Below are 127,665 nucleotides of genomic sequence, written 5' to 3'. Positions count from 1 at the left end.
GTGGCTTCCCCGCGCTGGCAGTCCTTGATCGAGGTCTTCCTCTCCATCGTCCTCCTCATCCTGTTGGCCGTGTCTGCGTACGCGGTGTTTGGCGTCAGCGTGGCCTTCACCTTGCTGTTTGCTGTCTTCCTGCTGATGGAGGTTGTGGTGCTGGTGGGCATCTTGCTGGACATCAAGTTGGGCTTTCTGAAGAGCATGTGGTACAGAGAGGACAGGGTCAGCTGGGGCTCTCTGAAGAAGGTGTGGTCCAGAGACGAGGAAGACGAGCAGCCCAGGAACGTCACCTGGTGGAAGCTGCACAACTTTGTGGGCATCGTCATGGCCACCCTGCCCTCCACCATGGTCTATGCTAACTTGACCTGTGACCTGGTCAGGCAGGATGACCGGCAGGTTCTGTCCTTCTGTTTCTGCCTCTTTGTGGCCATGCTGAGCTTCTGCAACTTCTCCATGTCCTGCTCTATGGTGAAGTCCTTTGTGGCCTGTCTGGTGGGGCTGGTTCTCCTCGTACTGCTGAACATCCCTTTCTGTGATCAGGTGATGGACCCCACCACCGCCACACAGAACACCACAGTGGCACCACTCGTCTCTGCCATGACCACTGCTGCAACAAACAGCACCACCCCCTCTGCCCCCTCCACATGCAGATATCTATTTTCAGGGGAAGAGCTGCGTTTTGAGATGATCCTGAGTGTCATTCTGATATTACTGCTCTACTGCTTTCTGAACCGTGCGTTTGAGATCAGCAACCGTCTCAGTTTCCATGGCAGTGCACAAGCAGACAAGGACACATGCAGCATGCAGGAAAGCAAAGAACAAGCTGATTGGCTGTTGCACAACATCATTCCTGTGCATGTGTCAGATGTGGTGAAGAGCACTCATAAGTACTCCAAGAATCACAAAGATGTGGGTGTGATCTTCGCCACCATTATCAATTTCAATGAATTTTACGATGAAGGCTTCAAAGGAGGCCGTGAGTACCTGCGGGTGCTGAATGAACTTGTCAGTGACTACGAGGACTTGCTGGACAGGAAATGCTTTAAGGACGTGGAAAAGATCAAGACCATCAGCTCCTCCTTCATGGCTGCCTCAGGTCTCAATGAGGCCTCTCGCAATGCCAACAAGCATCCCAATGCTCACCTGTTCGCCCTGATGGACTTTGCGGTGGAGCTGCAGAACGCGGTGACCCGCTTCAATGAGAGCATCCTCAACTTCAACTTTGTGCTCAACATCGGCTACAACTTTGGGGAAGTTACAGCTGGTGTGATCGGCACCACCAAGCTGCTGTACGATATTTGGGGAGACACCGTTAACATCGCTTCTCGCATGTACTCCACAGGAGAGCCGGACCACATTCAAGTGCCAGAGTCGACACTTTCCAAACTGGGTGAAATGTTTGAGTTTGAGTACAGAGGTGAGATTTATGTCAAGGGTAAGGGAGACATGAAGACATACCTGTACAAGTGCAAGCGACCTGGAGCTGAGTGGGAGTGATGGATGGTACAGCAGAATGACCAGCTTGGTTCTGTGAGGGCCACATCACAAGGAAGGATACTGGTATGGTGTTGACCACATCAATTCCCTCACCTCCAGGTTCTTCAAGTCTTGTGCAACATTGTTTTGGGGTTTTTTTTGCTGAGATGGTTTGTGCATTTTTATGTCAGGTAGTAATACAGCCATTTGCGTTAGGTTAAAAGAAAATGTTTAAAAAAATAAAAAAATAAAATAAGAAGAAAGATAACCTCTTAACAGTGGATATAGAAGTAGTCAATCTTTGATTTCACTTTTTACCTTTTCTTGCTCAAGGTGTGTGTCTTCATGTGTGCTTTGCATTTGACTTGATACATGTTTGCAACTAGCTGTGTGTTACCTCCTGTTGCAGGAGGACATATTTCTGGAGGAATCTCACAACATGGTAACCATAAGTTGTCAGTGCTTGCTGGTAGATTTTGTGGAATATGATTTTCCATTGATTCAATTCATGTTGCATTTTTTTTCCCTGTAAATTTATTCAGAATGAAATTGTTTAACTTTATTTGAGTCTCATGAACATTCTACTGAAATTTTCAAAGTTCCCTCTCTCTGTGTCTCTGTCTCTCTGTCTCTCTGTCTCTGTCTGTCTCTCTCTCTGTCTCTGTGTCTCTCTCCCCCCAGAGTTACCTTTCCCCTGTATGAACAGTGCACAGACTGCCAGCACTGCAAAGGGGGCGAAAATGGAATGTGTGACAGCCCTTGAACTGAAACACAGCAATCACTGAATTGTGCCAAGGGAGAAAACTCTTACTGTTTGACAAGAGTGACCAACAGATTGGTGAGAAGTAGAAGTGCAGGTTTGTTGTGGAAAATAGTTCACATGTTTGTGGATTGTGATGTCATTTTCAGAGCTTGTCTTGTTATCATTCTTAGCTGTGTTTGGTCTTTGGGTAAGCAACCTGATGGTGAGTTCTGAACTCAGGTATGGAAGGATTCTTACAAACAGGTCACTTCACAAGATTGATTACATAGCAATGATGTTTAGTATTCATTCAGAAATAATGTGTATTGCTCAGAATGCTTTGTGTGTTTTTAAAAAATCTGGAAATGTCTACATTAAGAAACAGCATGCTTTGCCCCCCCCCCCCCCTTTTTTTTTCCTCTCTCTCTCTCTCTCTCTCTCTCTTCTCTCACCCCCCCCCCCCCCCCACTTTCCCCCCGCCCCCCCTTTTTATATACTTTTTTATTTGTATCTCATTTTTCACATCTTTCAAATTATTTTTGGCAAGCACAGAAAAAGGAAAAAAAGAGTTAGTTCAGTGAAATATCATACATACTTCCTGATGCAAGTGTTAACCACGTTTTGAATGAAATCACTAGATACTCAAGAGTACATTCTTCATTTCTGCATTGGGTGAATACCGAAGTAATTCTTTGCTGTTACACAGAAACAAGTTTCCTACTCCTTTTCCTACCCGTTACAGTTCCCACTCTGTCATTAACCACATATGGATCAGCCCCCACACTTTGAAACCAAAAGTGAAACTGTCATACATTGGTCAGCTTGTTTGTTGCACCAGTGTCATATCAGAAGAAGCAGTGGGCCAATATTGACCGTGGAACAGACAAAGTTTTCAATGCAGCTTTAAACAAAATGCCAACAAGCATTCTTATTGTTTGTTTCGTTTTCATGTTTGTTCTTAAAGCATTGTATTTCTGTTTTTCATCCACTGTAATTGTGCTGAAATTATGCTTCTATGCTATGATTTCATTCAACATCAATGATATGAAAATCAGCAAGCTGGTTTGCAATGAAATCATCATGTATACATCTGTACTTGTGTGTAGAGTAATTGCTGTCAGAATTGTAGCCTAGTGGTCAGAATGCCTGAGCGGTGAACAAGGGTTCTTGGGTTTAATCCTGCAAAGAACAGAATTTGTTCTCCCCACCCCCCTCCCCCATCTTTCTCCTTCAAAAGACCTTGATCAAGCGGTGGTATGGGTGCTAGTATCAACTGGGGATCCATGTGCAGTATGCATTCAGCACATGAAAAGAATCCATTATAAAAGAGTAAAATTCACTTTTTGATAGAAATGAATATACTTTCAGAGAAAAGAACAACAAGATAGTTGTATTGTTCTGTCGTGACACACTGTCCCTGGGGAGAGTTGTACAGATTTCACACAGTGATATATGTTGTGACCTAACAATGTGAAACAGGACAACATAACACATTGATATACAATACTATAACAGTGACATATGTTGTGACCTAACAATATGAAACAGGACAACATAACACATTGATATACAATACATTAACAGTGATATATGTTGTGACCTAACAATATGAAACAGGACAACATAACACATTGATATACAATACATTAACAGTGATATATGTTGTGACCTAACAATATGAAACAGGACAATATATAATACATCAATATACAATACAATAACAGTGATATATGTTGTGACCTAACAGTATGAAACAGGACAACATAACATTGATATACAATACAATAACAGCCATCTATGTTGTGACCTAACAATATGAAACAGGACAATATATAATACATCAATATACAATACAATAACAGTGATATATGTTGTGACCTAACAATATGAAACAGGACAACATAACACATTGATATACAATACAATAACAGTGATATATGTTGTGACCTAACAATATGAAACAGGACAACATATAATACATCAATATACAATACAATAACAGTGATATATGTTGTGACCTAACAATATGAAACAGGACAATATATAATAAATCAATATACAATACAATAACAGTGATATATGTTGTGACCTAACAATATGAAACAGGACAACATAATACATCGATATACAATACAATAACAGTGATATATGTTGTGACCTGACAATATGAAACAGAACAACATAATACATTGATATGCAATTCCATACATTGTAATCCTCAATAAAAGATTTGAGAAGGCTACAGCCATGTAAAGGGAAATAACACCCAATAGTAACTTATTTATTGGGAGTGACAGAGTTATTTCTCTTCCCAGCTGTTGCTCTCTCCTCAACTTTGTTCTTGGAGAGTGTTACAAATATGATATGAGCTGATTATTAGAGCAGAATAAGTTTGATGTTATTTTTAAGTAAGTAATGAATCAATAATTTGTAATTTTACAACCAAAGCTATTAGAATGAATCAGAGAACAAGACTGACTGCCTGCTGGAAGATCTGCTGAGTCAGCAGGTAGAGTTCAAAAGAATGCAGTTGTTTTGCACTGTGACCAGTGTAACTGATTTACTTAGCAGTACTGATTGTTTTGTACTGTTACCAGTGTAACTGAGTCGTCTATCATAACGAGTATACTGACTGACTCTCAAAACAACAGTAAGTTGTGGGATATCCCAGCCAGAAGATATAATTACTGAACCTCAGCAGTCAGATCCTGTGACCAAAGCCTGTGTATGTGTGTGTGTCTCGTTGGCTCTCTGTCTCTCTCTTGCTCACTCACTCTCTCACTCTTGCTCGTGCTCCCTGTTTTTTGGGGGGTGATTTTTTTTTTTTAATTTGCCATGGCTGAAGTGCCCACTAAACATACTTTTCCTTGGATATACTTGTACTCAATTTGCAACTGTTCATTAAATGGAGAATTTTTATTGTGAAAAGTACAACTTATGATGTCACAGTGGTGTATTATTCTGCTTTTGTTTTGTGAAGTATTGTTGAGTGCTGATAAATGTTTTTAAGAAGAAAAAAAGAAAAAAGAATATGACTTCATTAGTTTAAGTTTTGACTGAGTAATCAAACAGAAACTGTGTTTGATTGTTAGTGTATCAGCTAGAAATAAAAACCTTTTTCTTCATCAGTTTCTGGAATGTCTTTTTCTTTGTTAATTTTACTTATATCTTTGATCAAATCACAATTGTCTTCATTAAAAGTTGGCTTCATTTTGAACTTCATAATATCAGCTTAACTCTCTCCATACGAACGGCGAAAGAGACGACGTTAGCAGCGTTTCATCCCATTTACCATCATCAAAATATTGCAAGCGGAAGGCTCTTATACTGAAGAGGTGAATATTGACAAAGAATACCACAATTCTGACGACGAAAGCTAAAGGTTGGGTCATTCAGACACCCACTGGACATTCGAAGGGTCTGTGTAGAGGAGAAGAGAGGACTGGCCGTACTGAGTGAGTTAATGGTTGTCTGACCATAAAAACCTCTTCACTTTAAGAGAGAAGTTTCTTTTTGTGATCTGTGATGACTGTAAAGCTATTACATTGAATATGTAGCTTCAGATAATTTTCTAGTGTGTGAGTCTGTGCATGTGTGTTTGCAAACAATGACTGAATATTTGGATTAACATGAATGAGCAGTGATTGTGCTTGTGTGGGTGTCTGTGTCTGTGTGTTTGCAAACAATGACATTGAATATATGGATTATTATGAATGAACAGTGTGTGTGTGTGTGTGTGTGTCTGTGTGTGTGTGTCTGTGTGTGTGTGTCTGTGAGGGTGGGGGTGGGGGTTAACAAACAATTACATAAAATAATTATATGAATGAAAATGAATGAAATATGTGTGCATGTGTGCACATGCTCATAAATGCAAGCTTATAAATGAAATGTGTGTGAGCATGTGTGTGTGTGTGTGTGTGTGTGTATGTGTGTGTGTGTGTGTGTGTTGTGTGTGTGCGTGTTTGCATGCGCATGCCAATATACATCCTCATTTGCCTCGTATGCATTGTTTTGAAAATGTTTAAAAGCAACAATGTGATGTTCATGATGGATTCAGCACTTGTTACAAAGTACATAAATATTATTTTGAAACATGTTGTGCTTGAAAAAAGCAAAAGGCCTAAACTGCTTACAATTTTTGTCAAAACTTAGAGAGAATGTGCGTGTGTGTGTGTGTGTGTGTGTGTGTGTGTGTGTGTGTGTGTGTGTGTGTGTGTGTGTGTGTGAATACTTTAGTTTGCATGATGGCAAAGAGAAATGGTTAATTATTTGTCAAAAAATCTACAATGATATTTTTGTAATTATAAAATATGTACATGTATTTGAGTATTTTGTTCTGCTTTTTTGGGTTTTTTTTGTTTGGTTGTTGGTTGGTTGGTTGGTTGGTTTTTTTGTTTTTTCCAACTCCTCTTCCTGTTTTTGTTTTTTCTCAACTCATCTTCCTGTGTTTTCTTTTCTTCAAGACATATAAATGTTTGTAGATATAGTGATTTGTGTTGATGTTGAAACAAATTGTAGAGGCAAAAGACTTGTCACTACAGCTATTACTTGATACAGCACTCGATTCACAGAAAGCAAGATAGACTTGGAGGGTAAAGGTCATGTAGACATAAAAAAAACAAAAACATTATGACTGACACACCACATGTTCCAGACACACGGAGGACATAACAACTCAAGTATGGAGATTAATTGGTGCGCTATTTGAACATGGTCCAGGAATATTTAATTCATGCTTCTTTGACAATGCATTTCTTTTCTGAAGATGAAAAGAGCGGAAAGGAGACAGGTTATTGTCAGCGGGGGGACAGATGGGAAAGGGATATGGTGGAATACTGCATGTTTCATTACATTCAACAACAGTAGCTAGTATGCCTGATAAACATGCTGTGAACCTGATAGATCATTAGATTGCTTGCAAATATATGTTTCTCTGAAAGATACTTTGCATATAACACACTCAAAAAATGCAAGAATAGCACAGAAGATGTTATATGTACCTAATTTTGAAACTGATAAAGGAGATGTGTTTAGTGCTGTTGTTTTTGTTGTTCTCTTATGGTTTTCAGAACCTTTGAAGAAGTTTCTGCCAAAGGCCTATGATAGTACCTGAATACTGTTTTTGAGAAAATAATGAAAATTTAATCATTTAACTCTTACTTTCAACATCTTCAAGAAATGTAAATGGATGATCTTCAGCTTAAGCTCACTGTTTAGCCTTGTAAGAAGCGTTCGCTTTTTTATGCATGTTTTTATGCATCATGGAATAAAATAATACAAAAATCATCTTCACAAGGAATGTTGGATTTGGTTTTGGGAATGTCATACTTTTGATTATCACAGTATTAGTGAAACACACACACACACACACACACACACACACACACACACACACACACACACACACACACACACACACACACACACACACACACGTGTGTGTGTGTGTGTGTGCATTTTGTTTGAAGCACTCCATGCAGACTGATAAATAATCATGTTGTAAGGATGCCTTTCATTGTATCTTTCACCCAAATGCTTCATTTGCATAATCAATGCAAAACTTGGCCAAGCCACAGAAGACACAGGAGCAAAACAAATAGTTCTATGATATTTAAAATCTATGCTTCAACATGTTTACTGTATATCTTTTGGAAATGGTGTCCAGGTGATTCAGCAAACTCCCCCCCCCCCCCCCCACCCCACCACCCCCCTCCCACACATGCATGCAATAAATGTTCTCTAACCTTTGTTATATAATTATGATGGGATGTGATTCACACTTATTTCTAAAAGGGTATTTAAGGCGATTCAGATGTTCACTTCTAATGTGCTCTAATCACACCACACACAAATACACCAGTTTTGTGTACACTATTACAGCTCTATTACCTGATGTTGTTGCTGTTGTTGTTAAAGGTTTTATTATCATCAGACTGTACTGCTTCAGTCCTCTCTTCCTTTCACCCTCCCCCTCCCCCACCCATGCCACACCCCCCTCCCCCACCCATGCCAGATCCCCCTCCCCCACCCATGCCACACCCCCTCCCCCACCAATGCCAGACCCCCCTCCCCCACCCATGCCACACCCCCTCCCCCACCCATGCCACACCCCCTCCCCCACCAATGCCAGACCCCCCTCCCCCACCCATGCTACACCCCCCTCCCCCACCCATACAACACCCCCTCCTCCCTCCCCCACCCATGCCACACCCCCCTCCCCCACCCATGCCAGACCCCCCTCCCCCACCAATGCCAGACCCCCCTCCCCCACCCATGCCACACCCCCTCCCCCACCCATGCCAGACACCCCTCCCCCACCAATGCCAGACCCCCCTTCCCCACCCATGCCAGACCCCCCTCCCCCACCCATGCCAGACCCCCCTCCCCCACCCATGCCAGACCCCCCTCCCCCACCCCCTCCCCCACCCATGCCAGACCCCCCTCCCCCACCCATGCCAGACCCCCCTCCCCCACCCATGCCACACGCCCTCCTCAACCAATGCCAGACCCCCCTCCCCCACCCATGCCAGACGCCCTCCCCAACCAATGCCAGACACCCCTCCCCCACCCATGCCACACCCCCTCCCCCACCAATGCCAGACCCCCCTCCCCCACCCATGCCACACGCCCTCCCCCACCAATGCCAGACACCCTCCCCCACCAATGCCAGACCCCCCTCCCCCACCCATGCCACACCCCCTCCCCCACCAATGCCAGACACCCCTCCCCCACCCATGCCACACCCCCTCCCCCACCAATGCCAGACACCCCTCCCCCACCAATGCCACACCCCTCCCCCACCAATGCCAGACACCCCTCCCCCACCCATGCCACACGCCCTCCCCAACCAATGCCAGACACCCCTCCCCCACCAATGCCAGACCCCCCTCCCCCACCCATCCCAGACACCCCTCCCCCACCAATGCCACACCCCTCCCCAGCCAATGCCAGACACCCCTCCCCCACCAATGCCACACCCCCTCCCCCACCAATGCCAGACACCCCTCCCCCACCAATGCCAGACCCCCCTCCCCCACCCATGCCAGACCCCCCTCCCCCACCCATGCCACACCCCCAACCCATTGTCTCTGTAGTTCTTCACATACTCACCATACTTTCCGATAAACAGAGTGAATTGTGACATTTTTAATCACTGAGATTGGTGCTCTTATTTGCCAATGTGGTCTTTCTTTGCATATTTTTGTGTATCACAGATTTCTTCTTCTTCTTCTTCTTCTTCTTCTTCTTCCTTCTTTCCCCCTGTATGATGAGGGGCAGAAGTCAGTGGATCAGCTGATGATCAGTACAGCCTGCTGTCAGTGTGGACAGAAGTCAGTGGATCAGCTGATGATCATTGCAGCCTGCTGTCAGTGTGGATAGAAGTCAGGTGTATAAACAACAGGAGTGGTTCAACATGATGAACTAAGTTTGCAAAGCTTAGAATTATTCACATGTGGCATCGGCATGTGCAGCATTTCCCCAGATGATAGCAAGGGCGTTAAGCCTAGACAATAACCGGTTTTTGCTCGGTTACAGTTGTCTCCCTTTTTGACATATTCACTGAGACTAAATGAATTGCTAAACATGAAGTCATGTCAAATGAAAGAACAATAAATGAATTGCTAAACAGGAAGTAATGTAAAATGAAAGAACACTAAATGAATTGCTAAACATGAAGTAATTTGTAAAATGAAAGAACACTAAATGAATTCCTAAACAGGAAGTCATGTAAAATGAAAGAACACAAAATGAATTGCAAAACAGGAAAGGACACTAAATGATTTGCTAAACAGGAAGCAATGTAAAATGAAAGAACACTAAGTGGTTTGCTAAACAGGAAGTCGTGTAAAATGAAAGAACATTGCTAAACAGGAAGTCATGTAAAATGAAAGAACACTAAATGAATTGCTAAACAGGAAGTAATGTAAAATGATTTGTTAAACAGGAAGTAATGTAAATTGAATGGCTAAATAGGAAGTAATGTAAAATGAAAGAACACTAGATGAATTGATAAACAGGAAGTCATGTAAGAACAATAAATGAATTGCTAAACAGGAAGTAATGTAAAACGAATTGCTAAACAGGAAGTAATGTAAAATGAAAGAACACTAAATGAATTGCTAAACAGGAAGTCATGTAAGAACAATGAATTGCTAAACAGGAAGTAATGTAAAACGAATTGCTAAACAGGAAGTAATGTAACATGAATTGCTAAACAGGAAGTAATGTAAAATGAAAGAACAATAAATGAACTGCTAAACAGGAAGCAATGTAAAATGAATTGCTAAACAGGAGTTTCAGTTTCAGTTTCAATAGCTCAAGGAGGCGTCACTGCGTTCGGACATATCCATATACACTACACCACATCTGCCAAGCAGATGCCTGACCAGCAGCGTAACCCAACGCGCTTAGTCAGGCCTTGAGGGGAAAAAAAAGGGTGAATAAATAATAGATAAGCTTACACAAATAAATAAATGAATAAATAATAACTATAATGTTTTAAAAAAAAAAATTTTAAAGGTAGTAATAATAATAATAATAATAATAATAATAATAAATTAATAACAATAATAAATAAATAAGATAACAATGATGATAAATAAGCAAATAGATGTAAAACATGAAGACACACATTTACATATACACCCACACATGCATAACAGATATGCACCGAACATGCAGTTTCACAGATATGAAAGCACAGTTAAATACATATAAACGTACATGAGCTCCAACACACACACACACACCCCACACACATTACCCTGCACCTCCTCTACCCCCCTCCTCCACACACTCATTTCTAGTCTACGTATCGCAGCTTCCACGGCACACACATACACACACACACACACACACACAGATGAACACTTACTTGTACAAGCACACACACATATGCCCATATCTCCACACACAGATATATATATATATACGTTCCAATATCCTGTTGCTCCCACAGTGTAGGCATGCATACACTCACATACCTCATCCTCTACCACACCTCCCCCCGCACCCCCACTTCCCCCTCACACACACACACACACACGCGCGCGCGCGCGCGCGCACGCACGCACGCACGCACGCACAGAACTCTACTGACACTTGTACTTGTGTACACTTACACTCTCGCGCATGCACAAACGCACTCAAAAATACAGACCCACACATGCACACAAACACACACATACACACACGCACAGAGGCTGCCACTGATTGGCCGCAAGAGGGATGGGAAAAGATCTCTGATGCCAAGAACGTGGCGTCTAGTGTGTTGCTCAGTCTGTTGTATTTGGAAAAGCCCACAGAGACTCTGTTCCGTTTTGAAGAAATTTGCGCAATGTTGGTTTGGAAATGATGCCGATATTTGTTTGATTTGCAAAGCATCGTGCTCTACATTTCATGTTAGACTTACGGCCACTCCCTCTCTCTGCTTTTATTTCTTTGAGGCGATCGATGGTGTGATGGCCTTGTACCTGTTCTTTTTTTATATTCTTTGACTTTTCTGAGGATTTCCGATTTTCCTAGATGTAGGCCGCTCGTTGGTGTTGCGTTACCAGCAAGTCTGTAAGCTCGCTCATTTCCCCTAACACCTGCATGTCCCGGGCAGTATGACCATGTGAGTTTTTTAATCTGAAAGTTGCGCATTGCCTTATGCCACTCTGGGCTTCCCATTCCGTTTTCAATTTTCTGTATGAGGTTCATCGAGTCTGTTAGAATCATGGCATGTTGGTTTCCGGGCGTATGGATGGACGATAGCCACTGGAGGGCATGTGTCACAGCTTCAACTTCCATCGTTAGGCTGGAGGTTGTGACTTTGTAGGCAGCATTCTGTTCCCTAACTGTTTTTCCATTTTGTTTCGCAGTGAATCCCCAACCGGACTGGTCTTTGGTGACTGAGCCATCTGTGTATATGATGATGTCCTCTTCTTTACTGTTTTCTTCGATGAGTAGCTTCACTTCCGCATCAGTTTTGCCCTCTGGCCATTCCCGACAATGTCTTCCTAGAGTGGGTGAAATGGCTGTGTTGAATAGATGGTTGAGGTTTTCGGGGTTTTTCTCCCATTCTTTTGTTTCTTTCAGGTCTTGTAGTCGGCATACTAGCTGGATTGTGTCTTCTGCTTGCCCCATCCATGATCTTCCTCGTCCTAGGCGGCTGCCTTTTGGTTCTTTGACTGCGTCATGCAGTGGGTTTTGATGGTTTTCTAATGCTTTGAAGTAGGTCTTGACCTGTTCTAACTTGTTTCTGGCCTGCACTGAAGGAAGGTCAAGCAGGTATCGCATGGTTTCTGTGGGCGTGTCTTTTGTTGTTCCAAGGATCAGCCTCATAGCTTCATTTTGAACTCTTTCTAATTTTAGGAGGTTGCTTTGATGTCTTATAGGCATTGAATGTGTTCATTAAGTGGTTTAACTTAGTGTTATATTACAATGATAATAATGATGTACATTTATATAGCGCCCTTTCTCTCTAAGAGCTCAGGGCACTTTACATGAAAGAAAACGTTACATATTATATGAATCATTCATGACCACTATTTCTCGGACCCCCTCCCTTCCCCACCGTTATTGAAGGGAGCAAAGGTTCAGTGCTTAGAGCACTGGATTTGTGATGGTCCTGGGTTTGAATCGTGATTGCAGTGTCTGGTGAGTATAGGGTGGAAAGGTGGGGTTTTTTCCTGGTCTTTCAGGTCAACATATGTGCAGACCTACTGTTGCCTTAATTCAGTTCACGTGCACACACATGCAGAAGCTGAAATATGCGTGTTAAAGGTTTTGTAATCCATATCAGCATTCACTGGGTCAAAGGAAACATGGTTTTGACCAGCATGCACACCCAAAAAAGCAGGATATGGCTGCCAAAACATGAGGGTAAAAATCAGGCATTAATACAAAAATCCACTCATTGAATACCAGTAAACATGGGTCAGGGAGACACAGATGAAGAGGACTCACTGCAGTTAGGGGAGGAGGCCGGCAGTTGCTGAATTTGCAAAGTTAGTTACATGCGACAGCCTGCTCTTTAACCAGATGAAAATAAAGAGAATTAACCCCTTGAGTACCCCAGGATGGAAATTTCCATTCACGCATTGTAAGAATTTTTCTGTCACAAAATTAAATTCATGTGAAACTCCTAATTGGATAGTGTGTTTGTTTTCCTGTCATAAAAGTATGTGTTATATATGCTTTCTTTAAGTAGTTTGCAGGCGATATGTTTTTTCTATCATTACGTTGCTTGGCAAATAGTTGTCACCATGAAATGAAATGAACAAGGCTTGGCACTGAAAGGATGAAGATGACATGATAAGTAGTTTCATCCAGAGAGACATTTCAATGGAAGAAGTGTAAAGTTCATCCACAGTATTGTGGATGTTGTCAGCAAGAGTGTCATTTGTGAGGAGAATGGTGATAAAGAATGGGGAGCCATACCATGATGAAGTCAGTTCAATGAAAAGTTGGACAAGTCGGTCAAGTTCTATGAGATCCCATTCCACAAGACGTTTTTGCGTGTTTCATGCTAATGGTTTTGTTCTTTTGCTGTACTGTTATCACTTTTCTTCCCAGCATAATCAGTTATTAAAGAAAACTATCAAAAGTAATATTTCATGCCTTTATCCAGTGGTGCGTGCGTGCGTGTGTGTGTGTGTGTGTGTGTGTGTGTGTGTGTGTGTGTGTGTGTGTGCACGCGCGCGCGTACGCACGCACACATGTTAGCAGAGGTTGGTTTTTTGTTGTTGTTGTTGTTTGTTTGTTTTGGGTTTTTTTGTTGTTTTGTTTTTTGTTTTTGTGTATGTTTGTTTGGGGTGGGGGTGGTTAGTTCTGTGCACGTCTGTGTCTATGTGTTTCTCTGTCCATGGGTGATGATTTATGAACAAGTAGAGGTCTAATGCAGCTTGGCCCATTCAAAATGTCATTTGCTTTTTTGTAATGGAAAATGATCCATTATTTTGACCATGGCCCATGTTGTAGGTAGCAGTGTTGTAGGCAGCAGTGTCATGAACAGTGTTTCGGCATTATGATCGTGTCTGTAGAAAAACTGACACAGGCTGAAAAACATATGTTACACTGAGTTGTTAAACTCTCAACTTCGTGTGAGACTTAGACGTAAAAAGAAAGTTCCAGTTTATATTTGGGTTGATCAGTTCTAATCTGATGTGGTATACGCTTATGAGTATGGGTTATCAAAATGTATTGGTAAGTTTGGCCAGTTTCATTTTAATTTGGCTCAAGATTGCGTTGCCAAGTCAATAACTTGGCTCAAGATTGCACTGCCAAGTCAAAGAAACAATATGGATTCTTGTAATTTGCCATGCTAGGTTGCTGGAGTGTTAGTTTTTTAATACTACAAGTGATATCTCAACCTTCTGGGATTCCACCATTAGAAATGTTTTGTTTTAATGTTTTCCCGTCTTCATCTTTCTGTTCGCCCTTATTTTGTCCATTCATCTACATTCATTGTCTTTTCTGTTAGCCCTTATTTTGTCCATTCATCAATATTCATTGTCTTTTCTGTTAGCCCTTATTTTGTCCATTCATCAATATTCATTGTCTTTTCTGTTAGCCCTTATTTTGTCCATTCATCTACATTCATTGACCTTTCTGTTAGTCTTTATTTTGTCCATTCACCTATATTCATTGACCTTTCTGTTAGCCCTTATTTTGTCCATTCATCTATATTCAATGTCTTTTCTCTTAGCCCTTATTTTGTCCATTCATCTATATTCAATGTCTTTTCTCTTAGCCCTTATTTTGTCCATTCATCTATATTCAATGTCTTTTCTCTTAGCCCTTATTTTGTCCATTCATCTATATTCATTGTCTTTTCTCTTAGCCCTTATTTTGTCCATTCATCTATATTCATTGTCTTTTCTGTTAGCCCTTATTTTGTCCATTCATCTATATTCAATGTCTTTTCTGTTAGTCCTTATTTTGTCCATTCATCTATATTCATTGTCTTTTCTGTTAGTCCTTATTTTGTTCATTCATCTATATTCATTGTCCTTTCTGTTAGCCCTTATTTTGTCCATTCATCTATATTCATTGACCTTTCTGTTAGCCCTTATTTTGTCCATTCATCTATATTCATTGACCTTTCTCGTAGTACTTATTTTGTCCATTCATCTATATTCATTTTTCTGTTAGCCGTTATTTTGTCCATTCATCTATATTCATTGTTTTTCTGTTAGCCGTTATTTTGTCCATTCATCTATATTCATTGTCTTTTCTGTTAGTCCTTATTTTGTCCATTCATCTATAATTATTCATTGACCTTTCTGTTAGCCCTTATTTTGTCCATTCATCTATATTCGTTGACCTTTCTGTTAGCCCTTATTTTGTCCATTCATTTATATTCAATGTCTTTTCTGCTAGCCCTTATTTTGTCCATTCATCTATATTCAATGTCTTTTCTGTTAGCCCTTGTTTTTTCCATTCATCTATATTCATTGACCTTTCTGTTAGCCCTTATTTTGTCCATTCATCTATATTCATTGTCTTTTTCTGTTAGTCCTTATTTTGTTCATTCATCTATATTCATTTACCTTCCTCTTAGCCCTTATTTTGTCCATTCATCTATATTCAATGTCTTTTCTCTTAGCCCTTGTTTTGTCCATTCATCTATATTCATTGTCTTTTCTGTTAGCCCTTGTTTTGTCCATTCATCTATATTCATTGTCCTTTCTGTTAGCCCTTATTTTGTCCATTCATCTATATTCGTTGACCTTTCTGTTAGCCCTTATTTTGTCCATTCATTTATATTCAATGTCTTTTCTGCTAACCCTTATTTTGTCCATTCATCTATATTCAATGTCTTTTCTGTTAGCCCTTGTTTTTTCCATTCATCTATATTCATTGACCTTTCTGTTAGCCCTTATTTTTTCCATTCATCTATATTCATTGTCTTTTTCTGTTAGTCCTTATTTTGTTCATTCATCTATATTCATTTACCTTTCTGTTAGCCCTTATTTTGTCCATTCATCTATATTCAATGTCTTTTCTCTTAGCCCTTGTTTTGTCCATTCATCTATATTCATTGTCTTTTCTGTTAGCCCTTGTTTTGTCCATTCATCTATATTCATTGTCTTTTCTGTTAGCCCTTGTTTTGTCCATTCATCTATATTCATTGTCTTTTCTGTTAGCCCTTGTTTTGTCCATTCATCTATATTCATTGTCTTTTCTGTTAGCCCTTATTTTGTCCATTCATCTATATTCATTGTCTAACAATTTTTCCAGTAATATTTTAACTGTACCATCACTTTATCTTCACTTGATTTTTTTTATCTTGCTTTATTTGCACGCATGGTTGAGAGTCACACATTTAGGCTATTTGTAGTCTTTTTAAACCTATCATCATCAGTTTTGAATAGGGTAATTGTGTTATAGTTTGTATTTTTTAGTTTCATGGAAGTAATTTTTTTACGTTGTATAGCAGAACATCTCCTGGGCTGGATAATTGTGCAGGGTTATACGTGTGTGTGTATCTGTGTCTGTGTCTGTATGTTTGGGGCAGGGTGGGGTAGGGGGATGTGTGTATGTGCAGTTTTCAGTTATGGTCATTTGAACTGAGTTGCTATTTTATGGCTGTAGTTGTTGAAGGGTTTTTTTTTCAGTTTCAGGTCTTGTTTTGATAGCCATAGTACTTTTTTGTGGGGTTTTGGTTAACTGAGTTATAAGCTAAATGAGATTACAATAAGATTCTGAACCTTTTTTGTCGATTCATTTCAGCGATTTCAGTGAAATTAGGTAAAATGGTTTAGCTCTATGTGTTCTTAAAATGTAGAGATTCCTGAAAGACCTTGACAAAGGTCAGACTCACAAAGGGAATAGATCTGTCACTTGTAGTTTCTTTAGAATATTCATATATGATGAAATAATTCAGACAAATCTGGATGATATAGATAAAGGGAGGTAAATTGCCTGCATGTTTTGGAACAACTGGACGTTATAAAATTTTATTTGCCAGAAATGCAAAGTCAGCCTGCAAAGAAAACAATTGTTGAACGCTTTTAAACTTTTTTAATGATAAGAATGGAATATCACATTCAGTGAAGACAATAACTATTAATTTTGCGTGTTGAACTTGGCAGAATGTCTCAGGGTCCCAGAAACCTTTTTCAGCTTTTTGCTAATTTCTGTCAGACTGTTTGACAGACTGTGATGAAGCCGGGAGGCAATACAAGTGCAATATTTCCACCACACACTGTTTCCTGTTCCTTGGTGCTGGTCATCACAGTGATCACATCTAGATTCATCTTGATGACGGGCACAATAGCCAAGTGCTTTAAGCATTGGACTTTCAATCTGAAGGTCCCGGGTTCAAATCGTGGTCATGGTGCCTGGTGGGTAAAGGGCGGAGATTTTTCTGTTCTCCCAGATTAATAGATTACAGACCTGCTAGTGCCTGAACCTCATTCATGTGTTTGTGCACGCTGAAGATCAAATACATACAAGATATGATAAGATCAGATCAGATCAGAATAACTTTATTATCTCCAAGTAGAGAAATTTGGTCAGGTGCATTATCACAACATAGACAAGTAAACAACATGGGGACCATAACTGTAAAAGTCAACAACAGCTTTTACGAATATAACGAAGACACAAATGTAAAAATATCACATGCACCGTTTCATACATTCATCCATACATTGCAGGTAATAACTAATATTCTTAATGTAAAAACAGAAAGAATTAAGAAACATTTTTTTGAATATAATTATGAGCATAGCGTACTATACTGCACATTGATTATAAGAGATAAGAATAAAGATTAATTGCATCAGGTGCGGCAAAACACAACCAGACAATCAGCACCCACCAACACCCACCCACACACACCCCACACGGATTACTTGATTAAATAGGAGTAATAAACGTATGTTTTCAAATGAAAGCTTTTCAAACATTCGCTTTAAAAAAACATTGCAATTAATTATAACATTGTACTTATGAACAGAAATATATTTAGAATATGAAAGTTAACATTAGGCATATTGCATTGTACATTCATACTATATATATATATATATATATATATATATATATATATATATATATATATATATATATATATATATATAATGATAGTCAGTCGTGTCCGACTATGACCATCAGAACAGCAGAGGAGGCAACTGCTGTTCCGACTATTTGGGCTAGAATTTGATTATGGTGGAGAGTGTCTTGCCCAAGTTACATCCCCACTCTCTCGGCCAAGAGGGTTTTAGGACAGTCGGCGTTGGGATGGTTCCCAATGGCCAACTAGCCCACAAGGCTGCAGTACTAAGTGCCAGTGCAATTTTGCCTCCTAGTTGGAGAGTCATAGTCCTTCACAAAAGACTAAGCTGTAAATGATTTCCCATTGACTGGAGAAACCATTGATAATACAGCTCTCACTTTGCTGTTGGCCCAAATGTAAACTGTAAACTTATGTCAATCTGTGATATAAGCCGAGTGTTGGGCCGTAATCATACTGCATATTGCACATTATTCATCCTACATATTGCACATTCATAATAACCAATTGTCACGGTTGTTGTTTTGTTGTTGTTGTTGTTGTTGTTGTTTTTAGCTCAGTAAACAAACACACACACACACACACACACACACACACACACACACACACACACACACACACACGCACACACACACACACACACACACACACACACACACACATATATACACACACACTTCTCAATAATTTAAAAGGTGGATTGAACGTAGAATTAAAGTCTTCAGAGCTCTGCATTTCAACTTAAACGTTCTGTAGCGTCGTCCTGATGGCAGTAGCTCATGTGTGTGGTTCGTCAGTCGGGATCGACGAGGATCATCTAGTCATCCTGGGGGTGGGTGGGATGGGCTCTGTGGGTGCGCAGTTGACTGGTCAGGCCAATCCGCGCCCGGAAGGTTCTGACGCAGTGTGGACAGGGGATGGTGGCGGCTGTCGGGGACTTGTTGGCACTGCTTTTCCTGGCCTGTCTGCGTTGCTCTGCTGCAGCGATTCTGTTGGCCTCACAGGATTTGGCGCCTTTGTGGACAGCTGAACAGCACTTTGGTCTGTCCATTGCATTCAGCTCCCACGTGTCGTGGCTGATGTTAAAGGCCTCCAGAGGAGATTTCAGAGTGTCAGCTTTTTGGCGTGGCGTTTGTAGACCGTCCATGATTCACATCCATAGAGCAGTGTGGTGAGAACTATGGCCTTGTATACTTTGAGCTTCGTCTTCAGGTGATGCCTCGCCTGTTCCAAACATTCTTATGGAGTCTGCCGAAAGCAGCGCTGGCTTTGACGAGTCTGGCATTCACCTCGTCGTCGATGACAACTGTGCGAGTGTACTGCCCAGGTATGTGAACTTGTCCACCGCGTTCAGTCGTTGCCCGTTGATGAAGATGTTTGGTTCAACGTAAGGCTTTCCTGGAGCTGGCTGGTGCATCACCTCAGTCTTCTTTGTGTTGATTGTGAGGCCAAAGTTGTCACAGGCAGCAGAGAACTTCTCGACGCTGTGGTGCATGTCAGCTTCGGAGGCAGCGTTGAGAGCGCAGTCATCAGCAAACAGGAAGTCGTTGACGGTGTCTGTCCTCACCTTGGTTTTTGCTTGAAGCCTCCTGAGGTTGAGGAGTGAGCCATCTGTGCGATACCTGATGCCAATGCCTACGTCAGCGTCTCTGAAGGCATCTGTCAGCATGGCTGAAAACATGAGACTGAACAGGGTGGGGGCAAGAACACACCCTTGCTTGACTCCGTTGGAGACAGGGAATGGTTCTGAAGTCTATCCGTTGTCTTGGACTCGGGTCAGCATCCCATCGTGTAGTTGCCGTATGATGGTGATGAACTTTCTGGGACATCCGTACTTCGCCATGATTCTCCAAAGGCCATCTCTGCTAACAGTATCGAAGGCCTTGGTCAGATCGACATAGGTGGAGTAAAGGTAGGCGTTCTGTTCCTGACACTTCTCCTGGAGCTGCCTGGCAGCAAACACCATGTCGATAGTTCCGCGTTCTTTCCGGAAGCCACACTGGCTCTCTGGTAGGAGACCTTGCTCAAGGTGCACTATGAGACGGTTGAGTAGCACTCTGGCCAGAGTCTTGCCTGCGACGGACAGCAGGGATATTCCACGATGGTTGACACAGGCCTGACGATTTCCTTTGCGCTTGTACTGGTGTATGATGGAAGCGTCTTTGAAGTCCTGTGGAACTGCCTCATGCTGCCAGATGAGCTGGAACAGCTGATGAAACTTCTCAGTCAGTGCCATACCACCTTTTTTGTAGACCTCAGCTGGGATGGAGTCTGAGCCAGGGGTTCTGCCACTCAATAGCAGATGGATAGCTTTCTGGGTCTCCTCCAAAGTTGGAATGGCACCCAACGACTCACTGACTGGCACCTGGGGGAGTCGGTCGATGGCTTCCTCATTGATGGCGGATGGGCGGTTCAGTATGCTGTCAAAGTGTTCAGCACATCTCTCAAGGATCCCGTCCTTGTCAGTGATTAGGGTAGAACCATCAGCACTGAGGAGTGGAGCAGATCCAGAGGTGGTGGGACCGTAGACTTCTTTCAGGCCGTTATAGAAGCTCTTCATGTCGTTCCTGTCTGCAAAGCCCTGGATCTCATCAGCTTTGTTGCTCAACCAGGATTCCTGCATCTGCCGCAGCTTCAGCTGGATGGTGCTGCGTGCGCTCTTCAGTATGTCTTTTTTTTTTTTTTAATGTGACTTGGGATCTTCAATGAGGGCTCTGTAGGCTTGGCACTTGTCTTCCAGCAGCTGCTTGATTTCAGTGCAGTTCTCATCAAACCAGTCTTTGTGCTTCCTGGCAGAAGGCCCCAGGCACTCCATGGCAGTGTTGTACACCGTCTCATGCAGTGCGCCCCATGCTGCCTCTACATTCTGGTTGTCCAGCACGGTGGACTCAAGGCGTTCCTCCAGGGTGTCAGCAAAGCTCTGCTTGATGTTGCCTAGCTCCAGCTTGTTGACATTCAGGCGTTTGGGTGCTTTCATGCCCTGAGGCCGTCTCTTGGGCTGGATGCGGAGGTTGAGTTTGGAGACGATAAGGCAGTGGTTTGTCCAGCACTCGGCGCTGCACATGGCCCTCGTGACTCGTACGTCCTGCCTGTCCCTCTTCCTGACGATGACAAAGTCGATGAGATGCCAATGCCCAGAACGAGGATGCATCCATGACGTCCTGTTACGGGTAGGGAGGCAGAAGACGGTGTTTGTGATAAGAAGGTTGTGCTCGGCACATGTCTGGAGAAGTAGTAGACCGTTGCTGTTACAGTTACCAACCCCATGCTTCCCAATCACGCCTCCCCAGGAGGTGCTGTCATAGCCAACTCTCGCGTTAAAGTCACCAAGAATGATGAGCTTGTCTGCGTTGGGAACAGTGGTGATGACATCGTTCAGGTCCTCGTAGAACTTGTCCTTGATCTCATCTGGGTTGGTCATGGTGGGCGCGTAGGCGCTGACAATGGTGGTAAACTTCTTCCCGTTGCATAAGGGGAGTTTCATCGTCATCAGGCGATCGTTCACTCCTTTCGGGGGGCCAGCCAGCTTGCCAACGAGGGTTGTCTTCACTGCAAAGCCAGCTCCAGCCTCACGTCTCTCCTCAGGTCCGCGACCACTCCAAAAGAAGGTGTAGCCTGTGCCTCGCTCACAGAGTTCGCCTTCTTCTGCCAGTCTGGTCTCACTTAAGGCAGCGATGTCGATGTTGTACCTGGCTAGTTCACTCGCAATGAGTGCTGTGCGTCTCTGTGGTCTGTCGGGGTCGCCTCTGTCCAGACGCGTACGCACGTTCCATGTGGCAATGGTCAATGGGGTGCTCCTTGTTTTCTTCTTTCTTTTCTCTGTGTGTCGACCGCTTGAGTAGGGCCCCCGTCAGCCGCGGTATGCTGACTAGGGTGGTGTGGAGCAGGCAATGTTTCTCGTGCCATGGAAGTGAGCAGTGCTGTCCTGAAGAGGGCTGCTAAGTCGCTCAGGGGGCTGCCGATCTCCACCGCTGCTCCAGTCGGTGAAAAACGACCCTATGACCTGAGCCGCCTGTGTGCAGGTCCGCGACTACGACTGCCTGTGTACCCACACCTGTCGCTTCGTCGCTCGCCTGTCGCCACAGGGCTTGGGGAAAATGATGGTATGGGATGAAGGATGACTGATGACTTGCGCGATGACTTTGTTTATAGTAGGAAGGAGTTGCGCACCGTCAACCTCAGTCTCTTGTCCGAAACCGTCTGTATCCAATGGCAAGACGAGGTCAAGAGAACTGGAGATGGAAACGGATGCAGTGGATGACCAGGATGTCCTATGTGCCTCATCCTGCCCTCAGCACTCCACAGTGCTCTGCTGCAACCGCCTTCCTCTCCATTGAACCATGAAGGTTTCTTCCGCAGAGTCCGCTGGATCCAGTCTTCACATGCTTGGATAGACAAGCCCTAACTCACCGAGGGTTTGAGACCCGTCAGCTACCTTCACCTAGTTTAGCCAGCCTGTCAAAGCCGTTGCCCGGGGGTTGGGCGCTGCCGCATGCTAGCAGTTTCTAGGACCCATAGGTGAGAGCTGGGTGCTGGTGGGGACCAACAGAGGACGAACCACTCCCGGAAGAGCGTGACAAGCACCCCACTCTAGAGGTACTACCCCTCCCATGCACCCCCTAGCCCCCTCGTCGTCGATGACAGCTGTGCGAGAGAGTGTACTGCCCAGGTATGTGAAATTGTCCACCGCGTTCATTCGTTGCCCGTTGATGAAGATGTTTGGTTCAACGTAAGGCTTTCCTGGAGCTGGCTGGTGCATCACCTCAGTTTTCTTTGTGCTGATTGTGATGCCAAAGTTGTCACAGGCAGCAGCTCATAGTACTTTGCTAAACTATGGGTGCCGTCAGTTGCTATCTGCCTGCTTTTCCTACTGTGTGGAAATACAAAATGTTTTGTGAAATGTTAGTGCCAGGACAAATACAGGGAGCATGCTGTTTCCCATTCACTTTGCAGCTTCTGTCTGTTGAGTTCGCCTGTCCATACCTGCATGGATGCAGACTGAAAAGAAAGCATTAACTTAAGTTTCATTTTGCAACTTTTGTCTGTTGAGTCAGGCAAGCCATTAAGGGCTGGACAAACTCCAGTCCCATCTCGCTCTCTTTCCACACTCCACTTGTAAGCAGGGTCGATAAAGGCAAGGGTTGTGCCGTCGGGTGCAATCGCAGGGACCACTGCAGTTGTCAGACAGGGACTCTTGTTTTCTTTATTGCTTTTTATTACAGAAAGGTCACCGTAACAAAGCATTTTACTACTGCCCCATTTCCCTTTCTTCCATTCACGGGAAAAAACTGGAGCGAATCGTGAGACCAGCACTGGCTGCCATTTTGACAAACACAAAACCCTGACTGACTGGCAACTCAGCAGATTCAGAAATAGCCTGTTAGACCACGCGAAATATCTTCCCCCTTCAGAATTGATTATCTTGCCCTAGAACTTGTCAGAGGATACCAAAGAGATGCCATACTCATCTTCAACACAGATCCCCACCGGTACCTTCTCCTGTGGCTTTTCACAGGCGATCCGTTGTTCCTCCCTCCAGTGCCGTCGCAAGGGCTTCCCCCTGAAAAGAACACAGCACGTTGTAGCTAAGGTGATCCAGTTGCAGCTTGTGCAGGTTGTCTGAGGAGTGCCCCAACGCTCCGGCTGTGCTGGATCCAACAGTCTTCCAGGCCTTCATGAACGACGTGAGTAAATTTTGCTGTTTGCAGATGATCCCATTCTCACACCAGCTCGTTCATGTTGCACCTTCGTAATTCCGTGAACAGAAATGGGAAGAATGGGCATCAACATAGCAAATGAAGTTATAGTCTAGATATGCTGCATCATCATCCTGGTTAAGAGTAAATTATACAGTCAGACCCTTTCCAGAGTCAACATGTCAAGCGCTAGTATTTAGGTGTTCAATTAACAAAAAAAACCTGTGATGTGGTTTCAAAGGCAAACAAGTTCTTTCGTCTACATGAACGCCTATGGATAATAAGGTCCTTCGTCTACAGAAACGCTTGGTGGATAACAAAATCCTTCGTCTACAGGAAAGCCTATGGATAACAAGATCCTTCGTCTACAGGAAAGTCTATGGATAACAAGATCAGGTCCTTCATCTACGGGAACGCCTATGGATAAAAGGATCCTTTGTCTCCAGAAACGCCTAGTGGATAACAAGATCCTTCATCTACAGCCCAGAATGCCTATGGATAACAAAATCCTTCATCTACAGGAAAGCCTATGGATAACAAGATCCTTCGTCTACAGGAAAGCCTATGGATAACAAGATCCTTCATCTAGAGGAAAGCCTGTGAATAACAAGATCCTTCATCTACAGGAACGCCTATGGATAACAAGATCCTTCATCTTCAGGAACGCCTATGGATAACAAGACCCTTCATCTACAGGAAAGCCTATGGATAACAAGATCTTTCATCTACAGGAACGCCTATGGATAACAAGCTTCTTCATCTACAGCCCGGAACGCCTATGGATAACAAGATCGGGTCCTTCATCTACAGGAACGTCTATGGATAACAAGATCCTTCATCTACAGGAACGCCTATGGATAACAAGATCCTTCATCTACAGCCTGGAATGCCTATGGATAACAAGATCCTTCATCTACAGCCCGAAATGCCTATGGATAACAAGATCCTTCATCTACAGCCCGGAACGCCTATGTATAACAAGATCTTTCATCTACAGCCCGAAATGCCTATGGATAACAAGATCCTTCAACTACAGCCCGGAACGCCTATGTATAACAAGATCTTTCATCTACAGCCCGAAATGCTTATGGATAACAAGATCCTTCATCTACAGCCCGGAACGCCTATGGATAACAAGATCTTTCATCTACAGCCTGAAATGCCTGTGGCTCAACCACCAAAATTGACAGTGCCTGCTAAAGGACCTCCTTCTATCTGTTGTGGAACTTGTCACACGTTTGGGTCCCTCACCAGCAAATCCTTTCAGACCGATACATGAAGGTGCACAGGCGAGCTGCTAGATGCATCACGCATGCTTTCTGCCCTACGGCAAGTGCTTTCAGCCTCGTCTCGATCAAGACTCAAACTTCAACCTCTCTAAAGCGGCCACTGACATGACCGGGACCACACTGAAGGCTATGATGATGTACAAGGTCAGCCTTGTAGTTGACTTCAGTTAGTCCTACATTGGATAACCTTCAACCTGACCTCAGATCACTCAGTGGGTAGACTGGAAAGCTGCTTGTTCCACACTCAGTACTAAATCATACAGATATTCTTTTTTTTTCCTTCGGCCATTCTGTTTGGAATGTACTCCTCTCCTCAGTCTGCTCTGATGATTTTTCTGGCTGCCTTCAGGCAAGCCATTAAGGGCTGGACAAACTCCAGTCCCATCTCGCTCTCTTTCCACACTCCACTTGTAAGCAGGGTCGATAAAGGTAAGGGTTGTGCCGTCGGGTGTAATCCCAGGGAACACTGCAGTTGTCAGACAGGGACTCTTTTTTTCTTTATTACTTCTTTTTAAAGACAGTCAACACATCGGTCCTAAATTATGTCAATTATGTGATTGACTTGACACCACAATACTGTAACGAGAATGAAGAAAAACCAGGCCTGTATGACCCGGATGTCACTGGGCAGGAAAGGAGTGGCACACTCTGATCGATCGGCTGTCCATGTGTTGCTCAAGCTTTCGTTTAAAGGCTGTGGCTTGGCTAAAAAATTAAAAAAATTTAAAAAAAGTCAAGTATTATTCTGGCACAGCAGATCCTGAGCCGTTTGAAAGCCTTTTTTCAGATCTCCACAACTCCAGCGTCCGATATCTACTCAATCAGTAGACATCCTTCTTGGCTGGACAGGTGGGGACAATAAAGACTGAGAACAGTCATAAAGAATGGAAAAAGAAAACATCCGGAGTACTAAAATACGGACTGAATTGGGGTTTTCTTTTTCTTTTCTTTTTTTTTCTTTTTTGACTCACTTGTGTAAACAAAGTGAGTCTATGTTTTAACCCGGTGTTCGGTTGTCTGTGTGTGTGTGTGTGTGTGTGTGTGTGTGTGTGTGTGTGTGTGTGTGTGGTAAACTTTAACATTGACATTTCCTCTGCAAATACTTTGTCAGTTGACACCAAATTAGGCATAAAAATAGGAAAAATTCAGTTCTTTCCAGTCATCTTGTTTAAAACAATATTGCACCTCAGGGATGGGCACAAAAAAATAAAAAAGAAGCCAAATTATATGCAAACTGCATTTACTGTTATATTTATATTTTTTGTATTCTCTAAACTTGGCACTTTGATCTGATATTCTGACACAACAACAAGAGCAGTCATTATTATCATTTTTTGTTCAAACAGGAACTTCTTTTGCTAAGCATGGAATTTTTATTTATTTTGCAAACGTTTTGGTGCAGATAGTTAAAAAGGGAAATTAATCTGTAATTAATGCTAGGGGACTTAATTTGCTTTAAATTGATCTTTCTCATCTTAAACATTACATTTTGAAATTATACTCAGTACATAAAAAGCTTGTGTGTTTTACTCTCAGTGTACAGGGCTTTCACTATGTTCATTCGCCCAAGTGGTCTTTTTCGGAAAATACTCAAATCAATACGACGAGTGGACTTTACAGATCTAGTGGCTGAGCCCTGAAGGTCATGGGCAAAAATCAATTGCGTACACATATTTATACACATTCAAAGGGCGTGCTCATATTCTTCGCGAACGCGAACGACGCCATTTTGTTTCAAGTTGTTGACCTGCCCGTTCAATCCTATATTCAATGGACAAAACACGATAACATGTGATGGAAAGTTGGAGAAGGAGACCGTTAAATATTTATTCAGAGAAAGATTTGTGAACGCCTCATCACTTACTGGATTATGCCCCAAACTGCCATTAAAAAATATCCACAGAATCAGTCGGAATTCACAGTTAAAAATTATAAACCATGCAAGTTAATACTCTTGAATTGATCACGATGAAACGAAAAAATTTCCAGTCTTGACTTTTCTCAAAATGAAGTCCTTTTCATTTGATATGCAAAGATGGATTTGCTTCTGCCATTTTTCCATTCTGCAGCAAGATCCCGTTTCCAAAAGGTCCTCCTCCAGAAATTTCCTTTCCTTACAGCTGGATTCAGGTACACTGCTCTAGATCTGGCACTAAGAACTGAATGGGGCATCACAGTCTTGATCTCCCACTCCCCTCACCCCCACCCCCCTCCGCCCCAACTCCAACAAAAAGAAGTCTGATATATAACTCACAGTCTGCTCTTGAGGCTTGGAGGCAATGTGAGCATTCCAGAGAATGCAAGAGGTCAGTAGGCTGTAGGTGACTGACGTTCTAAGAACGCCAGAAAGAAAAGAAAGAAAGAAACCGCCTATCACTGTTCCATACATTTATATAGATCTCAAACCCAAAGTTAGTTACGGCCAACGCAAATGACCAGCAAAAGAAATAGGTGTGCATACTCTCAGACTCATGGTGAGCTCTTTCAGACCGACCCCAGCCGAGAGGATTTCCTTCCGTGTGTCAACAGAAAGAGGAAATGGGCTCAGAGGGGGACTGGGGAGGGGTATAAAACAAACAAACAAAAAACCAACCTTTCTTACCCATAAATTCTCACTTCCTAAAACTTGTGAATTTCAGTTTCAACAGTCGCAACAACTGAGTGATTAAAGCGCCGGACTTTCTGGTTTCCAGTCCTGGCCATGTCACAGCTCCCTGTTGGTAAATAACAAATGAATGCAGATGGAGCTCACCACGCTTTACAATGAAATATACAAATTTAAGACTAACTGACGTAAAAAATATGTACAAAGTCAACACATTTTCACATGACATTGGCTAAAATATACATATGTAGGCTAAGACTAAGTGACCATCACAGTCTCAAATCACACGGGCGCAAATCATAGCAAAACAGAGTACATCACATTCATCATTGTCAAAAATAGATAAATAAAATACAATAAACACCAAGGAACCAGGCATCACGAAAAACACACTAAAATCATCACAGATGCATACAACTCAACAAAAAGAGCACATCCAGCAATAAAAATCACAGCAAGCATAATTATGCAGATGGAAAAAAAAAAGTTTCAGTGAGAAAGGTAGAGTTTGAAAAGATATGTTTCAGTGCTCTCTTGAATGCGGGTGTTTTGATGTAACTGAGGTGTGATGGTAGTGAATACCACTGTTTAGGTGCAAGAAAAGAAAAGGAACGCTCACCATAAGTTTTTGTACAAATCTTTGGAATAGACAATGTGCGCTTGTCACTTGAAGAACGGAGTTGTCTGGATGGTGAACAGACTAGAAAGTAGATCCGAAAGAGAGACAGGACAAGAGTCAGTGAAGAAATTGTGGCAAAGGACTGAGAGTTTGTATTGTATTCGTGCTTGAATGGGGAGCCAGTGAAGGGAAGCGAGTAGCAGAGTGATGTGTTGACGTTTCTTAGCTTTGAGATAAAATCGTGCTGCAGAGTTTTGAACTTTTTGAGTGTACAGACCTGCTTGTGCATGAACTCACGTAGTGTGTGTGTGTGTGTGTGTGTGTGTGTGTGTGTGTGTGTGTGTGTGTGTGTGTGTGTGTGTGTGTGTGTATGCAGAAGATAAATATGCCAAAGTTGAAGATCCCGTAATCCATGTTAGCCTTCAATGAATTATTGAAAATAACAACATACCCTCAAGGTGGGAGAGGGGGGGGGGGGGGCACTGGCATTCTGTGAGCTAGCTGGTTGGTACATGGACTCGGTCTTGCTGAGGCTGATAGTGAGTCCAAAGCACCTGCAGGAGGTTGAGAACCTGTCCATAATGAACTGCATGTCCTCATGGGTGTGAGCAGCAAGCGCGCAGTCATCAGCGAAGAGGAACTCTCTCAACAGTACATCAAACACCCTGGACTTGGCGTGGAGTCACCGTAAGTTGAAAAGTTTGCCATCTGTGCGAAATTGAATGTAGATGCTCCGGTCACAGTCTTGGAAGGCGTCAATCAACATGACAGAAAAAAGAATGGAGAACAGTGTAGGTGCCAGGACGCAGCCCTGCTTCACTCCATTTACCACAGGGAATGGATCCGACATGTCAGCTGGATTAGGCTCTCTGGGCAGCCGAACTTTAGGAGGATCTTCCACAGACCACGGCGGTTCACTGTGTCAAAGGCCTTAGTCAGGTCTACAAAGACCATGTGGAGCTCCTTGTTCTGCTCACGGCACTTCTCTTGCATTTGGCGTACAGCAAACACCATGTCACATGTTCCCCTGCCTGAGCGGAAGCCGCACTGTGCTTCAGGGATGACTGTGTTGGAGACATGGTCAACCAGTCTGTTCAGTATGATGCGGGCTAAGATCTTGTCGGCGATGCAGAGGAGAGAGATTCCACGGTGGTTATCGCAGGATGTTTTGTCTTCCTTCCGTTTGTAAATGTGGACAATTGAAGCATCCTTGAAATCCTGTGGGACCTCCCCTCTCTCCCAGATAGACTGGAACAGGGCAGTCAGCTTGTCTGTCAGCACCACGCCTCCATACTTGTAGATGTCAGCCTGGATTCCATCCGCTCTTGGTGCTTTTCCTGACGTTGTCAGCTTCAGGGCCTCTAGGTCTCGGCCTTGCTGGGAGGGGCAGCTAGCGAGTCATTGACTGGTAGCTGTGGGAGGGCTGCAATTACCTCGTCTGATACAGACGAGTCCCTGTTGAGGAGGGTGTTGAAGTGCTTTGCAAGGATGTCTCTTGTCTGTCAGGAGGGTGGTCTGGTCCAAGGCTCGGACAGGGGTTGATCCTGTGAATCTCGGCCCATACACAGCTCGGAGACCATCAAGGAAGGTCTTCGCGTCATGAGCATCAGCAGCGGACTGAAGCTCTTCGGACTTTCTCTCCCACCAGGTGTTCATCATCTCACGCAGCCTCTTCTGTACGAGTTGCTTGGTTTGCAAGAACTGGTTCTTCTTCCTCTGGCAGTCTTTATCGGAAATGTGATCCTGATGCCGTATATGCAGTGTGTTCAGGAGCTTGGAGATTCCAGAGTCGTTCTCGTCAAACCAGTCTTTGTGGCTCCTCTGTACAAAGCCGAGTGTGTCAGCTGCTGCTGTGTACACAGCATCTCTAAAGGTGCTCCATACCTCGGCTACATCAGTCGATGCAGGAATTTCTTGGAGAGCTGCTTGGATTTGCTGCTGCAGCACGTCATTGGTGATAGGGAGGCGGTGAATCTTCAGCTTCCTAGAGGGTTTCTGCCTGGCTGGTTGGAGCTTGCATGAAAGTCTGATGTTCATCTTGCTGTGTACCAGACGATGGTCCGACCAACAGACTGCTCCTCTCATGCAGCGTGTAATAGAAACATCACCTCTGTCCCTCTGCCGAACAATCACATAGTCCAGCATGTGCCATTGCTTGGAGCGGGGGTGAATCCATGTTGTCTTGTACTTGTCGGCTTGTTGGAAGAGGGTGTTGGTGATGGTCAGTCCATGCTGCGCGCAGAGCGAGAGCAAAAGCAGTCCGTTGGAGTTGCACTTGCCAGTGCCCAGTAAACAAACTTGACAAGCTTGACAAGGCCGAGCGAACTACCCTTGCAACAGCGTTAGAAACGCAAAGGAAGATCCCAACATCATTTGCCGTGCTGTCCTAGGACTTTTGGCCACGAGGAGACGTCCACGCCGACGCGGGCATTGAAATCCCCAAGGATTATCAGTCTGTCCTTTCTGTCTACTGCTGAAATGGTGCGGCTGAGCTCCTCATAGAAAGCTTCTTTGATGTCATCAGGGTTGGTCATCGTCGGGGCATATCAGCCGATGACTGTGGAGAAGCGATCCTCGGACAGCTTCAGACGCAGGGTCTTCAGCCTATCGTTTATCCCACGTGGAAGGCTGTCAAGCTGTCGTGCAAGTTTGGTTCGTATGGCAAAGCCCACGCCTGAGGTTCTTGGGGTGCCATCTGGCTTCCCAATGCAGTAGAAGGTGTAGCCCCCTCCAACTTCCTCCAGCTGGGTTTCACCCGCAAACCTAGTTTCGCTCAGGGCTGCTATGTCCACCTGGTAGCGATCAAGCATTCTAGCAATGAGCCCTGTGTGCCTTTCTGGTCTGTCGTCTCTGTCTAAAAGGGTGCGAACATTCCAGGCACCCAGATCAGGGCATGACTCCTTGTTCTTTTCTTCTGTTGTTTTCGACCGCTAGTGTTGGATGTCCAAGCAGGTGCGGTTTCCTACTAGGTACTAGGTGAGGCAGGCTTTGTTTAGGGATCCTTTTATCTCCCCTTCCCCATGTGGGGAGAGCAGTGTTGTCCCTAAAAAGGGGTACTCTGACACTGGGAGGATACGGGCGCCACCTTTGCCCCAGTCTACGGCGGACGACCATCATCCCACAGCCGCCTGCGTGTCTAGTCGTGACTAGGAACTGCCAGCAGCATCCTCTGCCTGTCCCCGTTACCACTTCTCCATCACCGCAGGGCTTGGGAAAGCTGGGTGTTGAATAGCTAGCTCGTACATCGTCGTTCCGACATTAGCCTGGTTGCCTGACCAGCACAGGTGACTTTCTTTTTTTTTTTTTAGTGAAGAGGAGTTGTGCAGTCCCTTCCCCACTCTCTCGCCTACCGACGCTCACAGTCCCACAGGTGCAGATACTGCCACGTGTAGGACGGCCTCGACAGGTGCAGGTTCTAGGAAGACTTCCAGCCAAGGAGAAAAGCTCCTCCGCCTGTTATCCTAGACCTCTGGTAAACTGCGAATGATTTAGTTCAGTAAAAACGGCTTTATGGTCGGCCGTGTGGAACAGTGATAATGTCGCACGTGGAACACGAAGTTACAATCCGTAATTTACAAAACTGTAGTCTAATCGCCGTGCAGTGAAGGGATGCTGTTTACAGCACGTGTATTCCTTTTCTGCGTCATGGAGCATTCTCCACGTGTCAGTTAAATAGACGCTCTTTTCTCCTTTTTTTACATGTGGGTGACCAGCTACAGTATATATGATGTCGAGATTACTATCCATTGTGCAGTTAAAATCACCAACAACCAGCAGCTTTGTGTCTGTGTTTTGACTCAAGGTATGCTGTAAATGTGTGAAGAAACGCTCTTTTGAGATGCTGTCATTCGGTGGTATACCTATACATTTACATTATTAAAATTTAGTTCCTGCGTATGAACGGATACTGTTGATATTCTGTCTTGATTGTCTTCCACTTTTACTTCCCCAGAATAATGTTTTGGAACTAAAATAGTTTCCCCTCTTATGTGTTCCGTTCCCTCCTGATATATGATTTTCCCTCCCCATTGTCTTTCCCATGTACATATATCATTTTTAGTTGTGTGAGATTCCGAAGTTTAATACATAAATTATAATGTCACATTTCTGACTTCTAGAATAATTGAATAATGCTTTTCTTTTCATGATATTTTTAAGCCTCATGGTATTGACAAACAAAACACGAATCACATCTATTATAAATTAACATGACATTTTAATTCGCAAGACAGTAATCAAAGCCCAAAAACCAAAGCGGTGTCTGTTAGATTCGGGGCAGGAGAGGGTGGGGATGCAGGGAGGTCACTCTATATGATCAGCTGACTGACAATACATGGTTTCATCATCGTCAGAATCAACTTTTTGTTCTCCTAACTTGAGGATTTTGTCCGTCTGGGAGTAGGGGGGAAAAGGGCAATCTTTGGATCGGGGGCGTTTAAGTGATGCACGTAAAAGTCAACTCGTACAAGAGTGTACTGACAACCTAGGAATGCCGCAGAAAAAGAAGGTCCTTGGTGTCTGCCTGGAATATGTCTTCATCGCTGCTCTCACATTCTCACAAACAGCATCACATTTCTCACATTTCTTACAAACAGCATCACATTTCTCACAAACAGGAAACTAGCAACCGTTTTTGGTGAAGCATGTCCAGACCCTTTTTTTCTGGAAGTCATCATGGCTGGTAACCAGATACATCTTCACTGAACACACACTTCTCAGTTCACACTTTCGATATCTTTGTAAAATTAAGTAATTCAAAAAACTTGACAGTGATTCTAGATCCATAATGAAGAAATATGACTTTGATGAAAAATTATTTAGGCAAATTAGCATGCGATTGCAAACCCTAAAACCAAACTACTACACCAAAAAGGGACGTGAAAAGGCTGCGGGGCTTCATTTTTGCCCCAGTAACTGTACCCGTACCTACATCCCTTCCCTGTTGAGGTCAGTAACTGTACCTGTACCTACATCCCTTCCCTGTTGAGGTCAGTAACTGTACCTGTACCTACATCCATTTCCTGTTGAGGTCAGTAACTGTACCTGTACCTATATCCCTTCCCTGTTGGTGCCAGTAACTGTACCTGTACCTACATCCCTTCCCTGTTGAGGCCAGTAACTGTAGCTTTACCTATATCCCTTCCCTGTTGGTGCCAGTAACTGTACCTGTACCTACATCCCTTCCCTGTTGGTGCCAGTAACTGTACCTGTACCTACATCCCTTCCCTGTTGGTGCCAGTAACTGTACCTTTACTTATATCCCTTCCCTGTTGGTGCCAGTAACTGTACCTGTACCTACATCCCTTCCCTGTTGGTGCCAGTAACTGTACCTGTAACTACATCCCTTCCCTGTTGAGGCCAGTAACTGTACCTGTACCTACATCCCTTCCCTGTTGAGGCCAGTAACTGTACCTGTACCTATATCCCTTCCCTGTTGAGGTCAGTAACTGTACCTGTACCTATAACCCTTCCCTGTTGAGGTCAGTAACTGTACCTGTACCTACATCCATTTCCTGTTGAGGTCAGTAACTGTACCTGTACCTATATCCCTTCCCTGTTGGTGCCAGTAACTGTACCTGTACCTACATCCCTTCCCTGTTGAGGCCAGTAACTGTACCTGTACCTACATCCCTTCCCTGTTGGTGCCAGTAACTGTACCTGTACCTACATCCCTTCCCTGTTGAGGTCAGTAACTGTACCTGTACCTATAACCCTTCCCTGCTGAGGCCAGTAACTGTACCTGTACCTACATCCCTTCCCTGCCGACGCCAGTAACTGTACCTGTGCCTATATCCTTTCCCCGTTGAGGCCAGTAACTGTACCTGTACCTATATCACTTCCCTGTTGAGGCCAGAAACTGTACCTGTACCTATATCACTTCCTTGTTCAGGTCGATTTTGGGGGGACTGAGGTGACAATATGGAAAGATATACCTGCCCGTTTTGTTGTTGTTGGGGTTTGGGGGGGGTTCTTTCGTTTTGTTTTGTTTTTTCTATTTTGTTATATTTTATTTGTTGCTGTCACCGATAAAATAGATGGACTTACCTGTTCATTTGTGTCGCACTGCTCTTTTTTTTTTCTTTAACTTTTTTTCTTTCTTTTTCTTTTTTCTCCATGTTTGCGTTTGTGGGCTGTAGATTCACACTCATTCGTACAGATCTGCGAATGGACTTTATGTGTTAGTGTAATGTCAGTGTATGATCGTTTTTATCTTGTCATATCAGCTGGGTATACCCCATGTAATCACACAATTTCTCGCAATCCCACGATTTCCCTCACTTTGAGACTTTGAGAGAAATCGTTGGATTGCGAGAAATCGTGGTCGTTCCCCTCCCACGTTTTCTCAACTGCGAGAAATCGTCAGTGGAGGGCGCCCCCACGATTTTTCGCAGTGTGTGAGAAATCGTGGGAAGTACCCTTTATTTCAATCAAAAATATTTCCTTTGTCATCATATTTGGGTTCTTGTCTTTTCCCAATGCAAATCGAAGAGAAAAATCAGAGAGAGGGAAAGAAAAGAGAAAGAGGGGGGCGACGACAATGACGATGATGATAATGACAGTGGCGTTATTGAAGACATCAACAGTAATGACACTGAAACATATATTTATTTCACATAAAATGGATCACTGCAATGCATTGACCTCAACTTCAACATCGGAATCAATAGCAAACAATGAAATTAAGGCAATGTACATAACTCAATATAATATAACTTGATATAATATAACATAATATAATATAAAAAGACTTGAACCAAATCTTTCCCGAGGGATCATAGTGTTAGGAATAACATCAAAATGGTTCAACTCTCTACATAAATGTGGTAGAAAAAAAGATGTTTATTCTCACGTAAGGTGCGTGAAAACTAGACCAAAAAGGTTTGATGTTTGTTGTGATGCAATCTTTTCTGTCACATTTGTTTAGAATGTTTTTCATTTCATGCTTTTTCATTTGTTCATCTGTTTGTTTGCACGTAAAATGGCACTGAAAATAGATTCCCAGTTTCATAGAAGACACTCAGAACATGAAAATATCATTTTAAAAGAGAGGCAAGGCCTTCAAGACTCACTTGTGATACACTTTTTTTTTTAAATCCAAGCTTTTTATGTATTGAGTATAATTTCAAAATGTAATGTTTAAGATGAGAAAGATCAGTTTAAAGCAAATTAACTCCCCTGGCATTACAGAGTAATTTCCCTTTTTTACTATCTGCACCAAAACGTTTGCAAAATAAATAAAAATTCCATGCTTAGCAAAAGAAGTTCCTGTTTGAACAAAAAATGATAATAATGACTGCTCTAGCTGTTGTGTCAGAATATCAGGATCAAAGTGCCAAGTTTAGAGAATACAAAAAATATAAATATAACAGTAAATGCAGTTTGCATATAATTAGGCTTCATTCTTTATTTTTTTGTGCCCATCCCAGAGGTGGAATATTGTTTTAAACAAGACGACTGGAAAGAACTGAATTTTTCCTATTTTTTTGCCAAATTTGGTGTCAACTGACAAAGTAGTTGCAGAGAAAATGTCAATGTTAAAGTTTACCACGGACACACGGACACACAGACACACAGACACACACACACACACACACACACACACACACACACACACACACACAGACAGACAACCGAACACCGGGTTAAAACATAGACTCACTTTGTTTACACAAGTGAGTTAAAAACAGAGTGAAAGAAAAAAAACAAATCAACCAGCCAAGTAAACACACAAAAGGAAACACACACACACGCACACACACACACACGCACGCACGCACGCACACACACACACACACACACACACACACACACACACACACACGCCCACTCACCCACTCACCCACTCACTCATACACATTTTTTTTAACCAGTACTGTGCCATCACCTTCACCGTCTGTTCAGTATTGATGTCATCGCCAACGCCACTGTCATTACCATGATCGTCGTTGTTGTCGCCCCCCATTTCTCCTTTCTTTTTCTCTCTGACCCTTTTCACTCAGACCTGTATTTGGAAAAGACACGAACCCATCTCCGATAACAAAGAATTTTTTTAATATTTTTTTTTAAATAAGGGGGACTTCCCATTCACAATGTGAACAGAGAAATCTGTTGTGATAAAAAGAAATACAAATACAAATACAAATGTGGAGGCGACCCCCACGATATCTCGCAGTTGAGAGAAAACGTGGCGGGCCCGGGAACAACCACGATTTCTCGCAATCCTACGATTTCTCTCAAAGAGAGAGACACGATTTCTCTCAAAGTGAGAGACACGATTTCTCTCAAAGGGAGAGACACGATTAGTTCTCTCAGAGAGAGAGACAAGATTAGTTCTCTCAAAGAGAGAGACACGAGTTCTCTCAAAAAGAGAGAGACACGATTAGTTCTCTCAAAGTGAGAGACACGATTAGTTCTCTCAAAGTGAGAGACATGATTTCTCTCAAAGTGAGAGACACGGTTAGTTCTCTCAAAGTGAGAAACACGATTAGTTCTCTCAAAGAGAGAGACACGATTAGTTCTCTCAAAGTGAGAGACATGATTAGTTCTCTCAAAGAGAGAGACTTTGAGAGAGATCGTGTCTCTCCCTTTGAGAGAAATCCTGTCTCTCTCTTTGAGAGAACTAATCGTGTCTCTCACTTTGAGAGAAATCGTGTCTCTCTCTTTGAGAGAACTAATCGTGTCTCACTTTGAGAGAAATCGTGTCTCTCCCTTTGAGAGAAATCCTGTCTCTCTCTTTGAGAGAACTAATCGTGTCTCTCCCTTTGAGAGAACTAATCGTGTCTCTCTCTTTGAGAGAAATCATGTCTCTCACTTTGAGAGAACTAATCGTGTCTCTCACTTTGAGAGAACTAATCGTGTCTCTCTCTTTGAGAGAAATCGTGTCTCTCACTTTGAGAGAACTAATCGTGTCTCTCTCTTTGAGAGAACTAATCGTGTCTCTCTCTTTGAGAGAACTAATCGTGTCTCTCCCTTTGAGAGAACTAATTGTGTCTCTCTCTTTGATCTCTCTTTGAGAGAAATCGTGTCTCTCACTTTGACAGAAATCGTGTCTCTCCCTTTGAGAGAACTAATTGTGTCTCTCTCTTTGAGAGAAATCGTGTCTCTCACTTTGAGAGGACTAATCGTATCTCTCTCTTTGAGAGAGCTAATCGTGTCTCTCACTTTGAGAGAAATCGTGTCTGTCACCTTGAGAAAAATCCTGTCTCTCCCTTTGAGAGAAATCCTCTCTCTCCCTTTTAGAGAAACTGAGAAATGGGATTGTGAGAAATCGTGGGCTTACCCCCAACTGGGTATGTTCGTGTTTACACAATCTGCCGAAGGCGCTGATGTACTGAGATTACCGCGAGATCTTTGATTTGCACACGCGATCTTTTGCATGTGTTTCAAGACAAGTATTAAACGCACAAGCCAGTCTATAAAAATGTTGACCTGGAAGATGAAAAGATCACCACCTTTCACCCACCATGCAGGCGCCGAAACTGGAAGATCAAAAGATCTCCACGTGACCTTTCACCCACCATGCAGGCGCCGAAACTGGAAGATCAAAAGATCTCAGTCCACCTTTCACCCACCATGCTGGCGCCGAAACTGGAAGATGAAAAGATCTCCCCATTTCGCCCACCATGCAGGCGCCGAAACTGGAAGATCAAAAGATCTCCACCTTTCACTCACCATGCAGGCGCCGAAACTGGAAGATCAAAAGATCTCCACGTGACCTTTCACCCACCATGCAGGCGCCGAATCTGGAAGATGAAAAGATCTTCACGTGACCTTTCACCCACCATGCAGGCGCCGAAACTGGAAGATCAAAAGATCTCCACCTTTCACCCACCATGCAGGCGCCGAAACAAGGATCGAACCCAGCCGACCATCGGATTGAAAGTTCAACACTCTAACCATTCAGTTCAGTTTTTGCGTCCTTCATACATTATCTTGTAAATAATTATGACTTCAAGTTAATTGACTGTGGACCTCTGTGTGTGTTTGTGCCTTCATACATTATCTTGTTAGTACTGAGGACTTCAAGTCAAGTTGACTGTGGACCTGTGTGTGTGTGTGTGTGTGTGTGTGTGTGTGTGTGTGTGTGTGTGTGTGTGTGTGTGTGTGTCTCCATACATTATCTTGTTAAATATGACCAAGTTAATTGACTGTGGACCTGTGTGTGTGTGTGTGTGTGTGTGTGTGTGTGTGTGTGTGTGCAGTGTGTGTGTGTGTGTCAGTGTGTGTGTGTGTGTGCAGTGTGTGTGTGTGTGTGCATGTGTGTGTGTGTGTGTGTTCAGACGGTTGTTTTTTGTTTGTTTTTTGTGAACCAGTACTACTCAGTGTTACCTGTCTCAGCGTTGTGCCTCTGGTACCATGGACGTTGTGACTACCGTCCAAGTCCGATGTGACACAGATCTGTTGCGTCAAATGTCTGTGAAGTTGTGTGCCCAGTCCGACATGGGTCAAGTGGGCCGTAACTGAGGTTGTCAGGTAAATGGGTCATTTCAGTTGACCTTGCAGAGTCCAGGTTACCAAAGTCCAAGGTACGGTCACCAAAGCTTACTTCAGGTCACCGTCAGCTGCTGTCAACTGAACCATTCTGAAGACCTGCCACTGAACTGTATCAAAATATCGATGTCATCTGAGGTGAAGGTCACTGTCAAGGTCTCTACCACTGAATGCCCAACCGGCTCAGATGTCATCCAAAGTCTGATTCGAGTCAGTCATCTAGATACAAAGTCACCCCACGTAATTTCGTGGATGGCCATAGTCGGATATGCAGTGACGGTCTTGATAATTTTGACCATAAGAAACCAAAGACGATGTTTGATTCTTTTTCTTTTCTTTTTTTTTTCTTTTTTCTTTTTTTTTTTTTTTTTTTTTTTTGCCACGGTATCAAAACATTAGTATTGTAGGTCAAGGTGACATTGTACATAATCATATATTTACTTTAACTTCAACTGTTTTTACAGCGGTCTCACTGAGTCCCGGCCCGCCTGCAGAAATGATAAGTTACTCCGGTCTAACGCCGGCCGGGAGACGGGGCCACGGCCGGACTGTAGTACTGGTCTCGACTGAAGACTGAGATCAGTCATGCACACACACACACACACACACACACACACACACACACACACACACACACACACACACACACATCTACAGTACCTGTTTCAAATCTTTCCGGCTTTTTTTGTTTTGTTTTGTTTATCTTTGTTGACCACCGTGACCGTGCCGTGCCAGTGCGGACTGGAAAAGTCCACTGTGACGATCTGTTCATTATGATCATACAGATTTTTTTTTTATTACTACTATACTGGTAAAGAAAGTTAAACTCTCTCTCTCTCTCTCTCTCTCTCTCTCTCTCTCTCTCTCCCCCACCCCCCTCCTCTCTCTCTCTCTCACCTCGTCTGTTGGTGGGGCATTGGTGGGGGCCGGTTTTACTATAAGTGAGTTAGGTGCTTTGAGCATAATGTTACATTTCAACATAACATTAAATCAAACACACACACACACACACAATATATATATATATACGCTGCTCGGATGATAATAGAGAATGATAATACGAAGTGATGAAACTTTGAAAACTTCTTTTGAAACTAGACTCTAATGCACTCATTTATACAAAAATGCAGCCAGATTTATCACAACTCTTTTCAATAAACAATGGATTAAAAATTGTATTTTAAACTTCTTTTTCTTAGTTTTTTTTTTATTCTTGATTCTGATGATCAACTTAATAAATCTGTCTTTTGTTTGTTTCGAGGGCAGGAAAATTGCTTCTGATATATTTTAAGTTTCCATGCTGTATAAGTACGCTGTTTCAACGAAACGAATAGGTGGGCATGTCCATTTTGATCAATTTTAATCAAGTGCATGCAGTATATATAAAATTTCCGAAAATAAAAACATGCTCAGTTGCCACTGGATCACGCATAAAACCACCGAACCAAACTGGGTCTGTATGCTTACCCACAATTCTGCATATATATTCGGGGTGGTCCGAGTAGTTCCGAGAACAGCACTGCGTGAAGTCACCGGAAAGTATCCACCAATGATACGCTGCGATTTGTATCACATGACTAGAGCTGCTCATGAATATGTATATTACAGACAAAATTAACCTCCTTCGGAAGCACTCGGGACTACTGACCAGCCGAAGGATTGTAGACAACAGCGGCAGCCATCTTTCTTACATCGGAGGTGTAATTTTGGTGGAATTCGCGTCATGTTTTCATATTTTAGAATATTTTTGTGGAAAATCCTTTCGGCAAGTTGATTGCTAATAGACTAAAGTCGACATCGAGGCAGATAAAAGACGATAGTTTGCTTTCCTGGAAGAGCAGTTTTGCTGGAAGAAAAATCTACCGTCCACGGCTTTTCCGCTGCTCATTGAAAATGAGCACCCCGAGCCTTGAAATCCCCGGATGATCGATGCATCTTACTTGCAGGCGTCGAGCAAAATGGGAACTGTCGACATCGAGAGGACCGATCGTTTTTTGTGTACACATCTCTTCAAAACCTGAGCTTTACACATTGAACTGTTGCGTATAATCGTCTTGTTTGCTCGAACTGAAACGTAAACATGGCGGATCAGCTTGTAAACGGGCCTCCGACCAAACGTCAAAAAATCGGCGAATCGCCTTCTATGACTGCTGGCGACAACTCGGGTAGGCCAATGCATGTCTATCTTATTAGTTTGATTTCTTCTCTTTACATGATGTAAATTTTACGTTTGATCGAAGAATGTGTTTTGCTATTTCTGTTTCTTTCATTCAGACTGAACTTAGATGAATGATTCAGGGTTTAGCTTGCATATTTAATAGATCTGAAATCAATTAAGTTGATGTGTGTTGCGATCATTCACTTAGATATATCAGTTTCATAGAGATCAGTTTCGCAGTTTGAACGCAATTTGATTACTACCACTCTCCATGGAAATAAAGCACAAAGGACAGTGCACTTAAACTACAAGCGAACATAATACAGTTGCATGCTTTGGACGCGTGGTCAGGAACTGACCAGATGCAGTTCATTCATATATTGGCACCAAGGTAATTCATTGGTGCAGGTCAAGCATTGGATAAAGATGAATAGTTGGGTAGGTTTTTTTGTGATCACAGCAGATAAATATTATGTTTTAAACACACACACACACAGTTTGTACATATATGCCAGGATTCCTGCAGGGTTTTAAAGGTTTTAATTTGAGGGGGAAAGGCCCACCACTTCTTTAGTCCTTTTAGTCTGTTGGTCTAAGTTATGAAATGACCTGCTTTCTTGAAAAATATAAAATTATGGTTTTCTAGTATTCTACGCTTCGAAATTAAATATAGTACATTGTTTCTATCAGTAATTAATAAACCAGAGCTGCAAAAATGTGACATCTGAATTCATAACATAAAACTATAAGTAAAATTAAGATTAAAAAAAAAAAAAACTTAAAAAAAAAAAAAAAAAAAAAGAGTGGTGGGAGGTCTTGGGCTTTTTTAAAACCAAAATTGTGGATCTCATGTACGAAGCAGATATATGAGGCATAAGCCGTTTCTCAGAATACTGGGCCTTTCATCCAGGTTCCTCATGTGTTTTTTTTTTGTTTTGTTTTTTATGTATTTAAAATGTTTAAAATCAGTTACTTTGTGCATTGTATCAATCTTGCTTTTCAGATGTTTGGTTTATGGTTGATGATCAAATTATCAAAAACAATTACAAAATGACTGTACTTGTGCACATCATAATTGGCACAATGTATATATATCCACTATGGATAGATTCTGCTAGTGCTGCATTGCAGGTGGTTTCATTGTATCTGGCTATCTTTTGTTTCCCAAAGTATGAACTTTGCATCAATTTGGTGCAACTTCTTATTTCTGTTGTCTATCATGATATGAATATGTTTATAAGCATTTCATAATAATAATACTGAGAGCAGAAACTCCATAAAATGTGTATATCATTGGAATTTTATTCTTCGGTTGATGGCCTACTGAGTGGATGGCTATTCATATTCATAATAAGTCAGTGGGCATACTGAATGGATGGCTATGCATTCTCGTTTTAGTCAGCTATCAGTAGATTAACAGCTGCCAGATAGCATTTTCTGGGTGTGCTTGTAGTGCCAAGCAATAGCTGCCACTGCCTCTTTAATTTTAGCAAAATGTATCAGTATGGAACAATTGTCATTTTTGTGTCGGTTTTTTTTTTATGCAATCTGAAACTGGCAAATGAGGAGCAGTCACTACAGGTACAAGAGTGTCTGCAGAATGGCTGTTTGTTTGTATCAATTTCTGTTTTGAATATGTCCTTTTCATTGTCCGTTAATACGTAAACAGGAGGAAGGTGGCAGAATGGTTAAGACGCTCAGCTGCCAATACAGAGAGTCCGTGAGGGTGTGGGTTCGAACCCGCTCTCGCCCTTTCTCCTAAGTTTGACTGGAAAATCAAACTGAGCGTCTAGTCTTTCGGATGAGACGATAAACCGAGGTGCCGTGTGCAGCACGCACTTGGCGCACTGAAAAAGAACCCATGGCAACGAGAGTGTTGTCCTCTGGTGAAATTACATAAAATGAAATCCACTTTCATAGGTACACAAATATGTAAGCATGCACTCAAGGCCTGACTAAGCGCGTTGGGTTATGCTGCTGGTCAGGCATCTGCTCAACAGATGTGGTGTAGCGTGTATGGATTTGTCCGAACGCAGTGACGCCTCCTTGAGAAAGTGAAAAAAAACACAAAAAACAAAAAAAACTTAAATTGAATTTTTAAGTTCCTTCTTACTCTGTCGAATCAAAAGTAATGTCAAGTCAGTGATGGTAGAATCATCAGCAATAGTTAAAGCACCCACAGCAGTAAATTCAGGGGTCGGACAGGTTTTTAAAGTTTCTGAAAAAATTGTAAGAAAAAATCATTTTGTAAAGTCCTTTAATTTTTGTTTTTATTTTTTATTTGTTTGATTACATTGGTTTGCAATTACAAGTTCTCTTGTCGAAAACTGACATTGTACTTGAAGGAAACCAACATTGTTTCTGTCAGTGATTGATAAAGCATAGCTGTGAAATGTTCCACTTGAATTTGAATTTATGGCAGACAAATAATTTGAAAAAACCCTGAAAGGATCTTTTAAACAGAAATGGCAGTTCTCATATTTATGTTGTAGTGGTTCATTCAATGAGCATACACCAACGCTAAAAATACTGTGCCTTTGTTCAGGGTTTCTGATGCAATAGCTTTGGGTTTGTTTGTTTTTGTTTTTTTGCCCAATAGATTTTAAAGGTTTTTGTTATTATGTTAATATCAATTTTTTGGTGTTTTTTTTTTTAATTTAAAAAATCTGCATGACCTGATAAATTATCATCACCATAATTGCTATGATAAAAGTATGTACTGGTATATCCTTAGGAAAAAATTTTTAGGTGTGACTTAAAATGATTTTCAGTATCTATTTAAAAAATAATGAAATGGTAATAAAAATTAGTATTTGGACCATAGGATCAAATTTATAAAGTTTATTGAACTGATGTGTTACTCATAATTCTTTTGCGCTGAGTATTCTTTTGCGCTGAGTATGACCATCTTAACTTAATACTTGAAATTGTTTTGTGCAGATTTTAACTTTGGATCTCTGGGGGAATTTGCAAACGACTTGCCAGATGACTTGATGGAAGGATATGGTGGGCAGCAAAACAACTGCCCTGACATGCAGACCCAAGTTCATCAACCTGGCCATGACAATGCTTCACTTCAGGCACTACTGGCTCGGTCCACTCCAACTCCTCAGCATAGCCTGTCAAGCTCTATAAGTGCTATGGCCAGTGTTGCCAATCATTCATCAGCCACTGTTGGAGCTATGGCATCAGCAGGACTGAACGTAAATACAGTGAAAAATACTTTGCCCAACAGTTTAGCATCCTCTTCCCATACTGTCTCCATGAACAAATCTGCAACTGCCACTTCCTCACACATGGTTGGTGCTGGTGATGGATTACAGAACATGAACTATTCCATGGCCACGTCTTTAGCAGGTAGCCCCATGATGAACAGCATGAACATGAAACCTCCCATGGGTCCAAATCCAAACCAGCTAATGGGAAATCTACCAGGCATGCCTAATATGGGCTTGCAACAGCCTCACCACAACCAGATGATAAATGGTCCAGGTTTCCCACCTGGCATGGGTCAGGTTCGTGGCATGTCCTCAACCACGATGGGCAGTGCCCCAGCCCTCTCCATTGGACAGAACAACATGATTGGCAACACACAGATGCCACAGATGCCTGGCCACCAGAACATGGGACATGTCATGAATGTTCCTCAGAATCAGGCCCAGCTGGGAAAAGTGAGTTCATTATTTATTTGTGTGTTGTTGTATTTTAGTCACGTGGAATATGATTTAGTGAGAAATTTCTGTAATTGATTTATGTGAAAGTTGAATAGATGACTTGATCATTGATTAAATTGAGGGAATGAAAAGGGGAGAGAAAGGAGGCAGGGCTAGTTTGGTCTTGTTTACTTTTAACGTGAACTATGCTACTAAATTTAGCATCTGAAGGAGAATATATAACAAAATTGAACATATTTAATTTGAATTGTAATTAGAAAGGCAGGTAAATAGTGGGAAATATATATTTTAAGAACACCATATGATTGGGATGAGGGGTAAGAAAGGGACTATACACTATTCTAACTTCTGTTGTAATTTATTAATGAATATACTTTTTTCTATCAGTGTGTGTGTATGAATGCATGCTGTTTAGTGTTTTTTTTAGTGTGTATATGTGCATTGTATCTGTTTACAGCTTTTCATTCATTTTGCATGTGGATTAATGTTTATTTGCTGAACAGTAAGAAGGCAGATAATGTATTTGTTACAGAAATGGGTGTGAAAGTGGATACTCATGCTGAAAACTTAATTTATGTTTGATTTGTTTTGTTATCAAGCCACCCCCACCCTTGCCAGGAGGGACAGGACAACGACAACCCACTGCTGACCCCGACAAGAGCAAGTTGATACAGCAGCAGCTTGTGCTGCTGTTGCATGCACACAAGTGTCAGAGGCGTGAACAGACAAATGGCGAGCAGGCATGTGGGCTGCCTTACTGCCGTACAATGAAGAATGTCTTGAACCACATGACCACCTGCACAAAAGGGAAATCATGTGAAGGTATTTCTTTTGACATGTTTGGCTACAGCAATAATAAATAATGAATTTTTCTTTCTAGTTATTTCTTGGAAAGCTTCATGTGTGTGTATGTACCAGGGTATGCACATAATGTGTTAATGGTTATGGGGAAAGGGGGCGAGAACATTAGTTCTTTTTAATGTAATTTGGTTAGTGGTTGACTAAAATATGCTGTGACTATTTGCACAGTGATGTATGAAAATTAAATTTGAATCTGTGTGAATTACCACAAGAATTAGTGAAGGGTAGATTTGCACATTTGGGAGACAAAACCTGAATCTTGGTGCATTTGGATACATTCTATGCAATGTCATTAAATCATATCATTACAACATTAATATTGTTGTTAATCACTGTGAATGTTTTTCAAGCTGGAATAAACTCTGAGGATGAAAATCCAAATGTTTTGCAATATTGTCTGAATTATGTCCAGTTGCAAAAGGGATACAAGTGTTCTGGTTTCTTTGATCCTTGATGTAAGAGCAATCGCCACCTCAGTGGCCACTCAAGATACTGTTCTTGGAGACAGGCTTTTGATGTGAAAGAGCTCTCACTTCGAGTTCACTTATAACCCATTCTTATATAGGATTTCAGACGATAAAAGTTGATAGTTCCAGAAACTGTTGTGCATGATTCAGCCATCATCTCCTGTCAGCTGAACCATAAGCACTCCTTTGTTTTCTATTCTGCAATACATTGATGTGGTACAAAATATGCAAAAAGAAGATTACTTTTGTACTTTTGTAATACAGAATTACACAAAAAGGGGAGTTCCAGGTTGTGGTAGACTTATTCAGTGATTGTGTCAAACTTACACTGCTCAGCATACCCCTGCTCATAATATAGTGAAGGGAGGAAAAGGTGCTGAGGGGAATCTTGGTTTCAATCACAGAATTGTGGCTGAAGAGAGCAGACACTGGTTATAGCTTCTAACAGTTTGTCATGGTCAAAATACTAAGCCAGACAGAGTATACAAAGTATATGTTACTTTGTGTGCAGTGGCCCATTGTGCTTCATCAAGACAAATCATCACTCATTGGAAGAATTGTACCAGGTCAGACTGCCCTGTCTGTTTACCACTGAAGCATGCTTCTGACCGCTCAAAAACAGGTGGGACTTTACAGTTTTTTGTTTTTGTTGAAATTTGGGATCCGTTCTGTTTTCATGTACTACTTGTGAAATAAGCTGATATGATTCATGCCAGCATGGAAAATATTTTTTTGTTACTGGATTTTTATCCAGATTGTGTGTTTGTCACTGTTGATTGTGACGAACAATAACTGGTATCAGGGCTTGACGTTCACTTTTTTTTTTTCCACTTATCCAGTCGGGCAAGTCATTAGAAATTGCACTTGCCCTCGGTGCTTTCAGAAACTTAAAATATGCACCCACACACACACGCACAATAGCGAAAGAAGCAGTTGAACCCTTTTCTTTAATTATGTTTGTTTCATTGTTTTTCACAAAAAGTGAATGTTGTTTTAACAGCTGAAACACGTTTTCTCTCTCCCTTAATAAAACACTGACTTTGGCGTGTTTTCACAGTTGACTGTCAGCCATGGAAATTCTTTCAGCTATTTCAGTTGAAAACTGCATTCTCTCTCCTCTTCATAGACCGTCTTCTGCTGTTTGCGATGTTTCAGTTTTGACTATTCATCCATGGAGATTGATTGTCAGATAGAACATTTTTTGTTGTTGTTTAAGTGGAACGACAGATTAGATTGCATTATGATTTTACTTGGTGGGCAGAAGACGAACTATGCTCTTACAGAAATGACCTTTGGTTCTCTAAAAATAATAACCAATGGCAAAGCAGCTTTTAGAGCTGCATGGTATCTCTTTTTCGGGTGATCACTATCAAAAGTCAGACTCTAATTATCGTCTGCTAGACAAAGAGAGTCTGATGATTGGTATCAAGAGCTTGATGGATTTTTGAAAACACAACATACTAGTCTAGAAAAAATAAAATTTTCCAGGCCAGGCAAGTTTTGTAATAACATTACTTGGCCTGGGCAGTCGGACAACCATTGATGTTGAGCCCTGCATATTGAAAGATGGGATGGTCAGACTTAACCATAGCTCATTATACTGCAGATCAAGTAAATTTACACATACTTTATCTGAAAGCATACAGAAAGGAAGTTTGTTCCTTAATTTTGGTAATGATGTGTGTTTTGAATTTAATAAAACTGTCAAATGGAAATGTTATTTATTATGTTCGATTAATAGTGATCTTGCTGTATGAAAAGTTTTAAGAAGCTCCCTTTGACCATTTTCTTGGGGGGAAAAGTGTAATAGTGTGATTTTTCACTTTTGTTTTGCGTTGCTTCTTTTTGTAGTGTTTGTTTTTCTCAAACGTATTTTCACAAAAAATAACATCATGAATGGCAGTGTCCTGTATTGATTCCTTATTGTCTGAACAAAATATTTACAAGTACTTCATGATGTTAAGCAAGTTGTATATCGCCTAAAATTAGTGGGGGAGAAACAAAAAAAATGTTTAAAGGTTTGCATCTTATTAAAAGAAGGGAAAAAAGAGAAAAGAGAAAAAATCAGCTTGTGGTTCTTTGTGGGTTTGCATCAGCCAGAAAGTTGTGGTTTACTTTAGCCTCAGTTCTTTAAAAAAAATTTGGCAGTTCTGATGTTGAAAATACTTGACCATGCTAGAAATCTTTTTCAGAATTTTACGATGATGAATCTCTATTCAGCAGTTTAACAACTTCATCCCAGTCATTGTCCAGATCACTGTCTGTCTCAGTAGGCTACACATTCACCATGTAGTGACACATCACCATGTAGTGATGTACTGTGCAGTGCATCCCTCAATTTTTCTTCAGCACTGTCTTCCACAATAGATCACAAAAAAATTATTTATGTTTTGGAAACTTTTTCATGTTTTGACATGGGTTTTTCCACCAAGAAGTAGAAATGACAGGAAAAAATGGAAATAACTTTTTCGTGAGATGCGAGTTCCTATGGTAAGCATAGCAGTTCCCACAGTTACTGTGTGTTTTACTGGGCGCTGGCAGTTTCCGGATGTCATGGCAGACTGAAAAGGGTTAAACTGGGTTATTAAATCAAAACAAAAAAAAACACTCCAAAAACCCTGTACTTTACCTGCCTACATTTTGGCAAAATAGACTTGAGTGTTGTGAGAATTGTTGATCGACTTCTGAATTCTGGCAAATTCAGTCTTTTGAAGTGGTGATTTTAAACAACCGGACACACCATGTGACAGTTTCTTGTGTGTTTCTTGTCTTGAAAAAAATAAGAATATTTTTAAGGACTACCCAGGCTATGCTATTAACTGTCTTCATTGTGAGTAAGTATTAAACAGAGGAATTGGGTTAACCTGTATAAATTTGTTAAACATTTTGGCCACTTATATTGTGGCTGTTTGTCCTTTGGCTTTAGCACACAGTGATACCTCTAGCTTTATTTCTGTGGTAAGCATTCAGCCAGGGGGTATACTTAGTAAGTTTGTTATGAAGTATTCAGGTTGGAAAGCCATAGTAACTTAAACTCGTCGGTTTGTTATGTTGGTAGTTTCTGGTAAGCTATTTGTATTCCAATCAATAGGCAATTTGCTCTTCATTTTACATGATTTCATGGTTGGGATTGGAGTTAGAGCATCAGTTGCACCACAGGAATCCAGGTGATTCTCACTAGAGGGTCAGCTGTTTGTTAACATGCATGTTAACTCTTATGGAGACGTAGTTAAACAGTGCATGTAGTTTTACTCTAATGGGCAAATATGGGCATATTTGAAAAATTCAACACACTTTCATACAAAGACATACAAATTATATATCTTTAGAAAGTTTACCGTCTCTTCTTTTAACATTTTAAAACAGTTTTCTCATTAAATGCTGCTAAATATTTTTTTTATTTTTTATAATATTTTAAATATTATGTCACTAAATACTGAAAAACAGAAGAAAAAAAAGAAAAATAGGTATACTGTACTCAACAGGCATGTCATATCCATCAGCTAATCCACAAGGCAGCATACAATGATTTTCTCACACATTAAGGTTCCCTGATTCTCATGAATCAGTTTAAAGTCAAATGTTGCACAACAAACTGTTCAAAAAAATAAAATAGAAGATCACAACACTGGAAAGAGAGAAAAAGAAAAACCTTACAAATCCATCACATGAAAAAAAGAAGGGGAAAAAAAACTATTTACATATTTCTGCTGCAGCTAGATTATTATTTGCTGTAGTGCTTGACTGTGTGGAACACCTCAAAGCATGGAACAGCACAGAGGGGCATTTTACACTGTTTGCACATGATTGTGGTGGCTTTTTTGTGTGTGCGTTTTTCACCTCTTGACGTGATGCTCCTTGTGCTTTAAGTTTGGCGTAACACACCTTGCACCCTCTCTGTGCTTTCCTGGTCTGCTCCTTGGTGGGTGGAATGGTTAGCAGGCCAGTGACTGCCTGGCTTCAGTCTCTCCATGTCTGCTCCTGTGTGTGGCAGATCTCCTCCTCATGCGTGTAAAGTGTTTTGAATTTCTGTAACAGACAGTGCTGTCATAAGAAAAAAAGAAGAAAAGCTTTTGCATGTATTGCACAAAAAAAAAAAAAAAAGAAAGAAAAGAAAAGAAATATGCAAAATAAACATCCATAATATTACACAGCATATACACATGCATAATAATTCAGGAGTGACAGTATAAATTACACACACGCACAGACACGACCATGCATTATACACTGACACACCCATTGCACAGACACACACCCACACAATTTAATAAGTGCACACACAGAAAATGATAATTTTACATTAATATATACAAATTATTCATTAAAAATTGTAAAAATCAACATTATTTACACAAGAAATATATTAGCAAAGTATCAAATTATAAACATACTCACCTCAGCAGAGTGGACGTGTCTGGAAAGTCAGAGTCCTGGGGTCCCAGTGAAAGGTGCAGCCAGTGGGAAGTTTGTCAGGTCTTTTACCCACTCATACAAGTACTCTTGTTCCTCATTGTCAATATCTACAATCATCAAGTCACCCTGTCTTGCAGTATGGCCGTCACTAGTGTCACTGTCGATTTCTGTCTCAGTGTCATAGGGGTCAGTCAGCAAAGTTTCGTCGTCACTTTCAAAATCATCATCTGGTACTGACTGAATGTCATGATCATAAGAAAAATCAGAGAATTCGTCACCAGTGTCAAGGAGGTCACGTTCAATGTCTGATCCTCCTCCTGTCACTATTTCGACAGCCTCACGCAGGGAGTACATTAGTCTCGGATGCCATTTTGGTGATGAAAAGATTACCTTTCACCCAGTCTAGAAAAGTCTAGGGAAAAAAGCCTTTTACGTGGTTAACGGTCAAGGGGAAATAACTCAGTTTTTCCTAGACTGATCCCTCAAAACAGCCTGATTAGTTTCCCTTTAATTGAACACTGCTGAGTGTATGAAAAAAAATTCTGCGATTGGCCGAATCCAACACTCTGAGCGGGCAGAGCACTGGCACATATCCGATGATTCTGATCTTGGTAGGCTCAGATTTTGTATATGTTGGTTTTCTTTTGATGATGATAAATATTTGTATTTGTATTTCTTTTTATCACAACAGATTTCTCTGTGTGAAATTTGGGGTGCTCTCTCCAGGGAGAGCGCGTCGCTACACTACAGCGCCACCCATTTTTTTGTATTTTTTCCTGCATGCAGTTTTATTTGTTTTTTCCTATCGCAGTGAATTTTTCTACAGAATTTTGCCAGGAACAACCCTTTTGTTGCCGTGGGTTATTTTACATGCGCTAAGTGCATGCTGCACACGGGACCTCAGTTTATCGTCTTATCCGAATGACTAGCGTCCAGACCACCACTCAAGGTCTAGTGGAGGGAGAGAAAATATCGGTGGCTGAGCTGTGATTCGAGCCAGCTCGCTCAGATTCTCTTGCTTCCTAGGCGGACGCGTTACCTCTAGGCCATCACTCCAGTATATGGTTAGTACTCGTGATATTATGCTTGAAAGACTATATAGATTCAGTCTCTGCCCTGTTATTCCACAGGGTTGTTGTCCTTGGACCACATGATCCAGACCACAGCTCATTTTAGTATTATTAGAATTAAGCAGTTGCAAAAAGTGGGGAACTGAGGAGACAGCACAGCATAGTAGGTGATAGCACTCTGTAACAGTTGCGAAGTTAAGAATTTTGCAATGTAAATATTTTGTTTGGTGTGTAATACTGATTTTTTTTTTCTTTATACACGCATCTGTAATTGTGTGCTATATGAACCTGTTTTACGTAGGTCCATCCATGCCACCAAATCCTGCAGTGCAACCGGGGCCCAACCAGACTGCAAACGTTACGAATGTGACCGATGCTGCAATGCGGCGTGCATATGAATCACTTGGCCTCAAACCTCAGGGTGTCAACACCATGGTGCAGCTTCAAAATGCTGGTCCCTCCCAACCTGGTTTGTACTTTTTTTTTTCTGAGATGCAAATTCCAGTTTCTGATGGGGGGAGGGGATAGGAGTAGCTTATATATGGAAGTTGCCGGTTACAAAAGCAGAAAGGCATTTTATTTCCACTATAGTTTTAAAATGTGAACTTCATGTTGTTTTCAAAAAAATTCTTTTGCACATCACAATAAAACAAAACTTTTGCAAAGTACTTCACCAATTGTATGATCAACTTTTGGTACAAAGTCATTAAGGCATTTTTATTGCAGCGTATGCAGTTTGGATCTCTGTATATATAAAGTAGAAGGGGTATTTCATGGTTACAAGAAAAAAAGTACTTGCAGTTATTTACAATGCTTAGGCAAGTTTTCTTATACTCCACTATACATGTTGATATATTTTGGTCCCATGTGATTTGAAAATAATAGTTAGTTCTGTGGAGTATTACCAAAAAAAATAGTGGTTAGACAGTTCTTTAACTGATACTAGAATTTTGACCCATTTGCCCAGTGAAAAATATAAACATTCCTTTTGTAAAAGTCACAGCAAAAATGATAAACACTTAACTGCAGGATCTTCAAAAGATAAAATCTATGACATGATGTTAGAGTGCTGATAACAGTCCAGGTAAGTGCAAATCTACCTGTACTGCTTTCACTCAACTCTGAATAAGTTACAGCAAAAATAAACACAGAACAGCAGGATCATCACAAGATGAAACTTTGATATGGTATTATGGTGTTGGTAACGGTCCAGGTCAATGCAAATCTAATTGAACTAATTTCATTCAACTGAGAACAAATTACAGCAAAAATAACGAACACCTAAATGCAGGATCATCAGAATAAGAAACTTGACAGGGTGAAACTTGACATTGTGTTAGGGTATTAATTACAGTTTAAGTCTGTGCAGATCTGCCTGAACTGTTTTAACAACTCAGAACATCAGGGTTGAAATACAGTTAACCTTCAACCTTCAGTTTGTTATGGCTCAGCAAAATGTTACCCATAAAAGGACATGGCAGAACATATACTCCACACCATCTGGACAAAAGGGTTTTGTCATATTTTTATCTGCAAAGAAGTTTAAGTCAGATGTGTTTCAGTTGCATGTAGTTGTGCACATGAACATGAACAAATACACATAAATTCATGCACACACTGCATCTATGAATGAGCAAACACACCCACTACCATGCTAATAAAGAAAAAAAAAACCGAAAAAACACCCACCCCATTCATTGGACATTTCTGGAAAAAAAAAGTCATTTGATGATGTGTGGTTAATGCACCAGCTAAATCATATTTCATTGGAAGGTGAAACAGTTTAAATACTACAGTAAATTGTTAATCATTCAAGTGGCCTTAAGAACTTTACTACTACGGGTTTACTATGTAACTTTCATGTTGACTTTGTTTCAGCATCAGGAGGCCAGATTGCTGCTCCTGCCAATAACAGCCAGATACCACAGATGACAGCAGCTCCTGCTGCCAATCCCAGCGCAAATCCAGCAGTGAATCAAAACCATCCTCCTGTTCAGGCCAATCAGGATTTGACTGTGCAACCCTCTACTCGCAAAGATTGGCATGCTCAAGTCACTCAAGATTTGAGGAACCACTTGGTGCATAAATTGTACGTATTCAGAAAGGGAAGGGGATGGTGTGATAACTGAGTACAGAAGGCAAGGCCTTTGTTTACAAAATGCAGACACACACCTGTACATGAAGAGAGGGTATTGAAAAATAGTTTAATTACACATTCTTAACTGTGACAAATGGTTTGTTCATATCAAATATGTCTACACAATGATTACATACAGAGGGAGGTGTTTGTATGTCTGGACTTGATCAGATCTGCAAGACATATTTCCCCTGGCCCGTGTTTGTATGTCTGGACTTTATCAGATCCGCAAGACATATATCCCCTGGCCTGTGTTTGTATGTCTGGACTTTATCAGATCCACAAGACATATTTCCCCTGGCCCGTGTTTGTATATATCTGGACTTAATGAGATCCGCAAGACATATTTCCCCTGGCCCGTGTTTATATATATCTTGACTTAATGAGATCTGCAAGACATATTTCCCCTGGCCCATGATATTATATATCTGGACTTAACGAGATCCACAAGACATATTTCCCCTGGCCCATATTTGTATGTCTGGACTTGATGAGATCCACAAGACATATTTCCCCTGGCCCGTGTTATTACATGTCTGGACTTAATGAGATCCGCAAGACCTATTTCCCCTGGCCCATGTTTGTATGTCTAGACTTAATGAGTTCCGCAAGTACCTATTTCCCCAGGCCCATGTTCTTTTTTTTGGGTCTCTCACTTTTACTGCCATGGTTTCATGGTACCTGGTCTTTTTCACCAGTGTGAAGCTCTGCAACTCACATTGATTGTAGGGATGCTACAGAGCTGTCTTGTGAACAGTTTTCCATATATTTTTAACATTTTTGGCATATAGAATTCAGTGTCTTTTAAATTTACCCCTGAGAAAGTTTTGAAAAGTATAAACTGATATGGCAGGTAAAAAGATATAGTGACGGAGAAGTTTTTCATTGGGTGAATGGAAAAAACATTTGTGTACAAAAAATGGACCATTTTGGGAGTGGGGGTGGGAGGTAGGATAGATGTGTTCCAGGTGTCAGGGAGGTGGAAATGTGGTGGTTGCATGTAATTCTCTTCTCATAGCCTGTCCACATAATATTCTTCAGCGAATCCAAGAACTTCAAAACAATGCTGCCCATGTACTGATCACATTTCTCCTCCCCTCTGAACTCTATATTGGCTCCCCATTGAAGTGAGAACTGAATACAAAGTTGCATGTCTCTGCTATTCTGCTTTCCACTCCGCAGGACCTACATATCTTTCTTACCTTATCAGTGTTTACTCTCCCGCAAGAAATCTCCGCTCTTCCTCAGAATGTTACCTTTTGAAACTTCCTCGTGTCAATACCAGAACCTATGGTGAATGTTCTTTCTTTGCTGCTGCTCACATCTGGAACAAACTTCCGCATCATATCCATGCATCTGATTCTATTTCTGCTTTTCGCTCATCACCAAAAACTCATCTTTTTAAAACCTATCTATAAGTACTCTTGTTCTCCAACACCACTCACGTCAGCTCACTTTGGATGTATGTAGAGTGGGAAAGGGAGAGTGTGTGGGGGAGGGGGGGGCGGTTGAGAAAGAAAGAGTGGTCATGAATGTTTTATGTAACTTGTAAGATTTTTATTTCTTGTAAAGTGCCCTGAGCTCTTAGAGATAGGTCACTATACAAATAGTACATTATTATTATTACCGGGAACCTTTTTCTGTTTTTATTATCGTAACTGGTATTAAAAATGAGCCTACTATTTTGTTTCAGAGTGCAAGCTATATTCCCAACACCAGATCCAGCAGCATTGAGGGACAGCAGAATGAAAAATCTGGTTGCCTATGCCCGAAAAGTAGAAGGGGACATGTACGAGACAGCAAATGACAGGGTGAGTGGTTTTGTTAATTGTCCAGTTTTCTCTTCATGTATAGTTTCATCCTGCGTGTAAAGTGGGTAATGTTTTTCATTGAGACCTGTCTAATAAGAACACAATGGTTATGATTTATCTGACGATAAATGTTACATCATATTGTTTCCTGAGCAATATTGATGCTTGATATTTATATTTTGCAAACCTCAGGCATTTCAGAGATTAGTCTTGGAATGAAATAGCTTTTGTTTCTTTGTGTTGTGTGCTGTATTGTGGTACATCGCTCTTGATCACTTTTCAGGGAGAGTATTACCACCTGTTGGCTGAAAAGATCTACAAGATCCAAAAGGAACTGGAAGAAAAGCGTATGCAGCGCATGCGAGGACAGAATACAAATGCTGCCATGCCTGTTACCAGTGCTGTTCGACACAGTATGTTTGTGTGTTGCATGTTTGTCCGGTGAAAATTCCTTCATGAAATAGAAAGTCAGGAACCTCGGTGTTGTCCTTGACAACACACTCTCCATGCATGAATTTATCAGTCAGACATGTCAATCCTGTTACTGTCAGTTGCGGTGCATCAGTTCCATTCGGAAATATCTGTCCACCGACACAGCATCTGGACTTGTTTCTCTCATTTTCTCTTGCCTTTACTACTATAACTGTCCGTTGTCTGGTTTGCCTGCTTCAGCCATTCAGTACCTTCAGTGCATACAGAACTTTGCTGCCTGACTCGTCCTCAGAAAGAAAAGATCTGAGCACCTCACTCCTCTTTTGCAACATCTCCATTGGCTCCCTGTCTCACAGAATAAAAGTACAAGATTAGCACTCTATATTATAAATGTATTCACAAATCTGCCCCTTCCTATTTCTGGGGCTGCCTTCACCTCTACACTCCATCTCGCTCTCTACGATTGGCTTCAGGTCCACTCTGTTTACGTATACCCAGATTCAAACACTCCACTGTTGGCTGCTGTTCTTTGTCTCTGGACCTTGCAGTTGGAATGAACTTCTTTTGTTGCTTCGTCTGGCATTAAAACCCACCTCTTCCCAAGATAGCCTCCCTTCCCTGCTACTTCCTTGTCTTCAGTTTCTCCAGTTTTGAGAGTTATGCATGCATGTGAATGAATGGTGCGAAAGTGCTTTGATTTGTCTCTGCACAAGATTCAGCACTATATGAATTTCATTATTATTATTATTAAATACTTTAAAACTTTATTTTCTTAGAATGTTTTTCTTTTCTTTTTTTTTTTCCTTTTTTTTAAATTTATTTTATTAATACAAGTACTTAATTAGAGTTCAGAAGTTTTTCAGATGGTGGGTTGTGATGTTTGGCAAGGCCCTGTTCTTTGAAGATAAAATTTTGTTGCATCCTTTCATTGTCAGGAGATATTTATCTGTCACCTGTTGTAGGTACCAACAACCTAAGAAAAAAAGAAGGAATGTCTGTTGAAACAACTAATGAACTATACAAGAAGCTTAGGTTAAAAATGCAAGTCAAAACAAACGCCCCACAGCAAAAATTATGGTTCTATCCATGTTACTATTATTAGAAACAAAGTTACAGCCAAGTGAAATTCACTGAAATTGAGCCTTTTTGCACCTCATTTTGAACTTTTGGATAAATCTGCAATTTTCCAGGATCTCTGCATGTTTACTAAAGAACACAGAAGGCTAAAAAAACTAAGGAGGGTAATATTTTGTATATAATGAATATGCCTTTTTCTCTGGTTTTTCAACATGACAGTTTGTTTTTTCCATACTGAGTTCTAAAAAAATTTATTATTTTATTTTTTTTTTAAATTATTATTATTTTTTTTTTTTTTTGCAAATGGCAAAATGTCAGAATAGCAAAATGGACACAGATTCTTCATTTTTTGAAAGCTGTGTTGATGAAATAAAGCGATTTGTATTCACCTGAGCAAGGTCTTTAAAATGAAATACAGGAACATTGGTATATGAAGAAAAACAATTTTACACCTTTAGCCCCCCTCCCATGATCCTCTTCCTGGCTCATCTGGATGTTCCCTCTATGTCACATACCCTGGGACTGTAGTGTCAAAAATAGTATCTCCATTAACCCTTTCACTGCCAGGGAAATAAGATTTAAGTGAAATCTGTTTACCAGGGGGTTTTTTTCTCAAAAAAGGGGTATATTTTCAAAAAGTTCTGTGCTCTTTGTTATTGGAGAGAGGCCCATAAAAGTTTATATTTCCTGAAAGGTAAATGAATAAAGGATACAAGACACATGATGTTTTCCAATTTTGTATATTTTCAATGACATGCAGTTGTTTTGAAATCGGTGTTTTGTTTTTTGTCAGCTTGTTCATTACAAACATGTTCAACTTGTTCATTACATTGGTCAGGTAATTTGCACAGTAATATATTTTCTTTTACAAATGGATGGATACCTGTATGAACAAATTATTTATGTGAAAAAAATATTGTCATTGTCAAAATGAACCTAACGAGTGATCTTGTTTCCCACTGTAGATCTTATGAATTAAATTACCATACTGTGTGTTCAGATGGTCCACTGACCAGCACCCAGATTGCTCACACCCTGCAGTTGTCCAACGACTTGATGGGTCCTGGCTCCAACGTTGGTGTACGTCCCCCACAGGTGACACCTCATCATCTCCCTCAGCCTGCTGCTGGCCAGGTGGGCCGAGTGTCACAGACAGTAGGGTCCCAACCCAGCCATACCCAGGTCCCACAGCTGCAACAACAGCAGCAAAATACACAGCAGCCAGGTTTACCTGGCCAACAACAGCTGGTCTCTCAGCACCTTGCACAACGATCTCAGGTATGTCAGGTGTTACCAGATTCAGTGTGCAGGTTTCGTGAAATGAATATGCTTCTTAACCCTCTAACCCCCCAGGTCGCCCAGCACTAATCACACATGAAATCCCATGCCAAAGGGAATAACTCTCTGCAATTTTCGATAGTAGGTAATTATAAAAATTGATTAAGAATATAATTAACTTCTTTTGTACCTTGTAGGGCTTGTGAAAGATTTGTCACCTTGCCAAGCATTGAAATATTGATTCCTGATATGTATTTGCAGTCACAGCTCACAAGTCCATTGTCTGCCACAAGTACCAGCACTAGCACAGCTGCTGCCACCATCTCCAGCTTATCGTCAGATAGTTCTGCCAGCTCTCTGAGTTTGGCCATGCAACAGCAGCAGCAGCTTCTCTCTTCTCAGGCACAGTCGTCACCCAGTGTGGCTCAGTCCCAGACCATGCCCAATGGAACTGCTTCACACATGACCAGTTCTCAGCCAACATCTGTCGGTGGCAAGCAGTTACCGGTCTCACAGAAATCACAGCAGGTATCCATGTCATTCCATCTTAGATATTATCTACTTTTTTTTCTTTTTTTCTTTTTTTTAATTCAATTAAATTTTAAGTGTTACAGGCATTATTGCATATCTTGATGAGAGGTCTACTTATATTTTCAAATTGTCTGAAAGTAACCTTGAATTTTATCTTCTGTTTTGCAAAGGTGCAACTTTTCCAGGGGTGTACAACACTTAAGAATACCTTTGTTTTGAAGAGGAAGAATTTTATTTAATGTCCTGCACGCACACTGGTGAAAGTAGACTTAATTCTGATCTTGTCTGTCTTGGACCATAGTTTGTTTTTTTAAAGGTTATTTTACAAATATATTACTTCTTTGATTGGTTCGAGCATATTGTTGAGGTTGATGCTTTAAAAATTTATGTATACTGTCATTCATGGTTGATCTTGATATGTGTTTATGAGAAAATGAATAAAATAAAAAGAATTTTAAAAAGTGTCCACTGACCTGAACTGTTGAAATGTGGATTCAGCAAGTGTTTCCAGGAAGAACTTTAACTGAAATCTGTAGTTTAACATGACTGACAAAATTTCAAGTGCTTCATTGTAGCTTTGGTGAGGTTTTATGGTGTATTTTGTGTGTTGACTCAGAAAGCATAGACATGGTTTGTGTGTGTGTTAATAGATGTAACTAAATCAGTGGTTCACCATGCTCTCTATATACATATTTTTAAGAAGCAGTTTTATACCTAAGCTTCAGGGGGTTGCACCATGACCTCCATCAGTCTTACCCTGGATCCTACTGTGCCAGCTTCCAGACTCCCACAGTTTTACCACTTTAATTCCCCCCATTCAGTTTTTATCATATCTAAATCTCATGCCTGAATGTCAGATGCTCAGTTTTGATCATATTCATTATCAGCTGTAGGTGTTTGCAGTTTTTGCTGTTTATTTTTTAATCTTTTAGAAAGAAATTGATGGGATGGTCACTACTTTGAATGGGCTGAGTATTAACTGATTGCTTACTGGCAGATGACCTTTGAAATTCTCAACATAAACTATCAGAACATTTAAGTTTTTAACCTGTAGGCTGCCTATATGATGAGGTAACTCATCAGCACAACTTTGCTGCCAAAATGACAGGATAACTCGTCGGCGAAATATTCTAACTTTTCTCTGGTTTGTATTGAGTTCATTGACAAAAGCTTTGGGAATCTTTCTAAATTCTGTTGATAGCCAGAAACCCCATCTACGTCATGAGGCAGTCATTTATTTGAATAATTTGGTTTGGTTACTGCCGCAGTGTTGTGCTTGGTTCCTCGCTGGCTCAGAAAAATGTCGGATACCGTGATCAAGTTACGCGATCATGGTACACTAAAACTACCAAAATTGCTTTCTTTAGCTGATGCTCAGATAGAATTAAGCGTCAACTCAAAGATGAAGACGATTCGATAGAAAATAAAGGAAACAATGAAGAGACTTGCCAAGATATGACAAACAGTGAGTGACTCGGGCTGTACAGAGAGTAGATGATAGAAACGCGAATGAATCATTAGTAGTTCACAGTGTGAGCGATTTTCTTGGCACTGGGCCAAAGAGGGCTGAGCAGAACTGGACAAAGTGTTGGGTTACAGGGGTGGAAGAGAAAGGGGGCGGAGGCCGAGGGGGGTGTGGCCTCACATCCATTTTACCACATAGAGTAGTCACAGTATATTGTGTATGTGTCTCTTTTCTTTTCATTGTGGTTGTTCTAGTATAATTTGTGCATACAGGCATACATTTGTCCAGAAAATATATCACTCTGCAAATTACCTGACTGATGTTTGTAATGAACAGGTTGAAAATGTGACAAAAAACAAAACACAGATTTCAAAACAACTTCATATCATGTGTTTTATATTCTGTATTCATTTACCTTTCAGAAGATAATACGTTTATGGGCCTCTCTAGATTTCACTTAAATCTTATTTCCCTGGCAGTGAAAGGGTTAATTAAGGACCACCCATTATGGCTTTATTCATTAGTTGATGGTCCAACAATATCCCTGTAGCACACTGCAACATTTATCAGCCAGTACCCTGTGAATCCAGTTACAACAGTTATGTATTGTAACATGTAATTGAGTGTGATTTAGTGTGTATGGTTTAAGTGATGAGCATATCTTCCAGGGTGATCAGGACTTGAATGGAACGACGGAGGGAGACATTAAAACCAGTATGGAATCTGGCGTGGACAACAGTGTGCACCTGTCTACTTTACTGGCCTCTGACAGTGATGGTCCTAAGGGAGGCTCGAACTCCATCCAGCCCTCATTGTTACAGGCCATCAATGCCACTTCCAGCACTGCCACCACCACCCCAGTGACACCTGTCACCCCGACGTCTACTGCTGTGAAAATGGAGGTGGATTCTTCAGCTGTCAAAGAGGAGATCAAGACAGAGATCAAAGAGGAGCCTGGTGAGGAGGACACGTTCCCCTCGACATCTTCACAGTTCAAGGAGGAACCAGCAGCAGCTTCTGAAGGGACTTGTAGTCCCAAGACTGAATCTGCCGGGGAAAACTCCCAGAACATGGACATGAAAACACCATCAGTGGATACCGGAGCTGCTGCTCAGCCTAGTAAACCATGCAATAAAAAGGGTAGGCATTGTCTTTTAAAGTTATCTTTGAGGTTTTGGAAAAAAAGAAAAAGGAAAAAAAAGGTTTAGTAGATCATTGTAGTATGTTGTTTTGTGGGTAGGGAAAAAAAAAGTAAATGGATTATCACTGGATTTTTTTTTTTCCTTTCCTTTTTTGCTCATGTGTATAGTAAATCATCAAACCTGAACATCGTTATGGCTGTTTAAACATTCGTTATTAATTCAGAGTAACATTTAGGTTAAAATGGGTCAGGTGGTCGACCTTCATGTGCAAAGTTTTTTTTTCGTTTTGCAATTAATCGATGGCCTCAGGGTGGTTCTGTAACCTTAATCTGGAGGCAGAGTCTGGAGCAGTGGGGGAACTGGAGTCAGTCATCACTGCCAGTAGAGATAAGTTTTTGATGTCATGTGTTTTCTGTAATAATTGGTCTGCAAATCAGGTATGCCATGAACATACATGCTAAAACAAGTGATATTTCAGTACTGTCAAATGAAAATTTTGATTTTAAGTACTGCTATTCAAGAGAATGACATTGAACAACACGAAGGCAGCCTGGAAACTGTACATGGAAAATGTGGTTTGCTTTGCAAGTGAGCATTTTGCTACACTGGGATACCTTTTGCTTCCATTAACCAAAATGGTATTGACAAAAGCAAGACATCTATTGGGCAGGATTATGCTTTGGGTTCCATTTCTAGTCTGGAATGTGAAACTGTTGGTCCCTTTCTTAAGTGAGGGTGGAAACCCTGTTTACATAATTGGTTCTTTATATATGAATTTTTGTGTGTGTGCGGGCAGAGTTCAAACCGGATGAACTGCGTCAGGCATTGATGCCAACACTGGAACAGCTGTTTCGCCAGGAACCAGAATCCTTGCCTTTCCGTGAACCTGTTGACCCAGTTGTGCTGTCAATTCCTGTGAGCATTTTGTTCCCCCCTCCCTTTTTTTGTTTTTGGATAAATCAGGAAGACCTGACTTGATAAATGACATACCATTGCAGTTTCTTGCTGGCAGTAATTTCTTCTTTGTTCATGGACTGCAACTCCCTCGTTCACTCGTATGTACACGAGTGGGCTTTTACGTGTATGACCGTTTTTTTACTTTGCATTGTAGGCAGCCATACTCCATTTTCTGGGGTGTGCATGCTAGGTATTTTCTTGCTTCCATAATCCTCCAAATGCTGACATGGATTACAGGATCTTTAATGTGTGTATTTGATCTCCTGCTAGGGTATACATGTGAAGGGGGTTCAGGCACAAGCAGGTCTGCACATATATTGACCTTGGAGATTGGAAATATCTCCACCCTTTACCCACCAGGTACTGTTACCAGTATTCGAACCTGAGACCCTTGGATGGAAAGTCCAACGCTTTAACCACTCGGCTATTGTGCCTATCGCTGGCAGTGATAGAATATGGATGTTTAATGGAATTTTTGGTATACTATAAGGTTAAGAGATTATTTACTAAAATAACAAAATATTACAGCAACGACAATGTTACACGAGGGTCATGATGAAATGATTTGGTAAGATGAAAGTTTCACAGGTAGTTAACTGCAGTCTTGGGAATATTTTTTAAGTAGATTGGTGTAGGGATGTAAAGTGCTTGTTGGAAAAATGACAGGAAAGAATAGTTTAAAAAAAAAAAAAAAAATCAGATGTAAAGCAGGGAGTATTATATAAATGTAATTGCAGTTCACATTATTTTTATTCATTCTGTAAATTTTGTTAGTGCAACTAAGTCATCTAACACCATCAGAACAAATTAAAACGGGCAGCAGAAATGCCAGTTTTTATGTTTGATGTCTGTGACCTCAAACTCAGCATTTCACTGCAAGCTTGGTGTCCATTCATTTGAGCCAGCCAGGCATTCCGGTGTCAAATGCAAGCATTCTGTTTCTTTTTATTGTTATTATTGGATTGTTAGTGGAATTTATTGGAGTGATTGTAGTATTTCTGCTGCACTGTTGTATTTATGAATAAACTTTGATCACAGGTTTTTTAGCATAATGAACGTCAGAATAGATCAGATCATAAAAAAAATTACAGGTGTTCTGGCACTTCCCCAAGAAGACAATTCTGGTTGTCTCTAAACTGTGTATTCTTTCCTTTTAATTTGGTTTGCATTGGTTGTGCTGTCATGACCCATCACTCATCCCCTCATTGCTTTCAAAATATACAGACTTCAGTACTGTAAATGGAAGATGGGAAGGCAATTGGATGGCTCATTTTCCTATAGGTTGTCTAATTGAACTGCTGACTATTTGGTTACATATATCTCTTATCTTTTGCATGTTCTGTATGTGTCCTTTGCTGAATTGATTTTTTCCAAGTCCACAGTCAGTTCTTTTTTCTTTAAAGCGTAATGTTTTTATTTGTTCAAGAAATGTTTTAGTTAGTGGTCAGGATTCTGAAAAGTGTCTCTGAAAAGAAAATAGAACAGATAGCATGTTATTACTGAATGTGACACCTCAGTGCCACACGGGACATTTTCAGGACTACTATGACATCATCAAGAAGCCAATGGATCTCGGCACAATCAAACGAAAACTGGACACGGGGCAGTACAGCAATCCATGGGAGTATGTGAATGATGTGTGGCTGATGTTTGACAACGCCTGGTTGTACAACAAGAAGACCTCAAGAGTCTACAAATACTGTACAAAGGTATGAATTTGATTATTGGCTAAAACCGTCTGTTTTTTGTTGTTGTTTTTTTTGGGGGGGGGGGGGGGGGGGGGGGGTTAAGTTTGGCTTGTATGTCTCTTTGAGACATGAATTAAAAAAAATAATAATAATAATTGCTGTTAAGTAGTCAAATGCTTGTTAAAAAAAAAAAAAAAGAAAAAAAACACCTAAACATCTGAACTAATTTGAATTCATTTCTTAGATAAATCATTTTAAAATATGTATTGGCACCAAGTGTATGGGGTGATGGTGATTGACTACATATGTGAACGCAATGGATTTCATTGAAAAAAGACAGATGCCAGTCAATTTTTGTGTTGCTTTATATAAACCAATGTTTGTGGTGTTTGACATGAACCTTATAACTTTGTGTTTTTTAACCCACATCAGTCATAGTGTTTTACTTATCAATGGTTATGTTTCAGTTGTCAGAAGTGTTTGAAGCGGAGATAGATTCTGTGATGCAGTCCTTGGGGTACTGTTGTGGACGGAAGTATGTCTTCAATTTTCAAGTGTTGTGCTGCTATGGGAAACAGCTCTGTACCATTGCTCGAGATGCCGTGTACTACAGCTTCCAGAGCAGGTTTGTTCATGATTAATATGATAATTCTGAATTTCTTTTACTTTTTTTTTATTTTTTATTTTTTTTATTACAGACAGATTACTTCCCTTACTTCCCCCAGAAACTGGCTGATTGTATAGGTTTTTAAATTGAAAATGAAAAAAAGAATAAAAATTTGCAAACTTATGAAATTTTCCAGTTATATAAGTAATTGCTGAAGCAAAAGCAATAAAATAAATCATTTTCCTAATTTTTTGTTGGTGCACTATATTCTGCAGGTCATGTGAAAACATGGTGTGGTACAGATATACCATGGCAAGAAAATTTTCACACCAGATAATTTTGTGGATTGATATCATCTCTGTATATCATAATTTAATAACAGATGTGAAAATAGTCATTGTTGTACCGCAACTGCAATTTATTTCACCAAGGGCACCCAGCCCACCATGGGTGTCCACATTGCCCACACACACAGCAGATGGAGCTGGCAGGCTGATGTGGAAGCAGGCCATCTGCTCACAAGCTGATATGGATACAGTATGTTAGCGATTAGCTAGAATGCAGTTGAATAAAATGGTTTCTTAGATGTGGTTCTCTCCTTTTGAGGAGGAAAAAAAAAGACAAAAAAGAATCAGTCTGCATATGCGGTCCATAGTAAACAAGTGTTGTGAAAGATAGGACTGGATGTGGAATATTAACAGATTTAGTGGAATTGTGTCTTCTTGGGTAACACTCTGCTGCTTCAGCAATAATCGTTGCCCATCATTCTCAAGTCGGTTCGAATTCAGTGGGTGCCCACGTGCAGATGCTACAAAAAGTTGGCTCGGGAGTGCTCTGTTGGCACTCAAAAATTGATAGAGGCGTAAGAAAATAAATTAATAAAAAGCACATCAAGAAAGCAAGCTCGAACATGGTTGATCGAAATGCTAAGTGTCCCCTGCTGCAGCTCACTTCGCAGAGCAGTATCTTTGCGTGTACGTGATCAGATGTTGACGTTCATGGTGCATTAGCGACGAACAACGTTTCCCATCTTCAGTGTTACAGGAAAGGCTCCCGAAACAGAGAAAAATGCAGGATGACAAGAATAAATAGCAGGAGTACGAATCAAAGCACCACTATGTGTAGAATGAAGCCTGGCAGAAAGACTTTCCTTAACACACCATTGAAACGGAGGAAGATTTTATTTCATTTTATTATGCTGGCACCCAAAACCACAATTGGGCACTCAAATGTTTTGTCCAGAGTGCCCAACTGGCACTTAAAAAATAAAGTTCAGTTCGAACCCTGCAAGTTATTTCTGTTGTTGGGTTGTTGTTTTTTATTACAGTTGATGAAAGAAAAATTCTAACATACATCTTTTAAAAATTGTAAGTCAGAGGAAGGTGAAGTGGGAGTGGTGTGTAATATTTCTTTAGATTCCTGTACGTTATCCGTGCCACATGTATTGTTAAACACACTTAGAACTGCTGGATTGTTTGTTTGTTTTTTTTGGGGGGGGGGGGGGGGGGGTTGTTTTTTTTTGTTTGTTTTTTGTCTGTGTGAAATTCGGGCTGCTCTCCCCAGGGAGAGCGCATCGTTACACTGAGAACGCCACCCATTTTTTTGTATTTTTTCATGCCTGCTGTTTTGTATTTGTTTTACCTATCGAAAGTGGATTTTTCTACAGGAATTATGCCAAGGACAACCCTTTTGTTGTCGTGGGTTCTTTTACGTGTGCTAAGTGCATGCTGCACATGGGACCTTCGTTTATCGTCTCATCCGAATGACTAGTGTCCAGACCACTACTCAAGGTCTTGAGGAGGAGGAGAAAATACTGGCGACTGTGCCATGATTTGAACCAGTGCGCTCAGAATTTCTCACTTCCTAGGTGGATGGTGTTACCTCTAGGCCATGACTCCACATTAATACTTTATAAATGCTTATTTTTTTAAAATTTCCTTTGTCCAACTGTCCATTCTCAGAAATGTTTTAAGGCTGAATGATGATTATGACCCCACTGAAATACTTTTGAATTCCAGTGGAGAATTAGAGTAAAGATTTTTTAATTGAGAAGAAAAGTTTGGAAAAAATACAACAGGCTTGTATGCTGCTTGCATGTTCTTTAATTTAACTTGTATGCCTATCTCATACATGTTCCTTATTTTTCTAGAGTTTTCAGTTGTACAGTGCTTGATTTTATTATAAAGAAAAAGTTTGAAACAGTAACACTTTCAGCAACTCGGAAAAAACAAAACAATCGTGACCAAAGAAATGAAACAAAAATGACACTTGTCAGCTTCTTTTTCTTTTTCTTTTTTTTTTTTTTTTTTTTTTTTTAAGTAAATTTAAATAGCAATATAAAAATGGTGTTGGCAGCAGTTTCTTTGATTTACTGAGTAGATAACAGCAGCCTGTGTTACACATAGATATATGTACATGTAGGAAACATTATCAACTTATTTTACATATGGCTTGGCATATATTTGTGTATGCGCGTGTGTGTATAATCTCTGTCATCCTTCTCTAACTTATATACCCTGTGCCTCTGAAGTTGGATGGATCAGATGCATAATTAAGGAATTACAGCTGTCAGAAATTTGGAAGTGGCATTTGTTAATAGGTTCTTGAATTAAACCTGATATACAAGCTTATGGCAGGGTTTTTGGGGTTTGTTTTTTTTTTGTTTTGGGGTTGTTGTTTTTGTGAGTGAGAATGCATTTTTGTTGTTTTTGAATCAATATGGGCTTGCATAAGGGTAATTTTTGGACTGCTTTGTTTAAGTTTTGGATTAGAATAATTGCTCATATCTAAAGCACCACCAGAAGTACCAGCCATATTGCTAGCTTGCCTTGTGTCAACAGCTCTTGGGGAAGGCATGGAGGTGATCAGATGTTTCCTTCTTGAATTAAATGTTCTAATATTCCCAGACAGTTTTTGTTATGCTGATTTCTGTTGCTCGTACTTACAGCTGCCTTTATTCCAGTTACATAAGGAGCAAACACTGCCTCGACTTAAGATTACAGTAGGAAATTTATCATTGATATTGCAAAGTGCATATGATTAGTCCAGTATTGCCTTACAAGCCTAAAGCTGTGGAGATTGCTAGTTCAGACCTAGGTGCAATTTTGTTGTCAGTTCTAGAGTTGAAGAAATGCCCTCTTGATCTTGTCTCAGCAGACATACTTGGGCTCCTATCCACACTTCCATCCCCGGCTGATCATTGAACATTAGCACCTTTGTTTTTCATTTTTGCGCCTATGGGTTTTTGTTTTGTTTTATATTTATTTATATATATATATAATATATAACCTTTCAGTTACATCAACAGGTGAAGCACATGTTGCATAGCCAAACAAAGAGCAAAAAAATAAAAGTAAAAAATACTGCTGTCTTGGCATTTGGATACTGCTTCTGCTTTCACAGCCTATCATTAATCAGTGGATTGTGTGTGCATTTTTTTAAGTTTTGGATTTGGACTGTTTTATAGATGATTGCTTGGTTTATTGATAAATAGGTGAACAAAGTATAGAATTTAAAGCAATGCCTGATCCTGAGGGGAAAAAATGGCATCCCTTTTGTTCAGACAGCATGATTTTAGCTATACTGAAATGAGTTTGCATTTTGAAATGATTTTGTTGCTGTGTGGCTTTAACCTAACTTACTTTCTTCTTCCCCACCCCTATGTTGTTGCTGTGGCGGTCATTTGTGACTGCATGTGAACTGGGCTTCCTGGCATGGCTTCTTCCCTCCTGGCGCTGTGGATTATGTAACCCTGATGCTGGATACATCAGTTCAAGACAACTGGGTGTTCTCTCTGACAGATACACTTATTGTGAGAAGTGCTTCAATGAGATTGATGGTGATGAAGTGGAACTGTCCGATGACCCAACTCAGCCTGGCACGTGAGTACTGTTTGTCATGAATGAGAAGTAGAAACTTTTAGGTTACTGAATGTTCAAGAATTCTTAGAATTTGAGAAGTCTCAGTTTTGAACTTGATAAGAGTTTTTGGATTGTTAGGATCAGGTAAAAATATACGGTATTTTCCTTTTTCTTTTGTTCTGGTCCCCCCCCCCCCCCCCCCACCCCATCCCACACACCTCCCCCCTCTCTCTCTCTCTCTCTCTCTCTCTCTCTCTCTCTCTCTCTCACATGCGCACATTCCTTCCTTCCCGTCTCCCTCTCTCTTCAATTTCCTCTCTCTCCTCTGCCTAATATCTGCTAATCATAATTGTTAAAGCTTAAAGCTTTAGACTAGTTGGAACCCAGACACAGGAAGATTTTCTTGTTTTGACTGTGTGTGTGTGAATTTGGATAGGGCCAACATTTCTCAAAAGAAATCTGTCATCACTACATGACAGAGAATTTGAAAACTTGAAGGACGTTGTCAGTTTACATGTTGTGTAGTACTATGAAAAGGGTTAAGAAAAATGAATGTATTAAGATACGGCAACAGAAGAGTAGCTGAAGAAGACTTTCATCAATAATTGCTATTAGAATAATGTAAAAGTGAAGGAACTCAAGCAGACTATCACAGCCACAATATGTTATTAGGCATTTTCCAGCATGTATCTGGTGTGCCATGTTCTGTTGAAAAGGAACCATGAAAGAAGATTGCATTTGTTGCATCAAATGAGTTCTCCTTATTGGTGGAAAGTGGTAGCAGTATATGGTAATTTTTTTACACTAATTTGCATCTTCATGTTTTGTCGTTTCTTGCAGAAAAATCAAGAAAGATCAATTTGAGAAGTTGAAGAATGACCAGCTAGACCATGAGCCCTTCATTGACTGCCAGGAATGTGGAAGGTCATGGCATCAGATTTGTGCTCTGTACCTGGAACAGCTCAGTCAGCCGTAAGTTATATAGCTACTGCTTTTCTTCTACTGCTTAGCATTGTCATTTGAAGTTATCAAATTAGTAGTCATATAAGCCTTTCTGCTTATGTTCAGTGTTGACGCTTTTATCAGTAATTGATTGAAAGGGTGTGAACAGTGTGTGTCAGCACAGGTGCACACCACTCGCATACACCATCTGTTTGTTTCTTCAGCTTGATGCTTCATGAATGAATCTGATGTTGTGATTTGAGTTAAAGCATATGTTAGAGATGCCTACAATTTAACAATATATAACCCATAGGCGCCTCATGTGTGACAATAATGCAGCAGCACAGCCATAAATGCTGATCTACCACAGTGACGAGATAACTTGTCACTGAAATTTTCCGACTTTTCCCTGGTTTGTATTGAGTTTGTTGACAAAAACTGGACAAAGTGCACTTGGGAAGAGGAGGTGGGTTGAGGCTGAGGGGACATGGCCTTACTCAGTTTGAGGGGGCCAATGTAGGGTCAATAGATAACATTCAGCCTGTTATTGCTGACTTAACTGGTGACAGTAAACTGAAAAAAGACCCATACAACACAGACTGCATTGACTATTTCTATCTTGTAGATGATAATCTAAATCAGAACTTGAGAAATCAATATGTATGCAGAGCAGACACTCCATAAGATAAGGCAAATCCAGGCAGGCAGAAAAAAATTACGATAGACTGTCAGCATGGACAGATACAAATGTATTTGAAATGAAACATTTCTTGGGTCTGACTTGACTGATTGGCATGATGATTTTTTCAAGAAATCTTATTTGACTGAAAGGACAGTGACATCTATGTTATCAGTTAGTGTAGTCACAATGAATCACATTTATGTCTCTTTTTTTTTTTTTTTTTTTTTTTTTTTTTTTTTTTTTTTATGTGTATATAAATTGTGGTTGTTACAGTCTAATTTGTGTGTACAGTTATTATCCATTTGTCCAGAAAATATATATTGCTGTACAGATGACCAGACTAATATTAGTAATGAAAGGTTCAAAATCTGACAACTAAACACTGATTTGAAAACAATTGCATGTCTTTGGAAAATAAAAAATTGGAAAACATCATGTACTTTGTATTCTTTATTCATTTACCTTTCAGAAAAAAATAAAATTTATTAGTCTGTCTCCAATAACAAAGTGCACAGAATTTTTTAAGAATATATGCCTGTTTTGTTTTTTGTTGCAAAAAAACACTGGCATATAGATCTTATTTCCCAGGCAGTGAAAGGCTGGAAGTTATTTTCTTGACAGGCTATAGTTTTTTAGTCAGATGTTTGTACTTACTTTGTCATGTTGTTTGTTGCAGGTTTATCTGCGACAATTGTATGAAGGCTACAGGCAAAAAGAAGAAAGAAAACAAATTCTCTGCAAAAAGTAAGTAGTCCTCCTTCATGTGTTCAGCAGTTTACATATTGTGCAGACCAGCACAGGACAGGATTCAAACTGGTAATCAGGGTAGATTCCCAGATCTGTCAATCCTTCGATTTTAGAAAGCATTTATTCTGCTTGGTTGCACTTGATTCTGCCCTCTGCATGCTTAAAAAAAAAGCTCACAAAAAGAGGGGAGTGGGGTGGCATTTCACGTTAAAATGTTCAGAGCTGTATAACTGCCATATGTATTGCCAGTGGAGACTAAAAACAGAAGTTCCTGTTGGCATTTTACTTCACATTCTTTGCCATAATGTTGTAGGTTTATGTACTTAATGCCTTTTTTCTTTTCTTTTTTAAATGGGACTGCTTTTTTTCTCTTTATTTTTCTTTAATGGGACTGATACAGTTTTTCAGCCCTGATATGGTCATGTATGGTCTGCTGGTTAAAAAGCAACAAAAGATAAAAGATGTCCTGAGTGTGATACTGTGAGATGCCTCTCGACTTCCAGATATTCCTCTTTTGCTAAAACTAGTCCACACAAGTCTGTTCAGTCCATGGAATGCAGGGGGTATTCCTTATAAATAATATTCCCACCTTCTGGAAATTCTGTGTTGGTTTAAACAGTATTTTATTTGGAACATGTCACAATACAACACAGGTATCGATGAACAGGACAACAAGAAAATCTTATATAAAGTCCTGTCCTATCACATGTACATACTGAATATGTGACGGATGTCATCATAACTAGAAGACATGAACATACATGAGTTTTGAACAAAATTAAGCTGAGATATAAATAAAGTGAAGAAAATTCTGTGTTGGGAATTTTCTATCACTTTTTTTTTTTTTTTTTTTTTTTAGCCATTTTATTGAACAATGGCGGGAAAAACAACACATACATACATGGCCAGTCTGGATGTGTGTATGGTCGTGATGATTGTGAAGAGGGACAGGGGGAATGAGTGCACTTCCTTTTGAAGTGGGGTATTTCTTCCCCTGCTGCTCTCTCACAGCCCTTTCACACTTCTGTATGTCTGTGTTTTCTATAGATGGACACTTTTTTGCCATTTTAGTATTTCAAATTGTGTGTGCGTATGTCTGGGTTTGTTAATGTTCTGGTGTGAGTTGAGTAATTTGTGTGCATCTCTCATTTACTCATTCTGCCTCTATACTCCACTTTTCCCCCACGGAAAACAGCTTTCAAACAGTAACATCACATCAAACATTCCTTAAATCCCTTAAATTAAATTTTCTATCACTCTCTTTGTTTATGCCATTTTTCTTCCTTCACAGCTGTCTGCTTTTCTGTCCTCCCAGTCAGTCCCCTTTTTACCAGCAAGCCTTGACACTTTTTTCTCTTTTCCAAGGACTTTGAAGTATTACCTGTGCTGTCTTGCCCTGGAGATTATGTAGTGGTATTGTAAACACCTGCTGTCCATTCTGCCATGTTATGAGCCTGTGTGGTCCTTTTCTGTGTTTTTTTGAGTGGCTTTGAGGTGATTTTTTTAAAACAATATTCTGTCACCTGGGCATGATCAAGTGGATGGGTTGACATTCTCAGTACACCCTACTCTAATTTGCCTCAAGGAACTGGTTGGTTAAGATAATTTATTATAAACTGTTGGGTTTGTGTTTGTGTAGGGGTTTTTTGTTGTTGTTTTTTGTATGTGTGTGTTTTTTTGTTCTGTTTTTTTCCAGCTATGAGTTTGGTGTCTAAATGTGGTTGAATTTTTATTTGGTTGGGCAGTCCTGATGTGGGCCTGTGTTGTTGGCTGGACTGTAGATAATGTCAAGTGTGTTAGAGGTTGTCAGGTGTGGAATCAAGTGATGTTACACTGATACTCTGGAAGCAGGTGTCAAGAATGGCTGGAGTCATCTGTGCGTGAACTCAGTGCTGAGTAGGAGTTGGAAGATGAAGCAGGACAGTGCATTAAACCAATTGCTACAGTGAGGCATGTCTCAGTACTGAGTAGGAGTTGGAAGATAAAGCAGGACAGTTTGCATTAAACCAGTTGCTACAGTGAGGCATGTCTCAGTACTGAGTTGGAGTTGGAAGATGAAGCAGGACAGTTTGCATTAAACCAGTTGCTGTGTTAACAGTGAGGCATGTCTCAGTAGCTGAGTAGGAGTTGGAAGATGAAGCAGGACAGTGTGCATTAAACCAGTTGCTATGTCAACAGTGAGGCATGTCTTGGAATGAATGGGATGATGGTCAGGACATGATGTTGATATAGATATATTGTTTACTTTTTCCTGTACATTGGTCATGATAAGGAAATGTACTGTCACAGGACTGCCAACAACGAAGTTAGGATTGTACCTTGAGAACCGTGTCAACAACTTCTTGAAAAAGAAAGACATGGGATCTGGAGAAGTCACGATACGAGTCCTGTCCAGCTATGACAAAGTGACAGAAGTCAAGCCTCTGATGCTGCAGAAGTAAGTGTTTACTTTTTAATGAACCAAAAATGACCTCTGTAAAATAATGACAATTGACACAAAAGAGTGTGTGCATGAATTGTGGTGATCAGTACACCATTAGTTTGTGAAGTTATTTGTTTGCATGATTTGTCACAACAGTGGACAGTGTGAAGCACTCTGGTGAAAATTAAATGCACATTAGGAAGTTCAGCATCATTCCTGAATAATGTTACCAGATGCAAAATATTGCCCTTTTGTTACCTCCACACTATCTAAGAACTGAAATACAAAGAATTTTCAAAATACAGAAAATAGGAAAGGTAGCAGTTTGAAAATTGTCAGTTTTACCATAAAATACAGTAAATAAGAAAGGTAATGGGGTTTGAAAAATGTCAATTTGACAGTAAAATACAGTAAATAAGAAAGGTAACAGTTTGAAAATTGTCAGTTTTACCATAAAATACAGTAAATAAGAAAGGTAACAGGGTTTGAAAATTGTCAATTTGACAGTAAAATACAGTAAATAAGAAAGGTAACAGTTTGAAAATTGTCAGTTTTACAGTAAAATACACTAAATAAGAAAAGGCAACAGTTTGAACATTGTCAGTTTTACAGTAAAATACAGTAATTAAGAAAGGCAACAGTTTGAACATTGTCAGTTTTACAGTAAAATACAGTAAATAAGAAAGGTAACGGTTTGAAAATTGTCAGTTTTACAGTAAAATACAGTCAATAAGAAAGGTAACAGTTTGAGCATTGTCGGTTTTACAGTAAAATACAGTAAATAAGAAACATAACAGTTTGAAAAGTGTCCGTTTTACAGTAAAATACAGTAAATAAGGAAGGTAACAGTTTGAACATTGTCGGTTTTACAGTAAAATACAGTAAATAAGTAAGGTAACAGTTTGAACATTGTCAGTTTTACAGTAAAATACAGTAAATAAGAAAGGTAATGGGGTTTGAAAAGTGTCAATTTTACAGTAAAATACAGAAAAAAAGGTAACAGTTTGAAAATTGTTTTACTGTAAAATACAGTAAATAAGAAAGGTAACAGTTTGAAAATTGTCAGTTTTACCGTAAAATACAGTAAATGAGAAAGGTAACAGGGTTTGAAAATTGCCAATTTGACAGTAAAATACAGTAAATAAGAAAGGTAACAGTTTGAAAATTGTCAGTTTTACAGTAAAATACACTAGATAAGAAAAGGCAACAGTTTGAAAATTGTCAGTTTTACAGTAAAATACAGTAAATAAGAAAGGTAACGGTTTGAAAATTGTCAGTTTTACAGTAAAATAAAGTAAATAAGAAAGGTAACAGGTTGAGCATTGTCGGTTTTACAGTAAAATACAGTAAATAAGAAAGGTAACGGTTTGAAAATTGTCAGTTTTACAGTAGAATACAGTAAATAAGAAAGGTAACAGTTTGAACATTGTCGGGGGGGGGGGTTTTCACATAAAATACAGTAAATAAGTAAGGTAACAGTTTGAACATTGTCAGTTTTACAGTAATATACAGTAAATAAGAAAGGTAACAGTTTGAACATTGTCAGTTTTACAGTAAAATACAGTAAATAAGAAAGGTAACAGTTTGAAAATTGTCCGTTTTACAGTAAAATACAGTAAATAAGAAAGGTAACGGTTTGAAAATTGTCAGTTTTACAGTAAAATGCAGTAAATGAGAAAGGTAACGGTTTGAAAATTGTCAGTTTTACAGTAAAATACAATAAATAAGAAAGGTAACAGTTTGAACATTGTCAGTTTTACAATAAATTACAGATAATAGGAAAGATAGTTTGAAAATTGTCGTTTGTACAGTTGTCACTATACACACTGTTACTGACTTACTGATAGATATAATAAAGATAGAGATTTAGGTTTCACTGATAATGCTTAGAAAATGCTTTTTACTTGAGGTAGTCAGTTGTATCAGATTGTGTAGAATTTATGCTAATTGTAAGACTGATTTATTCATTGGTGTTGTTCTGTTTGCTTTTGTGTTCAGATTTGGCAATGAAATTCCAGAGAGCTTCCCATACCGAGCAAAAGCTATGTTTGCCTTTGAGGAAATTGATGGGACTGACGTGTGCTTCTTTGGGATGCATGTGCAAGAGTATGGGTCGTCCTGTCGGTCTCCAAACACAAGGTATGTTCAATACAGGAACAGTAAGTAATGTTTTTCATAGTGTATGAGATGTATTTTCAGAAAATGTGGATAATGAAAATGACTCGATAGATCTCTGTGAGATATTTTGAAGACAGGAGAAGGTTAGAAATTGATCTGAATAATAGAAACATGAATAGGTTTGGGTTCTGATTTATCACCTTCTCAGGCTTTTGACAGCTTCTTAATTGTCTCTTATGTCATCTTAGGATAGACTGTTACAATATCAGACATCAAATAGAACTATTTATATCATAACGGCCATTGAAGAATTTTTAATGACGATAATTTTATCATAGTGTCTCTTATTTTGGAAATAGCTCTTAGTTTTTCCTTAATGTGGACCACGGCATAGGTTTTTCACCAAAAATCATTAAAAAAAAAAAAACGTGTTTTGGGATTATACTTGTATTTGGTCAAACAATGTCTCTTCTTTGCATTTCTGTCAACCATTTTGCTCAATTTGACCGATTTCATTGCAAATAAAATCATTTTCTGACCTGGGTGTGTGTGAAGTTTGAGCGAATGTGACAAAAAACTCGAAGTTTGCATCAATTTGGACAGCCTGGTGCTCGCGATCTGGTTTGGAAACCCCATCTTGTTTGGTATCAGTGTGAAGGTCATTCACCGGTCTGTCTTCTCATTGCCATTTCCTGTGGAAAATTCCACTCACGGAAACACACGAAGAGCAAATCCGAAGGAACCCGAGAGGCATTTTTTAGGGGTTGTGGCTGAGTCGAGGTTTCTGATTGGCTTGTTGGAGTAAAAAAAAAAATAGCCCATTGGCCCAATCGGTCATGTGACTTTTTCCAAGATGGCGTCTGTTTTCATCACGGTTTCAATCGACACACCAGTTGCCTAAGATTTTGATCGAAATTTTCTACTAAAAGTCACGGACAATGCCAAGACACGCTGGAAAGAAGTTTAGGACTGTCTTTGCATTCGGCAAAAAGAAGAGAAAGCGAAAGATTACAACACAAGCTGAAAAAAAGTCTGCCGAAACAGCGACCGACTTAGCGGTGCCTTCGACATCGACCGGCGTCAGTGAAAGCACGCCGCTTCTCAGTTCGAAGAGAAAATTGGACGTTTTCACCAGAAAACATGTGTGTATGGGTGACAGTGACTCCAGTTCAGACGAAGAACCACCGTCCAAAAAAAGTGCATCAGTTCCCGAAGTACAACTTCGCTCGGGACAGCCACAGTCCTCACAGAACATCATCGTTGATGTGTCAACATTGGACTGCTTGGTGTCGTCAGTTCATTGTGGAAAATGCATATCAAAGGTTTGTGGAAAATAATATAATAGTCTACAGATATATAATATTTAATAAATATAATATAGTATTCTATTTTATTTCAGGAGTTTTTGTTTTGTTTCATAGCAAAAAACAAAAAAAAGAAGAAAAAAAGCCATCTGAATACCTTTCTTCTTTTTTTGTGAGCCCATTGATTTACTTCTTTTTTTTTTCTTCTTTTTTTTCAAGTTCTTTGATTTTTGTTTTCAGAGGCAGTTTTTATTTTTCTCAAGTATTGAAATACTTTTCCAAGTAATATTTCTGTGGATTTTTACTGAGTCTGACATACTGTCAGTGTGTGTGTATGTGTGTGTGTGTAAAAAAAACTGTCAGTCTGAGTCTCTTTATTCTCTCTCTTTCTCTCTCTCTCTCTCATTCTTTCTCTTGTACCTTCAATTCTCACACATTTGATTTTTTTTTCAGGTCTCTGTATTTGAAGATGAGACAAAGAGGATGGGGTCAGCATGCAGTCTGGAGGTGAGGTGTGTTTCCTGTGGCGCTGTGATTCCAGGGACACAGACCATGACATCGCTGAAGACGGGGACTGTCTACACAGGTTTTGACATCAACCGTCGCCTTGTTGCTGCTGCTTCTGCAACTGGGATTGGCTACACCCAGCTATGCCGTTTTTTTGGTATGGTGAATATGCCACGACCCATGCACCAAAAAACATGGCTTCACTGCCTCCGTACAGTCCACTCTGCTGTGGCAGTCTGCGTTCAGCGATACAATAAGGGATCTACCGCCCTTCTGGATGTGCTTGCTGAACTGGATCTTGTGGCTGGGAGCAATGCAGAGATGTTTGCAGAGAAATCAGATATGCTCAGGGTCAAAACAGCAACCAGAAAATCCTCTGACAGAGCAAAACAAAAGAGGAAAAAAATTGAAACTGTGAGACGTCAGGAACGTGAACATCGACGGGCAGATGAGGGAGAAGTATACGCCCCAGGAGCATTTTGAACAATCAAGTAACTGAAAAAAAACTCTCTCTCACCACTTAGTGATATTGGCCAAGTGCTATTTTCCTGTGTATTATTTTTTTAATGTGTAACTATGGGTTGCAGTTTGTGAGTTCTCAACACAATCTTTGAAGGCGTTTTTCTCAAAAGTTGAATTTCTGCTGCAGGTGCATCAGTGGCCCACGTGTAACAATTGATACAGTGAAAATATTATCATAAAATTAGGCACACTGATGTAAAAATGTGTGCTGAGTGCAATGAACATAGTTAGAACTCTCTACCTCTAGTAGTTTTTTTCATAGCAAGTGACTAAAGCATACAAACGTGAATGCATAATTTTATGCGTTTTTGACAAGACAGAGAACAATGCTTGTGGACAATGGGCATCTGCTTTTGTGATCATTGCACTAAATGATGTCAAAACAAACTGTGGAAATGATGAGAATCATTATGTAATGCATGTGTTCAGTGCTGCAAATGGGCCAAATAACCGTGTGTATTTTTATGATAAAATTATCATATCTTCATATCTGTTTGACTTATAATCTTCAAACTTAGCACAGATGTCTATATTAACATCCTGAGTATGTGTACCAAATTTCATGCAGCATATCTTTAGTAGTTCCTGAGAAACAAAAATTAGCTAAAAATGACGCAGTGGTCCACCTTAAACTACATGTTATAATTTACTGTGTGATAAATCAAGCTTTTAAGTTTTATCACTTTCATGTTTTAATTCAACCTTTTCACTTGCAAGTTATTTTTTTGCCATGTTCATATATATATATATAAACTCGACTGTAGGCTGAGAGACCGTGTGGTGTGAGTGACGAACCTTTGAATGTACTTGTAATTTCCTGTCAGATTAATAAAGATGTATGTCAAGCTTTTGCTAATGTGATGAATTCATGGGTTGAAGAATATCCTAGGAGAGAATTCATGAGAAGTAATAAGTGATGCCAAATGTTTGCATCAGTCTTTAACACTTGACAGATCGGTCATGCTTATTAAATATAACATTTTGGTTGTTAGTTTTCCCATAATTGTAGTCACATGGACAGTATTGGTTGAAATGTTACATTTTGGCAGTCAGTTTTCACATAATTGTAGTCAAATGGACAGTAGTAATTGTAACAAAATGAACATTTATTCCATCATTCAGAATTACAAGGAAGTGAAGAACCACATTTATGTTTCTGTTGGGGTGACATCAATGGGCAAAATGAACTGTTTTGCATACAATGGAGCAACATTGTTTCAGATCTGTGAGGACATTCTCACAGTCATCATTCCCTCACGTATCCATCTGTATTTGATTTAATGCTCTCTTCCACAGATAGATAATACTTTTTTTCAAATCTGAATATTTGTGCAGGATTCGGTGTTTCTGTAATATTTAGCTCCTCTTGAAAACAGACATACTGATGGTTGTGACTCTGACAGTGAATGTGATCTTTATAATCTGATTGTGAAATATATTGCTGTCTGATAGTGAATATTATCTATATTCTGAATTTGCAATATGATCTGTTATCTGCTCTCTGACGATGAATGTGATCAGTATTTTGATGGTGAAATGTGATCCGTTCTCTGACGATGAATGTGATCAGTATTTTGATGGTGAAATGTGATCTGCTGTCTGACGATGAATGTGATAAGTATTTTGAAGGTGAAATGTGATCTGCTGTCTGACGATGAATGTGATTAGTATTTTGATGGTGTAATGTGATCCGTTCTTTGACGATGAATGTGATCTGCTCTCTTACAATGAATGTTACCTGTGTTTCAGACGTGTCTACATTTCATACCTGGACAGCGTTCACTTCTTCCGACCTCGCCAGCTTCGGACTGCTGTGTACCATGAAATCCTCATTGGTTACTTGGAGTATGCAAAGCAGCTGGGCTACACCATGGCTCACATCTGGGCGTGCCCACCATCTGAGGGAGATGACTACATTTTCCACTGCCACCCACCAGAACAGAAGATTCCCAAGCCCAAGCGACTGCAAGACTGGTACAAGAAGATGCTGGACAAGGCCATCATTGAACGGGTCGTCATTGACTACAAGGCGTGTACATCTGTTTTAGGGTCCAAAGCATGAACATGTTATTTTTGTTTTTCTCTGTTTTTGTAGGAGTTCCGAATGCTTAACATCAGAGGGAGAAAGGAAGATGAAGTGGTTGTGGAGAGGGAGGGCTGGATAACCTGCTTAACTTCTGATTCAGTTATTTGCTTACAATTAATGGGGATAGAACTTTGAAAGCACAAAACTACAAAAAAAAAATGACAACAGTGTTGATCAAAAATTAAACTGCACATATCTAGCCATGAGTCGTATTTGTATGCTGTTAACCATTGTCATTATTTTGTGTATACTACAAAAACAAGAGAGGCAAGGCCTTCAAGACTCACTTGTGATACATGTTTAAAAAAAACAAACTTATCATTAAAATGTGTTCTGTATTTGATATTATAAAGCTTCAGGTTTAAAAAAAAAAAAAATCCTTACAGCAGATTCAAACCCCGCGTGTTTGGGTGAGAAGAAACTGTCTTACCCATTACACTATCATGGCTCCTTAACTGACTTTCAAAAATTTAATATTTAAACATGCTTTTCTAAGGGCGATAAATCGATTGTGGTATTCACAGTGAGAACGTTGTTTAAATTATATTATTCTGGTGTGTCTTGGGCATTCAGAAAATCTTTAAGGGCAATTAAAAATTCTTTTTAAGTCCGCGGTAAAGGAGACATGGCCATGGCCACAATCACACTGCAACATTTAGCCGTTTTCTCTGGATCTAGATAAATGTATAAGTTTAGTTACACCCGCTGGGAATGTACGACACGGTCGATTCAGTTTCCCTTCATTCTAGTTTTATAACTTAAAGTTGATATGAAACTTGAGTATTTTGTTAAACTAATAACATGTAGAGCCAAGTACAAGTACTTCCAAACGTCGTTTGAAGTGAAAAGGATTTTGTTTTGAGAAAAGTCAAGACTGGAAATTTTTTTGTTTCATCAAGGGTATTAACTCTCATGGTTTATTATTTTCAACTGTGAATTGCAACTGATTTTGTTGATATTTTTATGGCAGTTTTGGGCATAATCCAGTAAGTGACGAGCCGTTCACAAATCTTTCTCTGAATAAATATTTAACGGTCTCCTCCACCAACTTTTCATCACATGTTATCGTGTATTGTCGATTGAATATAGGATTGAACAGGCAGGTCAACAACTTGAAACAAAATGGCATTCTTCACGTTCGTGAGGAATATGAGCACGCGCTTTGAATATGTATAAATATATGTACACAATTGATTTTTGCCCATGACCTTCAGGGCTCGGCCAGTAGATCTATGAAGTCCACTTGTAGTATTGATTTTAGTATTTTCCAAAAAAGACCACTTGGGCAAATGAACATAGTGAAAGCCCTGTACATTGAGAGTAAAACACACAAGCATTTTATGTATTGAGTATAATTTCAAAATGTAATATTTAAGATGAGAAAGATCAGTTTAAAGCAAATTAACCCCCCTAGCATTAATTACAGATTAATTTCCGTTTTTTACTATCTGCACCAAAGACATGCACCAGAAATATAACTTCCATGTTTAGCAAAAGAAGTCCCTGTTTGAACAAAAATGATAAAAATGACTGATCTTGTCGTTGTGTCAGAATATTAGATCAAAGTGCCAAGTTTAGAGAATAAGAAAAATAATAAATAAATATAACAGTAAATTCAGTTTGCATATAATGTGGGTTTTTTTCTCTCTTTTTTTTGTGCCCATCCCAGTGGTGGTTTTAAACAAGATGACTGGAGAGAACTGAATTTTTCATATTTTTATGCCAATTTTGGTGTCAACTGACAAAGCATTTGCAGAGAAAATGGCAATGTTAAAGTTTACAACGCACACGCACACACAGACAACCGAATACCGGGTTGTTTACACAAGTGAGTCAGAAAGCACCCTTTTGATTCATTTTCTTCATCTAAAAAATGAATCGCACAACTTCTGGTGAGGAATCCTCTCTTCAGTGCTTTCCGTGTCTTTATTTCCATATCCCTGGCCTCAGATATTGTAGAAAATCAACCAGTATTATTTTTGTTGTTTTTATTACTGACAGTTGTTTTTGGCTTGAACTTTTGATTTAGGTGGACAGTCCTGATACTGCCCCATGTGATTGACTGCACTATAACCAACAGTGTCAGTATCAACTATCACAAAGAGCAGAGTAAGACAAGGACTCTTTAATAGGCGGAAACCACTCTTTGACACTCCCCAAACTGCACAGAATCCAGTAAGGGTTTAAACAGCACCCTCTTGTTCACAGGATATCTTCAAGGATGCCATAGAGTCCAACTTGGCAAGTGCCACAGAGATACCCTACTTTGAAGGTGACTTCTGGCCCAACGTGATTGAGGAGAGCATCAAGGAGCTGCACCAGGAGGAAGAGGAGAAGAAGAAACGGGAGGAGGCAGAGGCTGCTGCAGCTGAGGCAGAAGCTGCCATGGACACCGTGGAGGAGACCCCGGAAACAGTAGGCCGGATTTATGATTCATGGTTCTTTTATCTGTGCATTTAAACGCTTGGTTTTTTTGGTGGTGGTTGTTAACATTAATCTTTTTTTCATCATCAAGTGATTTCACAAATACTCTTAAACCACTCAGAATAAGCTCTGACAACATCTGCTTTACACATGCAGCAGACAGTACAGCAAGTCTGTAAGTTCATTCATTATATTTCTGTTGGTTTTTCTTTTTCACTGACTGGTTTAAGCAGTCTTGACATGGAGTGGTTAGCGGTTTTGTGGTAACGCATCACTTAGGAAACTTTAGAAAGAATCTGAGTGCATGGCACCAAATCCCTCTCTCACATTGGGGGAGGGTGGCACTGTACTGTAGCGATTTACTGTCTCCGGGAAGAGGAGCCCAAATTTCACACAGACAAATCTGTTGTGACAAAGAGCAATCCAGTACAGTGTACATTTTGTTTTGAATTTTCTTGTAGTCTTCATTCAGGCATGAGATTTTTCCGACTGAAATTTGGCTCCGGAGGCCAAACCAACACACATGTCTGTCAGTGGAACAGAGACGACAGGTGAAGAGACCTGATGGTCAGTTATAATGGTACAGTGCAAACTTGTGTGCTAAGTACATTTTCCTTGAAAACACCAAACACACACACACACACACACACAAAGAGAGGCCCCCAAAACCTCTGACAAATCACTAATTTCATTTTCGGCCATGGGGCCTTGCCACCCTGGACCCCAGCCATTTTCAGAGGAATCTCTCCTGGACTTCCCCAGCCTCACACATACACACACGCATACACACACACACACACACTCACTCACTCGCACAAAGAGTTTAACACACACACAGTTGTATTTAAAGCAGTGCACTACATGCACACATACAAACTTTTACTCTTTCCTCCCATGTCCTGCCCGACCCCCATTCTCAATCTCTTTGTCTGTCTCTTTCTCACATACACACACAGTTGCATTGAAAACACACACACACACACACACACACACACACACACGAGACAAGATTTTGAAAATCATGTCCCCAAGGCTGACTTCCAGGTTTTAAAGCAGAAACACTTCAGTTTAGGAAGAATTGGACTGATTTTTGTCTTCTATGGGTTGGAATACCTCAGAGGCATTGGTAGCCCTCAAGTGCAGATTTTATGGTTTGAAATTAAGAAAAACCTGTAGCTTCAGGGGTAGCCCCCAGACCTCTACCAGGTTGTTGCCCCATTGACCCCCGCTGGGGTCTTCTGTGGCCCCCACCTTTCAGACTCAATCACAGTTTCCAAATCTCATGCCTGTAACATTGAAAAAACTAAAAATGCATGACATTGTTTATGATTTCCTGCACGGAAAATTTAATTTTGCTTATTTGTGTACCCTTGACAAAAGGACATTAGCTGTCCATTCTGCAGTGCTATTTGCCTATACTGTCTTTGCTATATGTGTTCTTTGGTGAGGGTGTAACTTTGATGTGTTTTTATGTTTTATTCATTCATTACTTCAAGCACAGCTTACTTTTATACCACCCATACTTTCACTTTTACAGGCTGAGTTTCTAAAAGATAAGCACAATGTAACTGGGGCTGTGTGTCTAATGCTGTCTGCTGACTGTGTTGAAGCTGGAGCTGGACAAGAAAAAGGGGGAGAAGAAGGGTCAGAAGAAGAAGGTGAAAAGCAAGAGCAGTCAGCGTAAAGCAGCCAAGAAGACCAGCATGCCACAAGGAACTTGTGATCTCACCACAAAACTCTACAGCACCATGGAGAAGCACAGAGATGTAAGTTGTGGAGCATCAGCAAACAGACATTTTCTTGGCACACATTTTCATTCAACTTAGAATGAACTAGAAACTGATAGTAACTTGGGATACGATTTGAATTTAGATTAATTTAAAATGAGACTTGGGACAGAAATGACAAATGTTTCTGCGTTTTTTGTTTTTGTTGGGTTTTTTGGTTGTTGTTTTTTAAACAGGACATTAATAGGTTTGAATTTGCAAATGATTACGACTTGGTTTCCCCACATTTGTAACATTTAAGAAGATGATGATACTGCTTTTGGATGTTATACTTTTTCCAGTCAAATTACACAAGCACCTATACAGGGTTTGATCTGTCTGTAATACTGGATTGTTCAGTGAACTACAAATTTACTTTTGTTTGATAAAAATACTGTTCAGTTAAAACAAGTTTGTTTTTGTTTACTATAAATTTACTTTTATTTGATAAAAATACTGTTCAATTAACAAGTTTGTTTTTGTTTACTATAAATTTACTTTGATAAAAACGCTGTTCAATTAAATCAAGTTTGTTATTGGGTTTTTTTTGGGGGGGAAGCAGGGGGGTTCCAGATCTGCTAGCTACAAGAACGTAAGAGACGGACTCAGTGGATCATTCCTGCTCACATTAGTGTTTGGATGAATCAGTTTTAAACTTAAGTGTCTGTTCAGAAATTTTTATTTGCTTTTTATTTTTTTTTTTTTTTTCCTTCAGGTTTTCTTTGTCATCCGGTTGCACAGTCAGCAAACAGCGATGAATCTTGCTCCAATCTCTGACCCGGACCCTCCAATGAGCTGTGATTTGATGGACGGACGGGATGCATTCTTGACAATTGCCCGTGAAAAGCATTATGAGTTTTCTTCTCTGCGTCGTGCCAAGTTGTCTTCCCTGGCGTTCCTGTATGAACTGCACAATCAAAGCAAGGACAGTTTTGTCTATACCTGCAACAGCTGCAAGGCACATGTGGAAACCAGATACCACTGCTCTGTCTGTGATGTAAGTGCCAGCAAATCAAAGATATTCTTGTATCCTAAACGTGTGCTGCTTTCATTTCTCAGTCAAAGATTTATGGTTATGGTGCTGGAGAAGGCAAGTAGCCCACCAACATCTCATTTGTGTTGCTGCTGTGTGTTAAGAACACATACATTTTACAGCTAACATAGATTGCAAGACACCCACCTAACAAGGGCTTTCTTTGTTTGATGCATGCAATAGGGGTTGCATGCAATCTAGAACCAGTTTCTGAAGGTGACAGAAAGAGAATATTGAAATTACCTGCAGGCTTTCCAATCAAGATTAGTATCTGAACCTTCTATAAATTCTGTTTTAGAAATGTTCCTGTATTGCATTGCTCTCTCTTTTGATTTTCTGAAAACTCTTATTCATATTTTCTATCTCTCAGTACCAAATAGACCATTTGGCACTCAAAAGAATTGTACTTTTAACACCCGGGAAAAGGTGATTTGCCTGTTAGCCAGTTTGCTCTGACTGCCAGTGCTTGTGTCTACAGGGTTTTTATGTGAAATTAAATATTGTGACTGCAGTTACATGGTTTTAAAAAAAAAATGTACCCAGGTAATTGGATAGTATTGTAGATACTGGAGGCAAGCCTGTTCACATAGGAATTGACTTATTTTGGAAAAATGGTATGTACAAAAATATATATGCAACGAAGAAATTCCAGGCATCCAGAATATGACCGAACAGTCTCAGAGAATAGCACTTTAGTGGCCTTTCACCACATTGGAGTGGAATTGTGGAAGTTGTTTGGGTGTGCCAAAACAATATGTCACTTGTGCTTGACTAGTGAACAATGACTGGTGCTGAACTTTGCTACTCAGTGAGACTGTTCTTTTGAAACGGAGCAAAGACAGTGGGTTGCGGGTCGAGAAAGCCAAAAACAAAGAGAGATAACAGGAATTTCTTCCCAAATACTGCAGTGAACCATTGATAATTAAAAAAACAAAAAACATCTGCAGTGAGTGGAAAACATGCTCATTGCAGCTTCTGCAAGATAGACTTAACCCTCTTATCCCCAGTTTGCTCAGCACTAATCACCTATGAAATCCCATGCCAATGGGGAATAACCGTAGCGATTTTTGATAGTGGGTAATTATAAACATTGATGATTAAAAATATAATTACCTTCTTTTGTTGCACATATTTATTTTTCCTGCATTCTACACATAATAAAGTTGCAAAAGAATTTTTGTTTCCAGGCTCATATTGCTTTGTATTTACACACAAAAAATAAAATTTGGTCAGCTATGAAAAAAATTCTTTTAATTACAGTATGATTTTCTTTGAAATAAGTTTATGTGGTCTGCAGTGTCTTCTAACACATCATCTTTTATTCTTTTTCTTACTCCACTTGAATTGCAGCAATGAACATGCTGATTTTTATGTGCTTTTCATTTTGAGGGATGATGTGTTTTCCTATGATGGTGGGGAGAAAAACAACAGCAAACAAACAAAAACAAAGAACAGACCTACCTCACATGTAATTTCTCCATAATGAAAAGAAAAATATAATCCATTGAACTAGCAACATGAGGAAGATCATGCAGAACGCCAATAAGTATAAGTGCAATCAACTACTGACAGCGTCGATTCCAACGGTCTGGCAATTGATTCACAATTTCGGAGGTCCGGTGTTCAATTCACGATGTTGGAAGTCCGGTGATTGTTTCACACTCAAGTACCGACTACACTCTCAATATCGGTAAACTCAGTCAGTGGATATCTAGGTCACTCAGTACGATCGACTTTTACCAAATTCTCACGCAGAAATCATCTTAGAATAAATAGTCATTCAGATTACGCTGCTACTCTTGACAGTCTTCAAACTCATCTTGCAACTTTGAAACATCAAAACGTTGGCAAAACTTAACCAAACCAGTAATATATTTTATTGACGCCACTAAATATCATTGAAATCAAGACTAACTCATTGACAGTATCGAATTTGGAGGTCCGGCGTTTGATTCATGATTTTGGGAGGTCCAGCGATCAGTTCACATTCAGGTGACCAACTTCACTCTCTTTGTCGGCAAAACTCAGTCAGTCAGCATTAGGTCACTCAGTTTGATCGATTTTTACAAGATTTTCACACAGAAATCATTAAAACAGTTCAAAATCATCTTCAGAATCGTTGTTCATAGTACGCTAAAGCTCTCGGCAATCATCAAACTCATCTTGCAACTTTAACCCCTAGGCTGCCTGCATGACGAGATAACTCGTCATGGCAAGCATGTATGCTTCGCTGCCTGCATGACGAGATAACTCGTCATCGAAATATTCTGACTTTTCCCTGGTTTGCATTCACTTCCTTGGCAAAAATAGTGGTAGCTTTAGCCTGGGGAATCTCTCTAGATTTTATTCATAGCTAGAAACCCCATCTACGTCAGGAAGCTGTCCTTTATTTGAACGTTTTGGTTGGGTCACTGTCCAAGTGTTTGCCTGACTTCTCTCCTCACTCGCTCAACAAAATGTCGGACTGACGCCGTGCTCTGGACATGCGATCGTGACGAACTAAATCAACCATGATTTCTTTCTTTAGCTGATGCTCAGAAAGAATTGAAGCGTAGATTCGAAGGAGAAGATAGAGATGAACATTTATAGGACGATCTGATAGAAAATAAAGGGAGTAATCAAGAGAGTGGCCAAGATGCGACTGTCAGTGAGTGATGCCGGCTGTACAGATGTTAGCAGACGACAGATGACCGAATTAGCAGCAGAGCGATATTCTTGGCACGCAGCCAACGCGGTCTGATGAGAACTGAATCAAGTGACCGTGTGAGAGGGGTGAGGAGGAGGGGGGTGGAGACTGAGGGGACGTGGCCTCACATCCATCTTATCAGTTGGAGAAGTCACAATGTATTGTGTATCTATCTCTTAAAAAATATATATATTGTGGTTGTTCTAGTATGATTTTGTGTTTGCAGATATCCATTTGTCCAGAAAATATGTTTTTGTGCAAATTACCTGACTAATGTTTGTAATGAACAAGTTGAAAATGTGACAAAAAACAAAACACTGATTTCAAAACAACAGCATGTCACTAAAACTATATAAAATGGGAAAATAGCATGTGTTTTGTATTCTTTATTCATTTACCTTTCAGAAAATATATACTTTTATGGGTCTTTCTCCAATAACAAAGAGCACAGAATTTTTTGAAAATTTATACCCGTTTTTTGTGAAAAAAACCCTGGCAAATAGATTTCACTTAAATCTTATTTTCCTGGCAGCGAAAGGGTTAAAACTTCACAACTTTGTCAAAATTCAAGCAAATCAGACTCTGAAAAGCGCAAAATGCATGGCAGGAAGTGCTGAAAACGAGGCTGTGAAACTCGCGAGAGTCTCATTTATGTAAACAACAATGGCTGCACCCATAGTAAGCACGTGTTTAGCCAGCAGTACCAGGTAGGTTTGGTTGTTACACTGCAAGCCGCTATTGGGCGAGTATGGTGTATAATGGTTAAGCATTGCTCACTTGGGCATGTTTGATATGTCCCCCATAGTTCAACAAAACAGTGCACAAGAAAACAGAAGGCTGAGCATACAAAACAATTACCTCTGTGGAAGAATTTTTGACTAGTGAACAATAATTGTGAAATTGAATATTCCCTCACCGCAGTTTGCTAGATCACAGGTGTGGAAACTGCATTCAGGGACTAAAAAATTGCATTGTGCATTCTCTCTCTCTCTCTCCCTCTCTCTCTCTCTCTGTCTCTCTCTGTTATGCACACATGAGATAGGGGATAGTTACAAGTATTTCTACATATTACATGTATATATGCATGTACATCTATATCTTTACTCTTAGTATGACTTCAGAAAAAACAGTTGTTTTGAAACCCATGATTTATGGTAGAGTACGCCAACAGCATTTTTTAGGGCAGAGAGGTTTTGATTTTGGTACTGTTATGCAACTGTAATTGTATTCAATATTTAAAGGGGCTCCTGTCCTGTGTGTCCCCCCACCCCCATCCCAAACCTCCTTTGAAAGTTTATAGGGATGTTGTTGCATTTTGATTGTGGGGTTTTCAGTCCAGATAGGCCCTGCTTGGTCAGCATATGAACAGTAATTTCCTAATCCATGAAAAATGCATTCAGTGAAAGTTATGTATGTTTCTGATTCCAGGACTTTGATTTGTGCGTCAATTGCTTCAAGCGTGAAAGTCATCCCCACAAGATGGACAAACTCGGACTTGGAATTGATGACAATTACAGTTCTGAGAAGCAAGAAAATCCTTCAGAATCCCGTCGGAAGTCCATACAGAGGTGTATTCAGTCATTGGTGCATGCATGTCGGTGCAGAGATGCTAACTGCCGCTTACACAGCTGCCAGAAGATGAAGCGTGTGGTGCAGCACACAAAGAGCTGTAAGCGAAAGACCAATGGTGGGTGCCCCATTTGTAAACAGCTCATCGCCTTGTGCTGCTACCATGCAAAACATTGCAATGAGAACAAGTGTATGGTACCTTTCTGCCAGCAGTTGAAACACAAGCTACGACAGCAGCAGCTTCAGCAACGACTGCACCAGGCACAGATGCTGCGACGCCGCATGGCCATCATGACTTCAGGAAATGCTGCTGGTGCCGCCGCTGCCCCAACAACCAATGGAGATGTGGACATGGTCTCTCAACCTTCTCCACAGGCTGGTGGCATGCACACGGGCCCTTATGGTGCTAGTGGTAAGATGGCCCCGGGACCTCCTCAGGGAGCTATGCAGGCAGCAAGGGAGGCTCAAGAGATTGCCCAGATCCAGGCCCAGTCCCGCCAGGCACAGGCTACATCCCTGTCTGGTATCCCCCCCAGTATCGGCAAGCCTTCCATGGCTACCATGCAGCCTCCAACCCGACCCAGTGGTAAGCCCAGTGTGGCTATGCAAGGTGTTCAGCGCCCTGCCTGGCCAGCCATGAATGCCTATCCCAACCAAGCTGCTTCCACTGCCCCCCAGCAGGTGCGCATGCAGCAGCCCCTTCCTCCCATGAGGATGAACATGGCTTCCATGCCCCCCAACCACCCTGGTGTTCCCCAGCCCCATCCTGTGGCCCCTCAGCCCCACCCACAAACAGTGTCTGTTATGGGGGGAGCAGGCCAGCAACCTGCCAATTCTCAGCCATCCACGGGGCCTGGTCTCTCTCAGCTGCTGCAGACTTTGAAAAGTAACAACCCTCCCCACACTGAGGTACTGGCTTTGTTGAAAAAGAATCCAGCGCTCATGGCCCAAGTTCTCAAGCTGAAAACCCAGCGCATGCAGCAGCAACAGCAACAGCAGCAGCAGCAACAACAAGTCCAGCAACAGCAGGTTCAACAGGCTCAGTTGCAACAACAGCAGCAACAGCCACCCATTAAGGCGCTTCCCCCCAACATCCAGGGTATGCCGCCCCAGCAGGCTGTGCAGCAGCAACAGCAGATCCGTTATCAGATGATGCAGTTGCGTCAGCAGCAGATGCAGCAACAGGTGCAACAGCAACAGCAGATGCAGCAGTTTGGGCAGGCTGGGCAGCAGATGGGTCAGAGACCCCCCACCATGCGCTTTGCCCAGCCAGGGTTTGGTCCTGGAGACCAGCACAGTCTGCACCAGTTTCAGCAGCAGCATCAGATGATGCAGGTGCAGCAGCAACAGGCTCAGCTCAAACAGCAGATGGCAGGCACTCAGCGACCCCTCAGCCCCCAACACATGATGGCTCAGGGGGCTACACCTTCTCCTCAACAGATTATGCAGCAAGTGAGATCCCCCCCTGCCACTGGGGTCCCAACACTGCCACAGACTGTGCGTTCTCCCCAACCAACCCCCTCTCCCCGCCAGCAGCCCATTCCATCCCCTCGCCAGCTTCAGCAATCCCCCCATCACATGCCAGCCAACCAGTCTCCCCACCACTCCATGGCTCAGGACTCCAGTCAGATGAACTCTGATCATGTGTTGCTTCCACAGCTGCAGACTCATCCCTCCATGACAGCAGGCAATGCTGACATGAGCCTGGGTCAGCAGGACTCGGACATGGTGCCTCTCACTCCTTCAGACCAGCTTGTACAGTTCGTGGAGCGAATGGACCAGTGACCCAGGGTCAACTGAAATTTTGTGGCTGTGGTTGTGTGCTGTGGATACATGTGCGAGTGACTGCTGACAAATGTGGATTTGTGGAGCACTGATGTATGGTGTGCAAAATCATAAAGACCAGACCTTTTTTTCCCCATCACAGCGAGCTGTTTTGGGTAGAAAAAGTCAAATTATTCATTGAACATTGTAATTTCATTTTTCTGTGGGAGACTAAAATTTATCATTGAACTTTCTATTGCCTGCTGTACAGATAGTTATTTTCATGGTGTAGGCCATCCTTGATCATCAGTCATATTGCAGTATGGCATAGTGATTGTTTTCCATTTTTTCCAACTCGTTTATTTCATGTCTTTGTTTCCTTTGTTTTGATACTTGGTAAACTCTTAACTTATTATCATCATTTTATTTTAACAAAAAAACAAAAAATGGAAAAAAAACCTTGGCAGCAAGAGAAATGCATGAGATTGAGAAGCATACGTATTTCAGCTACTCATGAATAATGTCTGTTGCATCTGTCTTAAAATCATTCAGAGTAATTGAATGTGCATAGTCTGAAATAACAATGAGCAAGCTACTTAATGGACACCATTGAAGTAGCAGTTGTGCCAAGTATGGAAACGAGTTTGTATCAATTCATCATCATACAAATGAATCATTTTACTGCATGGACTTTGTGCAGTTTTAATTATGTGTGAAATGTAAATAAATGTTTGTGATAAACTGAAAACTGGTGGAGTTGTTTTGGTCGTTGGATTTTTCTTTTCTGGATTGGTGGTGGTTTCATAGCCATGGTGTTGGTGCTTATATTTGTTGTCTCCAAATTCCTGTTTGGCCAAAACGATCAATATATCAGATTTTAAGATAAGCTGGAACCCCTTTTAGAAGAGAGATCTGCAGTGAATTTTTTTAAGAAAATGTTGTTCAGTGGGGGGCAGGCAGTGGGAAGAAAAAAATGTGATGTGCCTGCCAGGCATTCACAGTTTGTATGACATTTTCTATTGTAGAATTGTAGTTTTCTTCTCAACACTTCTTACTGCTACTGTAATTTGTGTAATGTACTAATGAAAGGTAATAAACAGGCATGGAATTTCAAACAACCCTGGTTATGTTTATGACTTGCGTATCTTTCAGTACAATCAAGGAGGGGGTGAGGAGAAGGATCAATCATGTTATTGTTTGTTTTGTTTTTGTTTTTGTTTTTTTTTTTTGGGGGGGGGGGGGGGGATTTATTCAAACCTACATGTTTGCATGATAACAACCTGTTAGTTTGGTTACAACCTTTGCATCTGATTTCTCTTGGAAACTTTTCTTTTTGGCCACTTTCCACCTCTTGGATAATTGTCAACTCATTTTCCCATTATCCATCATGTATGGTAATATTGGTTTGTGAAAGTGAGTTTTATTGTGCATGTAGTGTCTGTGTAAGAGACTGTGTGTGCAGACCAATGTTTGTTGTGGAAATGTCACTGGCTGATAAGCACAGGATAACTTCATGACAACACTTGACTTTATAAACAACTTAATTTCAACATTGCTGACAGAGTGATTATATGTTCACTGCTCTGGATAGTAGTACACTTATGCTGTCGTAAAAGGAAAAAAAAACTTGCAGATCAGCTGAAAGACAAAATGACGATCAGTAATTTTGTTTTGGATAAGTTTACAGTTTTAATCTCTGTCATCTCTGAAATTTCCCATGTCAATTTAGAAGTATACCAACCAGTGCCTTAATCCCCTCTGTGTGCATACACAAACCAAATCAAAACCAAATCCACGGGTTAAAGATGATGTAATCCAAGTTGATATTGGGTGGGTTTATGGAAACGTGGACATTTCCAGCATACTACACTCCTGAAAATCACGGGTGTCCAAATGACAAGGTGAAAATGGTCATTCAAACCCAGGTTATATCGGTATAGCAACTTCATTTACTCAGAAAGGATTGTATCATTATAAATGTATTTGCCTTCTTGAAAGAGTTGATAAATGTGTGAATAATAGTACATGCAGCTTGATATTAGAAAGTGGGTCATGACCAACACAAAATGTTGATTTCATGGACTTGTGAATTGTGTACAAACCCATGGTTGAAGTCATCCCTGCACAAGTGTAGTGGCATTGGTTTTTTCACAAGTCAGCAACCCTTGGTTGGTTGGTATGTTCAGTCTCCTGCAACAAGTCCTTCACTCTTGACCAATATTCCTCCAAAGAGGATGAGCTCCCAAGGCACTGGCTTCAGTTTCCACACACATTTCATTTCGGGCACATGACCTCTTGGCCAGTATGACCATCACCTACACAAAGCCTCAGTTACCCTCTTAGCAGCCCTTTGTTCCAAGACATTTATTCTAAACCATCAGACCACTTCTCACAGTTTTTCTTTTTTACCTGTTGGTTCTTGGCAACATTGCAGGCTCTCATCCCTCAAATTTTACAACAGGTGATGTTCTGATACTGGTCTCTCAGCAGTGAAGGATCTGGTGTCAGTGCACTTTCTCTTTCCATAAGCGCTGTACACACCTGTTTGGGCCCATAAACTGTCTAATGCCATTGCCAAGAATCAAATCAGGACCACACAAGTCTCACCCTACTTACCAGTCACTTTGGAGAGCCTTCCTCAACGAATGAATATTCACATCTAAAGCGCATCCAAAGTCATTGATGTGTTCACGGTTCAAAAGATAATAACAATAACATAATTTATAAAGGAATTGCATTCATTATGTCACTGGACACTACTTCATGGCTTGCCACATTTCCGGGAATCGCACTGTGCTCTGTATTTGTTCAGCAGATCTGACTCGTCCAGACAGAACATGATTTTATTATCTCCAGTATTTTCCTCACATCTAGAAAATGTGGTTGGTTATGGTGGACTTTGTCATAGCCATGTTTAAAAAAAAATTAAAAAAAAAGATGTACTCTGTCCATAGTACAAGACCAGAGCCCCTGGTAATGGATCCTGATAGTCCAATATCCTTTTTTTTTTTTTTTTTTTTTAATACTGCCCATGCTGGTAGCCATATTAGAAAGGCCCAGCAAAAGGAGGCCATTATGTTCTTGATGCTCACAAAAGAACTTTAAGGCAGTGATTTCAGACTGACTCTTTTTGTTGTTACTCACATTATGCTCAGAGATATGTAGCACCATGTCCGTCTCTTCCAGAAGTCTTGCTCAGGAAACCACTAGCGTGGGTCTAGCCATCCTGCTGGATTCTTATCACATGGCTGTTGTAGGCACCCACAGTCCACAACCACCTCCAGTTCGTCACAGGCTAATAATAATAATAATAATAATGGTATTTATATAGCGCTGAATCTTGTGCAGAGACAAATCAAAGCGCTTTCGCAAGGCTTCCAAGTCTGCACTTTCTCAGCTGCCAGGTCTTCTAAGGCCTCAGCCTGGTCACCTTGGTCAGGTAATCACCAAATGACTGGATTTCTTAACAGAAAATTGGGATCAGTGGTACCTTTTCTCTTTCATGGGCTCTGTCTATACTTCGCCTGAGCAACTTGCCAAATTGCTGGTAAACCTGCACTCAGAGCAACACTTCTTGGTGAACCAAGAGATAATCAACTCCACCACGATCTCCCACCAGAGATGGGATGCAGAGGTGAAGGCAGTCACGCACACAAATTTTTAAGGCATTCATGACATGGATAGCCAATGTTGTACTTTATTCTGTGAGACAGGGAGCCGGTTGTACAAATTTATAACATAGAGTGCTGATGTTGTTCTTTATTCTGTGAGACAGGAAGCCAATTGAACACATAGAGTGCCGATGTTGTACTTTATTCTGCGTGAGACAGGGAGCCAGTTGAACACATTTATAACATAGAGTGCCAATGTTGTACTTTATTCTGTGTGAGACGGGGAGCCAGTAACACATTTATAACAAAGTGCCGATGTTGTACTTCATTCTGTGTGAGACAGGGAGCCAGTGGAATACATATGTAACATAGAGTGCCAATGTTGTACTTTATTCTGCGTGAGACAGGGAGCCAGTGGAATATATATGTAACATAGAGTGCCGATGTTGTACTTTATTCTGTGAGACAGGGAGCCAGTGAAGTGATTGCAAAAGAGGAGCGATGTGTTCAGATCGTTTGTTTCTGATGAGTGGACGAGTCGGACGGCAGAGTTTTGTATGCGTAATGGGAGTGACTGGATGAAGCAGGCAAACCACACAAGAGATTTACAGTTGTTGAGGCGAGAGGGAATGAGAGAAATGATGAGTTTATATGCTGCGTTGATGGACAGGTGTTTCCAAATAGAACTCGTACATGTTTGTGAGTGTGCATTTTCAAGCTTGGGTTGATGTGTGCACGTGTGTGGGTGTGCACGGTAAGGGTTCACTTAGCATGGCCTTTTTTCATGTTTTTATTTTAGTCTTTTGCCTTCTACGTATATTTGTAGTCGTGCACCGTAATTGAATGCAGAATTGACAAGTCTGACATACGTTTTTGCGTGGACAGAAAATTATCAAGGACAGCGTCAGTGTTCTTTACCTTGAGAGAGAAATCCTTTTAAGTCCATTTTTTTGACAAAATGCTTGTTTTCCTTTAATTTAGTCAGTGGATAGATTTTCTAGCATGCTTGGTTTTTGTCATCTGTCAACAAACAAAATCTTAATGTGACGACTGAGCTTAAAAAAAAAAAAAGACATTCACATTTTTAATTAGCCATTTTAGTTCTATCACATTTTTAATTAGCTATTTTAGTTCTATCATCTCTGCAAACTGAAAAAAAACTGTTTTACTGCTCCCAGAAAAAAAGGAATAAAAACGTAAACAGTTAAGCAATACCATCGACAGTACACACACACACACACACACACACACACACATATATATATATATATGTGTGTATATATAGACAACACACACGCTGCAAAGGGGAGGTAACCTACTTCGGGAGGTGATTGGCCGTGGCTACTTTAGCTTTCTCCATATTGGCGGGTAGTAGTTAACACAGGACAGGAATCAGACCCTTGCCGGAATCTGCACTGGTGGGTCACGGTAAGTATGTTACTTAACGTAATTTTAGAAAGAAAATTTCCTTTTATGAACAGATGTCAAATTAATGTCCAACCATAGGAATGGGCGCACATTTGATTGATAATGACAGAACGAAAGTGCGGATAAATTTCCACCAAGTTACGAAAACCTGCCTCAAGCAAAGAAACGACGCGAGCACTGCATGGGACCCCACCGCACGCAAAGAAGTGGAAAGATTGAAGCAGTTCAACGGAGTGCAGCGCGGTTTGTACTCCGTAAATACCAGAGGACAACCAGCGTCACGGAGTTTCTGCAAGCACTGCAGTGGAAAACCCTGGACTGCAGGAGGAGGGCAAGATTGTTCATGCTATTCAAGATCAGCAGCGGACTTGCAAAGGTAAAGTGGCCACACATCTACCAACAGTAGCAACGTGCAAGAAGAGCACACACGCACAATCATGTGACAGGACCCCTGTAGAGCAGACATCAGGCTGAACGCCTTCCCACACACAATCCTATGACAGGACCCCCTGTAGAGCAGACATCAGGCTGAACGCCTTCCCACACACAGTCCTGTGACAGTACAAAATACGACACGACTCTGTCCGGCAGCACAGGAACAACTGACACTGAACTTAGGTGACCCGTGCACGTATGGCCTCCACCAGTGATGTCCATCAGCTGCTGTCTGTCTTGTGCTATCTCAAATTGCTTCCCCCAGATGCAGCCATCTTTCAGTTCCTTTCCAGCCGTTCTACGCCATATCTCCTTAGTTCTTCCTCACACTCTTTACCATCATGTGTCTAGCGAAGGGCGACTGTTAAATGTGTAATTCGTGGCACCTCAGGACGTGGGCTATCCATTGCCACCTCCTGACTGAGGACGTGAGTTATCCATCGCCACCTTCTCTCCTGACTGACGACGTGGTCTATCCATTGCCACCTCCTGACAGGACGTGGGCTATCCATCGCCACGTTCTCTCCTGACTGATGACGTGGGATATCCATTGCCACCTCCTAACAGGATGTGGGCTATCCATCGCCAGCTTCTCTCCTGACTGACGACGTGGTCTATCCATTGCCACCACCTGACTCCTTGGCTATCCATCGCCACCTTCTCTCCTGACTGACGACGTGGGCTATCCATTGCCACCTTCTCTCCTGACTGACGACGTGGTCTATCCATTGCCACCACCTGACTCCTCGGCTATCCATCGCCACCTTCTCTCCTGACTGTCGACGTGGGCTATCCATTGCCACCTTCTCTTCTGACTGACGACGTGGTCTATCCATTGCCACCTCCTGACTCCTCGGCTGTCCATCGCCACCTTCTCTCCTGACTTGCGACGTGGGCTGTCCATTGCCACCTTCTCTCCTGACTTACGACGTGGGCTGTCCATTGCCACCTTCTCTCCTGACTGACGACGTGGGCTATCCATTGCCACCTTCTCTCCTGACTGGCGACGTGGTCTATCCATCGCCACCTTCTCTTGATGGCAGTGGTGATGTCTCAACATGGGCTTTATTTTGTGGAGTTCAGCGTTGGAAATGGTTTTCGGCCAAAAACAATATTCGGAATTTTGCGTCAGCACTGGCGACTGTTCCAGAATGGTTCAAGTTTATGGGTGATGCTCTTCAGTGGTTACTCTCTGGGACTTTTGATTTGTACAAGATTTTGACGAGAACATTGCTCCAGTGAACTATCGGATAATATGGTCTTACTTTAGGTGCCGGTGTCAGTCTTCCAGATGTTCCCGACAGATACAAAAGCCTGTCTGTCCTTGGAGATCTTGTCTTGATTGCTGCTATTGCGTCCGTCACCATACATAGCGTAGAACACCAGAAAACGGAGTATGGCTACCGGCCTCTGTGGCGGGGTAAAACTGAAACACAGACTAACATATAAGTCCGTGAGTAAAAAGGATTATGCACGTTAAAAACCACTGGAATGTGCGAGTGAACGTGATATTTGTACTGTGAGTCCACGAATACATACAGCACAGACGGCTGTACTTTCAGTTTCAGGACTCGGGCTCATCATTGACAGTTCATATTTGATTTAGTTTTTCTTCTTGACACACCCCATAACAATGAAGCCACTGAAATTGAAGCTCACATTAAGAGCACTATCATAATCCCGGGCTTTGAACGAATGCTCTTTATTCAGCAAACAATAACGAAATACACAATATTCTCTGTTGCCCGTTTTCTTCCCCCATCCCCATTTCTTCGTCACCAATCTAGCTGCTACCATCTACTCATCCAACCGCTTATTTATCTCTCCTTCAGTCTGTATATTTATCAGTTTCGCGGCCATCTTGTTTCCAGGCTACCGGTATGGTCTTCTTGTCAAAAATTGCTATAAAATTATAACCCTTGTAGTCATCTGAGTTGAAATAAATATTGGTGCGTTAACATTAACCTTTCTCTGTGCATGTATCTGACTTTCTACTAATAGACTATTATTGTGAATATGTTCCCTTAACGTCTGTCCCTCTTTCTCGGTGTTAATGTTCATCCATCCAGCCTGTTTATTCGTTCCCGGGGCTCTTCCCTTTCTCTGTTGCATGTATTTTGTATGTTTACACTGCAAGCGTGTATGTAAGTTTACAATATCAGACGGGCACTGACGATAGCCGAGTGATTAGAACACTGTACTTTCATGTGATGGTTCTGCCGCCGCTCCACCCGCTCCACCCTCGGCTTTCAGTGACAGAAACTTTCGACACTGTCCTCACGGCATGAGAGGTATGTGTATTCTCCTCTTGTTCCTTGCTCTGCTGGCTTTTCATTCGTACTTTGCTTAAAGAAAGCCTTGAAGTCCTACCCAACTCAGGCATCAGTCCAAATCCCCTCCAAAACAACATTCCTTTTGCTTCTTTTACTGGCTGGCGACATATCTACCAATCCAGGACCGAGGCCCCTCAAGTACCCATGCTGAGTGTGCGCAAAGGCGTGCAAGTTTGATCATAAGGCCCTTAGCGTTTGCTCACCAGCATTGTATGCTCATGTCGGATGCAGTCTTTGGAGCTCTGAATAATGTGAGCTGGGAGTGTTGTGTATGTGGCCTACCAAACTTCGCATCCTCCTCCTTCAACACTTCAACCTTTGAAACTTCAAACCACTTCGACCCCCTCTCACCCACTAGTGATTCCAGTCTCAGTTTCACAACACTAAATACAACGTCCTCTCCAAGAGACACTGCTCAAAGAAGACCATCGAGCACCTCGTCTCAGAGATCCTCCACCACCACCCACAGTACCACGAGAAAAGATCTGCCATTGAGAGTGGTGGTTGCCAGTGTCAGCTTCCAATCGGCCTGTGAGAAGAAACCTAATAGAAGGACTAGTAGATTGGTACTCCCCGGACATCATCATAAGCACAGAGTCCTGGCTTGACAGTACCATAAAGTCAAGCGAAATCTTTCCACCTGAATTCGTAGCCTACAGACGCGATAGGCCAGAAAATCCACATGAAGGCATATTTATACTGGTCTCATCAAAGCTTCAAAGCTGCCAACCTGAAAATCTCAAAATTAATTCTAACAAAGAAATGGTTTGGGCAGAAATCACCATCAAGGGAGCGAGAAAGCTGTATGTCTGCGCATATTACAGATCCCAAACTGACAACAAATCAGGCCTCTTCAACGACTTGGGAACTTGTCTTCAGAAACTGCCAAATGATGTCCACATCTGGATTGGAGGTGACTTTAGACCCAAGTACACACAAGAGGGCAAAATTTGTAAGGAATTCCTCCAAGTAGCAGCTGACGCACACCTAGAACAAATGATACACGAACCGACCAGGATAACCGAAGACACTGCCACCACCCCAGACATTTTCCTAAGGTACAGTACCTTAATTAACACTGCAAGAGTCGCACCTGGAGTGTCTGATCATGAAGCCATCTTCATCGAGTCATCACTTCAGCCGTTCTACACAAAACCCCCATCTAGAAAAGCGTTCGTCTTCCAAAAGGCAGAATTCAACAAAATAAAAGAAAAACTGATATGCGAGACCCCTTCATTCAGGCTTCAAATACGCTAAGCGTTAGTGAACTCTGGAGTAGGTTCAAGTCTTAATCCATTCCCTCATGGATGAACATTTATCCCCTCAAAAACTGTTCGAAACAAATCTACCCATAAACCCTGTATCAACCCTCAATTCAAATCAATCAAGAGAAAGCTTGCCAGGAAATAAGAAGAGCAAAACCTCATCCGACCCCTCAGTAAGATGACAATACCTACAGATGAAGAGCAAAGTACAGCGTGAACAGCGGCGCGCCTACTGGACAATATTATCAATTCCCCAAAAAACGACGAAGAGCAGTTGAGGGGAAGCAACTAGAAACGATTCTGGAGCTACATAAAATCTCTCAGACGCGACAGTGCAGGGGTGTTTCCGTTACGAGATCATGGAAGATTATATGTATCCCCGAAAGAAAAGGCCAACATATTAAACCATCAATACAAGTTGGTCTTCACAAGAGAAAATAACAGCAACATCCCAACTCCATCTGGAACGCCCTCCCCAGCAATAGCCGAGATCACGATCGATGAGGAAGGGATACGCAAATTGCTGAAGAACATCAACCCATATAAAGCAGCGGGACCAGATGAAATCCCAGTAAAAATGTTGAAAGAATGCGCAAATGAGGTCGCACCCCTGCTTTCTACCATTTTCAATAAATCATTAGCAGATGGATGTGTACCGGCAACTAGAAAAGGGCGAACGTGACGGCAGTATTCAAGAAGGGCAACCATAATTCTGCTGCCAACTACAGACTGGTCTCCCTCACCAGCATCTGCTGTAAGATGCAAGAACACATCATCGCAAGCAACATAATGCACCATCTGAACCAACATGAAATTCTTGATGACTCCCAGCATGGGTTTAGAGTCAGAAGGAGTTGCGAAACCCAGCTATTAACATTATTCCATGACGTCGCCAAAAACCAGGACAGCAAACAACAGACGGTTATGGTAATCTTAGACTTTTCCAAAGCCTTTGACAATGTCCCTCACAAACGTCTCCTCTGTAAGCTGGACCATTACCGGTGTACGAGGATAGACGTTGGACTGGATCAAGGCCTTTCTTTCCGATCACACCCAGATCGTCTTAGTTGACAGCGAAAAATCTGAGCCAGCACCTGTCATCAGTGGAGTCCCACAAGGGACAGTTCTAGGGCCCATCCCATTTCTTATTTTCATCAACAACCTGCCTCAGAACATCAAGGCCAACATCAGATTGTTCGCTGATGACTGTATAGTCTACTCCACCATTAAGACTATCCAAGACTGCAAGATGCTCCAACGAGACCTTAACACACTGTCCGATTGGGAGCAGCGTTTGGGGGTGGAATTTCACCCTGAAAAATGTAATGTCATCACCTGTTCAACATCAAGAAACCCCATCAACTTCAACTACAAACAAAAAGGACACACTCTCGACCACGTTGACAGCTCGAAATATCTTAGTGTCGACATAAGAAGTGACCTCAACTGGAAAGATCATGTAACAAGTCACCACCAAGGTAGGCTTTCTAGAAAAAAAAATCTGAAGACGTCCAACAAAACCACCAAAACCAGTGCTTACCTAACCCTTGTACGCCCACACCTGGAGTATTGCTCATCAGTTTGGAGCCCGTACAAAGTAGGCCAAAAGGAAAAGATTGAAATGGTGCAAAGAAGAGCAGCACGTTATGTATACAATGACTATGGCTGGACCAGCAACGTAACATCCATGCCGCAAGAACTAGGATGGGAACCCCTTGAATCACGACGAAACAGGCAGAGGCTAACTTTCATGCACAAAATTGTATATGGCACTGTGGAGATCCCTCCAGACAAATTTCTCAAGAAAGGATCCACCAAAACAAGATCAAATCAACACAAGTTTGCACACCTCGGCACCTCCTCTGACCCATACAAGTTCAGTTTCTTCCCGTCAACCATTCCTGCCTGGAACTCCCTGCCTGAAACAGCAGTAGAGGCTCCCTCCTTAGTATCATTCAAGAGGGAGCTCAACAAAATCCCAGCTCAGACCCCTCCCGAACTAGCCCCGGGGTAAATGAAGGATAGGGTTATGCTGGTCTAGGTCTTGACCTGGGGGTCGCTACGATTACCGGATAAGCCTGTCCAGATACCAGGTTGGGCTAGTTGGATCCCCCCCCCCCCTTCCCAGTCCCCCCTCCCCCCCTTTTTTTCCCCCCTGCCGCAACACGCTGCCCCGGAGCTGAACTCAGGGGTGTGCAATTGGGGTGCTGAGGCTGCTTTTGACCCTCTTCTATCCTTTTGTTGTCCCAAATAGACTTATCTTTATGTTTTATCTTATGCCTCTGGGCACACAGGTCGACAATAGTCAATGATGACGGCTGACCTTCCAAATTGAAGATTGAAGACCTGTGGGAAGACCGGCAGTGTACACAGCACTCGTGCGATCATAGTTGGGCTCGATGTGTGCGATCCATCCTAGAGTATGCAGCAATAGTACGGAACCCCTAGAACCAAGGCGATGTCGACAGGATAGAAAGAATAAAACACGGAGCAGCACGTTTCATCAAGGGAGACGAAAGAAATAAAGAACCCAGCTGTGTCTCATCCATGCTTAAGAAGTACAGCTTCCAAGCCTGCAAGAGAGACAAGACCTCATCTCCCCTCAAAACCAGTAGAGTGCCTATAGCTGACGTCTTACAAAAGGTATTGCCATAGTGCCTATAAGACGTCCACTGACGTCCTGCATATGTTCCAATTTTTCCTTCATTGGAGTTTAGTTCAATTCACATAAACCGACTCTGAACAGTTAGTTTGATGTGTCTGAATAAAAAAAAAAATCTATTTAAAAGAACATCATCAGGTAGAAGACCCCTTTCCACTCGATAATAATTTACTAACTGACCACGTGATATGCACATCAAAAAGGGGGTTGCATCATGTGCAAAAAAGGCATTGAAAACTGTGTCCAGTAAAGGAGGTGGCAGTCAGCAGATTTACACAATTCTGAAAGCTCTGCTTGTGATTATGGACAGCTTTCGCAGTGGAAAAGGATCTCTCTTGTCTGATGATTGGTTTTAAAATGAAGGTGATTGACAACGACAGTGACGAAACTGACAGCCCATTTGATGGGAATTCAGTCCATCTATCCAATCAGACAGCGTTTTTGAACAAGTGGCTATGACTGACAGAATAATAATAATAATAATAATAATGGTATTTATATAGCGCTGAATCTTGTGCAGAGACAAATCAAAGCGCTTTCACACCAGTCATTCACACCCATGCATAACTCTAAAACCGTAGAAACTAAAGACAAGGAAGAGGCAGGCAAGGGAAGCTATTTTGGGAAGAGGTGGGTTTTAAGGCCAGACTTGAAAGAGCTGAGTGTTGAGACTTGACGAAGCGAAAGAGGAAGTTTATTCCAATTGCAATGTCCAGAGACAGAGAAAGAACGGCTGCCAACAGTCGAGTGTTATCTGGGTATGCGAAAACAGAGTGGATCCGAAACCGATCGTAGTGAGCGAGATGGAGTGTAGAGGTGAAGGCAGCCGCAGAGATAGGAAGGGGCAGTTTTGTGAATACATCTATAACATAGAGTGCTAATCTTGTACTTTATTCAGTGTGAGACAGGGAGCCAGTGGAGATGTTGCAAAAGAGGAGTGATGTGCTCAGATCTTTTCTTTCTGAGGACGAGTTGGGCAGCAGAGTTTTGTATGCGCTGAAGGGACTGAATGGATGAAGCAGGCAAACCAGACAATAGAGAGTTACAGTAGTCAAGGCGAGAGAGAATGAGAGAAACGACAAGTCTAGATGTTGCGGCAGTGGACAGATATTTCCGGACGGCACTGATGCGCCGCAGTTGACAGTAGCAGGACTGACATGTCTGACTGATAAATTTTTGCATGGACAGTGTATTGTCAAGGACAACACTGAGGTTCCTGACTGACCTGGAAAGAGGGATGGATGTACTGCCAAGTTTTGATTGTGTCAATTGTGATGGAAGACAGTTTTTGTTTAGTTCCTATGATCATTGCTTCAGTTTTGTCCGCGTTCAATTGTAACTTATTTCGAATCATCCAGTTTTGAATGTCCAGGAAGCAGTTGGATGTTTCTTGCAAGAGCGACAATTTTTCAGGGGTATCACTCTTCTGGAGTTGAGTGTCATCAGCATAAGAATGATGACTGATATTATGGCGGTTGATAATTTCAGCGAGAGGAGCAGTGTACAGTGTGAAGAGCACTTGGCCTAAAACAGATCCAGACTCCATGTTCGATTTTAACGGGTTCAGATTGGAAATGATCAACAATGACAGACTGGAATCGATCAGTGAGATAAGATTTGAACCAGTTGAGAACAGTGTCGTTGATACCAAATGTAAAATGAAGACGGGAAAGAAGGATTGAATGGTCTTGTCACGCTCTGTAAGAGAGCGGACTAGAAACCCCCGCCCAGCCCAGCACTAACACCCAGACAACACAAACACAGACTACAACAATCCGGGGTTCACATACATTTGTTTAATCACACACCTAGCTTGCCCACAAACAATAACCACAACCCCAGCTGCAACAACACTTAAATAACAATGGATAAATATAACACACACACAAAAAAAAACAAACCCACACACACAAAAAAAACCCAGAGCTTTAAGATAAGGAAACAAGCACAACGTTAATGCTGTCGTGACGACGACGACGAACAGTAAGTGACGACGACGAAGAACAGCGACGACGAACACGAAGAACGGCGACGACGAACACGAAGAACAGCGACGACGAACACGAAGAACGGCGACGACGAAGACGAAGAGCAGTGACGACGAACACGAAGAGCAGAACACCCAGACAGCTGAGCGCCAGGCCAGAGAACGCTGGCGACGGAAGCCAGCGGCAGGCGGCAGCAGCCAACGGAGGCCTGGACCAAGGAAGTCAAAGGCAGGCAGAGGGGTTCCCAGGGAGACAGTGGAGGGTCAGTGGAAGAGTAGGGAAGTCCGTGGATGAGCACGAAAGTGGGAATGCTGAAACCACTTCCAGAAGAGGTACCACTACCCCAAAGCTGGAAGTTCACACAGAGAACACAGAGACCACGACCACTCGGAGGAAACTGATCCCCACTACAAGCGTCGAAATGGGCAAACAGCCCTGAAGAGAGCCAAAGACTGGCACGGCTGCCTCCTCTGACAGTCGCGGGCGAAAAAGCCCAGAATCTTGTCATTTGTTGACAAGGAAGAGGCTGATCTCAGTTCAGTGACAGCCTGAACTGAGACCGAGACAGACTGAGTATCTCGTGCAAACCGCACAACCCACACTGCTCTCTAGCTAGATGGGGTGGGTGAACGAGGGGGTTTAGCACTCATATCTGATTTTGTCATGAGATGTGACAGGTCTGTCGTGTCAAAGGCGGCTGACAAGTCGAGAAGAGTGAGAAGGGAAATTTTTCCCGAGTCGGACACTATCAGTAGATTGTTCAGAATGTGGAGGAGAGTGGTTTCGGTGCTGTGGTCAGCGCGATAGGCAGACTGAAATGGGTGGATGAGATTGTTGAAACAAAGGTGGTTGTTGAGCTGCTTGAGGACAACTTTTTCAAGAAGTTTGGACATGAATGGAAGATTAGAAACTGGTCGATAGTTTTTCAAAATGTTTGCGTTAAGGTTGGGTTTCTTCAGAAGAGGCCGGACGATTGCAGTTTTGAAAGTGGATGGAAACGTTCCAGTGAGAAGGGATGAGTTGACAATATTGGTGATTGTGTGGAGAAGTTGTGAGACACACTGGGAAAAGACCGAGGCTGGTATAGGATCGAGCTCACAGGATTTTATTGTCATTTCTTTCAGGATTTCTTGAACATCTGTTTCAGTTAATGGATTAAAGGAATGGAGAGGAGTGCCGCTGAATTGAGGATCAGGATGAGCAGGTTGGAAAGACACTTGGTCTAAGATGGTACGAATATTTTGGACTTTGTCGAAAAAGAAAGAGAAGACATTGGGGAGTTCAGATAAAGTGTAGGCAGAAGGAAGAGGAGTCTTTTTTGCAGTTCCAAGAAGATTTGACATGACAGAGTAAAGAGATTTAGTGGATGTAGCATTGAGAACTTGAGAAGAAAAGAAGTTTGTCTTCGCTGACGAGATGTTTGACTTTATTTACTTGTTTTCGGAATATTTGATTGTGGACTTGCAGTTTTGTTGATCGCCATCGTCTTTCCAGTTGGCGACGTTTGCGTTTTGCAAGTCGAATGTTTTGTGTGTATCATGGGGCGGAAGGTCTGTCAGGGAGCATGCGGGTAGTGGGGGGTGCATGTTCATCCGACGTGCAGCGAGTGTTGGAAGAAGGGAAGGAGAAGGAGAGGAGTGATGTAAGATGATTGGTCGAATGTCAGCTAGAGTTTCATGAAGGGGGCGTGGCTTTTAGGAATGAGTGTGCTCACATTTCAATGCAGACTGTAGGATCGACAACAGCCAATGCTCCACGATTTTCACGAAACGCAGGGTTGAACCTGCACTGGACGTGAATCACCTGCTTTTGGTTTTTCACGCTTTTTATCGTTGAATCAACTGGTTGACTTCTTTGAAGATGTGGCAAGCTGGATGCACAGCAGACACATTAATCGGCCCAGTGCAACTTGAAAGGAGTGACTGTCATCAAAGAACTTCACCCTCTGACTGCCAACGCTCTTAGCGTTAAAAAGCTTACCTGCTCAGTTTCTAAGATGGTGATTGACCTTTAATATTGACTTTACCCACGTTTGTCATTGTTGGGACAGTGATTTACTTATGTCTGCACAAGCTGTGATTTGTTTTTATAAACTTATAGCCTGTTTTAATTTCTTCTACAGGTATAATCTGATAAAAGGCATGCTATTTCTAGCTGTATTTTGGTTTTCTTTATGGATGTTATTATGTAGAGGTGGAAATAGACTTTTTTGTTGCATAAAAAATTATCATCTTGACTTTAAATGCCTGAACAGTTATCTACAATCAACCTAATTAGGTAAAAACAATATAAAAAATAAAAATAATAATTTTTTAAAAGCCCAGCAGAAGCGGAATCTACACTCATTTTCCTTCACAAAAACGTTTACTTTCTTTCTCTATCACCCATAGCTTTTGTGCTAGAATTTTGTATGATTTATTATCCCCGAATTCTCAAAATTCCCTGGCAAGGGGAGAGCCCTTTTTTTTTCTTTTTCTTTTTTTCTTCTTTTTTACACAATTCTCTGACACTGAACTGGTTAAAACGCGTGGTTGCGGGGTCGGTGCCGGTCATACCACCAGCTAGGCCAGTTCATAAAAGAACAACCAACAGACGCTGTGCATCCATTGAACAAGGGCGCTTTCCTGATTTTGTTTCCAGCAACATCGTGGAGAGGTCAGGCAGAAAATATATTAGAGCATTAGAAGTTCCAGATGCCAGAACAAAAACCCACACAGCTTCACACCCACCCCGCTCTCCCGTGTATATATAGCCGACCAAGCTCCGACAACATAACCGGCTATCAAAAAAAAAGAAAAGAAAAGAAAAGAAAAAAGAATAAGAAGACGGTGGGAGGGGCGTGGGTGTGGGGTGCGGGGGGGAGGGTGCATCGAGCTCAAAGTGGGCAGTTTAGGGGGGCAGCCGATCTTTGGAAGAGCCCTGAAAAGGCCGTCTCTGCTGACTAGGTCAAAGGCCTTGGTGAGGTCAATGAATGCGACATACAGGGGCATCCTCTGCTCTCTGCACTTCTCCTGGATTTGGCGAAGGGAGAAGATCATGTCTACCGTGGATCTCTCTGCTCGGAAACCGCACTGTGATTCCGGGTAAACGCGTTCGTCCAGTTTCTGCAGGCGAATTAGACTTAGAATTAGAGCGTAGACTTTGCCTACAATGCTGAGAAGCGAGATGCCTCTGTAGTTGTTGCAGTCGCTCCTTTCACCCTTGTTTTTGTACAGGGTGATGATCTTGGCGTCCCTCATGTCCTGTGGTACACCTCCCTCATTCCAGCACTGACAGAGGACTGTTTGCAGAGGATGCAGAAGAGTAGTCTTGCAGTGTTTAATGAGGTCTGGGGGAATTCCGTCGCTGCTAGGTGCCTTGTCTGATGTCAGGCTGTTAATGGCCTTGCTGAGTTTGTCTTCAGCTGACTCTGCGTCAAGTTCTTCCATGACTGGCATGCACTTGATGGCATCGAGGGCTGAGTTGGACACCATGTTTTCTGTGGAGTAGAGGTCGGAGTAGTGTTCCGCCCATCTCTCCATCTGCTGGCTAGGATCGTTGATTACTTCCCCAGTGGACGATTTGAGGGGGACAGCCTTGCTCTGTGTTGGTCCCAGTGCTTTCTTGATGCCATCATACATCCCTCGGATGTTGCCTCTTTCAGCAGCATTCTGTATCTCTTCACTGAGCTCTGTCCAGTACTCATTTGCACATCGCCTGGCGTTAAGCTGAACCTTACTCCTGGCGGCCCTGAGGATTTGCAGGTTCTTCTCACTGAGTGACTGTTTGTACTCGGTGAGTACAGTGCACTTGGCCTCAATACTGGGAGTCATCTCTGATGATTTGGCCTCAAACCAGTCGTGGTACTTTGCGGTTTTCTTCCCAAAGGTGGCCATAGCAATGCGGTGCATGGTGTCTCGTAGCGTTTCCCATCTTTCTGTGGCAGAGTCTCTGGGCTGCAATGCATCGATTTCTCTCTCAAAGGCCTCTGCGAACTGTTCTACAGGGTCTGGCTGAGACATCTTGCTGACGTCAATGCGAGAGTTCCCTTGTTTCTTTGAGCAGTGGAACTTCTTTGGTTGCAGTCTGATCTTGCAGCATACCAGAGAGTGGTCCGTGTCGCAGTCTGCGCTGTGGTAAGAGGGAGTGTGGAGAAGGTTTTTGATGGCAGCTTCTCTTACTAGGATCAGATCCAGTTGGTGCCAATGGTTTGAGTGCGGGTGCCTCCAGGAGACTTTGTGTTGGGGCTTCGTCTTGAAGAAGGAGTTGGCGATGCACAGTTCATGGCAGGTACAAAACTCAAGTAGTCGCTGTCCGTTCTCATTCATTTTCCCCACTCCAAAGGAACCAAGACAGGAGGCCACGAATCGTTGTCTGCACCCACTCTGGCATTGAAGTCGCCCAGGAGAACAAGTTGTTCTGTCCTGGGGATGTTCCTTATGGTTGATGCGAGATTTTCATAGAGCTCATCCTTGGCGTCTGGCGAGGCGGACAGAGTTGGAGCATATGCGCTGACAAGAGTGACATAGCCTTCGGAGGTGTTGAGGCGGAGAGTCAGGAGTCGTTCTGAACCGCCGCTGCCTAGTTCGATCATATTCAACAGGCTGTTCCTGACTGCAAAGCGTACTCCGTACTCTCTTGGGGCATCAGAGCTCTTTCCTTGCCAGAAGAAAGTGTAGTCCCTCTCGTTTAGTGTTCCTGAGTCAGCCAGCCATGTTCCTGCAGAGTGGCAATGTCCACATTAATTTTAGTCTCTGTTTATGACGGCCGTCTTTCTGGCGTCACTGATGTCTTGCAGATCTTGGGAGAGCCCAGGCATCATTGTCCGGACATTCCAACAGGCCAGTTTCATTGTTGATCCGTTTCTTGAAGTTTTCTTTTCGCCTGGTGCGGAAATTAACGACCTGCTTGCCGGATATTCCCCTAATCTTCATACACCCATCGAAGAAGGCAGGTCGTGGCGGGACAGCACCTAATTGGCTGGGGGCTGCCCAGCTTGGGCGGGCGGTAGCTGTCCAGTAGGACGCGAGGGTCCCTCCCACCGTCAAAAGCAACCCCTGGCGTCGACTCTACGCTGTTGCTTCACGTGTTGTTCCGACGCTAGTGCTAGTAGCGAAGCTGGAGTGTCCTCTCCGGGTTTTAGGTGCAAGGTGTTTGTGGATGGATGGACAGATATAAGCCTGGGCGATGTAATGTGGAAGACAGGCTGTTGCTCATGCAGCTTGTCCCCCTCTCCACCTGGCTGACAGATCCAAAGGAACATCAAGGCTGTTACGTTTTGGTGCCAACGCGGCCGCAGGAGCTGCCGGAAAGTGACAAAGTTTGCCATCCAACCGCCTTAGGGGCCCCGCACCGGATTTTCTGTCGGGGTTTAATCCCTTAGCTAGGTGACCGCAGGTAGCTGTCCAGAGCTGGCGCCCTTTGATGGGTCATTTATTTCCACCAGGGTGTCAAGCCACCTTCCTCACCATCCTCCTGAGAGGACTGGTGGGGGTGCTGGTTTAGTCGCCTGCAATTCGATCCTGTGACAGGTAGTACTGGGATCCAGGTTACCAGTAGCAGATATATATATATATATATATATATATATATATATCTGACCTGACTGATATATATATATATGTGTGTGTGTGTGTGTGTGTGTGTGTGTGTGTGTGTGTGTGTGTGTGTGTGTTTAAAAGTAGATTTGTTTATTTGTGATTCTGCACACTATGGTTGTGTCTGGTCACCAAGACAGGAAAATTCTGTAGCCAAGTGTCTGTTGCATACCATGTAATGTTTTTGTTATTTCCAGTGTAATAGAAACAGATTCTTAAAATAAATAAATGAATTTTTTTTTAAATGAAATAAATGAACAATCAGTCAAGAGTATAAATTGTTATAGTTCATCTAGTCATGTCAAATATTTGGAATGAGTGATTAAGTACAAGTAAATTAAGAAGTAAATGCATGAATCATTAAACAGATTATTAAGGACAGACAGACAGTTGGACAGATAGACTTGTATAAGGAATAGTACAATATTAGATAAACAAATACAATGCAGAATATATTCAGTGAAAACTGGATGGCAAAGAAGCAAAATAAGCAAAATAATGATAAAATTAAAACAGGTCAACAATTTAGTAGTAAACAAATGAAATGAAATAATGAATAAATGCAGTTTCATATTTATAAATAAAATGTTGATGACTTATACATGAAGTGAATAAAATGAAATCAGTGAATACATATAAATGAATATATAAGTATGAACTATGATAAGTTTATCCAGTTTATCTAATTGCATGGATGAATAGACAAAATGGCATGCTATACAACACAGATTTTATTTCATTACATTGTTTGAGACAGTTAACAGATGAGAGATAATTTGATTGATGTAACAATTAACATAGTGACTGGTGAGTGACTGATTGATTAAATGATTGATTTTGCAATGAATGTCAATATCATCGCGGCATGGAAAATTGACTGAATAATAACTAATAAACAAATAAACTGGATAAGGTGTGTGATGAATAAATTCAAGGAAATGTGGTGATCAGAGTATTTGAAAAAAAAAACGTCAAAAGAAAATAAAGAAACAAACAGTATATAAAACAACAAAAGGATGTTATATCTTGCTGTTGCCCCATTTCAAATGTAAAAAACAAAACAAAAAAATAACAACATCATCAAAAACAACAAAAAAACTTCGTTTCTTGCTCGGAAAAAGTGAGTGGTATTTTCATGGCAACAGTCAACCATAATTTCCTCTTCAGTATCAACAATAAATTATCGTCAGGGCGACACTGACAGCACGTGACTTTCCAAATATGGAGCGTGATGCGTGATGCCTGGGGAGATTTGTCGCGCGTGTGCGAGTGACACGCCACGCGACAGGTTTCAATCGTCCGCGCGATAATGTAGCGAGGCATCAAAAAATGATGCGCGGCGGACGCTGACGCCCCGTGGGCGACGGGCCTTAAAGAGCAGGGCTACCACGAAGAATCGAACAAATTGAGAAATGCAATAAACTCGCAAAAGCTCAAAGAAAAGAGGAAATATTACCGAGAATTATTATCCTCAAAGGAAAACCCAAAATCAGTGTGGCAAGCTATAAGCCAACTCACCAAAAAGCAATCTTCGTCAAAATCAACCGTGATCAAAGACGTTTCTGTGAATCAACTACATACACACTTTTCCACTATAGCCAAGAAATTTATTACCACAGATAACACAAAACTGAGTGACCTTGAAAAATTGAAATTATATTGTCGTAATGAAAACACTTCAGTTAGATTGAATATTCCACCCATAACAGTATCTGAAGTCTATAACTACCTTATCCAACTAAAACAGACAGGAACCCGTGGAGTGGATGGCATCGACAGCAGAATTCCTCGCCGCTCCAGTTATCACAGACACATTAACGTAATTTTTAATCTGTGTATTGACAAAAACTACATTCCAAACGCGTTTAAGAAAGCGAAATTTATTCCTAGTTACAAATCAGGGGGACACCACCGATCCTTCAAACTACAGGCCAATTTCCATTATTTCTATTCTTTCAAAACCACTGAAAAAGCACATAAACAAGCATATTTCCCATCACTTTGATGTAAATGAGCTTTTACATCCAGCTCAGTCTAGTTACAGATGAAAGCATTCATGCCACACAGCATTGGTTAACATTGTAGATGACTGGCCTATCAATGTCAATAACAGTAGATACTGTGGTGTTTTATTCGTTGATTTTAAAAAAAGGTTTTGATGTGATAGACCACAACCACTTACTTAGAAAACTTGAACTGTATGGTCTGTCAACCAACTGTCTTATAGTTTGCTTAAATCCTGCATGACAAACAGACAACAGTGCGTGACAATGAGTACATCAATCTATCCAACAACACTTGATTATGGCATTCCTCAGGGGTCTATCTAGGCCCTTTACTATTCTCAGTATATAGAAACGACTTACTGATCCATATGAAATCCGCCTGCGAACTTTTTGCGGATGATACAACAATCCACACTTCTCATACTGATATTGTTGCTCTTCAAAAGACTTACAAGAAAGTACTGATGAGCTCGTTTGATGGACCGAGCTAAACCACATGTCTCTTCACCCTCAGAAAACAAAATGCATGTTAATCACAACCGGGCAAAAGAGGCAAAATACTATACATAATTTTCCTTCCATCCAAATTAAAGGTGAACCTATTGAACAGGTCAGTGATCATACAGTTCTGGGGATCATGATTGACTACAATCTCACTTGGAATCCTCACATAAATTCCCTTTGCAAAATGACAGCCCAGAAAACCCATCAACTATCCAAAATCAGACATTTCCTTGATCTTCATTCACGGAAATTATTTTTTTCAAACACATATCCAGACTACAATAGATTATGCATCAACACTATGGAACTCTGCAAGTGCGAGCACCATGAAGCCATTACACAATCTTCATAAACGGGGGCTCAAGCTGGTACTCCTTAAAAAGACTTCCCTTTTAGACTCGGACTATAAACAAGCGAATATTCTCCCACTAATCCGTAGATTAGAGTACAATAAAGGAATCATGATGCAAAAGATTATGACAGGTAATACACCACCACCATCAATAGACAAATTTTCTGTAAAGTCATCAATGAATCCCCCTCAAAGTCCATATCCCAATTCCAAGAATTGACTTGTTCAAATCCAGCCTTTTTTTTCTTCTTTTTTTTGGGGGGGTCACTTATTATTTTACTTTCTTATTCATATGTCCCCAACACTAACAGTCTCTTCCACCCCCTTCCCTCACTCCTGCCCTCTGACCCCTCGCCCACTTTTTTCCCCTTTCCCTTCACCCTACCTCCAGGAAGCCAGGTCTGAGCTGTCCAACACCACCTTCTACGGCCCTATCGCCAGAGACGCCACCAAAGCTGACAATGCGCTCATCCGAAGGACCATCAAGACGGCAGTTGATAACAGTCATCTTCCGTTTGAAGCCCACCATGCCGTCATGAAGGAGCCTCGTGAGTCCCTCCTATACCTCTTCCCCAAAATACACAAGGTCAACAATTCTGGACGACCTATCGTTTCGGCCTGTGCTTGCCCCACTGCCCTTATTTCCGTTTTCCTCGACTCCGTGTTCCAGCCATTGGTGGCTGCCTTACCCACCTACATGAAGGACACCAATCACACCCTGAACCTCCTGAACGACTTCCCCTTCCCTGCTGACTGCACTGAGAGGCACGTGTTCACCATGGACATTGTGTCTCTTTACACAAACATCCCCCAACATGAAGGCCTACTGGCTGTCCAACACTTTCTACCCAAGAGTTCTCTCCACCTCCAATTTCCTACCATCCTGATGACTGAACTTGTCCTGACCCTTAACTCCTCGTTCGACCAGGACCACTTCCAGCAGCAGAGCGGCGTTGCCATGGGCACAGAAATGGGTCCCATCTTTGCCTGTTTGTTTGTGGGCTTCATTGAGGAGCAGGCCTTCAGCCAGTACACAGTGTAGGGTTCCGCGAGAAATTTCGTTCAGGCAAACCAGAAAAAGGCGAGTCATTTGCCGCATTTCTCATCCGAATCGGTCACTTGTTTGATCGATGGGTTGAGTTGTCTAGCACTCAGATGGAATATGTTCAACTTCGTGACATCCTTTTGAGAGAGCAGATCCTTCATAGCGTACCAAAGGATCTGGCTGTTTTTCTCAAGTAAAGATCGATTGATTCTGCTGAAAACATGTGTCGTCTCGCTGATCAATGCAAGACCGCCCACCCAGAAAAATCGGTTGCGAGAAAAGACTCGTCTTACACTTCTGTTTTGGAAGCAAGTGTAAGCACCATCCCAAGGGGACATCAGTTTCCAAGAGGTGGTCGTGGTTACTTTCAGATGCGACCCCAAGTTTCCAATTTCGATTGTAGTGGACAAACTTTAGCTTCCACTTACGGAAGTTATCGAAATTCCGGAAATCAATCCCGAGGTTCTTTCCGTGGTGGGAAAGCTAACCATGTGGGAAATGCAGATCGCGGCAGTTTTTGGAATCGCGGTGCAAGTTCGAATCGCAGACACAGACCCTCTCCCGAAGAAGTTTCTTGCTGGAACTGTGGTTGCAGATTTCACAAACGTGGTGAATGTCCTTATCTGCACAGTACTGCAAATGTGGCCTCAAAAATGCCAACTGAAGACCCAAGTGTACAGAACTCGCATCATGTTTTGGCCTCGTATAGCTCCACCTCAGGGTTGCATATTGAAAAATGTGTTGCTAATAATTTTGATGCTACCCTTTTGAGAGACACTGGTTGCACCACTGCTGTGTGAGACAGGCATTGATTCTTCCTGAACGGCTCGCAGGAGAAGTTCAAACCTGCCGATCATTTGGAGGAAATAGAGATTTTCCCCATTGCCCGTATTCATGTGTCCACTCGTTACACAGGTGAATTACTAGCCTGTGTGATTGAAGATCCTGTGGCAGATCTCATTCTTGGCTACTTACCAGGAGTTGCTACAACTCATGGAGGTCAGGGTGGAACGTTTGTCCCGTGCAATGTCAGCACACGGCAACAAACGAAACGGCAACAAAATTCAAATCCACTTCCCACTCCCAAGTTCCCATCCCTTGATGTTTCACCATCATATCTTTCACGACTCCAGAGGGAGGATGATACGTTAAAACATTTATTCAAAAATGTTGTCACTACTTCCCCAGATGTTTGTGAAAAGATCTTACGTTGTACAAGATGATAATACTTTACAGGCTATTTCCTAAAGATGGTGATGTTTTTAAACAAATTGTTGTGCCATCATCTTTACGTGACACGGTTTTGAAAACTGCACAAGATTTTATTTTGGCGGGACACTGCGGAGTAAAGAGAACGCTAAAAAGAAATCAGAATTCTTTCTTTTGGCCCGGGATTGCCATGTATATATTTTTTTACTGGGACGTTAACATGCACAGAAGTAACACAGAAAAGCGGAACTATAAATTAATATGCGACGTCGATTGCCAGAAAATAAGTGTATGTCCTGTCGAAGATAGCTGTGTTGACCACCTGTTGCAAGTAAAGAACGTGTTGTATAATCATGAATGTGTTTGCCTTTGAATGAATGAAAAACGTCAATGGGTTGTTTACGTCTGTCACACTGAGTTTCTGCGTAATATTTCAAACTGAATAATTATACCATTTTTATTGATCAATGTCTGTTATAAAAACAAATGAATATAGATCAGGTCTGTATGTACTGGATTTTAATCAGATTTGTACTTATTTGTTTCTGACCACTTCAAGTTCAGACACATAGCCATGTCACAAAATGGCGTCTAAATTTTGGATGTTTTTAATAATTTTTCAACACATTAAAGACAAGAACAAAACATTCTCACAAAATTGTTGCAGACATTTCTCTGTTCAATTGCAATCCTGATAACGTGACATATTTGAATAATCATTGTAAACACATGTAAACACATCAGACTGAGAGACCCCGATTTCCAACAAAAGTTCTGGAGACTGACCCATTTTCATCTTCCAGGCAGTCGTTGTACTTCATGACTATCTGATGCACTTCATTTTGCCACCTTCATACTCCAGTCACATGCATCCTTTCCCACGCTAAACTGACGTGTCTGCGCCATGGTTCATGAGTCACATTTGCAAACTCCGGTTCATTTCCAAAGAAAAAGATGCATTTCATACCGTTCTTTTCACATCCAGACATTATGTTGGTCGATTTTGCCATTACCTGCCTTCCATGCTTTATGAATTGATTGTCTTGACAGTGTTCCGTGGACAGTGTTCATCCAAACAAACCTGGTTAACACGTATTCAGGTATTTGTATTCTACACGTGAATAAGCACAGCATGAAGCATTTCTTGTACATTGCGTAAAATGTCAACAAAATTGTACTTACGAAGTAATGATCCCGTGCTGCCTTTGTAAATTCACCTCTATAGTCAGTATAATACTGTTTTCATTCTTTATGAAATGTCAAGACTGGTAAGAAACTGGAAAACATTCATAAAAGCAAATTTGCGTCATCTACCAATTTAGTATCAAGTACATGAAATTAAAAATGTTTGTTTCCTTTTGACCCCAAAGAGTTCTCTTATTTTCTGTACGGTATCTGCCGCAGTGTCCTACTAACGGAGGTATAGGAGGAGGGAGGAATTTTGTTTAATGTCCCGTCACACATATCGGTAATTGAAGACATTTTGTTAAAGTATTTATGAATACATCTGAGTATTATCGGTTAGAAGGGGTGGGAGATGTGGATGAATGGAGGGTTGGGAGAAACTGGGCAAATGAGGGTAAAAATGTGGGTGAAATTTGGAAGAAAAAACAACAACAAAATAACTCTAAATACAGTTACAGGAAATTACTTAAAGGAGTTATAGGACAGCATCAGTACGGCGGCAATCCGTCACAAGTACTGTACAGCGCTAAACGCTTTCCTCTGACGACCCCTTATGCCGCGCTTGCGTAAACATAGCATGCTCTTGCCTTGCGACGCTTTATAAGGCGCTCTCTCACGGCCAGAATTGTGAACAATAATTACTGAAAATCAAAATCTATGTTAATAATAATAATGATACATAGTTTTTATGGCGCAATATCCGGCACCAATGCTGCTCAAAGCGCCTTACATCATAGTTGACTATAAACATTTTGTATTTGTATTTCTTTTTATCACAACAGATTTCTCTGTGTGAAATTCGGGCTGCTTTCCCCAGGGAGAGCGCGTCGCTACACTACAGCGCCACCCTTTTTTTTCTTCTTTTTCTTTTTTTTTTTTTTGTATTTTTTCCTGCATCCAGTTTTATTTGTTTTCCTATCGCAGTGGATTTTTCTACAGAATTTTGCCAGAAACAACCCTTTAGTTGCCGTGGGTTCTTTTACGTGCGCTAAGTGCATGCTGCACACGGGACCTCGGTTTATCGTCTCATCTGAATGACTAGCGTCCAGACCACCACTCAAGGTCTAGTGGAGGGGGAGAAAATATCGGCGGCTGAGCCGTGATTCGAACCAGCGCGCTCAGATTCTCTCGCTTCCTAGGCGGACGCGTTACCTCCAGGCCATCATTCCTCACATGCCTTAAAAAAAACATATCAACCGCTATCCGACAATGGAAAACATCCAGTGTGTTCATATGAATAAAAAAGCACACTAAAGATTATAAAAGCTATGAAGTAACTATGGCTTAGATTAAAACAAAATGCATTTCATAGAACACCCCCCCCCCCCCCACCCACTCACACCCCCCCCCCCCCCCCCCCCCCCCCCCCCCCCCCACACACACACACATAAATGTCCCTCCCTTACAGACATACACACACTGACATTAAATATCGACTGCACGAAAAACAAAATTGCATAAGCATTAAAATATTTATTTTCAAACATAGAATTCTGTTCGGACGTACTGACATGCCTACACACTTACACACGCGTACTAGAGCACTGTAACCTCACAAACACATGCACGCACGCACGCACGCACGCACGCACACATGCCCATTAAAAATAACCAGATAAAAATATATATATCACATCTAAGACCGAAACTACATAAAATACACAATGCATTAAAACAGGACTACTAAAATACTAGCACAAAGATACTTGCCAACAAGCATACCTTGGTTTAACCATTCCGCCCATAACAAAAATGCTTACGGAAAAGGTAAGTTTTCAGATCTGACTTAAAGGAATGTAGATTAGAGGAATTCCTAAGAGATGAACTGGTAGAGAGTTCCACACTTGGGGAACCTGAGCTCTGAAAGACCAATTTCCAGTGCATTTCAGACTAGTCCTTGGAACTATAAGCAGCTTTTCAGAACTGGATCTTAATGTTCTCTGCGGTTCCTATGTTTCCAATACAGAGGAGAGATACAATGGAAGAGCCTTGTAAAAATGTTTGAAGGCGAGTGTTGCTAACTTATAGTGAATGCGGGACTCATTTGGAAGCCAGCATAACCGATTCAGCAGAGGTGTAACATGATCAGATTTCTTTTTGGCGAGAACCAGTCGTGCAGCATTGTTCTGAATTTTCTGTAATCTGTGGATGGAGGAAGATGGTAAACCTGCAAGAGTGGAATTGCAGTAATCCAGTCTGGACAGGACAAAAGAGGAAACCAACTGAGCCATATTTTTCTCTGTTATGTAGGGTCTGACTGAGGCTTCTGAGATGAAAATTACATGAGTGACACAAGAATGAAATTTGGTTGTTCATGGTCAAGGTTTGATCGAGATATACACCCAGGTATTTAGCTGATGTTTAAAATGCTACTGAAGCAGGGCCAAACGTAACTGGGTCCTTTTCTGCTGCCTTCAAACGAGTTAGGTCTCCTATGGCTAAGAGTTCGGTTCTGTCTTCATTGAGCTTTAGCTTGTTTTTGTCCATCCATGTTTTTACATCAGCTACACAAGCTTCCAATTCAGTAATGACTGTTTTAAAATCAGATGGTAGAGCGGCTTTTTGTAATTCTGTGTCATCTGCATATTTATGGTAACCAGATAAGTGTCTTTTGAAGATGTCAAAGGTTGAGTGTACAAAGTGAACAAGATAGGCCCTAAGACTGATCCCCGAGGGACACCAAACACAAGAGGAATGACTTTAGAGGTGCTATGTTTTACTTGAACCTTGAGCTGACGATTAGAATGATATGAAGAAAACCATTTTAAAGCAGTAGATTTAATGCCAAAGGTAGTGCTAAGACGATTGATAAGAATTTGGTGGTCAATTGTATCAAATGCCACTGACAGGTTTAAAAATGCCATTACAGATGTAAGTCTTTTGTCTGTGTTTGAGAGGAGACTATCTGTGACCAAAAGAAGGGCTGTTTCTGTGCCATGGCTTTTCCAATAAGCTTACTGACAAGTTTCAAGCAGGCTGTTTTCTTCAAGATGTTCCTGGAGCTGATATGACACAACTTTTTCAATGATTTTAGAAATGAAAGAAAGATTAGAGACAGGTCTATAGTTCTTTAGCTGATTTGTGTCCAAATTGTGCTTTTTCAAATGAGGGGTGACAATGGCCAATTTAAGACAATCATCAACAATGCCTGACTCTAGAGAATGATTAATAATTCTGGTGATCAAGGGGAGAAGGTCATCAAAACAGAATTTCAAAAGGTTAGTGGGCAATGGAGCAAGGTCACAGTTCTTACTTAGAGATTTGCCTCCCGATTTGTTCCTGCCCATCAACAGCAGTCAACTTTATATCAGTGTGATCAGTATGATTTATTCTCTTTTATCGTAAAAAGAACGGTTTTGTTGCTCACATTTCGACCATTTTTGTATCTGCCCTAGACTACCGGCCCAGTTGTAGAAACGCGTGCGGTTATGTGATGTCTGCCGCAATCCCCGTGTTTATAAGTAGATTAAGTAGATGTCGGCATGTTTGAAACATGCTAGTGTCGGCATGTCAGAACATTCCATAAGGCGGTCTGTCTTTCAAGTTGTCCCCCCACCCCCTACACCCTGCTTTCCTCTCCCCTCTCTTTGTGACGCAGTATGTTGAACTCGTCACAGAATGTGTGTAGAAACAGGTTTTGAAGTGAGCGAATCAGATCAATCTGTTGAATTGCACGAATCAGAATGGGTTAGTGAATCTGTCAGTCATTCACTTGGCGTCACTAGAACAAGTCGAGATTGGATACTTTAGTTTAACTAGTTGGGGAGTGAGCGTTGTAGTTTGCATTAGTATGCACATGTTGTGGGAGGGAAGAAAGCCAGTCAGCACAGCTAGTTCTTTGCTGTCTCCCAGGAATTGAACACTGACATTGAATGTGAGAGGAAAGAAAATCCTTGTTGGGCTGTGAGTACATGACTTGTAATGGTTTTATGCTATTTTGATAAGTTAGTTTTGTTGGTAACAATGTTTTGTGTCATTGAACAGCCAGTATAAGTTGATCTTGTGGCCGGTGGAAGAAAAGGGTTAATGTGTAAAAGCTACCCACTAAGTGAGGGAAGTACTGGCCTATATCTTTTGAGTCCCCCCCCCCCCCCCTCTCCCTTCCCCCCTTCTGTTTGGTTACAGGATATTTTGTTCTGATATTTGTTACAGTGCTTGGTTCAAATGGTGTAGTGTCTTGGCGCACAATAAGGGTAGTGATATGTCAGTGTATTGTCAGTTGTTGACTGTGGAAACATTGAAAGCACTGAAAGATGAGAAGTCATGGAGATGGTATGTGTGTAGCAGGTGTGTAGAGTAGTTTGGTTTTGCTACACCTAAAGTGGGTTTGATGTACTTTGATGCATTACTTATTGTGTAAATATAGTAGGTGGTGTTGGTTCAGTGTGAACTGAACAGATCTAGAGGTTAACACATTGTCAGTGCGTGTTGAGGATTTTTCATGTGTGTGTGCACATAGGGGTAACAGCAGATGTTTTGGAATATGTTTGACTTGTTGGTAGTTGTGGTAACATGTGTAGTTGTGTTATGCGCCAGTGGAGTACTTTCTTCAGACAAAGTGGGAAAGCACATTGCAATGTGGTTAATGAGTTGATTAACAAGGAGAGCACTCAGGGTCAGTGCTATGTTTATTATAACTTTCACACAAAAGATAACAGACACGTGAGTGTTGAGGCCATTCTTGCTGAGTACAAGACGTTTATTCTTTGCGTCTTCTTACAGGAATCAAATTACAACAAATGTTCTACAACGAAATCTAGGTATAGAACGATTTACAACATCCTCCGTTTTTTTACGAAGCCAAAATCGAAATCAAAATGGCAAGGTTATTCAGTTTTATATGAAAAGTCTATCAATCGGTTTTGGCGTATCTCTCGCCCCTATCTAGTGCGAATAAGAATTTTTGAGCAGGGAGATGGAAGACAGATGCCTCAGTGGCGTCTGGGACTTCATCCGGGCTGTCCTCTCTGGGGAAGCGGGAGTGATGTGTGTGGCAGTGGAAGTTGGCCCGGCCAGTGTCTTTGGGGAAGGTGGAGTGGCAGGAGTCTGGGGAAGCTGGGCCAGAGGGTGATGTGGCAGGCATTGTCACTGCTGGGGCCAGGGTATGGTGAGGGTGGTCACTAGCAGGACGCACACAGGGTTGTGCCATGGAGGTTGGTTGCCTGGTTCCTGGTTGTGGTGCTGGAGCCCCGTCTGCTGTTTTCTTCAGGTGCACCCGGTTTCGGCGCTAGATCGTTCCATCTTCAGCTTCAAAATTGTAGGATCGGCCATTGCTGCTAATGACTGTTGCTCTGCTCCACTTCTTCTTGCAATGTGTGAGTGGCTGCATGACAATAGCATCGCCTTCTTCCAGAGGTGGTAGGTCTTTGGCTAGCCTGTCAAAGTTCTTCTGCTTCATCTGGTTGGTGTGCAGCTTCTGAATGTCTGATTCCAAGCTGAGTTTTGTCTTCAGCAGGGTTTCACATGTGGGCAGTAGCGTTCTAGTGTGCCTATTGAAGAAGCGCTGTTTGGGACTGGTGCCAGTGCTCTGAGTTGGTGTGTTTCTGTAATTTAAGAGGGCTAGGAACTGGTCTCCATCCTTATTCTTCGTGAGGAGAGACTTTGCAGTTTTGACGGTGGATTCCGCTTTTCCTTTGCTCTTGCTGTTGTAGGGGCTGGACGTTCTGTGTTCAAAGTCGAACGTGGTTGCAAACTGTTTGAAGTTTCCAGAGGTGAATTGGGGACCGTTGTCGGAGATCAGGACGGAGGGTGAGCCATATCAGGAAAAATGTGCCTTCAGTTTCCGGATGACAGTAGGTGCTTTGGTGTTTTCAAGTCTATCTCCCAGTAGTTTTAGAGGTAGTCTACAGTCACTATGTAGTCTTTTCCGTCCATTTCAAACTGTCGTGAAGGAAGTTCGTGTGGTTGAAGATTTTCTGGTTGGTTTGAGGACTGATATGACTGGCAGATTTCACATGCAGAGATGTACTGCTTGATGTCTCCTGTCATTCCTGGCCAATACAGGTATTCTCTGGCTCTTTTCAGGCAGGGATCAATTCCAGAGTGTGTGGAGTGGAGCAACTGCTTCATTTCTGAATGCATGCTGAGTGGTATCACGACTGTCTCATTTAATGATCAGTCCATCTTGCACGGATAGCTCATCATGGAAGCTGTGAGATGGGGTGAGTTCCATTGGTAGGCTGGACTTCTCATCAGGCCAACCACTCATAATGGCGGATTTCAGTTTCTGGAGGGTCTCATCATTGTCAGTAGTGTCTTTCAGCTTTTCAAGCCTTCCTTTTCTGATGAGGACGAAGTCGAGCATGTTGTGTTCAATATCTTCCTGCTCGCCTGGTTTGTTTAGGTAGGCTGTGGACATGGTGTCGGCAAGGAGCATTTCTTTGCCTTTTTTGTAGGTGACGCTGATATATCATATCCTTGTATCTTGAGCATCATGCCTTGTTGTCTTTTTGGAGCTGACGACAGTGGCTTTTGGAGGATCGCTTCCAGTGGTTTGTGATCACTCTGGACTTTCACTGGTCGTCCAAACGTGTACTGGTGAAACCTCCGCAGCGAATACTATGGCCAGCAGCTCCTTTTCTATCTGAGTGTATCTGGTTTCAGCGTCTGTCAAGGCATGACTGGCATAAGCAACAGGGCGCTCATTCTAAAGGAGGCCTGCAACGAGGCCACTCTGGCTTGCATCACACTGAATAGTCAGTTCCTCTTCAGGGTTGTAGAAGGCCAGGACTGGAGCTTCTGTGACAAGTTTCTGGACAGTTTCAAAGGCTTTGGCATGAGTTGGTGTCCAAGTCCATGCAGTATCTGCACGTGTGAGTCGTCTGATTGGTTCAAGTACCTCTGACAGCTTTGGGAGGAACTTGGAGAGGAAGTTGATGAAAACACAGAATCGTCTGATGCCTTCAACATCTTGTGGTTTGGGCATTTCCAGGACAGCTTCCAGCTTCTCTGGATCTATCTGTAGGCCATCTTTGGTCACCAGGTGTCCCTGAAAGGAAATCTCTGTTTTTCTCAACTCAGCCTTGTCCTTGTTCAGCTTTATGCCAAGGGTGTGGCACTTTTCCAAGAGAACAGTCAGGTTCTTGTCATGATCCTCAATTTCTTTGCTGTGGACAATCACATCATATGATACACTAATCACACCTTCAATTCCTTCAAGAGCTTGGTCAAGGCACTTCTGGAACAGTTCACTGCTGACAGATGTTCCAAAAGGTAGTCTTTTCCAGTGGTATCTTCCGTAGGGTGTCTGAAATGTGGTTAGCATGCTTGTCTCTTCATCCAGATGAACGTGCCAGTGTGCATTGCTCAGGTCCAGTTTTGAGATCTTTTAGCCAGCCAATTCTAGCAAAATGTTGTTCATGACTGGGAGTGGATAGTGTTCTCTTTTTAGAGCCTTCTTCAAGGGTCTTGGGTCAATACAGATTCGCAGATTGCCAGATTTCTTCGTTGCCACTACCATGCAGCTGCACCAACTGGTAGGTTCTTCCACAGGCGTGACGACGACATCTGTTTCAGTGAGCTTCTCCAGCTCAGCTTTCACCTTCTTCATGACATGAGGAATGCAGCAAGATGGTGAGATGACCGGAGTGACGGTCTTTAACAATCTGAAAGTGAACTACTGCTGGGAGGCTGCCTTGGTCATCAGAAAATACATCTGCGTAGCTTGAAAGAATGTCCGTGCTCTCTCCAACCTTGGATATGCTTTCAAAGTTCTGGTAGTGCACTGTGATCAGTTCCATATCTTCGGATGTTTTCTTGCCAAGGAGTGGAGTGAAATCCTCCTTGACCACAACAAAGTCAGCCTTGAAGGCGTTTCCCGTCTTGGGGTTTGTCAGATGAAGTTGAAACTTGCCTTGGGTCTTGATCTTGAAGCCATTGTAGACATGCAGCTTGGTTTTGCATTCTTGTAGATTGCTCCTTTTGATGTGTTGTGACGAGATGACATTGACACTGGCCCCTGAGTTGATTTGGCATATGACCTTCTTGCCTTCAATGATCATCTTGGTTTTGATGATCTTGTCTTTCCTTTCCTGTCCCACAGACAGCAGTTGTTCATCGTCAGATTCTGATTCTTCAACAGCATGAAATTTCTTCTTTTGCTGGCATTTTACAGCGAAGTGGTTATTTTTCTTGCAGATTTTGCAGGTTTTCCCCCATGCAGGACATTCTTCCTTCTTCAGGATGTGTGTCTGAGCACAGAATTTGCAGCTTCCTTTCTTCGACCTTGAGCTTTTCTGGGTCAAGCTGATATATGGTCGAGTGGAGTGATGGCCTAGAGGTAACGCGTCCACCTAGGAAGCAAGAGAATCTGAGCATGCTGGTTCGAATCACGGCTCAGCCGCCGATATTTCCCCCCCCCCCCCCCCCCGCCCCCCCCCTCCACTAGACATTGAGTGGTGGTCTGGACGCTAGTCATTTGGATGAGACGATAAACTGAGGACCCGTGTGCAGCTTGCACTTAGCACACGTAAAAGAACCCACGGCAACTAAAGGGTTGTTCCTGCCAAAATTCTGTAGAAATATCCACTTCGATAGGAAAAACAAATAAAACTGCATGCAGGAAAAAATACAAGAAAATGGGTGGCACTGTATCATAGTGACGTGCTCTCCCTGGGAAGAGCAGCCCGAATTTCACACAGAGAAATCTTTTATGATAAAAAAGAAATACAAATACAAATATGGCATGAGCGTCTGCACAGAGTTCGTTTTCTTAGTTGCTGGGAGGTAGTCCCAGATGCCCTGCATCTGTCAGTGCAAGACTGAAGAGAGAACTCTGCCTCCTGCAGCAAGCATTCCCTTGTGGTCTGATTTCTAATGCCAAGCACGATGCGATCTCGCAGCAGCGAGTCCTTCATGTCGTCGCAGAAGTTGCCTGATTTCATCAAAGTTTGAAGAGTAGCAACATGATCCTCAAAGGGCTCATTCATCTTTTGGTCACTTTTGTTGAAGACAAACCGTTCATATGTTTTATTTGTCTTTCCAATGAAGTGGTTCTCTAATGCTTCTGTAATGTCAGCGACCTTGTGGTTATCACGGAGTTTCATCCCGTTGTAGATCAACAGTCCATCAGGGCTTAAAGTGTGGAGGAACAAAGCTTTCTTGTAGTCTTCAGCTTCGGCGTTCAGTCTGGCTATGATGACATAATTGTCACACATCTGTCTAAACAGTTTCCATTCTGTACAGCCTTTTTTTAACATTTAGATGAGGCGGAGGACTTACTCCAGCAGTATGTTGCTGATGTCCGCCTTCAGCCACGGTAAAGAGTGTAGTGTGCCCTAGATTGGTAAGGCCTAGATAACAGAGCGTCTGTATCAATGTATGACGACGTCGATCGTTGGCAGATGAAACAACAAAGATTATTCTACTTACAGTTTCTTGTTAGCATTTAGAGAATTCTTGCAGCATCTAGAGAGTTCTTGATAGCTATCTGATAGCATCTAGAGATAGCTACTAGCCCACAGTTACTACCACTGCTTCCATGCTTCCACCACTGCCACCAAGTTATAACTTTCATACAAAAGATAACAGAGAGGCCATTCTTGTTGAGTACAAGACGTATAGTCTTTGCGTCTTCTTACAGGAATCAAACAAATTACAACAAATGTTCTACAACGAAATCGAGGTATAGAACGATTTACAACAGTGTTGTTGCACATTGTTTGTTGTTTACCAAAGATGTGTTGGTAGTAATGATTTCCATACATTTACTTGTGTCAGTGGGATACTTTGTGAAGACGAGGAGATTTGTTTGGTAATAGTAGCACACAGTCATTATTGTATGATGCGTAACATGAGTTGAACATTCTGGGTCAGTCACAGGTATGGTGCACAGTATTGCATGTCACTGTTGGTGGCAGGTAAGCTTAATGAAGCTTGTTTTTACCACACATAGATCTATGTGTGAGAGGAGTGCATTCTGTTGACATGTGGTGAAAGGGCGCTGAGAGTGTATAGGCCTTTTATGTCCAGATATTTTAAGATTTTATCTGACCTGGGATTTGGTTATGTGTTTTGTGTTCCAGGTGTACTGCTTGTATGAAGTGTTTAAAGTATGCTTGTAGATGCTGCTTTATGTTGGAAGTGCTTTATGTAGGAAATGATTTATGTAGAGCTGTGTGTTGCTTACGCTATGTACGGTGTGGTAAGTATGGCGAACTGCTTAGAGTGTGTGCTGATTTCCCATGTGTATTGTACAAGTAAACACTCTATAAAAACCGCTCCATGTGGCCCTGCTATTAGTGTGAAGAGAGAGAGAGTGAGTGCAAGTGAGTGTTTGCATCATCATCGATCCAGTGTCCCCCTCTCTCTTGGAATCGAACCAACCTCTTTCAGTTTTTTACAACAATAAACAGTTTTACGTAGCACTTATTCATGTGCAAAGACGAATCAATTATTGGGTCTTCCGTTCGTTTATTTATTTATAGTCTGTTCTTCTGAGATGATATTCGACTGAATTGGGTCTTCCCTGTTTGTGCACAGCATCTACTTTCCCTTCCCCCTTCCTCCCCCTTCCCCCTCCTCCTCCTTCCCACCTCCTCCCCCTACCCCCTGCCTTTCTTGTTGTGAGCAAATGTGGTGCAACATATATGGATCAGTGGACATGTTTTGATGCTTCATGGAAACTGAGCAGCCCTCTGTGAGAAGTCAAGGGGGCCACCTCCTCCAGTTCCATCTTAAATAGATGTAACAACTGTCTTTGTTCCCCCCCCCAATGTAATCATTTTAAATAGATGTAACAACAGCCTTTGTTTCCTCCAAATGTAATCATCTTAAATAGATATAACAACTGTCTTTGTTCCCTTCAAATGTAATCATCTTACATAGATGTAACAACAGCCTTTGTTCCCCCCAATGTAATCATTTTAAATAGATGTAACACCTGTCTTTGTTCCCTTCAAATGTAATCATCTTAAATAGATGTAACAACAGCTTTTGTTCCCCCCCA

At 41.5% G+C, this 127,665-nt stretch overlaps 2 protein-coding genes across 5 annotated transcripts in view; both read left to right on the top strand.

The window, feature by feature from the left end:
• Nucleotides 1–2,623, top strand: part of LOC143283899 (adenylate cyclase type 9-like) — a 96,967-nt gene extending 94,344 nt beyond the window's left edge. For both annotated transcript variants that reach the window (XM_076590297.1, XM_076590296.1), the window contains one exon: nt 1–2,623. This exon is cut by the window's left edge and continues 233 nt beyond it. In XM_076590297.1, coding sequence (XP_076446412.1) covers nt 1–1,491 — 1,491 coding nt within the window. In that variant the 3' untranslated portion in view covers nt 1,492–2,623.
• Nucleotides 2,624–40,577: 37,954 nt separating this feature from the next.
• Nucleotides 40,578–91,869, top strand: LOC143283898 (histone lysine acetyltransferase CREBBP-like). 3 transcript variants are annotated; one of them, XM_076590293.1, is made up of 24 exons: nt 40,578–41,083; nt 44,017–44,747; nt 45,350–45,572; nt 46,590–46,700; nt 51,866–52,033; nt 53,443–53,653; nt 55,395–55,512; nt 55,796–55,925; nt 58,022–58,299; nt 58,561–58,827; nt 60,973–61,435; nt 62,234–62,352; nt 63,933–64,103; nt 64,550–64,707; nt 68,460–68,570; nt 69,390–69,521; nt 70,850–70,917; nt 73,210–73,357; nt 75,341–75,481; nt 79,543–79,822; nt 82,088–82,294; nt 83,914–84,069; nt 84,785–85,066; nt 89,217–91,869. In XM_076590293.1, exons 1-24 carry the CDS (start codon nt 40,999–41,001, stop codon nt 91,140–91,142), a joined length of 6,684 nt encoding a protein of 2,227 aa, XP_076446408.1. In that variant the 5' UTR covers nt 40,578–40,998; the 3' UTR covers nt 91,143–91,869. The 3 variants fall into 3 exon arrangements, with proteins under 3 accessions (XP_076446408.1, XP_076446409.1, XP_076446407.1); XM_076590294.1 differs by having other exon boundaries at nt 60,964–61,435; nt 68,490–68,570; XM_076590292.1 differs by having other exon boundaries at nt 60,964–61,435.
• The last annotated feature ends 35,796 nt before the right edge of the window (nt 91,870–127,665 follow it).

This window comes from Babylonia areolata, chromosome 7, assembly GCF_041734735.1.
Source record: "Babylonia areolata isolate BAREFJ2019XMU chromosome 7, ASM4173473v1, whole genome shotgun sequence".
Taxonomy (NCBI): domain Eukaryota; kingdom Metazoa; phylum Mollusca; class Gastropoda; order Neogastropoda; family Buccinidae; genus Babylonia; species Babylonia areolata.
The sequence above is the reverse complement of the archived record's forward strand: the minus strand, read 5'-3'. Positions and strand labels throughout refer to the sequence as shown.

Coding starts and splice junctions, on each gene's coding strand:
- LOC143283898 (XM_076590292.1), top strand. CDS start 40,999: ATGGCGGATCAGCTTGTAAACGGGCCTCCGACCAAACGTCAAAAAATC. Junction 55,513..55,795: donor ACGAGACAGCAAATGACAGG/GTGAGTGGTTTT, acceptor ATCACTTTTCAG/GGAGAGTATTACCACCTGTT. Junction 70,918..73,209: donor AAACAAATTCTCTGCAAAAA/GTAAGTAGTCCT, acceptor GTACTGTCACAG/GACTGCCAACAACGAAGTTA.